This window comes from Pseudonaja textilis, chromosome 3 (assembly GCF_049901715.1).
Source record: "Pseudonaja textilis isolate UNSWEBS1 chromosome 3, rPseTex1.2, whole genome shotgun sequence".
Classification (NCBI taxonomy): Eukaryota; Metazoa; Chordata; class Lepidosauria; order Squamata; family Elapidae; genus Pseudonaja; species Pseudonaja textilis.
Genome location: NC_141992.1, coordinates 165464860 through 165578388, shown reverse-complemented (window position 1 = coordinate 165578388; position 113529 = coordinate 165464860). Strand labels below are relative to the sequence as shown.

The 113529-nt window shown below is 34.6% G+C and overlaps 5 protein-coding genes and 2 long non-coding RNA genes across 15 annotated transcripts; 4 read left to right on the top strand and 3 right to left on the bottom strand.

Moving 5' to 3' along the window:
• The first annotated feature begins 1576 nt into the window (after positions 1-1576).
• COPS5 (COP9 signalosome subunit 5) lies at positions 1577-12165 on the top strand. Its single transcript, XM_026706122.2, has 8 exons — positions 1577-1839; positions 4738-4972; positions 5756-5884; positions 6352-6417; positions 7580-7665; positions 8391-8502; positions 9940-10088; positions 11798-12165. Exons 1-8 carry the CDS (start codon positions 1688-1690, stop codon positions 11880-11882), a joined length of 1014 nt encoding a protein of 337 aa, XP_026561907.1. The 5' UTR covers positions 1577-1687; the 3' UTR covers positions 11883-12165.
• A 2512-nt stretch (positions 12166-14677) lies between these two features.
• Positions 14678-33070, top strand: PPP1R42 (protein phosphatase 1 regulatory subunit 42). Of its 5 annotated transcripts, none has more exons than XM_087931323.1 (9): positions 14678-14827; positions 16513-16671; positions 17296-17462; positions 17814-17952; positions 19557-19673; positions 23096-23213; positions 27799-27930; positions 28586-28715; positions 30045-33070. In XM_087931323.1, exons 2-9 carry the CDS (start codon positions 16543-16545, stop codon positions 30121-30123), a joined length of 1011 nt encoding a protein of 336 aa, XP_087787449.1. In that variant the 5' UTR covers positions 14678-14827; positions 16513-16542; the 3' UTR covers positions 30124-33070. The 5 variants fall into 5 exon arrangements, with proteins under 5 accessions (XP_087787449.1, XP_087787452.1, XP_087787450.1 ...); XM_087931324.1 differs by having other exon boundaries at positions 14679-15015; positions 30045-33069; XM_026706124.2 differs by lacking the exon at positions 14678-14827 and adding an exon at positions 15709-15756 and having other exon boundaries at positions 30045-33069.
• On the bottom strand, positions 17735-50085 carry LOC148126399 (uncharacterized). The gene is made up of 4 exons (XR_015743227.1): positions 49821-50085; positions 47843-47913; positions 42880-42968; positions 17735-17967 (listed from the first exon to the last, which is right to left on the bottom strand). It is a non-coding gene; the product is annotated as an uncharacterized LOC148126399 (long non-coding RNA).
• Positions 41510-48494, top strand: TCF24 (transcription factor 24). Its single transcript, XM_026706125.2, has 3 exons — positions 41510-41580; positions 44032-44408; positions 46995-48494. Exons 2-3 carry the CDS (start codon positions 44046-44048, stop codon positions 47106-47108), a joined length of 477 nt encoding a protein of 158 aa, XP_026561910.1. The 5' UTR covers positions 41510-41580; positions 44032-44045; the 3' UTR covers positions 47109-48494.
• Positions 50086-57071: 6986 nt separating the features above from the next.
• Positions 57072-59499, top strand: LOC148126398 (uncharacterized). Its single transcript, XR_015743228.1, has 2 exons — positions 57072-57196; positions 57912-59499. It is a non-coding gene; the product is annotated as an uncharacterized LOC148126398 (long non-coding RNA).
• On the bottom strand, positions 59253-71719 carry MCMDC2 (minichromosome maintenance domain containing 2). Its single transcript, XM_026706123.2, has 12 exons — positions 71629-71719; positions 71404-71534; positions 71255-71314; positions 67697-67892; positions 66364-66486; positions 66009-66116; positions 63619-63747; positions 61880-62117; positions 61417-61622; positions 60099-60265; positions 59545-59721; positions 59253-59399 (listed from the first exon to the last, which is right to left on the bottom strand). Exons 1-12 carry the CDS (start codon positions 71708-71710, stop codon positions 59253-59255), a joined length of 1764 nt encoding a protein of 587 aa, XP_026561908.1. The 5' UTR covers positions 71711-71719.
• Positions 71720-76452: 4733 nt separating this feature from the next.
• On the bottom strand, positions 76453-103459 carry SGK3 (serum/glucocorticoid regulated kinase family member 3). 5 transcript variants are annotated; one of them, XM_026706115.2, is made up of 18 exons: positions 103254-103459; positions 102412-102484; positions 93361-93556; positions 89496-89579; positions 89285-89357; positions 88232-88307; positions 86225-86312; positions 84055-84104; positions 83534-83591; positions 83147-83230; positions 82935-83066; positions 82299-82411; positions 82085-82121; positions 81901-81987; positions 81385-81480; positions 79851-80006; positions 77719-77808; positions 76453-77171 (listed from the first exon to the last, which is right to left on the bottom strand). In XM_026706115.2, exons 3-18 carry the CDS (start codon positions 93436-93438, stop codon positions 77001-77003), a joined length of 1473 nt encoding a protein of 490 aa, XP_026561900.2. In that variant the 5' UTR covers positions 93439-93556; positions 102412-102484; positions 103254-103459; the 3' UTR covers positions 76453-77000. The 5 variants fall into 5 exon arrangements, with proteins under 5 accessions (XP_026561900.2, XP_087787462.1, XP_087787465.1 ...); XM_087931336.1 differs by having other exon boundaries at positions 102412-102466; positions 103254-103439; XM_087931339.1 differs by lacking the exon at positions 103254-103459 and adding an exon at positions 102864-103158 and having other exon boundaries at positions 102412-102466.
• Positions 103460-113529: the final 10070 nt, after the last annotated feature.

The window sequence follows — 113529 nt, the reverse complement described above, 5'->3', positions numbered from 1 at the left end:
TTGTTAATGGATGGGCCATTAAGGCCTGGGCCAGAGTATTCTACATAACAAAGCCCTCTACCCATTTCACCACCTGGCTTGGGAAGATTGCATTAGCCAGCACTCAGGTGAAGCCATGTGTGTCCAGTCAAAGCCTACATAAGTTAGCTAAGACTCCCACCCCTAAGAGTCTGACAGGCAATGGGATACATTTCTTACATAGGAACCGGAAACACTAAGGTAGGGCCCAACAGAGGGTATAAAAGCCAATCTGTTTCCGGGTGCAATTCAAGGTGCTGGTTATCACCTTTAAAGCCCTTCATGACTTGGGTCCAGGTTATCTTAGGACACATCTCTTGTCAATCACATCCACCCGACCCATTAGAGCGAGGAGGCAGGGAATGTTGTGAGTCCCACATCTGAGGGAGACACACCTAGTGGGACCCAGAAGAAGGGCATTCTCTGTGGTGGCTCTGTCTCTCTGGAACATCATTCCCCCAGAGATTAGAATGCCCGCCCACTCTAGCTCTCTTCCGAAAGGCACTGAAGACCTGGTTTTGCCAGCGGGCCTGGGGAAACCAGAGGGGGATGGAGCCCATCAAGTGGCTAGGGTGACCCGCTGTTGTCAGGGAGGTGGGGTGGGAGTTGGGTTTTTTTGTTTTTGTTTTATTTTGTTTTGTTTTTGTTTTTGTTTTTCCCCCAAATTTTGTTCTATTGTACTTTACTAATTTGATTCATTTTGTTAGTTTTTATTGTTTTTATTTTTATTTTTTGTTTTAAATATGGTTTTACATTGTGTAAGCTGCCTCAAATTGCCATGGGCAAATAGGCGGCAATATAAAATAAATAGATAAATAAATAAACAAATAAATAAACAAACAAACAAACAATCAAACTAAGGGTCTCTCAGCATTTTGGCCCTTCTTTTCTTGCATCCAACATCTTGAAGCATGTGATAGTTTTTTTCACTTTGGAGATCCAAGCCATGTGGTCCTGTCCACCATTAAACCATCTTTCCAAACAGCCTCCATGTTTCCAGTGTCTTTTTCTCCACTTGGAACTGAACCCAGAACGATATTTCTTCCAATACAAGTTTACTCCATAGATGTTAACCAATGACAAATTCCTATCCAGCCATTACCATAAATTCTTCAAGTCCCAACCTATCTGGAGGGGGCACCAAATTAGAGAAGATTCTTGTCTCATTTAGATATCAATATATCTAAAATGCATAACAATTACATGTGTCTTTTCTTCACAGAGATGCAATCCTCATCCAGTTCCATATTTAAATATAATGGAGAAAGGCTGCCAGCAGCACAGAGATCTCTTAGATGTGTGTTTCTCGTACTCAGCAATTTGGACTTCAAGTGCCAATATTCGTCGGAACTGGCACGCTGGTTTGGGAAATCTGGGAATTGAAGTCCATACATATTAAAACTGTTGGATGGCTTGGGGCTCCCCCAGGAGACACACCAGACGCGCGGTTACTCCAAACAGCCCAGTTCTTGGGAGACCAATCCCATCGCTTACCATTAGGGGGCAAGCTGGAGGCTTAGCGGAGCGGGCGGAACCAATTCGCTAGGAACGACTGTTCTCCCCTCACTTCCGGTTTGCGCTGTCCGACAGCGGACCGGGAGGTTCCTCCTGCCCGAGGCGGTTCACCGGGAAGCAGAGCCTGCTTTGGCTCGGCCTGAAAGCCGGTGAAATGGCGACTGCCGGCCCTTCGGGGAGCGGGATGGCCCAGAAGACGTGGGAGCTGGCTAACAACATGCAGGAGGCACAGAGCATCGACGAGATATACAAGTATGACCGCAAGCAGCAGCAGGAGATCCTGGCGGCCAAGCCATGGACCAAGGAGTAAGTGGGTGTCTGGGCGACAGGGAAAACCGCCGCTCCCTCTGCATTCCTCGTTCTCTGTCTTGTTTCTTCAGAGAGTTCTGCCGGCTACCGAGGTCGCTGTCCGGTCCCATGGCCAGGAAAAGGGGCCCATGCAACAGCCATGGTATACTTGCCTCAGAGGTAGCAAGGGGGATCTGGAGAGGATGGGGCGGTAGAAAAACTGGTCTAAGGAGAGACTGCATTTCTCAGGGCCAGTGATGATCTAGATGATGGGGTGAAGGATTTAAGTTTAAGAACAGCGATGGAAGTTTGGATTTTGCAGATCCTGGGGAGATGGAAATAATGGGGTTTGGCACTTCACACGGATCTTAAACAAAAAGGAGAAAATAACATCATAGATGAAACCAAGGAAAGTGAAGATGGAATTAAATCAGGTGAAGAGAGGCATGCTTATTAGAGGATTGTAGTTCCCCATCAAGCAAATATTGATAACTAATGACATGTCTACTGTGTTTTAACAAAATATAGTTAACACAGGTATTTGGGTCTTTCTCTTCTTGCCTGTAATCATGATGCAAACGTGTCCTGCCAAACTCTTTCATTCTGCCGTGATTCCACAACATTGTCTTTATTTCATCTCTTGCCTCTTGCCCAGTTATAAAGTATTGTTTTCTTCCTTTAGCCAACAGCAACCTACAACAGTTTTATAGAAAATGTGATGCACTTTGCTGGTGATTCTGTCTGCACAATATCAGATGATCCACAGGGAGAGGCTCTTTCAAAGTTATTCCTCCACAGCTTACTATTTCTCAGTAGCATGCCTCTTTCTCAAATAGCCATGAATGCTGAATTAACCGAAGGGCATAGCACTAAAGCCATTTCATACATTCATATAAATGCCTCTACTAACTCAAAAATAAGGAAAATGTAGAGTACTGCAATATGACATTAGATATAAATTAATTAATTATGTTATTGTGAAACATAAAAGTTTTCACTTTGACAGTTGACAGTATCATTCATTGAACACCAATATTGGTCATGATGATTGAGTTGTTTCATAATACAGTTTTCAGAATCTAGAAAATCAGTCTATTAAGAATGCCCAAATCTTATTTTTCTCTTTTTCTCCTTCCTGAGCAGAAAGGTCTTCAGATTTCTTCTTATTTGCTTTTCTTTCACTGCTTTGAAAATTCTTTATTTCTTTGCCTAGCAAACAGATCTTTTCTTCTCCTTGCCCAGCATATAGATCCTTGCAGAGAGTCAGCAAGAACCTTCTTTTTGTCTGCCTCTTTCTTTTTCCCCGAAGCAGCTTGAGCCTTCTGGCCAATATTTTTTGCCCAAGCCTCACATTTCCACTGCCTCTGCTCAGAGTAGTACCACCCTGTCATAGAATTCAAGACTTTTAATTTAATTTGAAGGCTTCACTCATTTTTTTTTAAAAAAATAATGTTATAGGAACATTAAGAGTTTCCATAGTATATTCCACACAACCTGGCCAATGACTAACCAGACCCCACTTTCGTTGGGAGACCCATAGTGTTGTGCTCAGTGAGCTGTGAGGTTCCTGCCAGGTCACATCTTTCTTATTCTCATGCCCAGCCTGCACATTTATACAATGCTGCCAGCAAGCATGTTTAGAGATCAGAAAGCCACAACAAAAGCAAGACAGAGATGGCCAATAAGATTGCATATTTTATGCCACTATGGTTTCTGATGTCTTGAGAATAGAAACAGAACACGTTTCTTCAGTAATGCAAAAAGACCTTTATTTAAGATGTATCTACACAGAGATTTTTCCATGTATAAAATGAAAGCACAGGCTATTAAGATGCAGAACACTGTAGCATATGGCAAGTGTTGAGAAAAAGAAAGGAATTCACAGTTTTAGAGGTAATTCTATAAATTAGGTATCAGAATAGTTCTTAAATTAAGCAGTGCTTTGGGCCAAATTTCCCACATCCAGACCATATATAATATTACATAAACATTTTCCTGAATTATCAGACAATGTTATTTTATGGTTTTGCAATGTAGTTCTATTTTATTTATTTAAAATAACTTGCAGCCTGTATCGTTGTCAATATTTTTACAAAAAGATACAGATTACAAATATGTATGATAAAGGAAATTATTAAATTGAAATAGTAAAGACTTCATGGATAATAAAAAGTTATTTATTTCATGAAAAAAATGACATCAATGCTGGATCCAAACATATTCCTAGAGAGCACAGTCAATAGATAGAGAATTGTTGTAGAGAAAACCATGCTGCATGCTATACATCTGAGCAGATGGTGAGTTAAATAATCCATAGTCAATGCCTTTGTTAGAACTATATAAATATACAAAAAATAGCTTGTCTTGGGATCATCATTCAAAATATTACAAAGGGAAGTTTATGTAATGATGAAAACATGAATTTTGTGTAGTAACAATCTTACGATGGCATGAAAAAGAAAGACATATTATACTAGACGAAGTTTTATATGCCAAATTCCAGGCTGCACCAAGAGCTGTTGGAACAAATATACAGTAAATGATTCCCTGTTTTTTGGTAGATAGATTCTCATCTTAAATCTTAAGTCCTATCTTATGGTGTTTGATATTTATCATGTTTATAATTTCAGAATTGTCAGATTTTCTTTTCTGAATGTCTACCTCCAATTACACTTTTGGTAACATCTCAATTATCAAAATATTCTGGAGGTTTCAAAAACTTTAATAATGGATTTTTTATTTTTATTTTCTTATGACTAAAATAGCCTAGTGATTTTATGTCTAATAGAAACATTAGCCTAATGTTTAGACATTTAGACATTGCTTGTCAGAAAATAGCGTATGTGTATTTTTCCTATTTTCCTTTCTATAACAATTCAGTTGCATTTTTAAGATATTTGTTTTTTTTCCTTGCAGCCACCATTATTTCAAATACTGCAAGATCTCTGCTTTGGCTCTTCTGAAGATGGTCATGCATGCTAGATCGGGAGGCAACTTGGAAGTGATGGGCTTAATGCTTGGAAAAGTAGATGGTGAAACGATGATCATAATGGACAGTTTTGCTTTACCAGTGGAAGGCACTGAAACCAGAGTTAATGCTCAGGCTGCTGCATATGAATACATGGCTGCATATATTGAAAACGCAAAGCAGGTAAAACAATAACAAAAACAATAGAATATATCCTTCTATTTTAGGAATTTAACATTAACTAAAATTAACTAAAAAACTGTAGGGGCGTGCATAAGCGCACAAATGTGCCTACCGTCCCTGTCCTATTGTTTCTTTTTATTTTTCTTATATGTATCCATTTCATGTATTTATGACCATGTTTATACTTATACCTGTTATCTAATAATTGTTTGACTAAATAGATATATATATATATAAATAAATAAATAATAAAATAAAATAAAATTATCTGAATTCAGTTGTGGATCCGGAGACGCTTAGATAATGATCTTTAAATTGTTTATGCTTTGTCCTTTTGCTGTGGTCATTAAGCAAATTGCAGGTGGTCATTAAACAAATAATGCAGTAATTAAGTGAATCTTTCTTCACCTGCTGACTTTGCTTGTCAGAAACTCTCTGGAAAGGTTGCAGATGTTCATCATGTGAACCCAGGATGCTGCAACGGTTGTAAATAAATGCCGAATGCCAAGCAGCAGAATTTTGATCACTTCACCGTGAAGACACTGTGACAGTCATATGAGGATTGGTCATTAGTCATTTTTTTCAGTGTCATAACTTTGAATGGTTATTACTGAATTGTTGGGTTGAGGGCTACTTGTATATACACAATATATTATATTGTGATTCTAAATATTCTGTGTAAATAAAACGTGCAGTTTGCTAACAATCCCCCAAAATGGAGTGGTCATATTAATTAAATGTCTTTTGAACAATGTGCTTTCTTTCCCTTGTGGTTTTGGTTAGGTTGGTCGTCTAGAAAATGCAATAGGCTGGTATCACAGCCATCCTGGCTATGGTTGTTGGCTTTCAGGAATTGATGTCAGTACACAGATGCTTAATCAACAATTTCAAGAACCATTTGTAGCTGTGGTTGTGAGTATAATATTAGAATTTGTGAACTAAACACTAAAATATGTCTGAGAGCCTATTTCTATAAAACCTGTTTCTCTGTGAATAGGGTTTTGGTATTTTTTGCTACTTGCTCATCTGAATGATATTTTGAAAATTAGGTGGAGTCTTTCAAGTTAAATTAGTATAAGAACTAGAAACTTCAAACTGATTGTATGTAGTTTAGAACAGTGTTTTTAATGCTGGACAAATATGTCTATTTTTATGTAGTTTAAACCAGGTATTGGGGGGGGGTCCTATATACATACCATACATGTACTCACATGCCAGTCTAGCAGGAGAACAGCAAGTATAAACAGGTTTACCAGAGATGGGAAGTCCCTAAAATAATTCATGTGTGATTGCATAATAAAATAAATTTTACGTAAGAATAATATTTAACTGCTTTTTAGGAATGTATTGTATATGTGAACTCTGAATACATTTTACAGATTGATCCAACAAGGACAATATCTGCAGGAAAAGTAAATCTTGGAGCTTTTAGGACATATCCTAAGGTAACAACACTATAACCAAAGTTATATAACATAAAATGGGAATTAACTAAATAAATGAAGTTTTGTTTGGATGTAGTTCATAATAAAACATTGTGGTTATTTATATTATCAGGCTTCCAAAAATATAGCATTATATTGTAGAAGTGGATAATTACATAGAATACTGTATTTTTATTACATAGAATATTTTCAAGGGACGCAGTGGCTCAGTGGCTAGGGCACTGAGCTTGTCGATCAGAAAGGTCAGCAGTTCGGCAATTAAAATCCCTAGCGCCATGTAACAGAGTGAGCTCTCATTACTTCAAAAGCATGTAAAAATGCAAGTAGAAAAATAGGAACCACTTGATAGGAAGGTAACAACGTTCCGTGCACTTTTGGCATTTAGTAATGCCAGCCACATGACCATGGAGACATCTCCCAACAGCACTGGCTCTTTGGCTTTGTAACGGAGATGAGCACCGCCCCTTAGAGCCAGAAACGACTAGCACGTATGTGCGAGGGGAACCTTTACCTTTACCTTAGAATATTTTCAGAAGATAATCTGTTTGAGATCCCAATACATGTCAGTGGTATGTGAATAGTGAGACAGTCATAGCTGAAAGTGTCCATTTTTTGTTGTTGACTTTTTCTGTTGAGGTTATCTTAGTCTAATTTAGGAAATTCATCTCTGTATCAAAAGTATTTTAAAATTTACACAAAGAAAACAAACATGTTTTCCTTAGAGAAAACATAGATTGAACAAGCTGATAGAAAATTTACCTTATGCATTTAGGATTTCCTCTGTTAAAAGTATCTCTTTAGCCTTTTTAGAGGCATATGGTTTCTGTACTTGAGGGAGAGCACTTTGTCAATGAATTACTAACAGCTAATGCAGAAGTCACAAACTATTATGGAAGCACTTCTTTGCTGAGGACAGTTGCAAGAACTGGGGATTATAGCAAAACTTTCGTACAAAAGGTAGAGTGTCCCTTACATTTTGTCAGAAAAAGTAGAGTGAAAATTTCTATGCCTGCATCAGGATGTTTTAATTATATCATTCAGGTTCAGGTTGCTTCCTGAAAATTTATAAACCTCCAGATGAAATAGAACAAAAAATAATACGTTTAATTGATAGGAAGTTGCTATATTTCCATTCCTTGTACTAGTATGTTTTATCTTTCAGGGCTATAAACCTCCTGATGAGGGCCCTTCAGAATATCAGACTATCCCACTTAATAAAATAGAAGATTTTGGAGTGCACTGCAAACAGTAAGATATTATCTTTTAATATAGCAGCTTTGGAATGTTTTCCAGTTTGGAAAGAAAAGTACAGCTACTTGAAATTATCCAAATCATACCAATACATTGTGTTGTAGGTGTGTGCATTGCTTTGTCTTTACTTTGGAATAAAAAGAGAGATATGGATTTCAATGAAGCTCTTTTGTATAGGCAAATCTGATTTGCTGAGGTATAGTAGAACATTTGACCCAAACGGAACAGTTTTAATGAAAAATTCAATGTCTTCCTCAATATGATTTTGTCACGATTCCTATGTGTCAAGCAAACTAACTTGTCCCCATCCCACCCTCGCCATTTTTCTGTAAATATAATTGAGTAACTGTGTTTGGGTGATTTTGAATATAAGCCCAGTGAACAGAACTTTGTGCAACCTGAAGTGAAAATTACAAAACATAGGAGAAAAAGTTCTGTTTCATTCTTTACTATTTGATGGTAAAAAATTTCTTGGTATTCCCAAGATACAGTATTCCAGACCCTGAAATAATTTTTCTCTACTTTCTTTCCTCAGTTTTACCTAACTTTCTAGAATCTCATAAAAATTTACTAATAACATCTTTTCTTGATTGTATTAATATATAGTACTCAATATTTGTGTATATAAAAGCATTTTAAAATATATTAAATTACTATCCATTCATGAGCTTACTTTGAAAAATGTTCTGCATGTCTATATAAACATTTTTTTAATGAAACAGGTATTATGCCTTAGAAGTATCCTATTTCAAATCCTCCTTGGATCGCAAGCTGCTTGAGCTTTTGTGGAATAAATATTGGGTGAACACTCTTAGTTCATCTAGTTTGCTTACTGTAAGTATTGTGGAACCACCTAAAAATACAAAAGCAGATTACTAACAAACTTAACACATAAGTCTTTGAAAGACTCATTTGTGCCTGTAAGGAGAAAGATAAAAGGTGAAGAAGAGGGATTTCATAAAATGGATTACAAAATATACTAAGGTTTGGGGTGCTGCAGGACACAAGTCATATATTCTTCAATATAACACTAAGAATGACCAATTATAGAGACAGCGCTGGAGACCACTTTTGTATTGGATAGATTCCTTCCTTTCTAACATGCTATATTGGTTGACTCAGCCTTCCATCCTTCTGAGGTGGATAAAATGAGGATCCAAATTGTTGGGGGTAATATGCTGACTTGTAAACCGCTTAGAGAGCACTACAAAGTGGTATATAAGTCTTAAGTGCTATTGCTATATCCTTTTTTTATTATTAAGATTAAAAGTCCTGTTTCGTCCATCGATGATAGATACCATCTGCCTGCAAAGAGATTTCCATCCATTCATTTTTCAGTAACTCTGCAGCTCAACAAAAAATAGTGTGGATAGGAGACCCATTAGGGCATATTTCGTGGGAACGCAAAAGTTGTGAGAGAAATAAAGTCAGATCATATGTTCAAATAAAATAGGTGTTTAAGTAGAAATATTAGGGAATTTGTGAGTTGAAGTCCACACATCTTAAAATTGCCAAACATTAACACTGTTCTGAAGCAAAGTGAAGCTATAGACAAAAACACTGCCTTGAAGCAAAGGAAGGCTGTGATTTAACCCTGCTGTGTGATAGAAAATAACAAACATTATCTTTTCAGCCAGTAATTAAATCACTTATTCCATAGCCATCAGTGAAATCAAATCATATGCTTAATTTGTTCAACATCATCTTAATTTCTTAATTGTGCGTGCACAGACACACACACACAAATAGCATGCATTTTGCAGTTACCATTAACTAGAGATATGTAACAGTTTGGATCCATAGCAGAAAAGGTGCTCAGGTGGGATACAGATATGCTTGCTTCACCTGTCAACACTATGCTTCTTTAAAGAGGTGCCCTGAATTGCAATGGGTACACCATGTCTCCTCCAAAGTATATTTCTGCTTTGTATCTAAACAGCTGTGCTAAACTATGTAAATTCTGTGTTTAAAATTGACTACTTGCTCAGCCTAGAAGTACTTAATCTATTTTGGTAGACCTTGAAAAAATTATTTGAGGGTGTAGTATTTGGATGGGTAACAATCAGACTAAACAGGGCTGTAGACTAGATGGTGAAATTAAAAAAATACACTGAAAGAAAGCAGTGTCAAACCCCTATTTGTTGCCAGGGGGGGAAAAAACCCTCTATATGGATGTATTGTAGATTTTAAACTTCATTAGCTTCTTTGGTATGTTGTATAAAATAGCAGCATTCTGGAAATGTGTTCATAATAAATCTTTTTCAAACGCAGAATGCTGATTATACAACGGGACAAGTATTTGACCTGTCAGAAAAATTAGAGCAGTCAGAAGCTCAACTGGGACGAGGAAGCTTCATGCTGGGTTTAGAATCCCATGACAGAAAATCGGAGGACAAACTAGCCAAAGCAACAAGAGACAGGTAAGGTCATCTTCATTTGAGGTTTTGGATTAAGAATAAAATACTTATTGTTAATTGTATGAAGATTTCATACTCTTAATATTTAAAATACATTGATTCTTTTTCTTTAGCAGCATTTAGAGCTCATAGATTTGACTATTTCAATTTTTTTTCATATCAGCATGGGTTATGCTAAATATATTTATTTTTATGAACCAAATGTATAAGCTGCCCACTGTATAAGTGACACTGAACAGCATCAAATATATATGAAGAAAAATGATAAAATAAGTTGTATGTATGTATGTAAGTATGCTTGTATATTGGGGAAATTAAGCCATGTTTCCATTTGGCAATAGTCTGTTTAATGAACTTTTGAGTGGATAACTGATTGTTAATCCAAAAGGGGAACTAACTTGCATCAAGGCAGCCCGTGTTTGTGTTCCATCCAATCACATGGTTTTAAGAGAACTGCTGCTAGACCATGGACAGTACTAAGCTAGATAAAGATTTTCACTCCTTATACTAGCCACCTGTAGGTTTACATTATCCATTTAAAAAACCATGGATGACTAATATATAGAATGAAATTCTAGCTCTATTTAGCTTAACATTATTCATGATCTAGCAGCAGCTTTCTACAATTAAAATCTGGTTTTCTTAGTCTTGACAGGAAAAGCAAGTAATTGAACCTGAAGTTTTTTAAATGCAGCACATGTTTTTACTATCTGAATTATAGCCTTACAGATCTTCTCTGGAATATAGAATGTGTAGAGAGTATAATGAGAAGAAAATATTTGACATTTTAAGTAGTTTTTCATTAAACCATAATGTGACTTGCTGGGCTTTAATTTGGCATTAGGGTTAGGGTTAGTGCCAGTGTAACTTGTAAACCATAATTTGTGATATATAGCTACAGTGTCTTAGCACAATGTACCTAGGCAATGTACAGTGTTTTGCAAATAATAGGAATGTGCCCCGTTATTAGTCATTCAAAATGACCAACAAAGCAACTTCAAGGAAAATAGAGGAATGACTGCAGAATATGATTACATTGATTACATGTACTCAAAAGTTTAATTACAGAAGTTTGTTGAGACAATACTGTGTTAATGAATCTACATTTAGTACTATATTATCATTGTAAAGATAGTAAGGAGTCCCTGCAGATTTTATTCTGCTAGTCATTGCCAACTGTAGTGGACAGTGCTCATATCCATTTCAAGGCCATTGAGCCAGTGCTGTTCAAAGTCATTTCCATAATCATGTGGCCAGTATGATGTTGCAGAGAACTGTTACATTTCCACCAAAATGGTACCTATTTATCTACTCGCATTTGCATGCTTCCAAACTGCTAGGTTGGCAGGACCTGGGGTGAGGACAAGAGCACACCCCGTCATGTGGCACTCAGGCCTCAAACCTGGGCTGCAGGCTTTCTAGCCAACAAGCCCAGCATCTTAACCACTGAGCCACCTCACTGCCCAATAGCATAGTACATAGAATGTTTTCTATATTGTAATTCAGGTCCATAATCTGTAGTCATTTGGATACTTACAAAGAACATTGAGTTCATCTTTTAATTCCTTTTATAAAATGCTGTATTTGCCTTTTCATAACTGATAACATTTATGCAATTATGGACACTGCTACTAGGACATTTGACTAACTTGCAATATAATCATAGAAAGTTGCATTCAGCCATTTAATTTATGTTTTTATTTTTCTTTCAGCTGCAAAACCACAATAGAAGCAATACATGGACTGATGTCTCAAGTTATTAAGGACAAGCTTTTTAATCAAATTAACATTGCCTGAAGAATTTCATCAACTGATACTTATATCCAGGATAGAGAAGACATGCCAATTTGGACTAATTTCAGAAGTGGAACTTGAGCCAAAATGGATATTTTCAATTGATTTGTAGTACTTTAAATCATTATTTCTGGCTTCTTTGCCTAGTTTTAAGAACAAATTCAAAGTTTATTGTAGCTCTATTCTTAACCCTAACATTTTGTTGATTGCTTCAAAATAAATAAATAGGTTGTAGAAGTTTAGAATTTATATGTGTCAGTCTGCAATAAAGATCTCTTAAAATGGCCAACTGTTCATTTTCTTTTCACTTTAATGTTATCAGTTATTTTCATTCTTTGTGGTAAATTTTGTGCTGAGCCAAAATCATTTTTTTCTAAACTCTGCCTACCCATCTGCACAATCGACCCTGCAGTGGAAATGCTTCTCTTTCAATTAATCCATGGCTTGGTTCACAATTCTTTCTTAAAGTCAGATCTTTCTAATTTATATGGTGACAGTACATACTTGATTGTGGCTAATCTTGGAAATTGAATGGCTGGTCCTGGTTAGCATTTGGAAAAGAGAAAAAAGTGCCTTGTTTTATTAAATTACTAATCAGTATTACTTGAAAGTGTAATATTAAGTACAGTTTGATTGGAGTATTACGTAAAAACTACAGTTTTATGGTACATTTTTCTAGACTGAAGTAATTCCTCTAAAATATATTGGATCCAACGGAACCTGCCTGTTGTACTCAAGAATCCAAGATGACCTATCAGTTCTACCCAGGTCTATAGAATATGAATCTATTAACATAAAATATGAATATGAATCTTTAATATAGAATATGAATCAATATGAATCGCTGTATTACTATTTCAAAATGTTTTATGTTCCTACTTAGCCCCACCCCATTAATTTTGTTCACAAACAGTACCATTGCACTATAACCAACTTTTAAATAATCCAAAAGTAAAGAATGACAAAAGATAAACACTATGTTTTAGGTTTATACAATAATTTTAAACACAGTGAAGACTGTGGATTAAAACTAAAAACCCATTCTCGTTTGAAATGTATCAACATATACTATGGTAGCAAAAATGTATATATGATATAAATGTGGGCAAATGCACACCTTAGGAGAAATTTGCACAAAAGATCTTTACAAAAAAATTTAAATACATTCTCCCAAACTTAAGTTATGAAAAAAATACCAATACAGTAGTTCCTTAAATATAATATATTATGTATTATCAAGAGAGACAAAGTTATATTGTATACTGAGGTATATTTCTTAGGATATGTATCGTGTATGGAAGGGAAACACAAGAAGAATACTATTATGTTCATCTGCTGACAGATTTCTATAGGCATCTAATTGGTCACCATGGGATTAGATCTTGGACTATGTATACATCTGATTTAGCAGGATATTCCTTGTTGTCTTAGCAGACAGCAAATCAGTTTTTACATAAGCAAGAGTCATGCAGTTGAGAAAGGGCCCTGATCCCTGATTATTCAACCTTTATTACATTGAGGGGCAAAGTATTAAGGATTGCAGGTTGTTTGGATTTTTTGAATATAAGTGAACTTGGTCTTATTCAGGATCATGCTTTATTATTATCTTCATTGATGAGGAGAGTTCTGCCTACAATTTAAGGGAACAATGAAACAATGCTTCATGTGATTATTAATGGAGTAAGTTCAAGGAACATGAGTGATGCCGGTGTGATTATGCATGACTATAAATTTAACTTACATGGTATTTACCTCCAATGATTCCAAGCAGTTTGCATTAAACATAGAATAAAATATAAAAAACCAATAACTATAGCAACTAAGCAACCTGATATGTAATTGTTTGGGCAGCAAAATGTAAATCGACTAAATAAACAAAATCTACAGGTGCACCAGAGTAAAATCTTTTTCTAGGAAAAGCGATTAGCAAAAAGGAAGACTGGGCCCTCATTCCCATGAGCATCCCTGATCTTCCACCCATAATCCCGCATGCTCCTGAAGATAACCTGTTTTATACTGTACTACAGTATCCCATTTCCCTATTCTGGAACAAACCCCATCTCTGTGCTTCCATCCATCTACAAGAACAACACACATTTTACCCAGAAGATACAGATACCTTGTGACTAGTGTAAACGAAGAACTTGGAAAGAATTCCATTCTCTGCCTACTTTAAGAATATGCTTTTGCTCTTAGAAACAAGTATTGTGCTTTGAATTAAAAGAGCCATTTTTCCCCCTGATTCACTAAGAGATCCTCAAACACTTGACTCCAAAGGGCTACTTCAAGCCCAACTGAAGTGAAAAACACATGTAGTCTAATTTTGTGTATAACAGATATTTGGCTCATTATTTAACCCCATCAAGTTTAGCCCCTAAAAGTGAAGCTCTTTGTAAGGAATAAAATTTGACGTGTGTGTGTACAGAAAATCAGTCTTCTATTTATGTCTGAATAACAATTATTACAGTATTTAATATCATATATCATATCCGCTATCATATATTATAAAATGTTAATGCCAGCCGTCATATCTATTACTTGTAGTTCTTTTTCTATTATTATTTTTGAAGAGAGTTCAGGACGTTAGCAAAAAAAAAAAACAGGGATTCGCAAAAAAAAAAAAAAAAAAAGCTCAATTTCCTTGGTGGACTTAAATCATCTCGCTGCGAATTCGGGGCTTTCATCCGAACGGAACAAACCGCCCCCGCTACTGAAGAGACAAGAGGAGACCATTCCAAGGCCTAATTCCACCGCGCACGTCGCCTTTGTCATAAGGGTGCTCCACTGGTCCCGCCCCTCACAGAAGTTTTTTGATGGCTACTTCAGGCTTTCTATCTCTATAGCAACCCGTTTGTCGGCTTCTGTTTTCCTTTGCTTCTCTGTCTTTCCGAGCCGAGGATCCGCCTATTTTCCCCTCTTGAGCTGAGGAGCGAGGGGGGCGCGCTTATGTAGGTGGTTGGCTCAGACGCGATAGAGGGCTCGCCTGTGTGGTAAAGCAGGCCGCGTTGGGATGCAGTGCAGGTTGTTAGGAACAAACGGTGCTGTTGCCGCCTCCACCCTGGCCTGCTCTGAAGCAATAGCCACCTGAGGGCCCGGGTTGGGGGATGAGGGGAAGACAGGCCGCCTTGCGAGCCTTGTAAGCTCTTTTTCGTTCTCTTCCGAAAGGTGAAGGTGAGGGGAGGCGGGTGTTTGTACAGTACGATCCTGCTGAAACGGTTTGCTGTGTGCTGTTTTTTTCTAAGCATTTCTCCCAGTCATAGCTCACATCTGAAGCGATGTTCTGGAGAAAAAGCTGGGGAGAAGAGCTGCGGAGGGATGCCCTCTCTTAGCGTTTGTTTTTGTTCTAAAACGGTCCCTCCATTCACTCTGTGCCTACAGGTTGCTTTCATGCTCTCAGATTTGTCCGACATATGACAGTAAAAACAAAATCCTGTGCTCACACTGATAATCACTGATAATTTGCCATTGCATCAACCTTAACTAGAAGGAGTTTTCTAAAGAGTAAATATTGGTCAGGCTGCTTTGTCAGTGAGGAAATACAGGTTTTGGCATCATCTATTAGCATCTGATATTGCTGAGAGCAGTGCTATTATTCATTTAATGCAACCTTGAAAGAACATTAAAAGCCACACAATTCCCTGTCTTATTTTGGAACTTTTTGTGCTTAGTTTTTCCTTAAAGCAAAGAAGCTCTCCCCCTCAAATATAATCAGAACAGTTCTCCATCCCAGTATCTTCTGTGCCATTAACCTTTTATTTTCTTTGCACTGTTTCAAGCACTGGAATATATACAGAAATATTAATTTCTGCTTTTTTCTGTTCACACCAAGGCTTCCCTGCATTTATAATGGGGTAGTGGGATAACAGATCTGAAACGAGTAAGCAATTTTATTAATTGCTTTAGAATGCCTAGTAGAATTTCAAAAAACTGTCCTAGTAAGGAACAAAAAAGTGTTCTTGGAATAATGGAAAAATGGCTCATCAAGCAATGGGGAGTGAAAGATTGAAATGGTTCCATTCTCCCCCCCACCAATAATACCCCTTCATCATCATTTAATAAACTACAAATTACTCATAAAAGTAGTTTAGCAAAAAATATTAAGCCTTTTGTGGTTCAACATATATGTATTCCCCTAATGTTTTTTAGACTGGGAAAAATTAGTATGGTGAGAATTGTGTATCAGGAAATTCTTCACTTTATAGTTCAATCTTGTGTATGTCTCTGCAGAAATAAACTTAATTGAATTTATTTAAACTTACTTAGGCAAATATGTACGTTATTAAACCTAAAGAAGGAAAATCAAAATACTTGTAGAATTGAAATTTATTTTTCTGTACTTCAATGTATAGTCTTCTAATAAAAATGTGACTTTGCACTATTGTACGGTAACTACAATAGCAATAGCACTTAGATTTATATGTCACTTCACAGGGTTTTATAGCCCTTTCTAAGTGGTTTACAGTCAGTATATTTCCCCCCAATAATCTGGGTCCTCATATAATCATATATAATATGATTATCTGTCCAAGTAAGATTAGGGACAACAAATGAATCCTAAGAAGTACAGGTTGGAAATAAAATTTGAGTAATTAGATATACAAAAAATAATACAACTGTTCATTTCTATTTTAAGGTAATGGAAAACTGACTTTATCACAAAGTTATGGTGCGATTAACATTGGAGCTTATTGCTAGAAGCCTTAATCAAAAGAATCGCAGAGATGAATCTTTGGCTCAGCATCTGAGGAAACTAACACATCTGAAATTATCTAATAAAAATATAGATACCATTGTAAGAAACATTTCATTATGTAAAATGTACCTTTTATTTTATTTTTAAGATTTAGGCAGTATTAAATGATATTTTATATTTTGTTTTAATATAAGTTTTTAGTTGGAAATAAATTTCTGATTCTATTTCATGCTCTTGCCTTAATTAGTTTAAATAATATATATTTGATTTGTCTTTTAGTGATAGGTTGTTATTTAATTATTTGCAAGAAAATAGTTTTGGACAGACATATGGTTTTATATAAAGTAATTTTCAGTGTTGTTAAGTTAAATGTTCTCCAGAAATGGGATATTGTACAAATACAAAATAATTAATTTCAGCATGAGTAAGTGTTTGGCACATTGAGTAAGATTTTTTAAATAAACCAGCACACTGTGCTGAGAATAATTTATTGTTTACAAAAGTGATGTACAACTCAGCTATTCAAGGATCATATAATTAATGCATCATTAGATTATGTGGAATCTTTATCATGCATCCCAGGCTTATTTAACCATATTCATGTACTTATGACTATACTTAAAATTGCAGGTTTAACATAATTTTAGGGCTTTTGAAATCTTGCTGAAGCTGTTCCTCATCAGTAAATTTTACCAAGTAATATATGTCAATTTTTTCTTGTAGGATGATCTTTCTTTGTGTAAAAATCTTAATGTCCTATATTTATATGATAATAATATTAGACAGATACATAACTTGGATTTTGCGACAAACCTAAGACATCTGTACCTGCAGAACAACTGCATTATACGAATTGAAAATCTAGAATCATTGATAAGACTTGAAAAATTGTAAGTGAAAAATTATGTTTCTGTTTTTATTGATTAGTGTGTAATCTAAATTTTAAACTAATAAAATTGAATGAATATATATTTTATATGATGTTACATTGCACAATCTTCATAAAACTTTGCATTCAAGAATCAAAGCTTGATAAACTTGAACATATAAGATATAATTACATTTTTTCCCGTAGAAATTAATTAATTTTTATTTGAGTATTGGTGCAATATGTTATGCTTTATTGATTTTACTTCTGAAATAGTGAAATTATTCAGTAAAGTAATTGATGTTTTATTTTCCACAAAATATGCATTTTAAAAGAAATTGTTAAATGAAAGACTATTTTGTTCTATTTCCAGATATTTGGGTGGCAACTGTATCACTGTAGTGGAAGGCTTGGAGACTTTAGAGGAACTGAGAGAATTGCATGTTGAAAGCCAGCAGCTTCCCTTAGGAGAAAAGCTCTTGTTTGACCCAAGAAGTCTTCATTCATTATCCGTAAGAACACCGTACCTGAAATTTATTTGATGACAGACATTAATTGTTAAAAACTGCTGAAGGCTTCTATTGTATACTTATCCTGATACTACATAAATCAGGTTAATGTATCATTTATTTTATTTAAAATATTTTAAAGCATATTAATAATAGTAAATTTTAGGGTTATTTTTCTTTTTTTTTAAGTTAAGTTTTTTATTTATATATACTGGTAAGTATTTTTAATACAGTGTAATGTCCAGGCATTTCATTTTACAAAAGGAAAAAGAAAAATATATACTGATAATGCACATAGTAATTATAACCATATTTATAATTATATTCACTTATTTTTCTTTAAGCAATCTGGTAAAACATATACTATATTTATTCCTCAGTTTTAATAATAAAGCTTTATTATGCTTTCTGTATTCAGAAGAAATTATGAAAATAACAATGCAGGATATTGTAACATTTTTAGCATTCTGTCTCGCAACTTTATGAACATCATACTACTAGCATATGTAGTTAAAATAATTTTCTACAAAACCTATCTTAAATAATTTTAACTTGCCCTTTATTTATTTTCTCCCATCAATATTCATTTATTTGTTTTTGTTGCTTTTATTTTCAGTACTTTACTTGCCTATGACAAATATGATTTAACACAATCAACCTGACAGTTACAATACTTTATAAGTATTGTAAACTGTGAGAATGTTTTAATGGTTTCATTTAATTACTACTATTGTGCTTATAAACAATTAACTAGTATAGACATATATGGATAATAAAGCTTGGAGAATTTATGTGCACACTATAAAAAAAATACTGCTTTAGATTCAACAAACTTTTTGACACACATGCTAAAGTTTCTCTGCAATATCTAAGGATATCTAATATCTTCTCTAATACCATAGCATACAGTTCACCCTACGTTTTTTTAAAAATCAGTTTGTTTTGTAAACTTTACCTTTCTTAAGGAAACAAAATTTCAAAATAACTATAGGTGTATAATTTAGATGCAATTGTTCTTCGAGTCTTAATTAAAAGAATATGTCAACTCTTATACAATATAATTACTCTTCTTTTAAGATTTATCTGCAGAACTGTCAGTATTTATTGGAAAAAAGACATATTGCCATCTCTTTTCAAACATATTGATAATTGAAAGTTATAATATTTTTATTTGAACAATTCTATTTTATTTTGTATTACTGGTATTTTTTCTGAGGTTTAAATAATGGAGTCAAAGCATTTAGAGTATATCATATTATTTTACCTAACTTCCATTCTAAAAATAGAAAAATAGCACCTTCTTCTCCTTATCATGCCCTTCAAAATAGGTTACATAAAACAGTTGGAAGAAGATTGTGTATTGAATTGTACATATTTTAATAGACCTTTCAATACTTCTTTACTCAATTTTAACAAATTATTAACTATGAGTTCCAAGATTGTTTTGAACCAAAATTATAGGTATTTTTGTTGTACTGTTTAAGATTTTGTACATTTAAGAAAAAAATTACATTTTAATCAGTTTTCTCTCAAGTTAACTGCATATAATTGCTGCACTTGAATATTGTTTTATATTTGGGATAAATATGTGTTTTGGTTCATTACAGAAATCTTTATCAGTTTTGAATATCAGCAATAATAATATTGATGAATTAAGTGACTTATCTATTCTGGAAAATATTTCCCATCTTATAGCTGTTGACAACCAACTTCATCACATAAAGGTAATAAAAGCAATGCAAAATGATAAATTGCGTGAATGGAAGTAAGTATTATTTCAATAATTTGCCAATTGTTAAAATTCTTATCCATTGCCTTTTGGATCATGGTGTCCTTTTATTGTGCAAATTTTTATTTATAAATTTATGAGCAGACAGTTTTATGAAAGATGAAGCTAACAAGGTTGTTGATTATAAATCCAACATTTTAATACATTTGGATTATAGAGATTTCTAACAAAGAAAATTGGAAAAAACCCTTCACACATAGAAAATAGAACATTGTAAATATAAGAAGACTGTAAATATTGTAATAATCTATTTCATATATTATTTCATGGACTAAAATATACCTATATAATTAAATTAATTTAAACCCCCCTTTTCAATAGATTAGAGGCATTTCATTGAAATGAATAGATACTAATTTTAACTTCATACATAAAATTAAGCGTTTAAACTTATAACCTAAACAGGATTTAAAAAGTTATAAAACTTCAAACAAATTGGACTAAAGCTTAGTGCTAAAATTGACTTGGAAAAGAATGTATATTTTTGTCTTTCAATTTTTTTAAATTTCTAGTTTGTTTTGGAGGTGTTCTAAAAATAAACCTTCTTGCTAATTCTGTAAATTTTGAAAATTACATCTAAATACATTTGTTATTATTCAAAATGTTAGCTACATTCCAAACTAAATTGGGTAAACATTTCGTTTTTTCTTAATGTGCCTATGCATAACAATATTCTTTCCTTATACAATTATTTCTGGGTTCTGATCTGAACACTGATGACTCATGCACTTAGCTACTTATTATCCCAATTTTCAGAATTTAAATTTGTTGCTAAAATCTCAATAGCAAAGTCTATAACTACTGTTAAGTCAAACAGTACAATTTGTAGGGTGCATGGTGATATTTAAAGAATTGAATTTTTAAAGAAGTGGCATTTTGCAATACTTGGAGAAGGTTCCATTTCTTTATTTTGTGTTTTCTCTTAATTCTATTCACTATGATGTAAAGTATAGGACTTCTTATTACGTTGTGATACCAGAGGACAGGATGAAAGCAATGACATGTCCTAGGTATTAGGAAGTTGTCTACACCTCATAAATCCAGATTATTTTATAATACATTTCGCAATACAAGTCCTATTTATTTCAGAAGTCTTTGGTATTTTGAAGATTTGGCTGTAAATATTTAATGTATTCAACCTTTGCCATTATTGATTATGACACTAGATATCAAAAAGATGGATTCCTTCACTTCACAATTCAGTCAGGTACAAGAAAAAATATATAGATTTTTTTTGAAAGAGATAATGACAGACAGTCAGAATGATGACAAATTGCTATCTGCAGATGTAGTTAGGCTATTTGAGCTAGACACAGCCAATAAAAATTTGAGTGCATTGGTCAAATGTAGGTTTTTAAATGACTATCACTAATTGGGAAGAAGGCTATAGTTTCTGCTATGTATGACATCTGAAGCTTTTACACGCACCCACTCCCATCATGAGCCTAGAATACAATTTGCTTTTTAGTATTTTGTAGCAGACCTCTAAGTGATAACATGACATGATCATTTATCAAATAGAGACTGCTCAAAAAACTATCTATTCCCTTTAGTACAGTTTATTGAAAGGATGTAAAGTGAAAGCAGTTTATTAGAGACAGGTAGTGAACAAGTAGGGAATATCCAAAAGTAATCATATTTCAGCATAGAATAAGGAAAAAAGGGTATAGACCACATATATATCATTTTTTTAAAAAAAATATTGACAAAAAGTAGCTATTTCATGCACCCATGAATTTACCAGGAATCAAACTCAAAGGAAACTTTATTCTTTTGGAAAAAAATTAATTCTATGAAAAGAAAATAGGTTACAGAATGTCTTCTATAGCAAACTTGGCAAGTAACACTAAAATACTTTTGAATTTTCATTTTTGGCTTATTCAAATTGTAAATTAATGAATATCAAGTTTTATTCTTTTAAACATTCTGCTTTATTTATAAAACTTCCTTGAACTTTATAAGTTCATAACAAGGTGAACTTAGGAAAAGATACAATATAGAAATTATTTCAGAATAAATATGTATGGTACATTCATATGAGTATTCCAGCATTTCAGATACTAATTAATTTACTATCTACGTGCAACTAGATTGGAGATAATGTACAAACCAGTGTTGCATAATTCCTTTTAATGATGCATTTAAATTAAAATTGTATTACTCAGTCTTTGTCACAGAAGGAAAAGAGAATTATTCAATTTTCCTTCATTGTCTTTGCCAAATACTTGATAACCTTCTATATCAAATATCTGGACAGATAGAGCATAGTATGTGGCTAAAGTGTTAGAAAGATCCAGGTCAAGTACACCCCAAATATAAAAAACCATTGCCCAAATTATTTTCAGAATGTTGTTTGGAGTAGGAATTGAAGAAGGGAGTATTATGTCTGATTGCCTGTGCTCTTAGAGGACAGATGGAATATCAAATGGAGGGAAGGAGGGAGATAGATGGATAAGATGGAGGGAGATATATATCTTTAAAACTAGTAAATGTAATTATATACAGAGGTTTAGCTGTTGAGTGCCAGTGGCATGGAATTAAAATAAAGCAACTGGAATACTAAAGGGAGAAACAGGGTTTAAGAGAATAATCTTCTACCTTTCTGTTCCATCAGTTTCTTTCAAATGATACAAAAAGTATCCCACATGTTTTTTCTTAAATTTGTTCAGTTTAATTTAATAATAATTTGTATTTACAGCCAAAAGCTTTGAATAATTGTCCTATATTAAATGCTATTAACTTCCAATATTTACAAACATTTTCTCAAAACTTAGAAGGCCAGAGAACAGTACAGTTAATGTTTGTGGTTTTTCTGGTTTACATTTATATTTAAACTTTCATGAGATAATGAAAACCCAAAATACACTACAGTTACGAATAAAGAAGTAAAATAGCTATCAAAATATAATTTATGAATATTGCAGATAAAGTGTATTTTATTTTGTAAATACATGTAAAGTATTTTAAGAGCCTCAGTGGCGCAGTGGTTGGAGTGCAGTACTGCAGGCTACTTCTGCTGACAGCCTGTTGCCTGCAATTTGTCAGTTGAAATCCCACCAGGTTCAAGGTTAACTCAGCCTTCCATCCTTCTGAGGTGGGTAAAATGAGGATCCAAATTGTTGGGGGCAATATGCTGACTCTGTAAACTGTTTCTAGAGGGCTATAAAGCACTATAAAGTGGTATATAAGTCTCTTAAGTGCTATTGCTATTTTTTAACTACATGGATATTTGATTGTGTTATTAAATGTAATAACATCAATTGAAATAAATGGGACATGTTACAACTAGTCAAAGATTTATGCATTTAGTTGTAATATTTGGATTAGATAAGTGATATTTTTCTTTGTTACTTCCAGGACTTGGAATTTGTTCTGAGTATATGGACTAAGTTGTACAAAATGGAGTTGAATGGGAATCCTGTTTGTCATAAACCAAAATACCGAGACAAAATAATACTGCAGTCAAAATCTCTTGGTAAAATATCTAAATTTCAGAGGTGGTTGTTCTTTCATTTCAGATGTATTGATTTATTAAGTCATTGATGTATACTATGACCCAGGAATCAAGGTTATTACTGGTATTAAATTCCACTGTAATCCTGTGAATCTGCCGCCCAATACTTTCTCCAGTTAAGCCATCTACCCCACTTGCACTCATCTCTGTTTCCCATCAATTCTGAGGCCATCCAAATTACAAAAACAGAAAATATTTATCTTATTTCATGCTTATTAGCTGGTGCACAAATTATAATCTGTCCAATTATCAGACATGTTTTTAAACTTATCTGAAAGTTGTATATTATTGAACATCCTGCACTTTGATAAAATTAAAGTATTTCAAAATGAGTGGAGTCAATCCATTTGAACTTTCATAGAATGAAGCACCTCTTCATAGACGGGATCAGGATCAAAACAGAGCCAGTTTTGAAATGTCCTTCCAAAATCAGATTTAGAGCTCTTTAACAAGAAGAATTAATCAAGCTTGTCTCTCCAGTTCTCCTTCCTCATAAAGTTCTATTGTGTGCAACCAGAATTAAAATAATTATAACAGAGGGCAATAATAAAATATGTTACTGCAGGGTACCCAATATAGTTATCACAGGCATCAATAGCATCTTTTTTGGTATTGTGCTGTCCAGCCAGTTATAGTTAATAGGGAATTGGGATAGTTAGTTAGGAATTGGGAGCTGTCCCCTTAAGGGAATGCATCATGGTAAATGTAGTTAAGGTATCCTGGGAAATGTAGTCCATGTCATGTGGCCACATCTGTAATCCTGATTGGTCACTGAATTGACCCTTGGTGGGTTGTGGGAGGTTCCTTCACTCTTGCCTGAATCCAGCATCATGTTGGTGTCTCACCTCCTTGCTCCTTTGATATGGAATGAGAGATTACCATCCTTTTACACCAGAAAGTCAGCTATGCAAAGAGTTCGACATTGAGATGAATCTCAATGTAACCATGAGTTATATTGAGGATGCCTAATGAACCAATAAAAAGATTTTCTATGGATGCTTTGTGGAGTTAACTGTCTGCTTTATAATCAGCTAGTGGTTGTAAGGTGCAGAACAGTAAAAGAATGAGTACTCAACTTTTGTGCCCAAAATCTTCCACTGAATATGAGACAAAATTCCCTCAGAAGACTGTTCTAGGTCTTGGACAAGTTAATAGAAAAAATATTTATTGAGGCCTTCACAAATTATCTGTGAGAACCAGCATGTTCTGATCATTAAAATTGGACAGGCATCATTGAGACAGTGTTTGAGATATTCCATCAGATATAGGATCTAATAAAATTCCTAGTAATAGTTCCTTATTAGATTCCTAATAAAAACAAAACCAATTAAATGTAATGCCCCCTGGTAGTTAAGGTAACTGCAAAACCACACAGGATATTTAGGGTGGGTCAAAATTTTCAACTTTCAATTTCCAAACATTAGGGTGCTCAGAAGTTGTGACTTAGTTTGGAGATTGTAAAGATATTTTGGTTACTCTAATATGATTTTAGATATGCTTGGTAAATAACTACATAAATCTCATAACTTTTAAACATTTTGCTAGTTTCATTATGCATTGTTTAAAAATAGAGAAAGGGGTAGGTGTAAATAATATTGAAATGACTTCTAAGCCTAATACAGTGCAGTCATCTAAAATATAATGATCCATTCATAATAGAGGGTTTGAATCTCCGAGAATAAGATCTAGCTTTGTACATCTGATGTCTCTGTATCTGGTCAAGTGTGTCTTGTGGTGGTCAGCCTAAGAAGCTTGCTAGATGACTTTACTTCCTCTCAACTCAATCTGTATAAGGTGGTTAGCATAAGTAGCATAAGTAGGAGGGATGCTATGCTACATATCTGCTGCTTGAGCTCCCGAACAAAGGCAAGATATAAATCAAACAATGCTATCCCTCAGCACTGAACGTTGCTAATATAATTGCTCCATCAGCTTTTACTTTCATGTATTTGTTTGTACAATTTTTATAATTAAAGCTGTTTTTTCAGATTATAAATATGAGTAGAATTAGTATCTTTTATAATGCGTCAGAAGATGAACTAGCAAAAACGTTGAATTTTAGGAAAATGAATTGTTTCAGAATAATTTCCTATGAATTGGGGAGGACTACATCATTACAATACTAAGAACAGAAATTATGAATATAAAAAAATTAGCATAAGGTACCAATAGAGGAAAACTTCTGTGCTGCAAAGAATTGTTGCCTTTGAAGATAAGCTTTTCTTGGGAAGATTGCTAAATTTGCAACCCTTTTTTCCCTATCTCTTTTGCATCCAATTTCATTCCTCTTCTTTTTGTTTTCCCTCTTTCTCTTTATCATCATTTTGGTTTTTTTTTTCTTTATTGTGTTTTTGCTACACATACATCAAGAATGTGTCTGTATTGTATAATTTTATAAAATAAGTGTCTTGTTTTAAAGGCAAATAATTACAGATAGTCCTCAACTTATGACCAGCCATTTAACAACTGTTTACAGTCATGACTGCCTCAGAATGGGTGCTTTAGAACGCACAAGGTATTTCCTGCCCTTTGTAAAACACTTGCTCCAGTCACATGACCACATTTGGGGCATTTGGCAATCTGTTCACATTTACATGTGGTTTCCAAGTGCCCTGAGATCTTGTGATTGTCATTAGTAATTTTTCTTCCCATCTTTTCCTCAGAAAGTCAATGGAGAAGCTGGCAGAGAAGATTGCAAGCAGAGGGGAAGTTGGATTTGAGGTCTGTTCCCTCAGCGCACTAAGGCTTTCTCCTCCTTAGTTTGCAGGGAGAGGAAATCCACCTGTGCACTGGTGAAATGGACCTCAGATCTGGTGAAACATGAGCAACTGCCATTGTTGTAAGCCTTTCAGAACTTTGGCATTCATTAGCATTTTAGTGAATGCCATTCCCTCCCCTCCCCCACCCAGTGGAGACAATACTAGTGAACTCTAACATTCTGAGCCTTCTAGAAGTCTCTCAGTATGCTGGAAGAACAGACCTCAAATCTGATGAAAATGCTAGCAAACACCATCATTCCCATTATCATTCTATTTGGTGGCATGCTGCTCCAACATACCCAGAAGGCCAAGGTCCTCTCCACAGCACTCCATTTAACAACCCACATAGCCACTTAACAATTACAGTCACCTCTCATCTTGACTATTGCCATGCGCTTTACATGGGGCTGCCCTTGAAAAGCATCCGGAAGCTCTAATTTGTTCAAAATGCCACGGCCTACAAGGAGTGCAGATATGTCACTTCTGGGTAGCTGCACTGGTTGCTGATTTTCTTCCGGATGCAATTCAAGGGGCTGGTTGTCACTTTTAAAGCCCTTGGGTTGGGACCAAGTTATCTGAAGGACCATCTCTTCCCAGTTACATCTATCACTAGAGCAGGAAGGCAGGGAATGTTACGGGTCCCATCTCCTAAAGAGGTACCAAGAAGAAGAACCTCCAACCCTTGTTTTGGAACCTCATTCTCACAGAGATTAGACTACTCCCCCACTTTGACACTCTTTTTTTCAGGGCCCCGAACAACTAGTTCTGCCAATGAGCCTGGGGAATCCAGAGTGATGGAGCCCATCAAGTGGTTCATTTGATCTTGTTATCCCCAGGGTGGGGGAGGTTATTGCTTCATTCTTTTTATATTGAGTTTGTATTGTTTGTAAGTCGCCCAGAATCAGCTGAGGAGTGGACAGCCATATAAATCTAATGAATAAAGAGAGAGAGAGAGAAAGCACCAGGGCTGTGACCATTGAGTAAATCGGTCACATGGCATCTTGTTTAATAACTGCTTTATTCAACAATTGAGATGTTGGGCCCTCTAGTCATAAATGGAGGATTACCTGGATTAACTCAATAAATAATTTTGTCATGGCTTTTCCCTTGGAGTATGGTTTCTGGCAAACCCATAACATACATACATACATGCATACATACATACATGCATACATACATACATAGAGTCAGAACGAGACGTTACCTATGTGTATGCAAGCATATTGCTTACATTTATGGTGTGTATGTTTTGGAGAAAATCTTCAGAACTTAAGTTGGAGTTGATAACTCTAGGTTGACAATTGCTAACTACCAAGATTTCTGTCTGCATTTAATTATTTTTAATATCTTTCTTTGTGGGGAAGTATCTTAAATTTAGAGTCATCTTTCTTTCCATTACTGCTATATTATTGAACAATTGGGTGATATAACTAACATTACATAAAGGGTATAGACCACATATATATCATTGACCCTGAACAGTAATTATAGATATCAGTCCAAGTGAGCAGCAAAGGGATAGTTTTGTTTCATTGTCTTTTTGTTACTGTAGTACGGTAACTGTTTTACAGTTTTAAGGTCTATCCTTTTCACTGTTGTGCTATTCATAAGCTGTCTAGCTCATGCCTACTAGTACAATAAAATTAAAGCCCAATGGTCAACAATTTGGTGGTTTTTCAAATATAATAGCATTGATGATAGAAAATGACCAGTATCTTTGACAACAAAAATGCCTTCCTAAAAATATAAAGCTGTCTGTTGATTTACATACTGCAACATTTCCTCAGAATTGCTGGATGGAAAAGAAATAAAAGAAATGGAAAGACAGTTCCTGACAAATTGGAAAGCCTCCAGAGATGCCAGGAAGAAAAACAAAGTAGAAAGCTTCATTAATGAGCATGCATCATATTCACATTTTGGTAAAATAAACTATATCTTTTTAATTAATTACAGCATCAACATTAAGAGAAGAACAAACTCCGATAAATTTGTCATAGTAAGACAATTATGTTTTGAACATTTTCAGAATGTTTTAATGTAGAATAAAAATGTTATTTCCCAATACTATAATAATAGTATAAAAATGAATGAGTAGCAAAGAGGCTTCATTAAAATGTTTTGAAATACAGTATTATAAAAGTGTATGGAGTATGGTTACATGCTTTTAAATAATTTCATTGGTGGTGAATCATACATTCAGTTATTGCATCAACACTTTTTAATGGTTTTTTCCTGATTTATAAAAACCCATCTCAGTTTTGACAATTTAATTGATAAAATCAGTAACAAAGACCGTCTTTTTTCCAATAATTTTTCTGTTTCTTCCATTTTTATTGATTATTCTGCTGTGCTGGAGTAATATTCTCAGGGACCTTGTGACATAAAATATGCAGATCAGTAGCTTTTGTAATAGAAAATTTATAAGCTGTATTTTTACATACTGTACCAGTTATAAATGTATGAAGTTAGCTGTTGCAATTTACTAAGATTTGAATGTGCCCCTCTGCTAATTATTTTGCATAATACTTGACTAAAATTGACTAGCACACAATTTTGTATCTTTACATCTTCTAGATGATACTGATGCAGAACATACACATTTTCCTATTTACCACTTCCCAGTCTCCAGAGAGATACACAGAACTCCTTATAATAAAGAATCTCAGCCATTTTATGAAGAAAACAGAAATAGTGAAAAAATCAGGTATGATTTCTGTAAAATACCACTGGAATCCAACCTCAAGTCCATGTCATTGTGTTAAATTACGAATGTAGTGAAGTTAGACACATATTTGAAATTGAAAATTGTTGTATTTAAAACAAAACACAAAAAATGTTTTAAAAACACATTAAAAATAATGCACACTTCATATATGTGTATATGTTAATGTACTTGTGTGGGAATTCACAAACATTGCTTTGCAAAGTATCAACGTATGGAAGCAGAAGCTCTGGACAGCTCACTCAGCTACTTTGAAAACTGCCTCTGTTTATCCACCTGAATGTAGGTGTACACGTAGGGAGCATTTCTGTTGGAATCACTTATGCAGCGATGGGCAATCCTACTGAATCAGTTACTAACCTTTCAAAGAATGCATCTGCCTTAATGTTTTGCTCACAGTTTTGCAAAATGGTTCTTGTGTGTGTCTGTGTGTAAAAAATACTGTAGAACAACTTTAGAAATAAGAATCACTCTTTAAGAGTATCAAAAAAGAAGGTCTGTATACTACTGCAATGTAGAGGAAGGGATATATTTCACTTTCCTGTATATTACACTGGTGTTCAAAACCTTTTTTCATTTATGTTGCAGGTTACAACCATTTGTTCAGCATCCATTTAAAATTACTAAACAATTCGTACATAAATGAGTCCTTGTAGTTCCAGTTGTCATAGTATTGCTGTAGTCATGTGTTTGTGATTCGGGCCTCAGCTCATGATTATGACATTACTGTGAGCTATGATCATGCAATTTCTAATAATCTCAGCTGGTTTCCCATAAATCAATCGGACACCAGCAAAAAGTTGAAAGTCGTAGTAATGTGACTTCACTTAAAGATTTATGCAATCGTTGTTTAATGACAGCAACAAGGAATGCCAGAATTGTTGGCATTGAACCATGGAATCATGTGACATTGCCCTCAATTGCCACCATAAACTGAGGATTACACTATAATATGTTTTTGAAACTTTATTTAAGGAATAAGTAGATGAAATTTATTTCTGTAATTTTTTAAAATTGGGAAATCAGTTCTGACATTTAGATCCAAAGTATGCAAAAGAGAATATTTACTTGGCTCTTCCTCAGAGAAAGAACGCTTTTAAATCTTTGAAGGTCTGGAGGATAAACTTATGAAAATGATAGGATGATAACCTTAATTTTTTACCCACAAGTTTATATGCCTGTTGATTATTTTCCAATGTATGTAGAAATTAATAGAAACATTTTGATATGTTAGTGGAGATCTATGAAAGTTATTATTGTAACTAAATATTTTATTCTTAAAGTACTCTTTTATAACATTTTGCCACACAGCCATTCAGCCTTGAAAGCTTCTCAAAATGAACAGAAAGACCTATTTGAACCTCATCTCCTTAGACAAATGCCTCTCTAAGCAGCTACTAGAAAGATGTTCTTCTATATTATCATCAGAACAAAAGATATGCTTCAGAGCCAAACATGAAGAAAAAAATGGTTTTTTACTACAAACAAAGTAATATTTCACAGACTAAAATATTTTGTATTAAAGATCCAATGTAATTTTAAGTTAAAAAAGGGCTAAAATAAGTTGACCTTATGCAAGTATGTTTTGATATTAAAAGTAGTAGCTATCTTAATTAAACCAATTAAACCTGATTAAACTATCATTTTATCTAAGGTATTGATGGACAATCATGACCTTTCAGAGCAAAAACTATGTTCATGAAATTTTAAGTACATTTACTAGGGCCCAGCAGATTAATAAGAGCTTATAGCCAGTGATTTGATATGGTACTACTGCACTGGAAATGGAAAATTCTATGAAATTTACGGTAGGACATACAGTATAATCTGTTCTCTGGATTGATCGAACAAAATACAACATACAATAGTCATATTGGAAAATATATTACCTTTTCATCTATTCTTAGAAAGCAAGGGTAGAAATAAATCATTTTCATTCAAAGTTTGACTTTTCCAGTCGTAATTCACAAGTAGAATTTAGCTAATGCATACAAACAGACCTAATCTATACAAATAGTCCTCTCTTTGCCTTTGCCTCACTTTGATATCTGCCTTCAAAAATGGACGAAATGTAGCCAGTTTTTTTATGGTTTAATTGCTTTACTATAGCTAGATTAACTATCTCCCTGCTGGCATTAGCAACTGCTGTCTTAAAATCAAGGGTGCCTTTTATAATATGCCAAAATTTAATTGCTATTAATTTCTAGAAAGGCTTAATCAATTTTCCAATTCAAATGTAGCTGGCCATCTCCCAGTTAGAAAACCTGTATCTTCTTTTGTGTATCTTTAGATCTTAATCTGAATATCTGAGCAAGATAGAGACATCTCATGTATTGCCCATCTTACATAGTAATCTGGATGCCAATTCCTCTTCGAATCACCTTAGAATCTGTCTCTCTTCAGCATTCCAATTTCTAGTTTTGCATACTACCCATCTTTTTTTTGTTCTTGGTCAGTTTCCCTCCCCACCACTGCTATGTTTTCTGTGTGAAAACTTTTTATCTGATTCTTTTCCAGATTCCAGCTACTATCTAGTACAGTTTATATGTCATGTAATATAATGCCATTCTTTCACATAGTACCCTGGTCTGTGTGCACAGCCATAAAAGATACATGCAACTATGAGTTGGTTTCAATTTTTAACTATCAGTAAACAAGTTTTCAAGACTTTGGGATTTAAAATGTTTCCCATTCATGATCTAAAGAAGTAGAACCTTCATTCTGCATAATGAACTCATTTTTGAAGTACCATATTTGTGTAGCCAAAATTATAACATGTAGACAAGAATATGGTTTTCGGATATATAACTATGTAACCCTAAGATTTACAGAAATACATGTAATAGTTCATTAGTGAGAACAACTAAACAATGAGAATTGAATAGAATTCTGATTAACACTTAGTTAATGAGGATCAGAAAAAAAATGGAAAACTATTTGGAAACTTGGTTTGTTATGCTGGTTAGTTTATTGCTAAGCTGAAAAAAATCTGTTACAGGTTATTTTGCTATTGATTTATTTTGCATATTAGTCCATCAAATGTTGGAATTAGATCATTAATTAATAATAATGCTAGTATTACAGCAATTTGAAAGACTTGTTCTGTTTCCAGTTACCTCAAGAATAAAACCTAAGTTACCCTATGTTTGTTGAATCTGTTGTTATCAGCTCTAAACCTATACTTGATTTTATCAGTGTCTTTATATAGTATATAAGTATGAACTTCATTTTATTACTTTAATTAATACAAATGAATTAATACGAGAAGTTCTTGTATTGTAAAATATCTGGTCTTAAAACTTAAATCCAAACTAGATTAGTCTTACTTTCCTCTAGACTGCAATTATGGGAAAAAAACGTTCCCTACTTGTTTTTTCATTGAATGAGAAAAAATAGGTTCTGTATTTTAATGTGAAATTTCCTGGTCTCCATAACTTTATTTCAATAAAATGCAAACAAAAGAAGAGGCAAGTTATCCAATTGAGTCAATTTGGTGTAATAGTTAAGGCTAGAAGCCAGGAGTCTATGAGTTACTTACTTTACTCATGAAGCCATGTAGGTGACTCAGGCCAGTCTATCCCTCTCAGCCCAGGAAGGAAGGCAATGGCATACCGTTTATGAAATCTTGCCAAGAAAACTGCAGGGGCTAGTCTAGTCAGTCATTAGGAATCAACACTGACTCAGAGACAATACACAAACAAGTTATTTAACATGACTCACAGTTTAAATTATCCTGAATTCATATTGATTTGTATCACAGTCTTTGGTGTGCTTTGGAAACATAATTCAATTTTTTAAAGAGACATAATACCAAATAAATATGTTTAGAAGGATATACTAGTTGGCTTAAATTCTTATAGTTCACCTCAGATTATAAGTCTCAACACTATTCTTTTTGAAGGAAATAAATTTCCAGGACTTAAAATTTTATTGTTTGCTATTGAAACCAGCATGTACTGTAGGAGGAATTAACATAAGAACAGTGTTTTTAGGATCATAATATTTTCACAGTATTATGCACGTTGCAGTATGCCTTTTTTCTTCAGAAACTTAGAAATTATACTGAAAGTTTAAACTTTCCGTTTTCTTGGCTAGCATAAAGGGTAGCTAATAATTCAGCCCTTATTTGTCTTGCTAGGACAAAGATTTGATTTATTGTATCTATGTTATCTCACAATCAAAATTCCCAGTGTTTGGTTGGCATAACTCTATACCCTCCCTATTTATTTTGAATGTCTCTTCTCATTAATGCCTTTGATCTGTAATTCCCAGCCAACCAAATGTAATTTTTCTTACTGTCAGATATTCTCATAAATATATTTGGTTGTGGAACATTTACGTGTGTGTGTGTGTGTGTGTGTTTTAATGACAGAATCCTAAATCTGTTTTCTATGAATCCTGTAAAATTTGCACAGTATTCACTATTCATTCAGATATGAATATGGAATCACTAAAACTGGCTGGCATGTGATTAAATTTACTAACATTCAGTATCAAAGAGATTATATTACTACATTAAACTATAGCTAACTCACTACTGGCTATTTTGATATAATTTTTATTTAATTATGGATAAAGAAGTGAAAATTTGCAAGAACCAGAAAAAAACTACGCCTTTCCAGTTTGACAAAAGGAAAGTCAATATTAGCAAATTCTGAAAATCATAATAGAGAAAAACATTATTGTTTAATCTCAAGTCTAACCTTTAAATTACTTTCTTCCAGCAAAAGTTTACTACATTCTAACCTAAACAATTTTCCTAGAGATTAATTTTAATATTGGTATCTACAGAATACTGCATAAGCATTGCTTCCATTGTGCAAATGCCTTCCAGACTTCTACTAGGAAGATGATTAATTCACCGTCCTTACAACTATTTCCTAGTGGAAAGTGAAATAAAGTGCCTGTTAATGGCTTATTGAGAGCATCCATTATTGAGAGAGTCAATTCACATCTTGTTTTGCATGATTGGGAAGCCTGGCTTATTGCCAGTTTTTAAATTTATAGCAAGTGTGTCAGAACACCGCATGCATCTAAGGTGGGATATTAGCTTGAAATATGGCTTTAAAATAGTACGAGCACATGTGAGGTAAAAATAGAGTATGATTCTGCTTGAGGAACTGGCCAAAATGGGCCAAAACTGACACTCAAAACTAGCTATTTGAGTTCAAAGAAACAGCATATGTGATGATGTACATCTTGTTTGTCAGCAACTCCTTAAAGAAGCTGTATGTGCAGAATACCATAACTCAGCAGTGTAGTTCAGTTGTCTAGCATTTAACAGGGAATAGCTTTCTCAACAGAACACTCAAATAGTTTAATCTAGAAAATGAAACTTTTTTTGTAATATATTATTACAAACAGAAATTGACCCATATAAGAGTGACCATTAGTTATCTGCTATGGAAATAAATCATGACCTTTATGTAACTTTGTGTTCAGAGTTTAAACACTGTTTTTTTTTCTGAAGTGATTTATTTTCATCTCAAAAACCTGGAATTTTAACAAGGGTATATATAGAATTTCTATATCCACTGTATATTGTATGCCCATGAAGTCGTAGAAGTTTAGCATTATTCACTTATTTTAGGCATGCGTGCAGTTATGCTATTAAGTATATTAGGAAGTCAATGAGATGTAAAAATACTTAACTGGTTGAGTTGTGTCAATGTGTCAATGAAACAATACTTGCTTAGTTATTTTAAAAACTTGCTCTGACATTCCAATAAATATTTAGATAACATATTTCAGTTTAATAATTTCAAAATTAGATTAATTTCTGTTCTTATTAGTTTTGCTTATCACTGATTTACATGCAAACAATTATACTTCATGAAACTGGGACTTTGCTGATCCCATTTCAGTGGCTTTTCTTTCAAATGAGTAGGCAACTAGACAATAAATGCAAACTTTTTATATACTTTTGCATAATTCAGCAAAACACAAAGGTTAAATACACAGATGATCTCTAGAAGGTACAAATAAAAATATAGTTATTTCATCTGAATATAATACTTCTATTTTGATACCGTTGTCAATATAAAAAGAAGCACTTTAGAAAATAGGAACTAAATGAAAGGAAATTCAACATCCACTTGCAAGAATGAAGTGAATTAACTAAATTTCAATTATTTGCTGTGAATATCAGATTTGTATTCTATGATACACACATAAATATTATATGTTGTTTATATGGCCAGCAATAAAAAGTGGATGTTGAATGACAACATCCCAAAATGGTTCCTATGACCATGGTGAAAATATATTGCATTCATTCATTTATATGCTAAATAACATGAATTGCTTATTTTTTAAATTTACAAAATTGGAGGTGCATTTTTCTCTACTGTTTTGGCTTTAACCTTGTTAAACTGTTATTTATGTTTATAAACATAATTAAAAATGTAAAAATGTGACTGTCTAGGAGGGACCATTTAGTTCAGTTGTGGGATTCAATTTTTTTTACTACCGGTTCTGATGGCATGGCTTGGTGGGCATGGCAGGGGAAGGATACTGTAAAATCTCCAGTCAGAGGTGGTATTTGCCGGTTCTCTGACCTACTCAAAATTTCCGCTACCGCTTCTCCAGAACTGGTCAGAACCTGCTGAATACCACCTCTGATTTAGATGACCTGGGCTGTTCTTGAAAAACTATGGAGTTTTTCCTGGCTTGTGCTTGGATATGTTTCTCTGGAAACGGCTCTAGTGCTTGAAAAGGTGGAAGGAAAGAGAAGAGGGTGACTAACAGCAAGATGGATGGACTCCGCTACAGTGGCAATGAGTATATCATCTGAAGATCGGAAAGACTAAATTAAGAATGGACTGTCAAACAAATTATCTATGTAGTCAGTAGGAATCCGAAACAATTTGATAACACATAATCAGACTTGGACAAAAAGCACCATGAATTCCAAATGTTGAGGCTTAATTGAGAATCTTAAAGAAAATCTTCAGAGAAAGCAAGATTTAAATCACATTGTATCTTCTATATAGAAAATTACATGAAGGAATCTTTAAAGGTACTGGGAATCAAGCTATATTTAGGAATATTTTTCTTCACCACCTATGCACAGATATAATTTTAATATGTGTAAAAATGACGTGAACTTTTAGATTTTCTGTTGTTTTTGTATTTGGTAAAGAAACAAATGATTTGGCATGCTTCTGTAAAACAGCAAAAACCTTGAGGGCTTTGTGTTGAACTCACTACAATCTTGCCTTGTGAAGCTCAATTAAAACATCAGCTCTACTTCTGATTTCAGCATAAATTTACTCATTTTCAGAATAAGGCAGAAGGCTATTTCAGAAATGCATTTAGTTCCACAGTATAATTTTAAAAAATCCATTTCATGCATCATTCAAAGGGCCACATATATAGTGGTCAAAATACAAGATACCACTTGTATGTAATTCCCCAGTTGCTTGCCATAAATATTCAAAAGCCTTACAATTGTTTTCTTTTTTTTTTATTAAAGTTTTATTTGGGTTTTCACACACAGAAAGCATAATACAAGTAAAATCTTTTTTTAAAAAATAGCATGGTCTCGGGTTACACTTCTTTATACAGACACAAACTCAATTTCATGCTCATTTTTGTGTTCTATTCCATATCTTATTACTATTTTGCATTTACTATATAGTTTTTCCCCCTCTTTTAATTTTCTCAATTTTATTTTGATTATCGCATCTCAGTTCAAATCATTATATTTATACTTTTGTCTGTCCTGTTTAAATTTCATATTATCTTTTCTCATTAAACAAATTTTCTCTGTAGTTACTAATTGGAGTATGACACCTTTATATCTTTTAATTTTATCCGTTCAACTCTTATTTAAACTTCAATATATACCTTAAGGTTGTAACATTCAATATAATACATAATACATAACTTCCAATCGAATTCTGCTTGGTACATTTTTATAATACATATATTCTTTAAAAAAGGATTATAGATATATGTAATTAAAACCCTCATTCCATTCCAATTCAGTTCTATCATTAATACTCATTAAAGTCTTAACATCTTGAACATTTCTTTTCAGTTAAATATCATACTTCCTTGAAGACACGGATAATCTCCATAATTAACTTTTCCCTTATTTCTCTTCACGTTTTATAAATCATTAAGCATTCATTTTATTACGTTTATTTATTGACAAACATTCCACTAAATTACAATAACTATTTTATCAAACATTTTAACCATACATTGTTTCATATTTTCTGAAATTATTTCTATTTCTAATATAACAATACTATCTTATGTACCTTTGCAGAATCCCTTTTTCAATTAGGTTTTCACCCATTATCTCTAAATAGGCCCTGTTTCTCTATATCTTGTTTCTGTCCATTATAACTTCTTTTCCTTTCTTTCTTCCCTCTCTTCTTCTCCCTCCTCTTTTTACCCCCTTGTCTCTCTGCTTCTAATTCTCTCTTCTGCATTTCCCTCTTCTGTTGCTTTCTGGTTTTATACTTATTTTTCAATCTATTCTTTTTGGGGGTTATTTTTCCCAGTCTTAAACTTTCCATTCTCTTTCCTCCCTTTCCTTTTTTTCCCCCCACCTAAGATTACTTGTTCATTAAAGATGGCTTCTTCTTTGTCCCAATCTTCTTGTTCTGCAGGCATTTCTTGTTGTTTCTCATAGTTCCAAATCTCCATTTCTAAGAACTGAAATACGAAGCCAAAAGAACCTCTCCCTTCTTGTGCATCTTCTTTGTACTTTTTAAGTTCCACTTTCAGTTCTTCTAAGAGTGGAGCCACTTTAGACACTTTTAAACAACCACCCGCTTGATTTTAGTCATTCAAATGCAGTAGCCAAGAATCCAGAAATCACCAAGTAATCCAAATACCCCCGAGCTGTTTCTTCTTATTTCTTTTTTCACTTTCTCTTCCTGGGGTTTTACTATTTTGTTGTGATTTTTCAATTAAGATGTATCGTTTAGAAGTCTTGCTGAGATTTTACTGTAAGCTCTTTTTAATTCCAGGCAGTCTCCTCCCTTCCAGATCCTGCCCTTTTATTCTTTTTCTCTCCTTTCCTGTTTTCAAAAGCTTTTAAATATCCAGAAATCTTTATTATCCCTTTGACTTTTTATTTTCAGCATTAAATGCCTATTAATGTCAACGTGGATTTTTTTTTTCCCAATTTCTTGCTTAAGTCTCTTAGCTGTCAGTATAGGAAAAGGAGGGGGGAAAAAAACCAAATCCTTTCCCTTTTCTCTCTCCTTCGCTGTTTAAAAATCTTCTTTGGGAACAGTGTTTTATAGTTTAAATTCCAGGGTTCCTTATTTGTTGCTTTTGCTGTTTGACCCAGTCAACCAAAACTTTCTCTTCTTATCTTCCTCCTACACATTCTTTTTCAGTCGAGTTCTTCTTTGTGGTGGCCATTTCTGACCACCGCTACAACTGCCTTTGGGAAAGGGAGTAATGGCCAGCTGAGGAGGTGAGATCTCCCCTGCAGGCAGTCTCCCCCTTCTTTACCACCTCTACCGGGTGGCTTAGCACCAAAACCAGCTGGCTCGGGGCGCTCTAGCGGCGAGCATGGATCAAAACTGCGCAGTCGCGGTTTCGGTCTGTCGCCGAAGACGTTCAAACCAGAAGTCCCGACTTACAATTGTTTTCATACCACCACTGTAGCATCCCCATGTTTACGTGATCAAAATTCAGATGCTTGGCAACTGACTCACATTTTTGACAGTTGCAGTGTCCTGGGGTCATATGATCACCTTTGAGATGATGGTAAGCAAAATCAAAGTGGAATCCAGTTTCATTTAACAACCATATTACTAACGTAACAACTGCAATGATTCACTTAACAACTGTGGCAAGAAAAATCATAAAATGGGACAAAATTCACTTAACTGTCTTATTTAGCAACAGAAATTTTGGGCTCAATTGTAATAAATTGAGGACTACCTGTATAGTATTTTCCTTTTCTAAAGATTACAGGGTATTTTTCACATCCAAGTTCATGGACCTCTGAAATGTATCCATGAACTCCAAAAGGTCTGTGAGCCCCAGGTTAAGAACACCTGCTCTATAATGTTTTCCATTACCTCCATTTTCTCTAGGATTTAAAAGGATAATCTAACTCATAGATTTGGTTACCGTTTGGAATACCAGTTGGTCTAGTGCTTAAGGACCAGGCCAGAAAGCAGGAGACAGTGAGTTCAAGTCCTGCCTTAGCCAAGAAAGCCAACAGTATGGCTTTGAGCCAATTACTCTTGTCAGTTCAACCTACCTCACAGGGTTGTTGTTGTTGTGGGGAAAATAGGAAGAAGATGTTTTGGAGATGTTTGCCCCCTTGTTTTATTTGTAAAAATAATAAAGGTAGGATAGAAATAAATAATAAAAACCATACAAATTAATTTATTAATTCAACTTATAACTTGAGGTATAATGCTACATGTGTACCTTATCATTTTTTTAAAGAAACCTTATTTTTTGAATGAAATAGACACCTGTATACCAAGTCTATGAAGTTGTATTACACTATGCAACTGGTGGCCCATGGGCCGGATGTGTCATGTGCAGGCCACACCCACCCCAGCTACGCAAAGGGAAAAAACATGATACCCGTGCACTACAATATGGAATTTCAATATAAGTTTTATCCAGAGAAGAAAAAATATTGTATGCAAAGTATTGGTAGCATTAAGTATTATCTTGACAATAATCAACATGATTTGCCATTGGCATTTTTTTAGTTTTCATTTTATGTCAGGGATTTCCTGAAGATTTCTATTCCAATAAGGTGCTTTTCCAAGATTACCATATTTGCTAATGCTGCTACCTGTTGTGCCGAAGAAGCTAGTCGTCTTTTTCCAGTCCTTATTGTAACACTAAAGTTGGTTAGCAGGCTACTTTAAGTGTTAGATACAGATTTTATAGACTCATAATTATATACCTTGCTCCCTCCCCAATTGTGTTGACATCCCTTCTTCTATTATAATGCAAAGTGTTGGTTCCTGCCAGAGAGGCTCCAATGCAAAGTTCATAGAAGAGACTTTTATCAGTCATTCAGTGTTACATCAAATCTAGAGTCTTCCTCTCAGATACTTCATGATGTGCTTTCTATCTATTGTGTGATATACTGGGGCTTTGTATGGGATTGGGGGGGAGCTACTCATTTAGCTGTCTGTTGATTGTGAAATGGCACTCCTTCATGCACCATTGAATCTTGGCAATGAGCCTGAAAATGTATGTTGCTGCTGCTGTCAAGTCCTGCCTGAGGAGACCCATTACAATTGTTTTCACTGTACCAAGGGCTTTCTGAAGACAGAAGTGAAGTGGAACAACATATGCTAAATTTTCAAAACTTTTGGGGAAGCTAATTTCATCCAATGCTTGATAAATCTAAATCCTTTCTGCTGCCACTACCTTATTCTACAATGAGATCTGCTTTGCTTTGTCTTCCATGTGTTTAAAGGTGCTATTAGATTGCAGCAATAATCACTACTACATCACCCAACCAGGCAACCTAGCAGGAGCACAGATTGTGTAGTTTTGTTTCAACTCATAACTGCAGTTACAATTAGAAACAAATTCTGCTCAATAAATGTAGTTAATGGTTGGATAAATGGGAGTGTTAATCCATGGATTATAGCAAAATCAATATGCTCTCCACCTTAAACAAGATAGTGTGAAAAATATCTAAGTTTGATTACTGAAAATCCAATGAATTACAATTGTACAATGTTATCAAGCCTCTGGTAAATGCATTTTTGTGTCTTCAAAGGCAAGTAGCTATTTGGGCATTCTAATCAAATTATTTTCTGCACATATATTCATTTTTGGAGGGAGAGAGAAGCAAAATCTCCATCCTTCCTATTGATATTCAGAGGAAATGAAAAAGATTAGGCAGCTAACTTTTCATAAATGTGTTATGCCATTCATAAAGAGGTGCATTTAATTTAGCTTTTCCTGAGCTGCTATCCTGTATTGGCTGTGAGCATTCATAATCTTCAAACAGAATAGATGCTGATCAGATTGTGAGATTTGAAGTCCAACATATATTTTAGATGGACAGCTGTCTTGATTTACAAAGCAGAGATCTCTGGCTTCAATATGACAGGATCTATGATGACTTTGAAGTCTCATTGCATTTGTGGGAAGGTGCACAGCCTTCCCAATGGCACACTTTATTTCAGTATCTATACATTTAATTTAAAAATAGTGACTAATATTTAAACAATCCAGTGTTTCTCAATACAGAGAAGGAGGTTATGTGAAGTGACTTATGTGCCTGCTTATTCTACTGGCCACCTTATAACAGGTTGTGAATTATGTTGGCTGAAAGGTTAGGGTGACCTTGTCCCATTCTAATCCGTGTTGCACAGGAAAGAGTTCTTAATATTTCACACTTTTTGTAAAATGCTGCGAGGTTCTTCTTTTTGCCCACCTGGGCAGTGGGCGATCTGTGAAGGCCAGACTAATAAACCTATCTGAGAAGCCGAGACACTCAGATGGAAAAGCAATGGGAAAACAGCGGAGTTTCACGACGCCAGGAAAATTGCGTGGCATCTGCAACCTAGTAAAGTCGTCGTTCCGACTCGCCTGTCGCGAAGTGGATCTCGGAGCGCGAACGAAGATGGGGACGCAGCCGTTGCGGTTTTGGCAGTCCCGGCTCCCGCGCGCAGCAACCTCGATTCCCCGCAGGCCAGAGAGCCGGCCAGGAAGGGCAGAGAGCGACGCGAAGGTGGGAGGGAGGCGTCAGCAAAAGCCGAGCGCTGATGGGCGCGCTCCCCAACGCTTATAAAAGCCCGGGGCTTCCCCGCACGCGTCCTGGACTAGATTTGCAAGGGGAGAGAAGCGGCGTCCTGTCTCCCTGATCGGGGCCCCAGGAGATCAAGTAAGTTCTTTCTGAGGCAACTTTTTAATCCTCTCTTAGTGCTCCCTCGCACTCTTTGGGTAGATGCACGAATTTGGCCGCCCCCTAAATTCTATACAACACCTCCTTACGCCGCAGTTGTGCGATCTTGCCAATAGGCTTACGATAGGATAGGTCATGTCTTTGAAGAATTAAAGATCCTCAAAGCAGTCCGAACTCCAAGTCTTGTGTGGATCCCTCATTTTCCTGAACTTTCTTTCCGAATAATCACCACTTATTCGCTCGTATCCTGCTGTTCCTCTTTGAATTGTTTCTAATTCAATATCTTTATAAGAGAATATTATGCAAACAAGGCAATCTCGGAGAACAGGCTACGTAAGCGTTGCAAAACTCCCCGGTGCAAAAGACAATCCAAATCATTTTAAAGGATTTATTTAGCCTCCGGAATCTGTAACGAGGAGCGCTAATATGAGTTTTGGTTTGCTCTGTTGATTTACTTTAGAAGTACAGTTGGTTTAAGTGTGCCCAGTGACAGTTCTTATATGGTTAGTGTGCATGTAAATATAATCGTAATTTTAAAAAAAAACATCGATAAATTCTAAGTGAACTAGGACTGTGAATAAAAGTAGCGTGAACTTAAATATGTCTATCAAATCGGTGGGATTTTCCCCGCTGGTCTCACGTTTTGAATTGATATGCCAATGTTATAGGGGCTACTTAGTCTGATTGTTCATGTGTTAAACGTGTATGTGGAAATAAGCCCCAGAAATATTTAAAGCTATGTATTAATTAAAATAAATGTGTAGAATAGTGTTCTACAGCAAAATATTTGCTTCCTGGTATATGAACGAATACTAAATAAATAAAACCATATACTGTATAAATGAATCCTAAATATCCAACAAATTCATTCACCTGCACAAATGCAGCTTTAATTGAAAACCTGAGGATTGTATTTCTTCTATATAATCTTTTCTAATAAAATAGCCCATTATAAAATAATTTTAATTTATAGTTTTAATAAGCGAAATGTTAAATACTAAAACTTAAAATCGGAACTAATGGGTAGTTATGCTAATAAATATTTTAAAACAAAAAAGAATTGGATACATTTGAAAACCTATTATGCCTTTACAAAAGGCATAATTGTAGGGCAATCATGTATATTAACTCAGGAAAAAAATATTATGTTAAATATAATTTATTGTTTAATAATCCATTGTTCCATTTTAATTTAGAAACTTGAAACTGAAATTGAGGCAATAAAATTAGAGTTCTCAAAGAAAAAACTTCCTAGGCAGCAGTTATTTCCAATCCTACCTTCTTTTTACCCCTTTGTGTCTCCTCTCCTCCATTGCACGATTTCCAATTTTAGAAAAGTATCTGGTTGAATAGAAAAAAGTCTGTAACTGAGAAAAAGCTTTTTATTAAAGTTAAATAACAAAGTTGGGCAGCATATAAATTTAATGTACTTTTATTAGTTGCTTGCTAATTTTCCCAACAAAAACTATTGTTAACTATAGAGACTAGATTATAATTTATAAGACACAGTTCAGGTGAATATAATCTACAATAAATATAAGATTTACTGAATGCAAATACAAGTTAGATTCAATGTACTTTGTGGTTTGCAAGAGCACACATTTTTAAGAGAATTCAAATTATATTTCAAATTATTTAATCTTTATCTTTTAAAGCCAACATGTATCAATACCAAAGAGGAAAGCAGTTCAATAAATGAGTTTATAATTGAAGCTTATATTCTTGTATATTTATTTGTTTATTTTGGTGTGGTGGAAGCATTTAATCTTAAAGAATCATCCAATAAATGGAGGGATTTAATCTCTTTAGTATTTACTTGTAAAACCATCAGAAAATCCCAGTTTGTAGTTTGGGGACTACTGGGAAGTAAAAAATAAATGCTTAGAAATATCTAAAAATCCAGAAAGAAAATCACTTCCACATTACTGTAAAGAAATGTACTTTATATATCTATAAAGTAATTGCACAATGTGACTTCTTACATTTATTAACACTTTATTAACTGAACACTTTATTAACATTTCAACACTAATCATTTCTGCTAGATATCATGTCACATTCAATGGGATCCACTTCTTCTGAAAGAATATAAATGTTGGCACCAAATATATTTCAAGTTAAGATGCTTAAAAATATGTCCTAATATAGTGTTTAAATATGGTCATTATTTTCTGAGAATGCATTAGAATTGTTAATCAGTTGTTACAACTACATACTGATGATTTTTCAGCTGAATTCTATCTTAAAAATAAAATTGCAAGGTTAGTGGTTGCTGGCACAGGGGTACCACATTAAGATAATATATTGCAGTATACCGAAAATTGTAACAGTCAGTTCTTAAAAATCAGATAGCAATATAGTTCTAAAAAAGAAAACGTGGTTGTGACAATCCAAGGTATAAGCTAGGAATTTGCATCATGTTGGTTGCAGGTTTTGTCTTACCAATGGACTATAAAAATGTACCTGAGAACATCAAAGTCAATATTCCAAGCTCAAATGCCTCTCTGCCACCCTCCACATCTGACACTAACTCCTTAGGGCCACAGAGTGGGGCCACTTTGGGGAGACCTGCAGCAGCCAACGCGGCCCGAGAGCGTAGCCGAGTGCAGACCCTACGACATGCCTTCTTGGAGTTACAGAGAACTCTGCCCTCTGTACCACCCGACACTAAGCTCTCCAAGTTAGATGTACTGCTTCTAGCCACCACCTACATTGCCCATCTCACCCGCAGCTTGCAGGATGAAGAAGAATTACCTGGCAAGGGCTTGGGAACCTTGAGAGGGGATGGCTACCTACATCCTGTTAAGGTAAGCAGGGGCAAACCAAGTAATACTTTTTTCCCTAGAAGGTCCAATCATAGCATTTTTTGAAAACCTTTCCATTGTGCAGAAATCTTCAGGCAAAAGAGCATACCAGTACAAATATACAAGTACACTAGTCTATACAAGAAAGCTTTAGCATTACAGAATCAGCAGAATCAATTGGAATCAACTGAACCACAATTCATTGATGTGATTCCATATGACACTTCAGATAGATACATTAAACCTCTGTGTACCATTACGATTATGCCCAACACCAGGGACAAGGTTTTAAATGACTCCCATTTATTACAAAGCAATTTATGCCTTATGACAGTGGCTTGTAAACTGCTTGATTCAGATATCCCTTTTTCTTGTCTCAAATTATGTCATTATTCCCACCACAAATAGATTCTGTTGTTTTACACAAGCACTTTGACAGTGGCAATCCCAAACTGGATACTCAATTCACAAATATGTTATTACAAATTGCCCCATTTCCCCCAGGATATCCCCAAATATATCCCATTGGGAAGTAATTATCCCAATGTAAAATCCACTGCCTTATGAACCATCATATTGCAAGTTCAAACTACAAAAGGACTTTCCCTTTACTTCTAGCTCTTTAATAAATAATTTCTTTAATAAATTACACTTAGCTTAATTGAGGAAACTACTACTTAAAGACCTAGTAATCAAGAATTACTTTAAAACAAACTAAATGGAGCTTTCATTATTTCTTTCCAAGACTAACATTATCTAACAGTAATCTTGAATAAGCCTGTATGCACTTTTTAAAAATAGTTTTACTGAAATGTCAATGATAGCTTGATATATAATTAGTTACGCATTTTTCCACTAGCAAAAAAATAATTATATTTTGAATTGTTTTTAAAAAGTCATTCTGGCTATAGCATAGGAGCACAGCAAAAATGATAATGTAGAGTGGAAAGTAAAGTACATTCTTAAAATAATCGAAACAGCATTGACATCTCAGGAACATTTTCAGATAAATGTCAAGAAACCAGATGTTGACCATGACTAACAAACCTGCCATAAACACGATCCAGTTGATTCTGCATTACAATGCATTTAACTACTGAACATTTCTGAATTGTATGTTTTTAATAGGCTGTCTATTATGTCATAGGTAAACCTTTAAAAAATATTATAAATAATTTATTTTAGAGACATGTCACAGAAGTTCCTGAAAAAGAAATTTTTCACAATGTATTCTTCACAATGCCACTTTACTTGCAATATGAAGTTCTGTTTAGATATCATCTACCAGATTATTCCATTTGGCAAGGTCACAGGCAAAATAAACAAGTAAAACTACAAAACTGGATGGCATTGCAATGTTTCTCTATATCTCTTTGCCATCATTTAGTGGCTTTCTAATTTTTTGAAATTAGTTTTGTAATACCAGAGGAGCTCAGTCCCCATTTCTTCACAGATTAATGGAATTTATGATTTTACATTAGGTCTGGCTAATAGCATTGAGAAGTAAATGGCACCAACAATTATTGCTATTTTAATAAATCTCACTGTTGGAAACCTGTGCTTGTTGTATATACATGTGACATGAGTACTTTGATCCTGTGCTTGGTTATTTCAGATAAATACAACTAAATCAATGAGATTTATTTTCTGATATGTGTATATGAGAAAATAAATCCCATTTAGTTATGTTTATCTGATTTAACTAAGCATAGAATCAAAGTGTTTGTGTGTATAGGATTACATAAATCCTATTAAACTTTGCATTTTTCTAAATATACATTTATAGACGTATTTACTAATCTGATATTGGATGTAGTGTACTTTTATGAAAACATGTTTTTAAGAAAATCTGGTGTGCAAACACACATAGATGAAAACACCCATGTTATTTTCTTCTACAAGCAGAGTATATGAGCAATAATATCTAATGTAGGACAAGATTTAAACCTAATAAATATAATAAATATGCTGGCCTATTGTTATTTTTTACCTTCTTTCACCACTTTGCAAATATTTTGTAGAGATAAGCTGTCAGTAATTGTAGACATGCGGCACAATAACGTGAGAGCTCAATCTAAAGATATCTAATGAGGTATCAAGATCTACTTCCCACTTCATACCAATCTAGATAGCTCTCCGATGATGTCAGTCTTGCAAGGCAATCCAGTCAAGAAACTTACCAGATGAACTGGCTGAATTATTATTGTAGTTTCTTTAACAGATCTTGTAAATCTGAAATTATATTTTCTGCCATTGTTTTTACAGCCCCCAAAACCTAGAGAGTGTCCCTTCTGAGTTTGTCATACCCACGTTTTTGCTGCAAGCTCAGCTATCTCTTCTCCAGCTGTTTCTCTGGCTGTGGTTTTTCTCTGTCTCCAAAGGGCATTCCCACATACCATTACACATGGTTACTATTTGCATTGGTCCAATGCAAATTGCAGGTTATAAAGGATGGGAGAATTTATAGTCCCATAACTGATAAATGTATCCTTAAATGAACTGGCTTAATTCATGTAATTGCTAATAAAGCTGCTGGTTTCCTGCATTTGTGCAAGCATTATTAATCTATCTTGCATCTTTATCTTCTAGAAATGGCCAATGAGATCACGCCTATATATTGGAGCATCAGGACAATTTTTGAATTCCTCAGTGCAAGCAGAAAATGTAACTCAAGGAGAAACCTCAACAAATTCTCAAATGTAATCCTGGTTTTTTTTTTCTTAAATGCTGTTATATTTATTATTCCAGATATATTTAAATTGAGTCTTCCAGTATCTGTGATATTTCTTCCAATTGACCAGCATCCTTAAATGGTAGGCTTGAAATTCAGCCTGTTAATTCAGATTGCTTTCTTCACAGCCTAGGACAACACATCAGTTGTGCAGTGTAATTCATTTATTTCTTATGTAGCTTTCTCAAAAGGCAAAATATACTTTTCATTGTGTGAATGTTGCTACTATTGAAATCTATAAGATACCAGCTCGTGTGTCATCTTGTTTATGAGATCCTTTTCTGTGTGAAGAAATGGCTGAATATAATGTAGTGGATAATTTACAGGCATGCTGCGACCTTTGTTGATAATTTATGAAATGTGAATTGTTGTACCCCAATTCTGAAGAAATTAAATAAGATAACCAAATAGTTGATTTTTAAGCTAATGTTTAAAAGCTGAGCTGCTCAGTTACCTTGAACTTTGAAATGGGCAGAAATAAATTTGACAAATAAAAAAACAAACAATGCATCTAAGTTTGGAGACTTTTAACTGACGAGCTCTGCAGAACTATTTCAAGTATTCCAGTGATCCATGTTATATACTCAAATATATCTATTCATAATTTCCCACATGTGTCACAGAATTATGATAGATGACATAAGGCATAGGTTCTCACACAGATTGTCCTCCGCATTTGTCATGTTCAAAGATAATATTAAGGTACCTGGTGTTTTGAAGAATTAATCCAAGAAATAACATTGCAAAACTGGATGTATGAATTTTAGACATGAAATTCTGTTATAGAGTAAAACAAAAAAAATTGCTTTGAAGAATAAGTTACAGCTTTTACACTTTCTTAAAAATATATCCAAAATTCTTTTTACAGCATATTGTTATTTTTCATAAATGTTTGATCATTTTATTTATACTGTATATGTATAGTCACTTCTTAATTTACAACAATTCATACATCTAATGAAATTGATCCTGAAAAATGTATGCCCTATCTTTCTATCAGTTTGTAGGAGTGCTTGAAGATTCTTTGCTCTTGCTATTACAAATAAAGACAGCTCTCCCACTGGAAATCTTACATGCTTTTTTAGATAAAATTATTTAATTTTCTCTGCTGAAATGTTTGTATGTTAACTAGCTAAAGCAGAAACAAAAGTTATTCCAAAACACAAGTGTGGCAAAAAATAATGTACGTAGCTTTGTAGATTAAATATGGCATATATATATATATATCTTTATAAATGATGTTCACCACAGAATATGAAGCTTGCATATTTGGTTAATTTGATTTAAAAGATTTGCATGAAAGCAACAATGATTACAAGTACAGACAATTTCTCTTATTGTATGAATAAATTATTTGCAAAATTATTTCTCAAATGTTTATTGTCAGATACTTTTTAAAACTACCCTGCTTTTTTAAAAATGCAAACCTTTTGGGAAGCCAAGAAAATCAGATTAAAGGATTAAAAATTAAAAATTCCTTTTTAAGGAGTTGTACATCAATAAAATTGGGATTTTAAGTAAATTATCATTATGGATCAAACCACTTATGGCAATGTATTTTTTTATCTTTAGTATTAAAAACATACACCTCTATTGTAAAAGAAAAGCTTTATCTGAAATCCTATTATTTTGATGTAATGATGACAATTATGTGCCATCAAGTTGTCAATTTTTATTTTAGCTTATTCTAAAAAAACATTCTTAGCTCATGTATAAGTTTTGTAGGTGTTGTTTACCATAGCAAACAGTATGGCATTAGTGTTTTAAGTTTACTTAAGTACTTAGTATGAATGGAAACAATTGACAGAGGACATATGAATCCAGGAACTAATCTTATAGCGGGAACACTAACATAAAAATGAAAGGGCAGGTGTATACCAGTGTACCTTTATCAAAAGAAAAGGAATAGGAGGAACACTGTACAGTACTAAAATATGATACCCATAACATCTGTCTCCCACCTCATAGATCTCAACTTTACTATTCCTCAGCCTCTTCCTAGCTGCTGAGTTCAAATTCACAATGGAAGAAATGGAAATATTCGTATTTCCGCTTTTCAGGATAATTTTAAATAATATTCTGCTTCTGAATGTCCCTGAGATCATAATGATATCAAATAAACTTGTGAACAAATTATAGGGCTTTTCCACATTTGCTGGCACATGGCACAAACGTGTCCTGGCAGTATCTTTATTTTCTACAGGGCCTTCATTATTCCCACCCATGAGTGAAAAAGCTTAAGCCATTGTGCTTAAATATTTGTTATAGACGTATAATTACATCTTTATTATAGTCATAGACCAGTATAAGGAGGGCAAGATAGTGTTAAAATAGTATTTCTCTTCATTCACCCACCTTCTAAGTAACTTGAAGATACTTTGTCATCCATCATCCTAGTAACAAGCAACCAGTAGTAATTGGAAGTTGAGGAAGTGGCAGGTTAGAGATTGGCAAGTGGGGCAGCAAATATGCTGACTTAAAGCTATCTGTTTAGTGACCGTTCAAAGTTTACAATGGCACTGAAAAAATTCTAACAATTTTTTACACTCAAAACAATTGAATCATTCTCATGATTAACCTGATAAAATATTTGGGCACTTGACAATTGGCCTCTATTTATGAGGGCTGCAGTGTCCCGGGGTCATGTGACAAGCAAAGTTAATGGGGAAGCCAGTATCGCCTACCCCCTCGTGGAGTTCCAGCTTGGCTACCTTTACGAGCCCAAAGACGGCCAGGTATGGCCGCCTCTGGAACTACGTTTTCCACAATGCATCGCGAGCCTGTATATTTTTTAGGGCCGATCCTATACCGCGAGAGGTCGCGCCGCTTTCACGAAAGGAAACTGAGAAGCGAGAGGTCGGCTTGTTCGTTAAAAGCAGCTTAAAAGAAGTATCCGAAAGTATCCCATTTTATTTGTAGTTTGTAAACTAGTCCTGACTAGTTTTCATTAAACGTCGGTGCTGTGTAGATAACGGAAAAAAAATATTCGGCCCACGGAGGCCAACCCCCTGATCACGTGGCCCTCAAAAAAAGGAGGCCCCCCCCGTTGTGGCTCCCGCTCGTCGCGAGGGTTGGCGTGTTGTTTCTCCGCGTGGCGAAGAGCCCCGGGGCGCGTGTGTGCGCGCGCGCGCGCGATTCGTTTAGACTCGGCTGCGATTGAGCGCCTTCCAGCACGATCGGATAGGCCTCGCCTTGCCAGGTTCGTCCGCGGATTCGCTGGGCTCCTTCGTTCTTCTGACCCGAAAAGTGTGATGAAACAAAGATTAGACTCCGACGAGTGGGCACCTTCTAGCGGACGGTACCGAGGGCTGTGAGTGGTAGACGTTTGGCAGAGACATCATTGCTTCGGATTTTCCTCAAACGGTTGGTACGCCAGGAAAAGGGTCTTAGGCAAGAGATTTTTCGGAGCCTCTCGGTCTGATGTGGGTGGTCGAACGGAAAAAGAAAGACGATGGCACCCCCCTCAAGAAACCAGAGAACTCCTTGTTAAAAATAGACCGTGCTTTGCGCCATTTTGTCCATCTCGGCGGAGGGGCTAAGCTTCCCCCCTCGGTCTAGTCAGAGACCAACTCATCTCTTTAGGAGACTGGTGTGTAAGGAGGAGCCATGCCGCTTTTTATGGGTTGGCATTGGCACTGAATTAGTTTGTCGGCCAAGGTTTAGAAAATTGAGGGCTTGGTGCTCATTTTAATAATTTGCCCTTAAACTCACAAAGCTGCCCTAGGGAGACGCCTAATATGAATAGAGTTTAAGCTTTGATCGCTTTTCTACATTTACTTCTGCCATTACTGCCTGCAGAATCTCAAAACTTCTTTTATGTAGTTTACATTATAAGCTCCTTACTGGACTATTAACTAATTTTGCTGAATTGTACTTTCTGTCTAATAAAATGGCCGGGAAGATTGGATTTGCTGAGCTGAATCTACTTGGTTGTGATGCGCTACTGGTATAGAATGGAAAAATGATTGGGGATGAAGCAACTGCTCCTTAAATAAAAATTTACCCTTCGAGGTTGGTGCAGTGACTGAGATTGGGCTAGTCGGTAGCTATGAAATCTTCCACTTTAAGGGACTACAGATCAGTTTCTCATGTCAAACCGTGATAATAAATTCAAGGACAGCAAATGCAATAATTTAATTGCAGCTTAGAAGAATCTAAGAAAAATAGTTATCTAATCTTAAGTGAGCATATAAAAACACTTTAAGGTGAAATTTATTTAATCCAACAAAATTTTGGAGCACTACACAATATTTTTTTAAAACCTTATAAAACTGAACCTGAAAATTCACACTATATCAATAAAATTTTTTCTAGTTGTGCTAAGTTGTGAAACATAGTAAACATTTTCCAAATATATTTTGGTAGACAAAAGGATATTTTGAAATATATCTATACAAATAAGATAATCATACTTTTAAAAAATGTTTTAGGCATACTTCTTACACTCCTTGTAATTACTTTTAGTGCATAACTTGTTTCTCCAAACTAAAATTTATAAAAACTAGAAAAAATTACAGATTCTTCAGAATTGATTTGGAATGCACAGGAATATTTTTATAGGGCAGTTTTTGAAATTGTTAAAGCTGATACATCTTTTAGGTTTATTGTATAAGAATGCTTTTCAAGCATTCTGCATGTTGCATTTCTGTGTGTGGTGAATCAACCCATTGAAAGATTTACATAACTCTAATAGCTAAGAAGCAGAAAAGACATTTTAGTTGTTATTAAAATAGACATTCACTAGGGAACAAGACTGGTGGTAGCTTCTAAGTTGACTGATTTCAAGACAGCCTGGGGCTATTGTTTTCCATCTGCTTAGTGCAGAAAAAGACTACAGAATAGAGCTTCCCTTTTAGAAGCTTAAAATAACTGTAACACTTCTTGTTTCATTGCTATCCTCTTAAAATCATATTCAACTTATTTAGTTCTTCCTAGGAATTTATTTTGTCCATGTTTCTTGACCAAGACCTGCTATCATGCTATGAAGACGATTATGTGCCATCAAATTATTTTCAACTACTACTGATCACATAGATTTTCTCTATGACAATCTGTCTCTTAACTTGTTCTTTCAAGTCTCCTAATGGTGCATTCATTGCCATGGTAAGACTTATGCATCTTGCTGCTGCTTGTCCTCTTCTCTTCTGCTAGGTCTTCTCATAATATGTCGGCAGAAAGATACTTTGCGCTTGGTCATTTGTGCCTTGACTGAGAACTGTGGGTTGATTAGTTCAATGATATATCAGATTGTTTTCTTGGGTGTCCATAGTATTCTCAGGAGTTTTTATTTGTCTATCATGCTATATAGATAGCCCTCATTTAGGAACCATTCATAGTTCCATTGTAGCTTGTTACGATGGCACTCACATTCTCACATTTATGACTTTTGCAAAGTAGTAAGCAGAAAGAAAAATCATAAGCACAGTCACCATTTTGTTTAGTGACAGCTCTGCTTAGAGCTGTCACTTAAGTTAATCTTAATTGTGGTCAGTAAATGAGGACTACCCTTACTTGAAGTATTGTGTTTATCTTGAGCTTTCTATTTTTTTAAAAAAATTGGACAATAGTGTTTTTGCTTAAGGCAGAAAAATGACAGGAGTCTAAATGTAACAAAACTTTTCCACTATTACTTTTATTTTCCTCAGAACAAGAAATAAAGTGTTTGCTGTGCATGAGATATTGTGTGATGTATTGTAAAGTGCAGCAGAGTTTCATAAAATTCATAATATATGATAAACAATAAAATAATGCCTATAATAAGAATAAAAAGTCATTTTCAAAAAAGTGCCCATTATAATACATAGAACTGAGGGTTTTTTGGTTGGACATAAAATACATTAAAGTTTTACAACCCCTGAAACAGACAATAAATTTCATTTTTGAAGCATGTGTAGGTGTAATAGATAGTTTAATGCATTTGTCTTTTAGTTGTGTATAAAATTGCTAATTCCTTGTTCTATTTTTGTATATTTTCTAGGATTTGGTGGCTTTCAATTAAAGTTTTAAAGAAACTAGGGAAAATATACTTTGAGTATTGATTATTTTGAGTTATTTCCACCCTGCCAAGCTGTCTGAATAATGATGAATTGTGAATTGTGCAAGTAGTGATCATTACTGCAGTTGATGTCTTCATAAATCAGTCGCATCAGCTAAGATGTCCCTGTTCTAATGATTAATTGCTTCTTTGTCAGTGCAGGGATTACCTAGAGAGTCATCTTGAAGCCATGACCTCTGACCTCTTCACTCTGTAACAGTAAATTTAAGCCTAGAAATACCATTTTATTGAGACTTTGATGGTTTTAGGGGAGAAAAGTGTACTTCGCTCTCAGCCTGAAATAAGTCTGTAGGGAATATTTTACTAGTTCAGATAGCTGGAGTCCCAAAGAGTGGAAATTGTAATCTTTAACCTTTATTTCATTCTTATTAAACAAGAGTAACAATAAGAAGATTCATTCATTAGAATAGTGCATGAATAAAATAGTTTAACTCTGGATTTAATTCTTCCTTCATAGTTTCCCCATACGTTTTGGAACAGCAGCAGCCCAATCAGTCCATTGTAGAATAAAGGCCTTTGCAGAATTTTATAACTATTTCAACGTACTATGCAAGTTATTTTCAATTATTGTCTTTGCAACTGAGCTATATCATTTGCCAGCACCCTCTTTGGGCATTTTGGGTGTTTTAAAGTCTTGGGGCATTCAGGTGAGGGTTGTTGAAGTTTTAGTAAGTTCATTGTACAGTGTAGCCAGCTCATGACTATTTCAGAGACATTAGCTGCTTCATCAGATCATATATTCCTGTCCATTGGCCAAACCATTTCTTTTTTGTCATATTGATATCTTAAACATATTTTACACAGTTATCATTCTAGGTTTCTCTTTGTAACTATCCAACCTTTGTACTCTTTTTGTATTTTATTTCAGTAATAATAGTAGTTGATACCATAGGTACATATGAACTCCCTTATGAAGTGGCAACCTAGGAATAGTAAATTTAGAGAGTAATGTTATGTATTCTTTTGAGAAGAAAAGATTTAAAGTACATTCAAGGAGATGATCCAGTGTTTGAGCTGTGCTTTGTGTTTGTTTTTTTAAGGATAGTATAGATACCCTGTTTCTCTGAAAATACAACTTGCCCTGAAAGTAAGTCGTAGCTTGATTTTTTTTACATGTGTGCCCAATATAAACCCTACTTCCAAAATAAGCCTTAATTAAGATGCTGCCCACACTAGAGTGTACAGGTAAAAATTAAGCTGGGGTGGGGATGGGGGTGTGTGGAGCTTTCCTACTACTTACCTTTGGACAGTTGTAGCCAGGCCTTGCAGCCCATTTCTTCGGCAACCAGCAAGGCTGGCAAGGCTTTCCTGAAGGCCTGTGTAGCTGATAAAGCTCTGGATGATCCAGAGCTCTGTTGTCTGCTGTAAAGGCCTTCAGGAAAGCCTTGCCGGCTGCAGAAGAAGTTCCTGAAGGTCTCTGACAGCAAAAAGGAGGCCGGGGGCAACACGTGCAAGTAAGGTTAGTTAGTGGATGACTTCCCCCCAAAATAAGACCTGGTTCCTTTTTGTGGCAAAAATTATAAGACAGGGTCTTATTTTCAGGGAAACAAGGTAGAATGAGATCTCCTACATACTTGCATACCAAGCAATTAGAAGCAATAAAATACCTTTATTCATAAATGCAAAATTTAAAAAATCCTAAATGCTTCCATTGTATTAAATTAAAAATAGTATATTGTTTAATTGTTTAATTTCTTTCTTTCTTTTGGGGAGCAATCCGTATGCCTCACTGAATCCCATATTAAACGGTGAGTATTGCTCTTATTATACAGAGAGTAAGAATTGTGATATGGATTAATAAAACTGCATTTGGAAAGATGAATACTTATTTCTAGAAGATTTAAGTTACATGAATGCTTGCTTGTTTATTTTTTTACCCTTTGAGATAAATAAAAATATTTGCAAATCAGTACTAAAATGGAAAAAACTTGATACACGTTTTTATTAATTGGATATATATTTTATCACTGGCACAATGATGATTTCCTTTTGCCGTTTACCCATCTGAATGTGTGATGTGTATTTCCAATTCTGAGGTGCCAATAAAGCTTTAATTATACCATGTAAAGTATTTGCTTAGAAAATTTAAATACTATATATTAAAATGTCTTTCTGAAGTGATTTAATTAGTATATTTCCCCAAGTAGTCATGAACTGCTGTTCAGAATTTGAGAATTCTATATTTAAACACTACTTATCAGTTTGAAATGATTGCAAATTTCACAAGAATGTAAGAATTTGGGTGGGTATTTTTGTAAAAAATGCAAATCTGATTAAAAGTTAAATTGAATGAACTATTTAGATGACTAGAGTTATTGCATCTTGAATGCTAAATGATGGTCATCAAAATGATTGAAATTATGTTTTCAAAATATGTTTATTACAAAATTGAACTTAAATGTGTTTTTTAATTTTAGTTTAATGAAAACATTCATGTCATTTGAGATCTGTATTGAAAATTCTAAAGATTTGCTGATTTGAAAACAAAAATGAAACTTTGAATGAACTCCTTTTATTTAATATGTTACCTTAATATAAATGCAATTTGCTGCTGTTTAATGTGATATACTAATCTCCCTATTTCTTTGCAGGACAAGACAAATGGAAGAGCGATTGTTTACCAATATGAAATTAGCTTTAAACAAATACTTTAGTTTGATGATGTAGTTCTAAATTAAAAAATCTATATAGGACAAAACAACACTTCAGCATTTTCCTAAGGATATTTTTCATCATATTTGTTTATCAGATTTCCGGGAAAGAGTAACTTTTTTTCAGTTAGCTTGTTTTCTTGTTTCTGCATGAAGATTAGGCGAGAAAAGCAGACCTGCCATGATCGATAAACTGTTTCCCTATATCTTTGTAAAATCCAATCTCACAACCATGGTTGACTTGTGTATATGTATAATCTTTGTTTTTAATGTTATTGTACGCCTTAGTGAGCACTGGATCAAATTAAAGTCTTTACCGATGAATTGCCATTTATTTATACCATGTGGGAGATTGAATACCAGCCTGTATATTTTTGAATTCCATTAAATTTCATTTCTTGTTTTATATTATGGAACGCAATTCTGATTTTTGGGGGGTGAGAATAAAATCCAATGTGAAAAATTTGAATGCAATTTCAGTAATAACTAAAATAAATATCTATTTTCCTATGCTTGCTATAACATTCAGAATAAGAAAAATCTAATGAGATATAGGGGGAAAAACTACTACTGTACTGCAAGAATAGAATGTTAACTTAAGCTGAAATGCAAGATTTTTTTTAAAAAAAGGTTATATTTGAAACATTACAGCATTAATTGAGTCATTACAGCATTAATGTATTCTGTAACATAACTTGAAAGGCCAAAGTTAGGCTAGATGAATGAATTAATTTTCCTGAGAATTGGATTCGATATTGTGTATTGCTAAATCTCACTGCTGAGAACATGTGTCACAGGCCCATATGTAGCAACAAACTGTTTCAGTTGCTGGTGGCACTCCATCAAGTAAATATCCCTTTGATTCAGGGAGTTCTCAGAATTGAGTTCAAATGGAAAAAGTGCATTAGGAGCCACACAAAATACAGAAGCACCTGTGTAAAGAAAATGAATTAATCTTTAAATTAATTAAAATTATAAAATCACAAGCTTGTCTAGGAATTTGTTTTTGAGCATAAATTTGTAAAAGCAAATTATAAATTTGTTACTTGAAAAGTTACTAGAGTTAAATATTCTTTCATATATGAAATATAATTAAAAATTAGCCTTTTGGAAAAATGCCTTTCCATTTATATTTAAAATTACATACGTTCTCCACCCTAATATCAAACTCTATATGTAGAAGAGCAATTCAGACTGCTAATAAGGTCCCAAGAAATCTGATCTGCAACCTGTTGCTTGGAAGAGAAGATACCAGGGAGAGAACAGTGGTGACATCCCCTCTTGGTTTTGGATTATCCCCCAGGGAATGTTTTTCATCAGAAAAAAAAGTTCCAAATCATGCCTTAAAGCAGGGGTCAGGGAACTTTTTACCTCTTACCCCCAAAAAATTTATAAACGCAGAGCGTTACCCCTCCCGGCCTCTCCCCTCCCGGCCACCTCAGGCTGCTGACACATAATTTGGAGGTCGAGGCGGGAGGAGGTGCCCTCCCCGCCCGCGGCTGGGAAGAAGGCGGGATAGCTCGCTCCAGGGAATGAAATGTCACCAGGCTTCCCGAGGGCTTCTGGGAATTTTCTCGGGGCCAAGGCGGCAGTTGCAGGTGCCTCTTCGCTTCCTGTGTGCCTGGCAGTGATGAGAGGCTTCGGGAGGGGAGCCGGGCTGGCTGGCTAGTTGGCAGGCAGGCAGGGCCTGGGGGCGAGGAAGCGGGAAGGGAGGATGATATTTGGGAGCCACGGTGACACAAACTGCGCGCGAGCGTGCGGTCATGCAGCCGGAGGAAAGCGTCCCTTTTCCCAAAATGCTCTGCCCTATGCCAGAAGCTCGCCTTCCCTAAAAAGCGGGCGGCGCGGCTCTTGCAGAATCTAGCCTGGAGTCATTTCCGACCCAGGAAACAAGGGTGGGGTGGAGGATAAATTTGCCTCAAGGGTGTTTTAATAACTGCTGCTATGCCGATAGTTCCGCCATTGGCCAGCGCAACCTCCTCATTACCCCAGATTTTCACTTTTACCCCATTTGGGGTAATTTACCCCTGTTCCCTGACCACTGCCTTAAAGAAACCTTATTTAAAAAGCTGCAATATGGATTACATAGTACCTGGAAAAGAAATTTATTATAACTACTGAATAAAAGTTACCTTAATGCTTGATGATTCAAATTTTTGCATTTGCTCAATTTCCTATGTCACTAATTTTGAAAGCTATTACTTATATAACTATACTTAAGAATAATATAAACATTTATTTTCTACCTCAAGAAAATAGGGGCTCAATAGCTATTCAGATGCTGAAGTATTACAGGTTTCATAAAGTTGAACCAGAAAGATTGTTAATAGTTCAGCAGTAGCAGAACAGTCTTAAATTTTCCAAACCAACCTCCAAAAATACCCCATACGTAACAAGCTATGTTGAATCAATTCTGAAAATAGAAACTTATGCTACTAGAAGGCAAATAGTAAAATATCTCCTACTATTACTTTTCAATAACATTATTTCAGCCTATTGATAAGAGGAAAGAAAAGAAATGTCATGAGTAGTACTGCCTGCCATTTGGCATCTTTGGTCTTGTGTGTTCAACTATGTATAAGGTCTCCTGTTAAACATCTTAATGCGATCTTATTTGGACTTATGAGCAATTGCTTGGCTTTTTACCATATTTTAAAGTAAGAGATGATTCAAATAATAATACTGCAATTAAAACATCTTGTTCAAGTACTTTTGTCCTTAGACTCAGCTTGGCATGCGCTTTAGACAGCGAAATCCTACAAACAAAAATAAAACTTTTAAATCCATTGTACAACATTTCAGATGACTGATTTTATCACTGAAAATCCTGCTTTTGATTCCAACATGTACATAATATGTATAGCCACTATTTCATTCACACACACAAAACCAATTGCTGAACAAATAAACCGATAAATAAGGATTAATATGTCTGTCTAGTGGCACTTTATGGAAACCTTGATCCTGTTAGAAAATTATGGATAGGAAAAATCCAGGAGTCTACTCTGATCACTACCAGAATGTCTTGCAGTGAAAACAGCTCATTTGCTTGGACTTGAAAACTTGCTGAGCAGAATCTGAACAGCCACTAGGGATAAACAGCTAACAATGCTATCTGAGAAGACATTGAATATGTGTATCCTCAGAAGTGGACAAATCTTCCTTTGACTAGTGCATGGGACAACACAGTTGTACAAACTAGACACACCGTTGATACATGTTCTAAACAGCACTGCTTTAATGTTTGGACTAATATCTGGATAGAGAAAGCATAAACATTTCTATGCAACCTGAAGCACATTTGTGGATACATGTTTAATGAGATCAGGAGTTGCTAGTTAGTACATCTCCATTTCATCTTAGTCCAACTTAAAGCCAAAATGCCCAATATTTAATTAGCAGGTATCAACTTACAAGATTTTTAGTGAAGTTGCTGAGAGATTAGGTCCATTCATGAGCTGTGTTCTGACTCTTCGACTTGCTAGATAGTAGCCATGAATTAACCTTTCTGATTCTGGACATAATTCTACATGCAGATTCTTTGAAAAAGCAAGAAACTGAAATGACAGTATAAATTATGTTTTATGAAAAATGCTCATATTTAATGCATAATTAATAATTAAATATTAATATTTTAATAAAATGTTTTAATTAAAACGTTTCTTTTTTGTTATAATTTCTAACAGTATAATTTCTACTTACTTCCTCATAATCTTGGGTTTGGAATTGTTGAGTGATAGAATAAATCTCTTCTGAATTAATAGATTTTTTAAAAATGAAATTTGTAACAGGAAATGGAGACTGACAACATGATGCTTCATTGCAGTATATCAAAAGTCCAAATGCATCTACAAGAGTAGCTGAAATCAAGCTTAAGTCCTAATTTGAAAAAAGTAATTTAGAATAAAACTTTAACATTTTAAAAATATTTAAAAATAAAGATTCTAAAAATGCAAGATTTAATGTTTTTCGGAAAGGAACTTTCAGAATATTACTTGATGCACTTATATTTGTTATGGCAATAATTTCTTGAATATTATTTATGCTGTTATAACATGGTTTTTTATTTAATTTGTTTATAGTATTTGGGTGATACCAGGTGTTATAGAATGATGAAAATGTTTCTTGACTGGGAAAAAATTAACACATTTTAGAAAATGCATTGCTAAATTGGCATTTTATCCATAGTGCTTTTCTAAAAGGTATTACTGTTCTTAATCAATATTGTAAAATTACTGTTTTAAGTATAGACTCACCAACTGCCCAATTACAGTATTATCCAGTTGTATATGCTTTTTTGAAGATGAATCCACATCAATAAATGACCAGAAACTTGTTTGAACTGGAAAAATAACTTTCTGATCAATAATTTCTCCATATTTCTTTCCTGGAATGAATTTAGTAATTGTTCTGCTCTCTAGTACTAATCAAAACAGCAAGAAGAAAAATGCTGCTTAAAATATGGTGGTTTATATAACTTACTTCACCCTATGTGTTAAATCATTGCTTTCAAAGGTACTTGGATATGAATTTCATATTTCCCAATTTTAGAAATGTTCTTTCTATATTGCTCCTCTCTCAAAAGACTCACCCAAAAGGGTTACATGGGTTGGATCCAGACTTGAATAGAAAAATTCATTCTATTTACTAAACGAACCAGCTTTGAATGGAGGGCTTCTGTTAAAGAAATTAGGTATTTCCCATTCTGTTTCTGATAATTCAACAGATATTTATGGAATTATTTTGGTAGCAAAAATAGCAATCTCTACAAATGAAAATCATCATAGCCCAGGTCTGCTGGAACTGCCAGAATCTAGAGAAAACAAGTTTAGTTTAGGCTCCATTTTGAACTATTATATGCGTAGTTTTATATGTATATTTATGTACCAGGCAATGGAGTATGACATTTTTCTCTTACACCAATGTATTTCATTTTGCAATAATCTCAAATTAGGATATAGCACAATACAAAAATCACAATATGCCTGTACCCTTCATACAAGAAATTTTAAAATAAAAACAAATAATGTGAAAGAACTATGCCTCATAACCTGGTGATTTTGTCAACCAGACATGTAGTAGCAGTTTTAAGTGCTATCATAATCCAACATGAAAACCCAGACACGTTCTCAAGTCTGAAATCTCACAAAAATTAGATTGTGAGATTTCGGTGACGAGTTTTGAGATGTTTTGCATGTTTTATATAGGGCATTGCCAATATTGCTTCCAGGATACACAGGCAACCTAGTATCTGAAGATGTCAGGTACCAGATTGCCATATTTTTAAGAGTGCTGCAAGGAGGCATTCTTAGCTCTGTGAAGACTTACGTGTATGTCCATTCTTGCACCTCAACCAGTATATAGTGGAATGAACATACAGCATTATATTCCTAAGGAAATTTTACATACAGCTTTGTAATAGAAAAATATTGATTGCACAGTACCAAAATTGACTGGTATAGAAATATCTGTAGTGATTAAAATAATTTCTCTGGGATTTCAAAGCTGTAAGGCAATCTAGCAAAAATATTTAAAGTTACCCTTGGTCTTACAAATAGTTGCTAATTGCCATACCTGCTTGTAGTTGTTCAAGTTTCTCTTTCTTATATGAAGTTAGCTCTCCAATGAAGCATATTCCATTTTTAGCCATTAAAGCACTACCAGCCTGAATAATAGCACTTCCAGTCCCATGTTTATCTTTTGATACAATTGGAAAAATTTCACCAGATGGAAAGTGCCGAACGCCTCGAGGCACAAGACATATACTGTAATTCATAATTCTAGATGATTAGGGAAAATAGATAATTCACTAATGAATTTGTAGTATTTCTGATAAATAAATGGAAATATAAAGATATTTGGCAATGAATTTCAGTTGAATAAATATATAGAAAAGGGGGTTATATGCATAATTCAGATTATAGCAACATCAGTTATTGATGATACAATAAAACAGCACAGGTGTGTGTGTGAGAGGGAGAGAGGGAGCACTACTAGGGAAAGCTAATAACCTCTCCATAAGAAAAAAAATAATTACCTCTCCAGTGTAAGAGAATCATTTGTTATTACCAGAAGATCTAAGTAGTCTGTTGTTTTGTCATCTCCATCAATAGTCTGTACTAAGCTCAACATTATGGACAATTTCAAAATATTATAAATGCCAGATGGAAGAACTTTTGAAGCAAAGCTATCAGCCAGAAGTGCTGTAAATTTCCAACATGAATTTGAAGTCAAAGACAGCAGGTACTGAAATTTTTCACTGATACAAGAAGGCCCTGAAAAAAAAACAAAATAGAAACCTTAACATCTATAAGGATGAAATTCAGATGTTGGTAAAGGTAAGATATAAGTGAAACTGCTGCTACCAGCAGAACACAACTCTGAATTCAATTCATTATGAGTACATCAGGAAACAATATGAACAAATAACGCTAAAGGAATATTAGGTTCCAAAATTCTAGTTCACAAAAGGGAGATGAATTCTAGTAAGAAAATAGGAGTGGACCTGAGAGATTTCAATTTCAGGGAATACAAGATGAATATTAATTAGCTGACAACCAAATTAGAGCAGAAAAAGATTTCAGTATAATTGTCTATTTGTTTTTGAAGATAGGAATAGGAATACTTGGTTCTGAAATTAAAATTCATGTTAACAATATTTCTTCCAGTACAAAACAAGAAGAGATCAATATTAATGTTGTTTAGTTATTTTATTCTTTCCAATCCAATGAAAATTAATTTTGCAACAAGTAAACTGAACAGAATGGGATCAAATTTTATGTAGGCAAAAAGTTGACAAAAGAAAAAGCCAAGTTTAAAAATAGATCAGACCGTGGGGGACTGGGGTCTGACAATTTGCTGTGACCAACTTGCCAAAGAACAAGAATTACACTAAGATCGAAGAAATGGTGCAATAGAATCATTAAAGGATGCAAAAGGTGGAGAAAATGAAATGTGAATAACAAAAATTAAAATATTTATTTTAAATAATTAAATTGAATTGTTAAATTGTTCCAAGGTGAGTTGTCCCGCGTCAAGTTGGCTATGGTGAGTTGGCTGCAGCAAGTTGACTGTGACAAGTTGTCCCATTCTGCTCTGGGTGTGCAGAGTAAAAAATCCCAATGCATCACTACTGGAAAGGCAACAGTTGAGCAATGTCTCAGAATGTTGCCAACTGTTCCCATTGCATAGCCCTTCTCTCCTGCTGCCTACATGATCCAGGATGGATGGGTGATGTGCCATGAAATCAATGTCACTTAGCTGACCCAGAGGAGAGTTATTACTAAAGAGATTAAAAGAATTCTAGAAGTCATGCTTGGCCTTCTTTCTCTACATTGTTATTCTTTCTCAGGAACTTTTGGCTCCTGAGCTCACCAGGAATTACTCTCCCTATCTCTCTTATATAGAGATTGAATGTGCTGAAAATTAATACTTTTTTTTCCACAGGAAATATATTAAACAGTGATTCCCATTTTCTTTTCAGTACCTGCCTTAAAAATGTTTATAAACCCCAAATAGGTGGGTTATATCTGTCAGTATTTACTATATTAATTAAAATAGACATTTTAATATTATACATATATGTGGGTGTGGGTGTGGGTGTTTTACGTTCCCCCTGAAACGGAACCAGGGACCTTCAGAAATCCCTAGATCACATTTGAAAACTGCTTAAGTAGAAGAAGATTGGGATGAAAAGAAAGAGACAGTTGCATTTCAGTCTCCTATTATCGGAACTAGTATATTTTGTTGTCTATTTTCACTGGCCTCTTGTCCTACCTGGAGAATTAGAAGGATATACGCTGTTAGCTTCAAGACAAATTGTGGCTTGTAAGTAGCTTTGCATACAGATTGGAATTCCTATAATTTTATATTGATTTCCCATTTTCATTTCATTGGATAATTCATCTGGGAAAAATACAAATAGGCAGGTGAGGATTTTCTATTGGGTTGAATACTGATAGATATATTTCAAGTCTTGATGAGGGTGGCAATAATGAGTTCAGGACAAGACTCTAGTGAGTCTTTTTGACCATTTTTTTGAACACTCATCCCTCCATCTAGTAATTAGGTACTGACTTATATAGCATTTTGGCTTGAGTAATGAGACAGTAGACATGTGACTTCAATTTGTTTTCAATTTTTATTTGTTTTGAATAGGAATATTGATATCTTGGAATGCTAACAATTATTGTAATACGGTAACATCTAATTTTTTAAAAATAGGACTGTCAGTCTCCTGGCCTCTCACCAAGCATAGACTTCTACATTCAGTTTGGCTTGTGCTGCAGAGTTCCTATATCTTGCATATAATAGTCCTATCAACTGGATTTTAGGACAACTCATCTCCCATAACTGATTTCTTCCATTCTTCTATAATCCCAACCCTCATACCTTTCCAACTGACAGGTTCAGTTTGTGTGTGTACAGTTTGTGTACAACACTTGGTCTGCCAGCAGATGGTACCATTCCCCCACCCTCCAGAAATATCTGGCTTACAGATGTATTCTGCAGAAGCTAATTATCCATTTTTCTTGCAGCCCAAGAAAATGCCTATATGTTTGTTGTTAGTCTCCCATCCCTACTCTGTTATATGTTACAAAAAGTAATTGGTAACTGGGATGGGAAAGAAAGCACAAGAATACATCCGTTGCTGTGCTGAGATTTTTCTGCAGGAACTCTCCAAGCACACCACCATATTTTGGTATCATTGCTAAAGCACAGTTAAAATTCAGTTGGGGCAGTATAATTTATGTTACCTTTTCTGCCAATTCAACAGCAGAAACAATACACAATAACAGCCAAGAAAAAGTACTCTGTCAAGGTAATTGAGAGTCATAGCTCAATATTTACCGCTCTAAACTTGGTGGCTTATACAAGCTAGGGTAGAGAGGAGAAGAAGATTTTTGCTAAAGCTTTTGGCCTTAAAATTAATAGAAGACATTATTAAAATAGGTCAAAACAGATGTGATTTAATCACAAATTCTGCCAAGAATATTAAATTGCTTTTTTTCCAGCTTTGTGCAATATAGACTTTTACTATGCTAAGTAATGTGACAGTTTAGTAGTGTGCTTACAAATAATCCTTTTCACTTTTTTTTTAAAGTTTGTGAACAACCTGCTTCTTAGATAAATAACACAACCACTGATCAGGAATTAAATGTTTTGTTTGTATTATTTAGCTAAGGGGAGATTGTATAATTAGAGAAATATATAGTTAAATCGGGGATTAAATTTTGTTAGGAAAAATATATGCAACTGGATCATGAAAACAAAAAATAGCAAGGAGAAATAGCTAAATTAAGAAAGAATATTAAAATATATTAATTACCATAGAACAATTTTGTCATAAGAAATGGAAAAGAGAAGTCAAATTTCAGCAAGACAAGATACTGCTGCAATAGTTAAAGTAGCTGTCTTTATTTAATTGAAGTCTTGGATTTTATTTTTATTACTTCCTCTTCATTAATGTCTGATACAAAAATTAAATCTAAAATAATCACATCATAACATTTATATTTTATTTCCAAGACAAATACACTAAGAAAGTAGAATGTCTTTCCCCATTCTAATCAAATCCTTGTTGAATATTTTCAAAAGTAAAACATATAATTATGCCTCACTTCTCATTCATACAATAATTTTAAAGTATATAATTATAATTGATGCAGGAAGTATCTTTCCCAAGAATTTAACAAATAACCTTGTTGAAAATGTTGAAACCAATTGTTGAAAAGAAATTCCTGGATTTAAATTCAGATTTCTGACCTATGAATTGTACCCTATCATGCAAATGTGAAGAATTCTGGAAAAGAATAAGGATAGTCTAAAAAAATTTTCTGAAAGGGAATGATGCCAAGAGGCTATAGTCTTTCCATCATAACAGCAGAATTTCAAATCAGTTCATCCAAAGAAAGAGTTGACTGGGTGGGAAGTATAGGAGTTGGGACATACTTAGGAGCATAAGTATAGCACAGATGGATAGAAAAAAAGAGGATAATCTTTGGGTGTTTGGACTGGATGCATTATAAATTGATATACTTGTAAAATATTTGGAAATATAATATTCCTGTTATGTATGTATGTATTTTCTACTGGATATTTTGAGAAGGCTTTGCCCTGAAAAACAATGCAAATGCTTAAAGCCAACAAATAACCATGTGCCTTACCTCTTAGAAACACTGTAAATGATTGAAATCTTAAATGTGTTTTACTTCCAGAAAATCCCTGAAACACACTAACTGCTTTAGAGTCAATCATTTCAACCACTTGTTTATCTTAAAAATAAATAAATATATATATATTAAAAAAAACATAAAAATACACAATTTTTGTTTCAGATAAATATTTGCTGAATTGGTCCTAAAAAAGTTTAATCAATGATTTATTTTGCCATTCATGTACTTTTCTAAACCTAGTTCACATCTGTGTGCCCTCCTTTTTCTCTATGTTGTCTATCCCCCTTATATACCGGTAATATGGAGCCCTTTAATGTATCAGGTAACAAAGCTATTTAGTTTTTACCACCAAGTACTCGATATTTCTTGTCTTCTTTCAGTGGTGACATACATAAGCTGCATACAAAATCATTTCTTAGCGTTGCAGATTCTGTAGCTCCAGCAGTATGTACTCTTATATACTGAAACCCTAGAATCATATAAAAGATTGAATTCAGTTTTCTAAAAATTCAGAAGCAGGTAATATTTTTCATATTTTTTATCAGAAAACTGCTCAGAATCTATGCACTTTAACAAAATATTTCCATACCATGCTGAAAATATCCCTTTTATATACTTTATAACCCTAGCCAGATAGTTCCCTATTATAGTATCTTTATACGGTTGCCTCATTTGGCTACAATATGTGTTTTATGCTCCATCAAAATTAGATTAGTAGAAACAGGAAGCACTTTATAATTTTTGAACTTTATATGTGGAATTCACTAGAATATACCTAACCCAGTATAATGAATTATGTAAGTCATATACAAAATGATATGCTCAATACAATTGACAGAGGAATCAATCTGTGACATTCTAGACATTACTGAATTATAATTACCAGCATCCCTAATAAGCATGGCCAAAAATGAAGTATCCTGGGAAGTGTAGTTCAACAACACCTGACTGCTATTAGGGTGCCTACTTTGCCCAAAGTTTTACTGAGACATATGGATAAATGCATATACAAGAATTGCAAATCGAGATACCCAATTACTTTCATTGCCAGCACTATATTGGAATTAGTATCCCATTCCTTGTGACTCCCCAGTAATTCAGAAATTATTTATAAAGGTGTATATACCTTTTTTATATAAGCATAAAGGTGATTGACACCCTCCATGAAAAATTAGGACCGCAGAAATTGGACAACAAGCACTGCTCCAATTTTTTAATCCAATCAAAATTAGAAAGTACTTTTTCAACTTTCAAAAATAAGTTTATTTCAGGGGACAGTTGTAACTACACAATTAATTGAATTTTACATTGTGGGTCAATGCAGTAGAAATACAGACATGTTTTGATGTCATAGTTAAACATTTTTCCCAAAATGCATGCAGCTTTTTAAAACATCTTGGTTCTGATTGTTTGATATAAGAAATAATTCTGAACTTGTTAAAATTTGTAACAGTTTAAATTATTTGGAATCTATTTTAAATAAGGGGAATTGTGTTAGGATGAATATTGAAGAAAATAATTTTTTCTGCTTCCTCCTGTTGTCTATTATATGCTGTAGGAAAATAACCTTGATTAACATATGAATCATGGGCAATGAAATATAGTATCCAAAACAAAGTTATAGGCTTTATAGTTGGGCTTAAAAATGAAAGAATTTGAGTTCAAGCTTGCTAACATACCTTCAGAAAACTGACATGTCTCTTCAGAACAAACAAATTTTGCTCCCTGTGTATACTTCGTTATGATACTCATTGCAATCACTATTCCCTCTGCCACATAAAACCTCTGAGTAGTATAATCAAATGGAAATTTGCAAAGACTGAGAATGTAACAGGGCAAGGAAGGTAAATGTGTTAGTTTCAGGACTATGTTCATCTAAAAGAGAGAATTAAAAATGATTGAGTTGATTACAAATAGCACAGTTAAAGAAGAAACACATTTAGGTTGTGTGGATTGCCAAGGCTAATTAATTAAAGCATGGATGTGGCCAAATTCACATAAAAATGGAGGAAAATAATAAAATAACTGCACTACTCCCAGCCATGGCCAATTAGACATGCCCAAGAAGTCTAGCACAGTGGCATAAATTCTGAGCAGATGAGACTATACAATATAAAGTCTGTTTTCCCAAAAATTAATCAGAAACACAGACACAGAAAGATTATATCTACATAACACAAGAGACATTTAACAAGACATTTGCAAAAAGGATAATGTTTTAAAATATTAACTGATCAAACCATTCTATTTCCAAATTTTAACTGAATATAAAATTCACCCACAAGCGGAGCTTCCGGTTAGGCTCTCTCAGTGACAGACTGAAATCTGTGATTGTCCACAGTTTCAGTCTGCTTGCCACTGGAGGGCCCCAATCTACCTGATTTGGGGCTGAAGCCACCCTGTAGAGGTGGCGGAGAAAGGGTGGAATGCCAGCTGAATTGAGGGGAGCTGCATTCACCCTCCTCGGCGAGGCATAAAACTCCTCTCCGAAGGCGGATGCAGTGGTGGCCAAAATGGCCATCACAAAGAGGAAGATCTGACCGGACAAGAATTATGCAGGAGTGGAGGAGGACAGCTTGGGTGACTGGGCTAAGCAGGATTAACATCTGAATACAAGGTACCCTGGAGCTAAAATACTTAATTATTTGGAAAAGATTTTTAAAGCTGTGGCAAAGAAGAGGGGAGGGGGGAAGATCTGACAACTGGAAGTGGCTTTGAATTTTGAGAGAAAAGTTAGAAGAAGAAAATAGTGAAAATGATCCTGACACTAAATAGGCAAACTTAAAACTGATATAGATAGTGTCAAGAGGCAAACAAGGAGCTTTTTAAACTTAAAAGCCAGACAAAAAGAAAAAGTGGAGGAAGGGAAAAAGGAGGTGGAACTTGGACTAAAGAGTGCCACCTGATGCTGAAAGAAATTAATGTGAACTTTTAAAAGACTTAAAGAGTAACGAAGTAAATGAAATTTTGCTACAATCAAAAAGAGCCCCTGGAAAGTGAAAGTGGAGCTTGGAACTTTGTAACAAAGAAAAAAGCAAGAAAAAACTGTTCTGAAATTGATTGATGATTTTGGAAACTTTGAACATTGGATTATTACTGGATACAATTGAAATTTATTCTGGGAAGCAATCTTATAGAATTTGATTGTCTAACAGTACTGGGAAGTGTTAAAAGATGGCAGAACTTTACTTGGACCTGAAAATGGAATTTAAAAATATGAAGGAACAACTGCAACTACAAGGAAAATTGTTTGGCTTTGCTCTGCAGTTTCTGGAAATGGCAGCTTTGGACTATGAGGATCAGTGAAAAACTTCAGAGGAAGAAGAAGACTTGAATAAAGGAGAGGCCATCTTTAATAAAAAAATATTGAGACGAGGTTTGAAACTCAAAAAGGGGAAAAAGGGACTTAAAAATTGGAGATTAGAAGAGGTAATCAGAAAAAAACAGTGTGAGAAATAAACAAAATATAAGGAAAGAGCAGAAGGGAGGATTACAAAAGGAAGCATTAAAGAGGGAGGGGGACAAAAACTGAAGTAGAAGAGGGAGACAATAAAGGTAAAGAAGTTATAAAAAACAATCAAGAAATAAACAAATATGGGAAATGAACAAGAATTAAAGGGAATAATTTGATTGATAGACACAGAGATAATGGTTGAAAATACAACTCAAATAGAGGATTCTGCATGGTGATAAGGGATTGTATAAATATGTTAGAAATAAGAAATTATGTAGAAAACAGGAAAATATATGTAATTAAAATGGAAGATGAAATGGGGATTGTTACTTAATGGAATGCTTGATAACAGATCAAATAAAAAAGAAAAATATGTAAAATACAATTGAATTATATCAATGTATATTAAGGATTTATAAAATATGATTGAAATGAACTATGAGATCGGTTGTAAGGGAAATACCAGTTTTTCCTTCTTTTAAGGATGAATTTGAACTGATTAATTATCTTCTTTTTTATTCTTTTTTTTTTTAATTTAAACTTAAAATTGTTTAGAGGTAATTTAAAGGGCAAGTACCATGCAGAATCTGATGAAAAAGGGATTTATGTTATAATATAGCTATTAGGGGATGGGAATTACAATTGTTTAATGGGATAATTTAGAAGTAGAATTTTTAATGGGATGTAAAAGGGAATTAAGTACATGAAGGTGACATACTTTAATTGGAAACCATAGGGGAAACCTTGTTTTGTAATATTTGAAATGTGGATATGGATTGAAATTGTACACAAGACAGATAAAAGTATAAGTATAATTATTTTGAAAATATGAAAACCTTGAAAAGGATATGTAATAGATTTAGATATGAATGAGAGAGTTATAAAATAAGCCTGTGGGAAGTATTTGAGGGGAAAAATAATAAAGAATATTTAAAGTAGTGATAAGACATGAAATTGAATGTGAAAGATAAAAGATGAATATGTAATTGAGATTATACCCATATGGAGATTTGAAAACCTGCAACCAAGCTGTTCACTAAAAAAAGATATATTTTTTTTTTGCTTTCTTGAAAACCGAAATAAAATTTCTTTAAAAAAAATTCACCCACAAGCATAAAAGTCAAATTATCCTGTATATTTTTATATGCCAACTTTTTTTTAATGCAAGCACATTTTTTTCAGCAAAACAAGATGAATCCCATGTCATCTACCACAGTGCCCCATCTAGTTAAGTATTTTAGTTGACTTACATTAAATAAAATGTAGGTTAATTTGTACAAACTTTAAAATCTTCTACAGATCAGTTTAGTTCCACATCTTTTTTTAGTAATTTTATTTCTGAGATATAAACAAATATACTTGTAGGCAAAATATCCATTACATCCTGTATTTCAGTATTGATCATAGACTGGGAACAAGACTGATGATGATACATAGAAAGCTACTTTTGCCATTAATGTTAAAAGTTACTACATAGCAAGACTGTGTGAATGAAAGTTTGTAGGCATGTGGATGAATTCTCTTTTTTTTCTGTATCTAATATTACCATAAATAAATTAAATAAATAAATAAATAAATTAATTAATAAATGCATTTTGCCTTAAGAATTATATTTCAGCAAAAGAAATAAGAATAAGAAAAAATAAATAGGAGGGTAGAAAGCTAGGTAATTAAAACAAAAACAAATATTTATTTTTGTCATATACTAGCATAATGTAATTAAAATACAAACTATCGCCACTATTTTAGAAAAAATAGGACTGAAATAATGGTGAAAACTCACCTGAGCTTCAGTCTCTATTTGTTGAATTAATGACAATGTTTTAACTGCAGTAAAACATACCTGTAATTCAAAACTCAGTTCAATTTATAAGAAAATTATTGTTCAAAATACTCATAGAATATTTGATCAAAATGTAAAAGATTCCTTACTGACTGAAAAATCTGAGTACCCTTCACAGGTTGATGCAAAATATAATTTCCAAGGGTAGCATCCAACTCAGTAATATCAGATGGGTTTACCAATATAAGAAACCGGAAAACAGCACAAGCTTGACTAGATTCTGTAAGGCCAGATATGAATAAATGTTAAAATTTCCTATTTACTGTTTTTAGCTAAATAATTCTCAATACTTAATAATAATTTTAGGTAAATACCATTACAATATGATTTGCAGTCATTAACAAATTTCTGAAGACCACCACTCTTGTCAAGATAAATTAAAGCAGCTTCTTTCATTTTCAGAAGATCCAACTTCATTTACTTCAATCTTGTTTCTCTATCCAATCCTTAGATTACAAATGAATGTTGCTGTGAAGAATAAAAATATATAATTGTGGGATGGTTAAATGGGCAATAAAAAGGAAATTAGCAAACTATTAGAATAATGAAACACGACATCTTGCTACACTAAAGAAAATTGAAATACTGGAAAGCTAAATATTGTATATAATATTTCCAATACAGTTATATAATAATGGTGATGAAACCAACAAATGAGAACCCAAATAGATGCTGGATATGAAAAAATATTAATGTAGTTGTACGCTTTTAAGTAAAACAGTATTTCTAGAAAAGATTTGCAATCTTTAAAACAGATTTAAGACATTAAAGCTTAAGACATCTAAGTCAAATAATACATTATTGAATGTAAATCCTATATTTTTAACAGAGACAAGATGAAACATGTTGGCTGGAAAGAAAAGACTACATCATATAAAATATTTTTATATAAATTGCATTGTATTGTAAGCTAAAATATAATTTGTATAAATTGTATTGTAAGCAAATGCAGAAGGTAGAAAAAGCTAATGAATTTGATTAGAATGCTAATGAAATTGATTAAAATATTCCTTATGAAGTTTCTAATGTCAAATGGAGTATGTTTGGAATTCAATTTTCTCATCAAAACTGATTATAAAGCACTTTCCCCCATTCAAATATAAAGCATTGCATTATACTAATATAAATCTAATGATCAGTCTTAAAAATGTCCTTTAGCTTAGGTGATGGTTTTGAGTTGAGCTACTTGGTTGACTTTTTCTTAAATAATAAAACCAATAATGGATCCAAATCACTCGGTTAACTCTTCCCCTATTCCCCAGAAATATAATTTACAGATGCTTTAACAAACATATTATTTCTACATTAAGCATCTAAATAGGACAATAACTTCACCAACTACAGGTTGTCACCCTTCGTACATCACTTTTCTATCCCAAATGCCAATTTCAATTAGGTTGATTTAGATGTTAGAATTAATAAGGTCTCAGCAGGAAACTTTAGTTACTAACAATCATAAGGTAGATGCTTTCCCATCCCTGTATTCTTTCTTCAGCCTTAATTTGTTTTCTTTTTTCAATCCACAACATGACCATTCATATAGCAACTGTTTAAAAGTTGTGAGTGCTGAAAAAAGTCCAGTCCTTGTACTTATAACTGGTCCCCATATTTACGACTGTCACAGTATTTTCATGATCACATTATCAACATTTTGCTTCCAACAGAGAAAGCCAAATAGGCCTAACAGAATTTGGGCTGGCAGGGTTCAGAAAAGAGCCTTTCTCCTAGCTCCTGGCCTTTGGAACGTCATATATCCTGATGTGAAATCTGCACCCTCCCTCCTGACTTTCCATAAGGGCCTGAAGACCTGACTCTGACAGCTGGCCTGGGGCCCCAATGTGGATGTATCATTCTGGAGGTAGTTATTGGATTAATACCCCACCTCTCCCAGCTTGTATTTGGAAACAGCTTGTATTTTGAAAACTAAATTGATCTCAAAAGTGGTAAGTTTAAAATGAAGTAAATTGAAAATTAAGCTCAACTCATTCTCTTAATTAAAAAAAAATTAAACACCTCCAAACTCTTGGGTAGGGTAAGGGAAGCAATACTCTTACTGCTTCCTGTGATCTGTTTAATTTCACCCTTTTAAAAATATCCTGTAACATGTGACAGAAAAAGCTGAATGGATTTTGAAAATGGACCCAGAAGCCCCCTTTAGATGATCATTCCAATGAATGATATTGACATGTCGTCTCCCCCCATTCCTCCCATCTCTCTTGGGCCATGGATTATGGGACATTGTTGTTCAAACTGTTAACTCTTTAATTAATAAACATTCTGTATCTTCTCTTAAAGGTTTATGCCTGTTTCTCCTCCTTGAGCCTTCTTTCCGCTTCCCTCCTCTCTTTCATGTATTTTTGCCACTGGCAATGCTGCTTCATTCGTCTTTCATTCGGCAGCAGCAAATCTTCCTCTCCTTCCTCTCTTCCTCAAAAGGACCAAAGCCCAACATTAGATTTCTAACTTGCTGTGCTTGGTAATCCCACTGCCAGTCTCAGTGCTGTACAGCAATCTTGTTCTTGACAAAATTTTCAGCTTTGACAAATTCAAGCATAAGATTTACCTCAGATCAGTTAATACAGGGTTTCTCAACCTTAGATGGACTTCAGCATACTGGCTGGGGAATTCTGGGAGTTGAAGTCCACACAGCTTAAAGTTGCTCAGGCTGAGAAACAGAGCTTATCACTGACATTGATTAGCTATTGTTGCAGTAATGCCACATTATAAGCAAACCTAGAGAAAAAAGCAAATATTCCTTATGTATATAGTCAGCTCATAGTAAAATGTTCAACACTTATCGGTTTGTTAGTTTAACTGGCCTTTTACCTATTCACAACTATTGTTTTTGAAGCATTACCGTGTGTTCAATATACTCCCCCTCCTTTTAATATAGGATTTTAGAAAAAATAGTCAATTACAAACCAAGTAGGAATTGTCGGGAGTGACTGCAAAAAAAGGCAAATGCAGTTTTAGGCTGTATCAATTCAAACAGTTTCTAAACCAATGATGATCTGTTTTGGTTAGACTCCATCATAAGCATTAGGCCTAGTTTAGAATACCATATTTGAGAGACACTGGAACAAATTCAGAAAATGACATAAAACCGATGTCCCCAACCACCGCAGTCTGGTACCAGGTCATGCAAGCGCTGGGTGAGCAAACAATGCCAAGGGGGAAAAAGGGCTAGGTATCATTAGCATATAGGCAGTCTCTAATCCCAAAGTCCCTTTATTAATTCACTCAGTGGATTAATATAGAAATTAAACAAGATTGGCAAAATTGATACGTTTGAGATATTGTAGCTTAGTAGAAGTTTGCTGAAGTCATATTCTCATGCCAACTCTGGAGTATGGAATAGGATCACTGAAGAATAATGCATCATACTCCAACTCTAGTATAGATGTCATTCCAGCAGAATACTATTTTTGATGGTGTGAGCATACTGATGGCACCCAACTCACAACTTTACTTCATATAATTGGTGAGTGATCCAGGAAGATCAAAATTATACTCACACAGTACAGGTAATCTGTTGGATGATCAAGGAAATTCTGCTACCCAAACCAGGCCAGTAACACATTTGGAATTAATCCACATAATCTATATTCTCCAAGATTTTATGAACCGGACTAGCTACTTCATTAGATATGTGGTTTGTGTGAGAAAACTGGATCTTGTATGAGGAACATAATCGATTAAAATGAGCTTACTGGACTCTTTAAGAGTTAGGACTCCAATGAAAAATACTATGGTAAAGATAAAAGTGGACTTTGGATTGTATATTTTGATTTTGTTTGTATATACCATACATCACAGATAGTCTTCAACTCACAACAGTTCGTTTAGTGACTGTTCAAAGTTACAACAGCACTGAAAAAAGTGACTTATGACCATTTTTCACACTTACATCTAGCCCCATGGTCACATGATTAAAATTCAGACACTAGACAAATTGACTTATATTTATGACGGCCACAGCGTCCCAGAGTCATGTGAGTTTTTGTGACCTGACAAACAAAGTCAATGGGAAAGTCATATTCATTTAACAATTGTGGCAAGGTCATAAAATGGGGCAAAACTCACTTAATGCATTTCTTACTTAACAGAAATTTTGGGCTCAATTGTGGTTGCAACTTGAGGATTACCTGCATTTTGTTTGCTACAGTCAGACTGTTAATCAGTGTAATAATAGTATATGTATATGTGTGTATGTGTGTATGTATATATATATATATATATATATATATATATGTATATGTATATATACACACACACACACACACACAGAGAGAGAGAGAGAGAGAGAGAGAGAGAGAGAGAGAGAGAGAGAGAGAGAGAAAAGAATAATATCTTCTTGTTAAACTACGTCACAGGTTACCATTTTTTTTAACATTATTCAAATCAGATTTCCTGAAATAACACATCCTTCTTTTTATTATCTTAAATATATATTTAATTTGTATTTTAAGATATGATTACTTGCATTTTCTTAATCAATATTAATTCCATTTATTAGTGGGAAAAATAAACACTAACAATATTACAATTTATGTTGATTGTCTCAAATACCTTCATCCATTTACTTTGAATGGGACAACTAAACAAAAAAAACTTCTTTATATTTTAAAGTGAAAATAATTTATAAAGCAAAGATTTGATTTATATTCAACCAGAGGCTGTTAAAGCCAAGAAAAAAGTACTTTCTATTCAAATTTCACAAATGAACTGTTTTGAAGCTCATTCTCACCCTCAAATCACTGATTATACTGGGATAAATGGGCATGGATGTCCAAAAATAAACAAGTTATACATTAGTACATTATTTGGGAGCAAATAAAAAGAAATTGAAATTAGAATACAGATAACAAGGAAATAATATTTTAATATAATCTAATTGTAATATATTAGCTTTCAACATAGAAGGTAGGAGTTTCACTTCTATAAATGGCTGTACAGTGATACTTAAATCTTTATTTCTTGGGGAGAAAGACACTTAGCTTCTTCTACAAGAAGAGGAGAAATGGTCATTGTGAGATGTGTTGTCAACAAATATTAAATGATAATTTGCTCCACCATTATTTAACTTAGAAAATACATTCCTGTGTTTGGTAACTAGAATGAATCAAATACTTAAGTGATTGGATAAATGACTTCATTTATATGCCCATCATGATTTACAGTGGCACAGGTTTGCATTAAACCAAGTGATATTGTATATATTATATCTTCTAGTTAGTAAACTAGTATGATTATTGCCAGTTAAGTAAACAAATGGTAGTTAAGTTTATTTTTTAAACAGAAGTTTACCAAAATAATTGCATAGCTGTATTTGAATCATAGAAATTCAATATATTACAAAGCCCATTAAATGGGTGTTCTGATCATAAAGATAGCTGATATAGATAGGTTAATATAAACTGAACGAAAAACAGCTATTTATCTTTGTTTTAAAAGTTTCAAGATTAGGAACTTTTATTTAAATGCATTTTTAAAAATATTTTTGTGCAGCATGTTTAACAGTCTAAAAATGGAATACAAAATGCCCATTATCCTCATAATACAGCAGAAAAAGTTTGTTCTTCAGCAGATCAAATGAGGCACTTGTAGCATATATTTCAGAAACTGTTTATAATCATCTAATTTCATCACTCCACTAGGGATAGTTTTCAATGTTCCAATCTTCAGCTCAATGAAATAAGTCTTCAGAAGGTCGTGCATAGGAAAATCCAATGAATGCATCATCTGCTTCCAGTACACTAGCATTTACAATATTGTAATCAGAAGAAATGCAAATGGAGCAGGGTACCATCTCTTCTGTAAATGTTGCATCAAAATTCCTGATGTCATCTGGACCAAACTAGAAAATAAAGCATATGTAAAATATTGCAAGGAAGAGACTTATATTTCCATATATTATCAATTTAAAATGATTTTAAAGATTTTTTCAACAAAATAGTTTAGCATGTACAGATACTAGCGTATCTTGTTAAGCAGTAAATCCACCTGTACAATTTGATTTCCAGTTATTCTCTCTGTTCTGAAGGCAGTGGAGAAAGGAAACAGGAATTTATTCATTCTGATTCTATCAATAAAGGGTAATAGTTTGTTGTTGTTAGTTGCGAAGTCATGTCCAACCCACTGCGATCCTATGGACAACGTTCCTCCAGGCCTTCCTGTCCTCTAGCATCTTCTGGAGTTGTTAATTGTTGGATACAGTCTAATATGCACAATATATTACACAGACACTTGTTTGTTTCTAGAAATTATGCAACAATCAAGGAATAATAATTCCTTGAGATAATGCAATACTATGTTCAGTTTCTATTCATCCCTTCCTTTCATGATTTTTTTCATTCGTCTTAGCTATGATGATTTAATGAATAAGGAGTGGGAATTGGACCTACCACATTAGGATTAAATGGTGGTGGAATCTTTTTTTGTAAGAGATCATTCCAACTGACAGTTTCAAAGAAGGGATGCCTTTGAATTTCAAGCTGAAATACAAAATGAAGGTTAATATAAGCTATATAATAATTTGTCTTAAATGTGTCAGAAAACTTGGTGTCATTCACAAAAAGTTAACAAATATTCCTGTTCTGATTAAAACCAGGTTCCAAAAGATTATGGATCTTGTGCTGAATTTCCTATGTATGATATTATTATTTTGGTGACTGTGTATTAACACATATCAGTTTTAATTTTTGAAGTTATAGGGGCAGAATCGTGTATCCTTAATAATAGACTGTGCTTCTAATACTGTAAATGTAAATTGTCCCAAGGTGCTATTCATTACTAACAAAGCCAGAGTACAAAAGGGAAGGATAGGATGGACATAACTGCCTTACAATAACTTGCTTTAATACTTTCTCATAATGCTTTCTGTTCACTGTATAATTTCAATTTTAGAAACTGCTTAATTTATTCTTAAAACAGATAAATTTTAAAAAAGAGAGAAAAAAAGCAATCTGCAACCAGAAGGAAAATCAAATGACCCAGATATTTTTAGAGTTGCTGACTATTTAAACAAATATATACTTAAGTATTTTAAAAAATGAAACATAAAACTAAATGAAAGGTTTCTGATATCCGAACTCCAAGGGAAGAAAGTGTTGTGATGAGTTAGCATGAGACCCTTAGAGGAATATCAGAGATATTCCTCCATCGGTGAATACTTATATGTGCATGAATATCAGGGCAGCAGAATAAAGCTAGAGCTGTTACTAACCCCACAGCTGCCCAGCAGAGAATGCACAAAGCTCTTGGATCTCATGTCTGATGGTCTGGTGGGGAGGTTGCCTAGGCTTTTACTGCCAGGTAACTTCAGTTTGCATGTTTATACGTTATGTTTGTATGGATATCAGAAGTTCATGGCCTCTATGGCACTATGAGTATAGGAAGGTGATAATTACTTCTTGAGAAAGGTGAAGATACAGCTTGCCTTGAAGGACGTAGGAGTCCTAGTTGGTGAATTTTAAGTGGGCAGTATTCTGGAGAATGTCAGTGCTTCCACCAGTTCCATGTCCTTCCTGGTTGGCCATGGTTCCCAGGAGATTAAACAATTGTTAATTTATCTTTAAGTAAGAGGAGCATATTGTGTGCATAAAGGAAGTAGTGATGTACTACCCCTCCTCAAGATGCTATTGTTGCTTCCAACTTTCCCCTTTTGGATTCTGAATAAGGCAGCAGTTCAAAAACTGCAGTGTTATTATTGTATATTTTACAAGTTGTCCTCAGTTTACGACTGTTAATTCAGCAATGGTTCAAAATTATGACAGTGTTGAATGAAGTGACATGTATCTTCCTTCCGAAATGCCAACCACTGCAGCAACCATATAGTCATGTGACCAAAATTGAGTCACTTGGCAGCACACCTGCCCTTACAATTGCAGGAGTGCTGCAAGTTGGCTAGGCCCACTGGGACGTAGAAACCTGCCACAAGCTGGGAGGCCTTGGCTGGCAAGGCCCACTAGCTCGCAGACCTTCCCCCTCCCCCACCACTTCCAGAAGGCTTGAGTTTTCTCCCTGCCCCGGGCTTGGGCTAACTCCCTAAAATGGGAAATGTCAATCAATCCTATGGAGTTTATAAAAACTCTGAGTATATATACATATATGAAATTCAGTACCATAAAAGCTCTGCATCTATATCAAACACAATTATAATGAAGATGGGCAACATTCTATAAATTGTTTAATTATTAAAAACCCACATAAACTTTTTTATTTGGCAACACCTCATGTTGTTTAACTCTTGATTCAAATAAAATTAATTATGCTTACATCCCATCCAAACCAATGAAGATTGGGCTAATCTTCAGAGTCACTTTGCAGTGAGATGGATGGCAAATAAATGTAATAAATAAATATATTCTGTATGCTGGAATGAAATGCAGTACCCAAATTTGATTATTTAAATATTTCAGACCACCTATAATATTTTTAAGGAGGAACAAATATTTGCATTTCATGTAGTAACAAAATTAATTTTTTGAAATGTTTTTTATTTACTACTTGATTTAAAATCAGGTATTTTACATACAAAGTCTTCTTTAGATCCAAGTCTGTTCTGTCTCTCCTTCTCCAAGAGTTCTTCCAGAATAGACCAAGCTGTAAGACTGACGCCTGGCCTTAAATGGAGAGGTTTATGAAGAATGTTTTCATACATCTCAGCAACATCACGGCAGTAAAAGGGCGGCTGGAGAGATTGTAGGGAAAGATAACAGAACAAAACTAATAGTGTACTTGTTCAAGAAATGTAAGGAGAGCAAGCTATTGCAATGATCACCCATGCTACAGAATATTCACCCTCAAAGAGAAAAGCAGCACACTGCTTAACAAGTGCATGTCATAAAGATATGAAAGATGATTTGTTTTAGGATTTGAACCATCATTTTAAAATGTGCTTGGTACTCATGGAACAGAACAATTTCTAAACTGCCTCAAGAGCTTCTTAGTACCAAGGATTAAATAAACAGGGGATCATTTAAATTAAATACTTTCTCTATCTGATCTAGAATATATTATAGTTTCAAATTTGACACCAGATCCTGAAGATAGCCTATTCAAAAAAAAATTAGGAAAATAAAAATTGTTGATGGATATTATGTTATAAAAATAGGTCCATTGTATTAAATTTACCACAAAGAAGCATATTCTCAGGTAACTGTGTTTTTAAGAAAGCAACCTCACTCAGAGTGATCTGAAATAGAACTGGTAAGAAACAATTCTCTGGATCATAGGAGAAAAATAACTTGGTTCTAATTGGCAATATCTGCTATTGACGTATGATGCTTTTAAGGATCTCAGATCAAAATCCTATTGCATTGGATGTTATATTCCTTTTTTAATCCAATATATTTAAACACAAATTGCTTGTGACATGATGGATAATATTCTCATTTAAAATTAGTATATATGCTTTATTGATGTAAGCAAAATATTTTTATAATTGAGATAGGAAGCAAGTCTGAGGTATGAAGAAACAGGCATTTTTCTAAAGACCTAAAAATGTACATTTTAATATAGTTACTACAAAAACCAAACAGGATCTCTGCTATCCTATTATCAATGAGGAATGAAAGAATAAGTGAAAAGATGTTAGAAATGTCCTAGATACTGTCAGCTTTTTCTAAATGATCCCATTCACTTTAGGAGCCAAATGCTATCATTGCTATTTCATTTGTTTATTCTTTTATACTTGGTGACATAATCTGTTCCACAACAGCCAGGAAATTGAGAGAACATCAGAAGCAAATGACTAAACCACAAGACTTGGCTGGGAATAAAGTAGCCTATTCACATATATGCATTGCAGATGCTACTATGTTTTTAATATTTCTATGTCAAAAATTAAAAGTTAATTTAAGCTTAATTAAAGTTAAGTTCATTTTGAACTTAATTCTACTAGATCAGAATAAGGATCATTTTAGTTAGTATTCTGTTTCCGACAGCAGGAGCTAAAACATACACTAAGAAATTATTTCCTTCTAGTATTTAGTATATATATTTTAGGCATTGATTCTAGTATATATTTTTAGGCATTGATATGCAGTTTGAAAAATGAGATTACCTACCAGACCATACAGCATTTCATACAAAACAGCTCCAAGACACCACCAGTCTACAGTGTTATCATAAGGTTGCTTTCGGATTACCTCTGGAGCCAGGTACTGTAAGGAAAGAATAGCTCCAACCAATCACTAAGAGGCACAAATGCTTTTGGGCTTTTATGTAGTTTTATTTTAAATTTGTTAAGTTAAGTTTAAAACAATTCTTTTTAAATAATAATAAACAAACAAACAAACAATAAATAAATAAATAAATATAAACCCAAAACTTCTAAACCTTGCAATGAGCCTGCTAGCTACTCTAGCCCAAAGCTTGGAGGAAAAGATCCTCATTTGAATCGGGGCATGATGGAGTGCCATAAAAATCTAGGGGGCAATTATGTTGTGAACTTTCTTATCATATTGATAATTAGATAACACCACTACAATACATTTTGTGCAACTATTGGCTTAGTTTGGTTACTATCTTCCACAACTTTCTTAGAAAGAGAGGAGAAAGAGTATGCAAGTAAATTAACTTACCTCTGGAGTTCCACAAAATGTTGCAGTAGTATCTGATGTAGCAATTCCTTCTTTACAGAGTCCAAAATCTGTTAAGACAACATGCCCCTGCATTGAAAATTGAAAATCTACAGTCAATCAAGAACTTTAGTGATTGTATTATTTAAAATTTCTTGGATAACAGAAATAAATATTTACGGCCTACCAATGAATCCAGAAGAATATTTTCTGGCTTCAAATCCCTGGGCATAAATGAGAAAGAAAGAAATTCACTGTAAGTAAAATCTCCAGCAAGAATCATGCTCCTGTATAACTATTAATAAGAAATAAACCAACAAATTATAAAATGAAAAAGTAAATATATATTAATAGAAAATGATTGTATTTGTTTCATTTTCCCTTTTAGTCTAAGTCATTACCTGTATACAATTTTTATGGAGTGCAAGTAGCCCAGTGCACTGGCTATTTCAGCAGCATAAAACTTGGCTCTGTGTTCAGGAAAGGTACGTTCTTTTTGTAAGTGAAAGAAGAGCTGTAAACATGCATGGAGCAGGTTAAAAGAAACTGTTATTCTTAATAATAAGGTTAACATATTCTGCAGTTGTCTATCAACAGCTATCAAAACAGTGAAAAAAACATTATGTATTCACATCCATCCTTTAATCAATTTCTTGTTTTTTCACATCTGTAGCCTTGGCAAGCTACAGCTGCAATTTCTAAATAAACTACTACAACAGTCTAGTTTACACATAACCACAATCAGCAATCATGATTTCGAAGCTTTTGGCTTCACATTATTTGTGAATGCTACCCATGTTTCACTAACTTTTGGTTAATATAAATCATGAATATAATATTTTTGCACTAAATATTCCATGTACACATAAATAATGCAATAAAGCAATAAAGCAGCCTAGCAGCAAATTAATCTGTATTTGCAATGTGGGAATCGATTTATGTTGAACCACTACAATTAGTTACTGCAATTTCTCTTAAACTGCAGGCCAAAATTGATGACATATGACTACTATATAAAGACTGAAAAGTATACCTACCTCTCCTCCATTAACAAAATCCAGAACAAAGTACAGCTTCTCTGTGGTTTGGAATGAATAATGCAGTCCAACTAAGAATGGATGTTTCACATTTTTCAAGAGCACATTGCGTTCAGCCATGATATGTTTTTGCTATGAGGAAATGAAGGGTCAATAAGTAAGTAGGAATAATTTTGTAATTGGAAGGAAAAATAAAATCTCTTCCCTTTTACCTCTTTCCTGTTTAGGACAATTTTCTTCTGCAGCACTTTAACAGCATAGAACTTTCCATCCCGTTTTCGTTTTGCAAGAAGAACCTAAAGAAGAATTTTCATAGAAAGTCTGTTCCTCCCTGTTGAAGAATTCAAGTAAATTTTTCCCAGTTCTTAGAAGTAACAGCTATATAGAGATAATGTAGTGATGTTAGATTACTTCTAATTTTTAAAAATCACTCTTGAGATTCCAGGGATTGAAACTGGAATCTTTGATAACTGAGGCATGCAGTTATAAGTTTTCTTTTCATATCATCAACAAAAAGAGATATCCCACCCATAAAACAAAAAAAATGTTCAAATGGAGTGGTATGAGCAAAGAGTATATAATAATAAAAGGAAACCTACCTTACCAAAGCTGCCCTTCCCAATAACTTTCAGGAAGTCAAAGTCTGTTGGTTTAGCACTGGAGTGGTTTCAAGGATAAAGAAAAACAGGTAATCAAAATGATAAAAGGTAGCTATTTAATACTGTAGTTCATCCTATCTTCCCAGATTCCCCCACCCCAATAACTATTCCTTCAGTGTTCACTGTGTTCTCCATCACAGTTCAAATGTAACAATCACATATTTGCTGTATTTCAGTCTTCTAGAGCACCAATCATTTTACATGGTTTTTCTTATTTTATGCTTGTACATTCTCATTATCCTCCACATAACTGTTTCTTTTACTGACTTTCCACAAATTCATCCTTTTCCCTTTTTATTTGTACTCAATAACTTGCAAGCAATATTCTCTTATTTCCAAATTACAACAATTTCTTCCTAAACTTGCCCCTAATTGATATTACATGCAGGGTGCTCTTTACTCCCAGCCCCCACTTTAACAAAGTAATTGCAAAAGCTAATTTATATTTAACTAAAACCTACTGAGGATTTCCAGATGGCCCCAAGTTGATATTCTGTGAGGTAGAATTTAGCTGTTTAAAAATAAAAATATAAATTAAACTCAAATCAAGTTTATAGATAATTCATTAGTTAGAAAAAAGTCTAATCATAACATTTTAGATTGCACTGTAGCATACTCGAATTAAGTATTTTGGGGGAAAGAAGTCTTTCTTGTAACTTTGTGTTTAAAAGGACAAAGGTTAATTACTGTAATCCCTAACACTACAGAGACATTCCTGACACCAGTGAGTATAAATTGCTTTTTAAAAAATGTTTCTCAGGCAGTTTTCTATGTTTAGGAGTAAAGTCTACATTCCTGACATATTTCTGTGTGCTGTCCAAAAGAAAATCCACCTTATTTTCATAAACAGCTTTGAGATTGAAAAGGTGATTAAAAACCAAACTCTGAAAAGGTATTTGGAAGGGATTGCATTGAACTCTAGTTCTTTTACACATGTTCTTACTACAGCTTTTGTTGGGATCAAACTTTCCAGACCCTTTAAAAGATTTTAAAAGTACAACTGATAGGATTAATCTTTCTAGACATTTAAGATTAATCTTTCTAGACATTTATTTTACAGATTATTTTTGCCATTTTACTATCAAATTTTATCAGTAGAATTATCCAGGACTCTGAGGTGTAAAAAAACAAAAACAAAAAAAGAAGAACAGCAAGGATGAATGTGACCCATAGACTGTCAATCTCACCATAGAAAGATAGAACAAATGCCTGGTTCAGAGACTGACTGATTATGTCTATACACTTTTCACCTACTCGAGTCCCGGAACACCATAAATCCTGCTCAACTAAAATGCAACTGGAAAGAGTTCTATATGGACAGAAGATGGGCATTGTGGCAGAGACCAGGTGACATATAAGAGCTATGGGTAAACTTGTTACCAATGAAAAATATAGCTGGTACCCAACATGCCTATGTTACTAGGAACAACTTGAATTTGTAAAATGACAATTGCATTTGGTAGATATGAAGGTTATTTTTCTATATTTTGTACAATTATCACATTCAACTGTTGGAATAAATGAATTCATTTGATTAATGGATTAATATGTTATCAATTATTATTATGAAGACAATAATGGTTGTGTTATATTTTTTATTAAATAAACTACTGTTCATCTCAAATGAATAACAAACAAATGTTAATAACAAACTGCTTATGCAAGTGTACATACTAGTGTAAAACTAAAGCAACTACCGGTAATTTACAGAGCACATATTATAACTTGGCCTTGTTTAAATTGTCCTGGCAAGTAGAATCAGTATTGTCTATAAGTAAAAACTCCATTTATGACATGACAAAATCACATTACTGAAGAAAATTATTCCTCTACCAACTCATTCCTCTACCAACTCATCAGATTACAGTTACCTGATTGTTGGCAGGGTAACAACAGAACGTGTCTGACTTATTAAATCTTTTAATAGGACAACAGTATCAAATCTGTGAATGATATAAGCATGAAAAAGATAAAATGTGGCAAGACACCCTTAATTATGTTCAAAATCAGATGTGGGTTAAAGCTGAGGTGGATTTGGGCCTATTTTCTAGAGACATGCTATATCTTACAGGTTGAATGCAAAGCTTTATTGATAATTAGACTACAGAAGTCTCTGACCATGGCTGAGTCAGCATTCAATGGAGCTTGCTTGAGCATTGCAGCAGGAAGAAGGCGGTAGTGTTGACATGAACTTTATGTCAACTACTTGATGGTAGTGATTAATATTAGTTACTGCTGCTTTAATTGAAAGAAATACTATAGGAATAGTGGCTGTTCTTATATATTTTCTTTTATTACAAAGTATTGTAGATGTTCTTGTAAGCTCACTAATGAAAATGCAAAGATTCCAAAATGTACAGTATGCTTACTGACATAAAGATTGGCATCTTCACCAGAATATTGGAAGAGTGATTAGATATATATTAAAAATAGTTTAGGAATACAAGGACTCCAAATCTCCAAATAACGTGAAATAACAACATTGTGAGGCTACTATATTTGAAAAGAGCAGTAGGCAATGCTTTATATTTCACTGAAGTATAAATCCAGAGAGACATTGTAAAAGGCCAATAGGTTGATGAAATAAGATAACTTCTATATTTTAAACGCAGGATGCAAAAAAATAGTTACCTTTTGACTGTTTCTTTCATCCTCATCTTCAGATGGATCATATTGGTGCTTTGGATTGTCCATCTGAAGAAATGATCTTACATCTGGACTAGGAAAGATAATTTAACTGATTACATAATGTTTTATTATATATTTTCAATGTGAATAACATATACAACATATACAACAAAACAAAAAATAAATTATGATCATGACTTAGCTGAAAAGTGAAATCACATAGGAAATTAGATAGATTACAACAGAACTAATTAAGTCGAAGCTTCCATTTCCATTGATATAATATATATTAATTAGATCACTTGCGAACACCACCAGGAAAAAGCAATTTCCATTATAACACTTTTGATATTGTTGCCATTTTTAACTTTTAATTTGTTAAATTTTGTATTATAATAACATTAGAAATCACTACCATAATTATATATCACTGAATGAAAGCAGCAGAAATTTGATCAGTTAAAAATAGTTTCAAAGGAATTAACAATCCAAACATTTTCAAAAACATTTTAATAAGCCATAGCAAACTAACAGTGAAGCCACCAGCCCCTTTACCACTGGTTATGTATTCCAGAGAAGCCACAACCATGGGGCAAGTAGAATCTGAATCTGAACTTCTCTTATTTACCTTGTGGACAGGTCATCACCTATTGCAGGGGTCCCCAACCTCCAAGGCCATGGCGCACAGCTCAACTTTCTATCTAATTGTAACTGCCAAACTTATTAGGCTTCACTGAGCCACCAGTTCAGCAAGTCCTCAACTTATGACCACAACTGAGTCCACAACTTAGCGTGTTGTTGTGAAAGTTGTAAAGCAGGCCATTCAATGACCAGACCCAATTTTATGACTTTTGTTGATATTTTTTGTGGCAATCATTAAGTGAATGTGGTATTGTAAAGTGAATGCTATAGTTGTTAAATGAAATCCTCAGTCATTAAATGAACCCATTGTTTACAATGAGGCGATTTTTGAAAACAGAAGTAAACTCAATTTCCAGCAAAAACATTGCAAATTGCGGACATGTGATCATGGGATGCTGCAAATGGCTGTAAATGTGGGCCATCTGCCAAACACCCAAAATGCAGCAATGCAACCATGAGAGCTCCTGGACATCGCAACTTTGAATCTGGGTCAGAAATAGCTTTTGAGGTAGGGGGACTGTTTTAATTTTGAATGGTTGCTAATCAACTGTTCATAGCAAATGATTGCTAAGTGACTGGTCATAAGTTATGGAAGAATTATTCAGGAGAATTATTTTAATCAGTCATAAATTCCTTCAATCAGAAAAATTCAAACTTTACCTCTGTGTGAATCAAAGCATAGGATCAGGCTACCAATTATTAAAGGCTTAAGTAATGATTTTAGCAACAATTCTGCAGTGTTTTAAAAAAATATTGAACACCACATCTGAGAACTCTAACCTTGACCTGCCAAAAGCATGCCTTGGTGATCACTTTCCATGTCATTTTGTGCAGCATCTGGTAATCAAAAGTTATAGACATTCTCTTACAATACAGGTAGTCCTTGACTTATGATCACAATTGGGACCAGAATTTTCATTGTTAAGCAAAGCAGTTGTTAAGTGAGTCGGGCTCAAGTTTACAATCTTTTGGGTCGTTTGTTAAGTGAATCATTACAGTTAAGTGAATCAGCATGGTTATTAAGCAAATCCAACTTCCTCCAATGATTTCACTTGTTGGGAGCTGGCTGGGAAAGTCGTGAGTGGCAATCACATGATGCCGGGATGCTGCAACCATTATAAATACATGCCAATTGCCAAGCTCCTGAACTTTGATCATGTGACCATGAAGATGGTTTTAAGTGTGAGTACTGGTTGTAAGTCATTTTTTTTCACTACTGTTGTAACTTTGAATGGTTGCTAAATGAATGGTTGTAAGTTGAGAACTACCTGCATATCATTTAGAAGGAACTTGTGGATTGTCATTTCCACTATATAGTTTACCACATAATTTTATTCTTTTGAGAGCTTAAAAAAAAGTTTCACTTACTGATTGCAAAGGTCAGGCTGTCGCACTAAATTCTGAATGAATTCGTTCAATCCTGCTCTTCTTTGTTTAATGAAATCTGAAAAACAAATGAGAAAAGATCAGATATTAGAATGCCTGCTTCAAAATGTATATATATACATTTCTTAGATTACCTCATTAAAAAGTAAAAAAAATTGCTCTTGTATTTGTAATTAGGGCTGCTTTCCAGCATCCCATAAATACCAGTGGACAGATGAAACAGATTAGATTAGATAATCAGTAGATCCTTTATTTTAAAAATGTCTTATTTTATACCAGAATAAAGGATAACAGAATAACAAGCAGGAAACCTATCCCATTTCAAACAAATGGTTGTCCAATCTCTTCTTTAAAATCTCCAGTGTTGGTGAACTCATAACTTCTGGAGGCAAATCAGATTAATTCCACTGATTAACTGTTCTGTCAGGAGGTTTCTCTTTAGTTCTAGGTTCCAAATCCTTTAAACTATAGATATAATGGTGCACTCACTTAAAGGAGGAGGATATGGCGAAATGGATACTACTGAATACTTATTTTTTTTTAAAAAAACCTATCATTCCTATACAGCTCTTGTTATCTGAGAATATGATAAATACACACACATTTTGATTAATATTAACACGTAATACATTGTCCTGTGTAGGAAATCAGATATGGAAAACCAACTGAAATAAGTGTGGCTAGTAGGAAAACTTAAGATGGCAGGGCATCTCAAATTAGAAACTAATTATTCTGTTACGTTCAGTCCTGTTACACTTGGAGAAACTGACAATAAGGGAAACAATAATTTATAAAAGCTGCTTTGAAACTCAGATGTTTTACCTAGGCTACATAGAATGCAATGAAAGAAGTTCTATGTAATCAGAGATAAACTGGAATTCTTTTCTATGAATAAATATACAAATACTTTAAACTTCCTTGTGTAATATTTTATAGCTTTAGCTAAAATTTTGTTCTAGCGGAGATAATTCAAGTTGAAACCACTGATGCAGAAACAGTTTAAAGACAGAATGAAAACTAAATGAGATTGCTTACCAGGATCAAAATTATCTCCAAATATTCTCTTAGCAGGAATTCTCAAATTCATTGTAGGAAACTGTTTCCTTAGCTGAAACACATAAGTCATATGATATATTTAACATCAGAAATCAGTTCAACTCTCAATCATGATGTACCAACAATTTAGCAGAAGAAATTGATTCAGAGAAATTTCCCCAACTAATGTGGGCACAACATCCCTACTTACTGTATTATACAGCTTGTCAAATTCAGCATATCGCCTGAAGACAAACCATTCATTAGTGCCAACTGAGACCAAGACTTTGTAGACCTGTTGATATAAACAATTTTAATGAAAAGTTTTATAAAAATGTATGGGATTATTGTATACACATCCCATTTGCTTAATTACTATTTAATATTTAATCAGAAAACTTAATACTATAATAGATGACCCAAAGTCACCAAGTTAGCTTTTATACCTAAGGGAGGACTAAAAGTCACAGTCTCAGCCATCAACAGGCATATAGAGGTAAAACAACACTCACACATCATTCAAAAGAAACAAAAATATTAAAAAGGAAAAAGATCAGCAATCAATTCCCAGATAAACTGGGACTAACACCAGAATTAACACTAGACAAACAAATAGTAAACAGAGAAAACTATACCTCCACCAACCCTAGCAGGGCAAGCTAATATATATAAACAGGGAGCAAACTCCATACTCACTAGCATTGATGTCACCTAGTAGGGTAATAAAACAATTGCAAGCCAATAAGCAGGCTCAGAGAGCACCAAGAACCCCACAGATCAACCCTGAATGAAACTGGATTCATTTAACAAACACATTTCACTTAACAACTGCAGTGATTGACTTAACAACTGCAGCAAAAAAGATTGTAAAATTGGGCAAAACTCCTTTAACATCCTTTCTTAGCAATAGAAACTTGGGTTCCAATTGTGGCCATAAGTCAAAGACTACCCATATCCACATGATTCTCTTGGTTTATCATTTGTATTTCTACTTTGATATTCAAAAATTTAGCCATTTTTTATTTTATATATCCTGTTGAAAGTCTTTATCCAGGTTGATTCTTGGCTTGTCATTTGTTTTTTCACTTTAGCTTCCTTCTCTGTATTAAAAACCACACATTTTTATTATCCAATATTTCTGGTTCTAATATTTCTGCATCAGGTCAAATTTGTTTTCACATCTCTTATTTATATCTTTTGGACATAGTCTATCTATAGAAATAGATGTTTATCCTATACTTTCCCATTCATTTCTCTTCCCTTACTTTCCCATTATTTTCATTTTTTCTGTGTATTTTGATAAACTAATAAAAATTTGAAATGTTGACACTTCCGGTTTGTCGGCTTCGGTGACAGCAGGGATTCGCTTTTCTCCGCGATCCCTGCTGTGCTAGCCGCCTTGGTGCCTCCGATCCTGACGGATTTGGAGGCTAAGGCTGCCCTGTTGGGGCAGCTGAAGAAAGGGGGGATCCAGACAGGGGTTGAGAGGTATCGCAAACCCCCTCCCCAGCCGGCAATAACCCCCTTCTCTCAAGACGGTGGAGCGGCGGTCTTTATGGCCGCCATAAAGAAGCCGGCAACTGGATAAAGAATGTGCAGGAGGAAGAAGAAGGAGTTTTAAAACGAAAGTTTTTTCTTGGTCGAACTGGGACCTTAAGGACATATTTAACACCTGGGAAAATATTGGCTTTTTTTCTGGATGCTACAATGTTCCCGACTGATGTTTTCAGCGGCGAAGAAAAGTGATGAAAAGGGGAAGTTACTCTCCCTCCCTTATGGAATTAACAAATGGACAAGGGAAACCAGCCTTTTAATAGAAGGTAAAACCTAAACTCCTTTGTTATAAGTGGGAAGGGAGAGGCTTGGAAAAAAAATATTTTACTCTAAGACTTTGCTGGAGGAGATGCCTTGAAGATAAAGAGAATAGAAATTAATTCTAAAAAAGATTTAAAGCACAGACTGGACGTTTTTCTTTCCCTAATTTGACTTCACCCCTAGAAGAGAAATTGTAAAAAGAAGAAGTTTGTACTCTGCCTGGACTGTTTGATGATTGTGGGATTTTGGGACTTTTGGGAACTGTTTTAAGTTTGGAAATAACTGATTGGCTTAATAATAAGAAGAGGATACAGAAAAAGAAGAAGAAACAGTTCAAAATGGCTCTATCTCTTGATGAACTAAAAAAACAATATTTAAAAATAAGGAAAGAAGGCAAAGATGTTATGGGAGAAGCCCTTTGTTTCCTAGATATGGCGCTTGTCATGTGTCAGCAAATTAAACAACAGCTGGAAGAAGCCGAGGAAGAAGCCATTTTTAATGAACTAAATGGTGTGATTAAGAAAGAAAGGAGAAAGAGAGGAGCGAAAAGGAAGGACTTAAGAAATAAAAAAATATTTATGAAAGAGAAAAAGAAGATGCAAAAACAACAGAATGCTAGAAAGCAAAAGGAAAGAGGAATGCAACAGAAAGGGAAACCAAGAAGGCAGAGGTTTGGAGAGGAGGGGTAAAAAGTTTAGGCGGGCTAAGAAGGAAAGGAAAAGGGGAAAAATGTTACAAAGGTATAAAACAAGATGGAGAAAAGAAATTTTTTTAGGGATAATGGGTAATGTATGGGTTTTTTTTTTTAAAAAGGATTCTGCAAAGTACACATGAGTATTGTAATAGTGGTATTTGTATTATAAGTAGATAATCAGAACTTTTAAGATCTAATAAAAGACTAAAATATTAAGGTATAACTTTAAAATGTTTAATAATGAATGATATTAAGTTTTAATAAAATACTAAAGGAAATGTTTAAAATATTAGTTTAAATATAGAGTTTAATGGATTAATGTGTTGACTGTTATTGATTTATTATTGTAATATTGGTTTCTGAAATAGTAGAATGTACTAAGCAGAATCTGATTGGGATTTAGGTGTTATTTTAAATTTTAATTTAGGGGAATGATAGAAAGGCATCATACTCTGATTAGTGATTCCAGGGGAAACTATTCTTTTTTATATTGGAAATGAGACAGATGTAAATGGAGAAATGGACAAAAGATATAAAAATATTTTTCTTTAAAGCAAGATTAAATATATAAAACAGAATTAAGATGAGGCAAAAGTGGAGAGGAGTTATATAATAGATATAGAATGGTAAACAAGATAGGTAATGGTATATAAGAAGAGCATGAATTCAATTGAAGTACATACAAAAAGAGGTAATCTGGGGCCAAGTTACTTTCTAAAAGAAAGTTTTATGTTTTTATGTTTATGTCTTATGTGTGTGTGTTCAATTAAGAATTAAATAATAAAATCTCGGAGGAAGACTAGATGAGAATAATTATAAACAAGCCAGAGGAAAATATAAATGTGATGATTGAATAGCAGATAAATTAGAAAGGAAATATGATTGAATAATGATTAAAGAGAAACAATGTGGAATTTGGTAAAGGGAATTTACGTGTTTATATGGAAATGGGATAAACTATAAGTATGTGATATAAAGCAATGTGTTACCTGCCTTGTAAAGATTTACAATGAAAAGAGGTTTTATGTTTTTAATGTTTAATGATGTTTTGTTTTGTTTTGTTTGTAAAATCAATAAAACTTGTTTAAAAAAAAATTGAAATGTCATACTGTAATTATTTCTAAAAGATCACCACTATCATTATGGGAGGGAGCTGACATAATTCATAGTAGCCCCTCCCTGTTCTGTAAAGTTGTGGTGCTGACAAGATAACCATAAATGTTGGACAGCGCCTTGGAGCCAGGAGGTGGGTTTCCTTTTAGTGAGAATGCAGCTGGATCCCCAAGCAATATGGAGCTCTAGCATTGCAGGCTAAAATCAAACCCTGCAATATATGCTGCACTTCTGACTCAGAAGTGAATGGTCTCAGTTGCCTAATGGCGAATAGTGTAGGGTTATAGGAATATATAGCTGATTTGGAATTGAAGCCTCTGTGGAGTACCCTGAGAGAGATGGTTAAATTAGGCCTGTCTGCTGATTTGTGTAGCATTGAAGTCTCCTCAAACTGAGCATATAAGAGAATATGAAATTTACCATACAATGAAGCACTTTCCGTTTCTATACTTACAGTAAATCTTTTTTTCTTCACTCTGTGCTCATCAGAGCTGGGGATGCTAACACTTGGACAGCTTTCCTTCAGATCCATTTTACGTTGCTTCCGAGCAAAAACTCAAGACCACCACACCAGGATGTAGACAGTATCTTCAGCATTGACTTAAAACACATAGTCGTTTTTGTGTAAACTTAAATTCCATCATGAAAACCTTAAATAAAATGATATGTTAGGAAGGAGCAACAAGAACTGATGTCGTTCCTAAAGGCACATAAAATTTTACCCTCTCTTTTAAAAATTCACTCCTAGCCGACATTTCGATCAAGTGAATATGGAACAAGAGTATTCATTAATTTAAAAGGCTTGGAGATTATGCATGCAGACACAAGAAAAAAATTTTAATATCTGAAAATACATTCTACAGAAACATTTAAAACTCTGAAACATTTCTGTCACTACATGTATGTGAACTGTAATACAAAATAATTATGTATTTTATTTGTCTCTACTCTACTGACAAATCTCACAAACCCTATTGAAAGAATAACATATAGTCACATACTGTCATACCATTGCAAGTAAAGAACAGAATAATGAAGGTGGACTTTTATGGTTGACGTTTTATGGTCAAGCAATAAATATAATCTCACTAACATAATTCCAAAATGATCAATGTAGAATTATATTTATGTTATTTCTTCTCTTATCCATTCTTTTCCACATAGCCCAGTATCATTAATTTGGAGAAGGGTTACTAAGACTATTTGCATATTTTCCAATGCCTGCTACTGTCTGCCTACACATTTTTTTTGCTGTATTGTTAAGATAATAATTCAAAATAATGGTTGAATTTGAATATAACACTATACCACGAACATAGTTTATGAACCAACATAACGGGGCTTGGCCAACACAACAGCCCCAAACAAACCACACTATGGTTTACTATAACACCTGAACCCAAACATTATTTCAGAGTAGTTAATTTCTGCCAGTATAAAATATGATACGTTGCAGCCTGGGATTTTCCTTTGAAAAGCTAGATACTAATTATTTCTCTTCTTATCAATAATCCCCAATGGATAGGATCCTAATGTATGCACAGATCAAAAGTAAATGTAAAATGACAAGGCAAATGTAAAAAGACTGCTACGGTTTTAAGCTGCTAAATTTAAAATATGTAGGTTGCTGATGGTATGCTAATGAACATAAAACGTAAAACTTGGCTTCTGAATTACAATATTTATGCAACCTGGCTTGTGACTGTCTGTGACTCAGAGTTAGATCTGCTCAGAGGCTTTCAGATGCACCTAGAAGCTTAGATTTTGGAGAGCGTTCAAACATGTTTGAATAAATAAATAAATAATCTCATTTATAAAAAGATTTATAGTTTTATCTCAAGAGTAGGCTTACTTTTGACACAGGCTGTTGCTCTAAATACAAGAAAAAAGTCTCCTGAATTTAAAATTTAAGCATCAAATGATGAAATGTAAATATCAAATAATGGGCAAAGAAATAAATTTGATGATTCTGGTAGATTAAAAAGAAACTAAAATAAATAGTTCAGGGAAAGAAAATCCTATTGAGAAATTTATTTCTTTATGCAGTCAAACTTCCAACTTGAGAAGATCAAAACTAACCAATTTCAAAAATAAATTACTTCTAATCTATAAAGGACAGGCATACAGTCTGTTATGTAATTATAATATTCTCATACAAAAATACACTGACAGCTAGAACAGAAAAGAAGTTTCAATTTGCTCAGCCTTGAATGTGAAAAAATGGAACTTAGTGCAACCAACACAGAACAATTCAATTCTAGGATTACAGAGTTTGAAATTACATACAATTATATGTACGTACGTACGTACGTACGTACGTACGTATGTATGTATGTTATTTATTTGTGCATATGCTATTAATATACAAAGCAAAAGAGAGGGAAAGTCTTTAAACTGATGTGCTATTTTCTTCCCATGTTACAGAACAGAGGTGATTTAAACAGGTGCTCCACATCACTTAATCCCAATATTTAAATAGATGCCAAGACTATTTTCTCTTGTAAATATTTCAAATCTAAGCTATCAAGTTAAATCATGAATCTCTCCTGCAAATAATAATATGCCTTGCCTATGCATCCGGGTTGGACAGAACTAAACAAATGTAAATAAACATACAAGATCCAAATAAAACATTCCATGCTTTAGGAACGATCCACAAAAAACTTTCTCATGTACCTAATAAAGATCTCCTTGAAAGTAGGTGCAGCTTTAGCAAATTTATTCTGCACATGAAAACAATTAAATACTTAAGAGAGGGTTCAGTTCTTGCCATTTAGATCAATAGATTAAGCCAGGCAGAATAATGTAGACTGCCAAAATTGTGTGTAATAATTGCTTTCCCATCTTCATGTTAATATAATGGAAATGTTAAGGATAAGGCAAAATTTTACTTGTGCTTCCCACGTCATTGAACTCTATAGATTTACACCATTCTTTCCAAACAAACTCTGTCAAGATTTCAGAGCCAGTTGGGGAACAGCCTAAATACAAATGAAACATGAAATATAAATAAATAAACTTAATGGTCTCACTGACCAGTTTACAACACTCCAACAATTATTTTTCAAATAGATTTTAGTAGTGTTATACCAACACCAACACCTGATATTTGATTTCCAAGGATAATATATTTGAAAACAAGATTAAAAAGAGTTGTTCAGGAGAGGTAGCTTTTGCAATGAGCAGCTTTCTTCCACTCTTATGAATACAAGCACAGTACTGTTATCACCCACATGTAAAATAATTCTGGGATTCATAGTCATGCTAGTCTAAACCTTGGACTGAAGACAGGCTTTGTTTTCAAATACAGTGGTATTTGGCAATAAATGAAGGCATGGGCATGAAATATCCTAGTCATCTAACGTTACAACATTCCCCCAAATGATTGAAAATAAAGACATTTCTTTCTCAACACAAGCTCACCTATAATTGAAATGCAATATGGTTCAAGTTTTTTTCTTTGCTGTTTCTGGAAGTGTTATGTATACACATGTGCCTTCAACATACATACAGTATATGTCTGTAGTTTAAGTGTATGGGAAAGAGAATAGCTGAAATTTGCAGATAAGAATTCAGTTTATAAGTGTGATATGTTGTTTATAGGCAACTAGCTTGAATTAATCACTCTCCCTTTCTCCTGACTTTCCTAATGGCAGGTGAACTTTCTGCAAAAGTTACCATCTTAATTTGGCAAGGTGGAGAAAAATGGCTTTGGACCAGATTTTTGTCTGTCCATACATACTTTTCCTTGTGAATACTTATTAAATTTAAGGTTATCTTCCTTTTGGGGAAGGAAACTACCATAACCACCACATGGAGTTTTAAACTAAGTCAGTTGTATTAAATATTTCAGTTTGATGCGTCTCAGAATAGCACTATCAGTCTAATTATTGATGCTCAGTTTCTTTGTCACTCATTCTTATGGAGTGCTTTGAGATCTGTTCAGCACTGGAGATACAAGCAACCACATCTGTGTAAAACCACCTTCAGGCACCAAGCATTACGAATTAGTATCTCTGTGGGGATTTGTTTTACCTTGACTTCCTGCTATGCGTCAGCAGTCTAACCCATTCAGTGAATTCTAATAATTTGAATCAAACTCCTGCTTTATAAATTTGGATTTCAAAACCAGCAGCACCAGGTGCACACATTAAGGTGACTGTAAATTAACCTACTGAATGTTATTACATGTTTTCAACTGTATGAAGAATTCTGAGAACAAGACAAAAGCTTTCCTCCAGAGTTGTTCTCACAGTTTCTGACATGTTTGAGACAGTGCCTCCAAAACAATTATGTGAACAAAAGAAATAAAGTTACAAGAACAGAAAAAACATTACAGCAAATATGAGACAAATTCTTTTTTAGCTGTATGATACAGTCACAGAAAGATTTCTTTGGTTAGTTCTTCATGTACTAAAAATCTTTCTGTTTGCATGTAATAATACTAAGTCACCATTTCTTTTTATAATGCAAGAATGCTTAGTACTACTTTTCAAGGGTCTTTTGTTTAACTCCTCACTTCTTTGTTTTCAGTATTGTTTCACTTCCCAGAAATGTCACAACCACCCTTTAAAAAGAAGCAAAATGTTGCAATTATCTTTGGCCATATCATAAATTGAGCAAGACTGTAGAAAATCTGAACTCCTACTGTATTTATCCCACTCCTATATGTAAGCTCTCTTTTAGAGCTCAAACCTGATCATAAATAAGCTTCACCGTATTTAGTAGAACATATTTCCAAGTCAGCAGATTACTTATAATCCAACTATCTCTATACCCGTACTTTGCTACAAAATTATGTGATCGGGCTTAGTTTTGGGGAAAGAAAATAAGGGGGGTGGAATTGTGCCTCTGCCTACAGCATCCATTGGTATTCATCTGGGTAGCATCCTATCAGTGTGTGAGAGAGTTGAGGACTGTTTGGAAACTGAAACATGAAAAGTGAAACAGTATTTGCTGTGTGAGCAAGAAAGAGACAGCAAGGAGCTGGGCATGGCTCAGCTCAACTGTTCTGTACTAAAGCTGGTTGCTGCTGTGAAACTGAAACTCCTCTCCTCTGCTTGTGTTTTGCACTTGGAACAGATTTCTTTTCAGGTGGGGAGGGGGAGTAGAACTCCTTAGCATCAGAGTGTGTTAATAATAATATATGAAATACTAATGCTCTGACAATCATTTCAAAAAATCTCTTAGTGAGCACCTAGAAGCCAAAAGGAACATATGTGTCAAATTTCAAGTTTGTAGGCTTTACAGTTCTGGAGATTTTGTGATGACGCATGAGTAGTATTTCACTTATATATATATATTTATGATTAGTCCTAGCATCAAAATAACTTTACTCGTAAATATAGAAATCGTTGATAGTCTTAGGTTATTAATTACCTCAGTTTATTTTTAAGAGCGAATAAACTCACAAGCAAAAAAAATGTAAAACATTTCATACTTTAAAAATTCAGTACTCATAGCAATAATCTCCACTTTACAGTTTAATTGCAAATACCCATATCCATTCTTTTGTATCTTATTTCATTACATCTTGGAAAACTATGCAGAAAACTAAAGTGACTGTTTTATGATAAAGTTGTCAGCTTAGATTTCTTTAGGTCCTAGGAGTCATGTAATATTATATAACAGAATAGTAACTTCAATATAACAGGACAGACTAAGATTTCTCAATTTATTTCAAATTCTACTTCTATTTTATATGTGCTGAACATTTCCCACTCAAACCATGTCACTAGTTTTACTAATCTTTAAAAATTCACAGGCAGACATGCCCTTTCACATTTTATTTTTTATAACAACAAAACACATTTGTATTTCCCAGAAAATCACTAGTCAGTTAAATGCTGCCCTTTGGAAAGTAATAAGAGGTAAAGACTTTGTTTACTTCTAGGGGGATTGAAAGATTGCCTCATTCTTCAAGAACAGAGCAGAAATAATTTCACTACATAATAACCTCTTGAGGTAACTTCATTCTCCTACAGCCCACGTCTGTGCTTAGTGAGCTGCATCATAGATTACTCAGATGTAGCTACTTCTGGCTCTGTAGGTTTGAACATTAATGGAAAGTATATAGTACATATGACTAAATTGACAGAAGCCATATACATCATTTGTGTAGAACTCCAGAATCATGAATATTTAAATACTTGGGTAGTAAAGGAAAGAACATGGTAAATTTATTGGAGGACATTGTAAAATACACCTCTAGAATAATACCATATTTATACAATCACATGCCAATGGTTAACTATTTAAAAGTACATTTAAAAATTTAAATGTAAAAATTAATGAGACAAATGAAAAGTATTAGCATGTGATTGTATGAACATGCTGTTGTTCTAGAGGTGCATTTTTACGTGGTATTGTTTTAGAGATCTATTTTAAATAGTCAGTTTGGTATTGTGATTAAGGCACCATGCTAAAAACTCAGAGATTGTGAGTTCTAATCCTGCATTAGGCACAAAGTCAGCTGGGTGACTTTTGGCCAGTCATTCTTTCTTAACCCCAAGAAACAGTCAATGGCAAACCACTTCTAAAATCTTGTCAAGAAAACTGCAAGGACAAATCCAGGCAGTTACCAGGAGTCCACTATTATTTGAAGGTGCACCCACACAAAATCACCTGAAATTAATCTCCAATTTTATTACTGCATGCAATTGAAGGACATATATTTTTCCGTTTCCTTTAACTGAGAACAATACTTTATTCTAGAAGACTTTAAAACTGATAATGTTTGATTATCATATTAGCATTTTTATGTATTATTTTTAGATTTACTTGGTGGGATAATATGATCAACTAAAAATCTACCATGTTTCACTGCACTTCTGTTTTCTACCTCACAAGGTTCCCATGTTCTTTTTTAATTTTACTTTTTAGCATGTAGATCTAGGTTATTTTTGAATTGCATATTGTTCAGAAAGAGAGGGTAAAAAACCAAATGACTGTTGATTCTATCAATACTAAGTGCAACCTGAAAGCATCATAACATGCAGCAGCTTATTAAAAATCTCTATGCATTTATTTATTGTTCATAATTCCACATGGGTTTATTCAAAAGTAAAATATATAGCTTTCTGTAATGGTTAGTTCCTTCACTAAACATTTAATGAGATTTAGGACACAGGTTATTATATGTAAGCACCCAGCTGCAAGTTTTTCTGTTACCAGTGAAGGGATTTGCCTTCCTGCCACATCAAAGAAAGTCTCAATCCTAAATTGGTTCTAAATGAGAAATAATTAATTTATTTCCTGTCTTCCATTCTTTCTGCCTCTTTCTCCAGTCTACTAGACTGTTCTGGGTCCATTCTACCAAACAATGTCATTTTGTTGGACCCTGGAGCCCTGCCTTCACTGTGGCTCTGCCTACCCCTTGAAAAACCATTTCTCCAGAGATCTGATGGACCAGTGATGGTATTGTACTGGTTCAGCCCGGTTCTGCTGAGCCGATAGCACCGATGAGCAGCAGAGACTGAACCAGTTCTCTCCAATGCTCTGCTGTTGGGCCCATCCGCCTGCTCGGGTTCCCATACTAATCTTTATTCCCTGCGTTTGAAGCGCAGCTGCTTTGCGTGGCACAGTAGATTGGTGTGCAGCAGCTGCTGAAGCGACGGGGAGAGTGCAGGATTGCAGGAGGCGAGTCAGAAAGCCTCTGTGCCTGTGCAAAGTGCGCGTTTGGTGCTTACGCAAAGTGTGCGTGCACATGCAAAGCGCGCCCTCCAAGCCATACCCACTGAACAGGTGGTAAAAATGTTTGAAATGCACCATTTTGATGGACCTAACAGTTAGCCTTTTATACGGTTTTGAAGATGTGGCTTTGCCTTGAGCTATGATGTTAGGGAGACTCTGCTGGTGATGCAGCTTGCTTTGGGGACTGTTGTTTTAACTAGAACATCATGGGTTATAGTGTCGTTTTATTATTTCTGTCTCATCCAATTCTTTTCATCTCAATTCATCCTGTAAAGGATGATTTCATGGCAATGTTGCATGAAAATAATTACTTACAATCTAAGGAAGCTGCTAAAGAGCTCCATTATGGATCTTATTTCAAGGTAAGAGAAATATATTGCAAATTTCTCTTGGACAGTCTTAGAGTTACACTATACAGATAGTCCAATGTCACAACCTCTCATACAGTGACTATTTGAACTTCTAAGTCCCGAATTAAATAGTACTGGGGAAGCCAGATTCATTTAATAACCATGTTACTAACTTAACAACTGCAGTAGTACATTTAACAACTATGGAAAGAAAGATCATAAAGGAAGCAAAACTCACTTAGCAACTGTTTTGCTTATAAACAGAAACTTTGGGATCAATTGTGATCAATCAAGGCACCCATAATGTTGCATTTTATTACCATGTCATTTAGCAATGGCAATTCTAGTCACAATTGCCATGTGATCTGTAAATGCATTGTTTACTGCTACATCGACACAGCCACCTCCATTTTTTTCACTTGCCTTTTTTATTTGATGAAAAGTTGTAAAAAATGTGAAGGCTTGTTCATTACACCCTTTCCCCACAGTAGCAATTGTTTAGATATTTGAGATACAAGATACAAGGAACTAAAAATGGATCATGATAAGGCATTAATTAGATACCAGTTTTTGTAGAATTTGATTGGTCAGCTATGGATTTCTCACCATTTTAAATCTGGCAGCAATGATATTGAGTTAATTTCACTGTTTTGGGAGGACTGGAGTGTGATGAAATTAGTATTAAACTGTTCTTATATTTTAATCTATAGCTGCCACATCTTCAACATTAATTTAAAAACATTTTTGCTTCTGAATACTTTAGAACATCAATATGACATCCAGTAAGAAATAGGACATACTTTATTATGTCTCAAAAAAAACCAACCCCAAATTACTGACATCTAAATTTAAAGACCTGTATAAAACAGTAGTCCAGTAGACAGTGTCCTATGGATTCCCAATTGCAAACCTCTTTTAAAATATGTGTTAAGAAACTTATCTCTGTACCTGCTACTTTACTACCTGAATAATTATCACTGGAAATATTTCAGAAAATATATTGGTAAAAATAATAAAATGAAGCCATGAGTAGCTTCTGCACTACTGTGTGTAAAATATTACAGTGCCAGAGACTGTAAATAAGCTGTCTCAAAAGTCAAAATATCCCCATGAATAATCTTGTATTTAAAGGAAAGTTGGTTTCTTTTTGAATTCTCTTTCTTGATTCCATATATTAATTTGTTTCTGAGAACTGTCAAAAAAGAACCTGTATAAAAAGGCTAGATCTCATTCAAGCATAATTTTATCTGGCAATTAATCAAAAAATATAAATGTAGAAATAAATAATTTTCAATACATTTTTCTTTACTGCATGTGCAGAAAGTATGTACTGTATGTTTTTCTTACCTAAAATGAATTTCGCTAGTGCAATAGTGTAATATTGACATAGACAAAAATATTTCCTAAAGCTACAAATATCCCAGTTAAAGTTTGTCAGACTTGTTATGATATTTTTTTCTTACCTTGGCAACTTTTCAAAATCCATTTTATAGTATCAACTTTTTTTTAGAAATAGTCCTTTATAGAGAGCACCAGCTGAAAGAAAAGAAGGGATAAGAAAAACAGACACTCGGGAGATGTAGAGTCAAATATAAGTGGGTTTTTAGGGTCAGTAAAGAATCAAACACTTTGCATCACTAACTGTTGAGCCTTGTTTAGCGGCGAAAAAAACCACTCAGCATTTACACAAGAGTTCTTTTCAAACAACGGGATTACCTTACCGGCGTGCGAGAAATTTTGAACAATTCAAATCTTCAGCTCACAGAGAAAATTAAAATAACTCGGTCCTGAGTGACTGGGATTCTTTTTACTTGCTTCCTCAAAAGCAAACAAACTGGGAGGTGCGAGATCTGCACATAACTCAGTTGCGACCTAACTTCTTTCCTCTTTCCCAGACCAAAGCACGCTGGCTTACCACAAGAGAATTGTAGCGTTTTCAAGCTGACATCGCTCTCGCTTCCTTCTTCCGATTTTTATTTTTTTTAACTGCGCGCGACTGGCCGCTAGGGGCTCTCTACTGATGTGGTTAACCGGAGAGGGCGCGCCTCAAATACAAACCACCCCCGATGGGAGACCGGCCGCTTCTCGGCTTCCTGACCTCAGGCAGAGATATTCCTTCCCCCCCACGCGGTCGTCAGATAGCCGCCGTAACCCGGGGCGCCGTCCCTTAGTTTGTAGGAGAGACGCGCCCAATCGCTCCCTAGAGCCGTGCCTGCGCAGGGTGGAGCCTTGCTTTTTCCACCCGGGGCGGGGGGTAGGTTGATTCTTACTAGGCGCCGCTCTCCCGCCCGAAGCTTTTGCTCACCGCCGTTTCTGGTCAGCGCGGGACAAAAAAGACCAGCAAAATCCTGCCCTGCGTACGAACGTCTCTCTCCTTGCAGCGGGCCGGGAGGTGGCGGCGTCTGCGGCGGCTCCTTCTCCGGCTGCTGTGGGAACAACAGCTACAGACGCCATGAGGTTTCTTTCTCCCAGTAAAAGATCCGTGCCAGGGTCACTCGAGGACGCGTTCCTACGTTGGATTCATGTGACTTTGACACGAACTCGGCAGGACCTCTCGCCCCCTGGCGGATACCTGCCACGACTAAGGAGTTCTGATTTTTGGCGAAAGCAGAAACTGCTGCGTAGTAGTTCAGGTTCAGAGCTTGGGAAATTGGTAACAACTTCTTTTAATCTGTGTGTTTTTAGGACTGTTTGGCACCGTCAAGGACCGTCCCATAGATAAAATGCAGTTGGTCCGTCATCCATCGTAGAACAGCTTCACAATATCAGCAATGACTCAAAATCGCAAGAGCCTCAGTAGAAATTTAAAACATGACAAGAAGCTAAGAGTTTGCTGTCTCACATTTTTTATTTTCCATTATAAATACCTAATCTGTTTACATCTATTTTAAGGCACCTTGCATTAAATAGCACCAGAAAAACACTTGACAATTTAAATTACCCAGATAGACCATTTAAAAACAAAATTGCAAGCAACAAATAAAGGTGCCTATTCATTTGTTTTATTACCGTTGAATTGGGATCAACTCCTATTGGCAAATGCTCACCATTTGATCCATCGTACCTCTTCCAAGGACAACACATTAATGTCGTTGATCCATATTATCCAACTTAACCATTATCTTTGCCTTGTTCTCCTCATCCTTGCCAGCATATTTTTTTCTAGTCCATCTTCTGGCATCATGTATCCAAAATACAGTATGTAGGTTTTGCTTGCTGACCCCATTCCTGGAACATTTCATCTAGAACTTGACTAATAGTACTCTTATTAATTATCTCAGAATCCATATGGCATTCATTTGCTCTTTCTTAAGGTCTGGGACCTAGACATGGCAAGCTGCCTCTTGGGTGGAAAGTCCCATTAATATTATATTTTGACAAGTTCTTCATTCCATTTACTTTACTCAGTAGTGCTGACCAAAGAACATCTGTACTATGAGATGAACTCTCTCTCCCTAAATCAAACTGGATAATATATATAAGCCTAGTTTGGGTGCTTTGGCATCTGAAGCAGAATATTCAAAAGTTCTTCCCCATTCATTGTTCTTGCAAGATACAGTAATAATTAAGATATAATGGTTTAAAGTCATGCAAAATGAGCTGCCTAAAGCAGCTGTGTCACTGCTAAAAGATAAAGCTGGTTTCTTAGTTGTAGGGACAGACAGAGGAAAGTTTTTGAAGATGGTCTCAATTAGTAAGCTGAAAAACAGGAAAGAACTTAAAACAACACCTCTTTATTCTGTGCTAACTTTCCCCAACTTTCTTTCTGACCCTCTCAGTATGGTCTCTTTTATACAGGTAGAAAGTTTGAGGTAATATTGGATTCTTGGTGCTCTCTGATTTTTTGCCGATGTTTTGTTACCAAGCTAGATAACATCACCATGAGAGGGAGATTGAGTTTACTTGCTGCTTATATGCTGACTGAGGTATGTTAGATGGTAACAGAAAAGTATATATTTTTATATATTAGACTCATCACTAAGTCGTTTGGATCTAGAAACCTTGGGGAATGTTCTATATATGAGTTACTGGATGTTGATCCATTGTGCCATGATGATTCTTCATTTCATTAGTACTCACATGTCTTTTTTCCCCAAAGGATAATACATTTCCCTTAAGCATCTTAACTCATTTTATATAAAATCAGTAAGCTATACTTTAATAAACTTAGATTAAGCAAAAAAAAAGATTAGTGTATCTGAAACTTAATTACAGTATCTCTGAGCCATTTATTTAATTGTGAAGTGCCAATCTGGCAGTCAATATAGGGTAATAGTAAAGTATAAATATACAGTATTTTATAAATTAGAATATAGTATCCTAATCACTTTGGATCAGTTCAGATCATTTATTGTAGTCCATGACCAAAAAGCAAATTAACCTAACATTTTTATTATCCCAACTTATAAACAATATGTATCAGGTAGTTAATAAATTGAAAACAATTATACAATTTTATAATAATCAACAGCAATAGCAGAAACATTGGAAATAATAAAAAGAATTTGGTAAATTTCCAAGTTTCATCATTTATTTGCTAGTAACATAGCAGAATTTTGCAACTATAAAAATACTATCAGGATTACGTATCCGCTGTTAGATCCCATGTAGTTTGCATACCGAACAAATAGAACGACAGATGATGCTGTTAATATGGCTCTGCACTACATCCTACAACACCTTGAATCTCCAAATACCTATGCAAGGGTCCTCTTTGTAGACTTCAGTTCAGAATTCAATGCCATCATTCCAGACATTCTTCTAAACAAACTAAACTAGCTAGCAGTACCTGAACACACTTATAAGTGGATCATAAGCTTCCTAACAGACAGGAAGCAGCAAGTGAAGTTAGGCAGAATCACATCTGATACCTGTACAATTAGCACAGCCCCCCCCCCCAGGTGGTGTGCTTCCTTCACTTCTCTTCTCCCTAAATACCAATGACTGCATCTCAAACAATCCATCTGTTAAAATCTGAAGTTTGCAGATGATACAACAGTGATTGGTCTCATTCGAGAAAACGAATCTGCATATAGATGAGAGGTTGCACAACTTGCCTCGTGGTGTGATCGGAACAATCTGGAACTGAACACATTCAAAACTGTAGAAATGGTGGTAGGCTTTAGGAGAAACCCTCCATACTACCACCTCTTACAATACTAGACAACACAGTATGAACAGTAGAGACCTTCAAATTTCTAGGTTCTATTATATCACAACACCTAAAATGGACACCTAATATCAAAAAATGTCATCAAAAAAGCACAACAAACAATGTTCTTTCTGCACCAACTCAGAAAGGTCAAACTGCCCAAGGAGCTGCTGATACAGTTCTACAGAGGAATTGTTGAGTCTGTCATCTGCACCTCTATAACTGTCTGGTTTGGTTCTGCAAACCAACAAGACAGACACAGACTTCAGAGAGTAATTAGGACTGCAGAAAAAACAATTGCTACCAACCTGCCTTCAATCGAGGACCTGTATACTGCACGAGTCAAAAAGAGGGCTGTGAAAATGTTTACAGAACCCTCATATCCCAGACATAAACTGTTTCAACTCCCATCTTCAAAACGACGCTATAGAGCACTGCACACCAGAACTACTAGACACAAGGACAGTTTTTCCCTGAACGCCATCACTCTGCTAAACAAATAATTCCTTCAATGCTGTCCAACTATTTACAAAGTCTGCATTACTATTACTATTAATCTTCTCATCACTCCTTATCACCCATCCCCTCCCACTTGTGACTGTATGACTGTAACTTTGTCGCTTTACATTGTCTGTTTCCTAGTATGACTTGATTGCTTATAGTACTCTCTGACTATTATTAAGTGTTGTACTATATGATTCTTGATGAATGTATCTTTTCTTTTATGTACACTGAGAGCATTTGCACCAAGATAAATTCCTTGTGTGTCCAATCACACTTGGCCAATAAAGAATTATATTTTATCATCAATTTAATCATTAAAATTGTGAAGAAAATTTCAACTGCTTCCAAATGACAAGGGCAAAACTTGTCTGTAAAGGGAGCATTGATATGTTTCTTCTTTTAGGACTGAAAACAGAACACTAAACCCTGCTAAGATGAAAATCCTATGGTAGTTTTCAATGTGAAAAATATACAGATATTGACTTCCAGTTTGAGCCTCTTTGCGGACAGACCGAAACTGCGATCATGCGTGGTTTCGATCCGTGCTCGCCGCTGGAGTGCCCCGAGCCGGCTGGTTTCGGGGCTAAGCCGCCCCATAGAGGTGGTGAAATGGGGGGAGACTGCCAGCAGGGTTGAGGAGAGCCACACCTCTCCTCCTCAGCTGGCCATTACTCCCTTTACCAAAGGCGGTTGCAGCGGTGGTCATAAATGGCCACCTCAAAGAATAACTCAACCGGAAAAGAATGTGCAGGAGGAAGATAAGAAGATAAAATTTTGGTTGACCAGGTTAAACTGCAAAAGCAACAACTAAGGTACCCTGGAATTTAAACTAAAAAAAAAGTAACATTGTTCTCAAAGAAGATTTTGAAGCAGCGAAGGAGAGAGAAAAGGGAAAGGATTTGTTTTTTTTTTCTTCTCTCCTTTTCCCTATACTGACTGCTAAGAGATCTTAATAAGAAATTGGAAAAAAATCCACTTTGACATCAATAGGCATTTAAGCTGAAAATAAAATGTCAAAGGGATAATAAAGATTTCTGGATATTTAAAACCTTTTAAAAGCAGGAAAGGAGAGAAAAAGAATAAAAGGGCAGGATCTGGAAAAAAGGGAGGAGACTGCCTGGAATTAAAAGGAATTTACAGTAAAACCTCAACAAGACTTCTAAAAGATACATTTTAACTGAAACTTGGCAACAAAATAGTAGAACCCCAGGAAGAGAAAGTGGAAAAAAGAAGCATGAAGAAACAGCTTGGGAGTATTTGGATTATTTGGTGATCTCTGAATTTTTGGTTATTGCATTTGAATGACTAAAATCAATCGGGTGGGTTGTTCAAAAGTGTTTAAAATGGCACTGAAAATGGAACTTTAAAAGTACAAAGAAGATGCACAAGATGGGAGAGGTTCTTTTGGCTTCGTATTTCAATTCTTAGAAATGGAGATCTCGAACTATGAGAAACAACAAGAAATGCCTGCAGAACAAGAAAACTGGGACAAAGAAGAAGCCATCTTTAATGAACAAGTAATTTTATGTGGGGGGGGGGAGAAAGAAAAGGGGGGAAAGAGAATGAAAAGTTTAAGATTTGTAAAAACAACCAAGAAAAGGAATAATAACATGAAAAATAAGTATAATATTAGAAAGCAACAGAAGAGAGGAATATAGAAGAGAGAATTAGAACTAGAGAGACAAGGGGGTAAAAAGAGGAGGGAGAAGAAGAGAGGGAAGAAGGAAAGGAAAAGAAGTTATAAAGGACAGAAACAAGATATGGAGAAACGGCCTATTTAGAGATAATGGGTGAAAATTTAATTGAAAAGGGGATTCTGCAAAGGTACATAAGATAATATTGTTATATTAGAAATAGAAATAATTTTAGAAAATATGAAACAATGTATTATTAAAATGATGGATAAAATAGTTATTGTAATCTAGTGAAATGTTTGTTAATAAAAAAATGAAATAAAATGAATGAGAGAATTGAATTAGGAAAGGATGGGAACATTTTAATTATTTAATGTTTTATAAAATATAAGGGAAGAGAAATAGGGGAAAAAATATACAGATATTTAGCTGGGGCAAAAGCTTTGCTTACATTTCTCTTTTCAACACATCAATCAGTCTTACCATAATCCAAGAGCAGGGAAGCATTGGAAGCACAATCAGGGTTCCCAAAGATACTCTTTGAAAACTTGGGCTGAATATCTCCGGGAGGAAGACCTTGTAGGTGCAATTCTGTGCTATTATAGCATAGCAAGTGCTTTGTCCTGGAAGACAAGACTGTATCAAGGCTTGTAAAGCATTTCTTTGATTAGTCTGTCTTGAACTGTGCAGAAAAATGGACTTCTCCATTTTGGATAGCAGAAGTTGCTTGTAAATATTGTAAATATTATGTTAGGAAGAATACCAAAAGGAGAAATGTTGCTGAAGAGTTCTCCTTTTGGTATTCTTCCTAACTTAATATTTACATAATTCTTCATATCTCTTGTTTTTCAGATAACCTGAGATTATATAATCTTTTCCAAGATTTAAAATATTCTTGTCTCAAAAACCTCTATTAGTATATGCTTTCCTGAGATATATTTATATAGGAAAAATGATGTTCCCAATATATGGAACAGATGTGCAGTGTCATCTTTAACAAATGTTATTTTCTGTAGCTCAGCTCATCCTAACAATTAAACAAGGATTTTATGATTCTATAGATTTAATTTTACGGTCTTTCCTGACTCTGGGTTCCACTGATGCAGTGTCACCAGATACCCGGGTTAGAGTGAACATAACGGTGATTTTTCTATCCAAATTGAGTGGCAAAGGTAATACTGCAACTGTCTTAGCAAGTTACAACTTGTACAAGGATTGGTTGCTGGCTTCCTTTATAGCAGGGGTGTCAAACTGGCGGTCCGCGGGCCAGATGCATCACACACAGGCCACACACACCCCAGCTCTGCAAAGGCAAAAAACATCATGATATGTCATGGGACACAATTGAGTTTGACACCCATACTTTATAGAGTCATTTTTCTGTCTTCAAGATATTGTCTTTTCTCTTGCTGGACACTTGACACAACAGTGAGATACTACTATCTGGAGGCCTGTCTTTAACTGCACTGTTGACAATACTTCCTTTTATTTACATTCTTGGGGGTGGGAAAAGATTCAGCCACTCACTTCATAATTTCCTAATGGAATTCTTGGCTCTCTTGTGTCCTGGTAGCAGAAACTTGATTATATTGCGTAAAACAGAAAAGCATCAGAGTGGGAGTTGGGAGGACAAGGGAAAAAAAGTAATCTAGATGAAAACAAACAAGGTCATTCAGGGGTAATAGATTTCTTATTTAAGGAGCTCATGGAATATATTCACAAAAGAACCCAAAACAGAGATTTATATTATTGCTTTGAAGATTACTACTTCACACTGTTGATTAGTATATTTAATTAACTTATTTCTGTTATGTATTAGCATACTCACTTGCAATTGGTCGGTCCATGATGGCGGGAAATTTGAAGAGCTGTCACTGGCCACAGCCACGAGCAGCCCAACTATAAAAAGGGCTGTCGTGGTTTCTTCGGTGCTCAGTCCTAGAAATAAATAAAACAATTGATGATCATGCTGGTGTCCTGAGTCTCATTCCTGCGACTTAACACTGGCAAGAAGGGTGGGATTCTGAGACAAAGGAACCAGCGAGCACGTGGCAACCAATGAACACCGGCAATGCATCGAGACGAAATGGCCGGAAACAACACGCCACCCGCACCATTCGATCCAGCAACCAAAGACTGGGAATCGTACATCAACCAATTCCTCATGTTTCTCGAAGGGAGCAACTTCCATAATATATCCGAACACAGGAAGAGAGCCGCCTTCCTCACCCGTTGTGGTCCTGTGGTATTCAAGATGGCCAAAGCGTTAGCGGCACCCACCGACATGAAAACGACGGCCTGGCCAGACCTGGAAAGAATACTGAGGGCTCACTACACACCAACTGTCTCCTGCCTCATCGAAAGACATGAATTTTATCGGCATGACTAAAAAGAAGGTGAGACCATCGGCGATTTCATTGCAACGCTGAGGGACATCACCAGGGTATGTGAATGCCTTGGGGGTGTGTGACTTCTGTTTGTGTGTATCTTTCTCTCTCTCTCTCTCCTTCCATCCCTCCCTCCCCCCCTTTCTGGAGGCCGAAGAGGCCAAAAACGGGCCTGTTTTTGGCTTCCCCAGCCTCCAATACCACTCTGCATCCCAAAAATGGGTCCACTTTTGGCCTCCTGAGGCCTCTGCGCGTCCTGTTTTTGGCCTTCTCAGCCTCCAGTACCACTCTGCTGCCCAAAAATGGACCCATTTTTGGCCTCCTGAGGCCACCACATGTCCCATTTTGGCCCCAGCCTCCAGTACCACTCTGCTGCCCCAAAACGGGCCTATTTTTGGCCTCCTGAGGCCTTGTGTGTCCCAATTTTGGCCTCCATGGCCAGAGGCGGGTAGGTGGGGCAATGTGGATGGGGCAGCCTCATGGTCCTGTATCTGGCTGTATCATGAGGACCCCTAGGATAGGTCAATTGCTTCCTGTAAGTGAAGGAAACAAACCTTTTCTTCAATACACTTTGCATTCATTCGCTTATTACAAAAGGAATAAGCCAAAGGGAACCCAGGGATACCATCACAAGTAACACTCCTGTACTAATCTGAGCCTTCTCCAGTGTGATGCTTCCAAATCTGTTAAACTTCCATAATTCCCAGCCAGCTAGTGGTGGACACAGATGGGAAGGGCAGTCTTTAATAAAATTATATTAACATAATTTTATAATACAATAACACAATAAGAGGGATGAATCAATTTTTTTTGAAGAACTAACACAAAGTTTGCAAAAGTAAAAAACATATTTAAGTAAAAGAAACTAAAGAAAACAGGTTAAAAAGAATAGCATGCAAACAGTAACTCTACATTGCTGAGTGTTGCACAGGGATGGGGTGGACAAATACTGAAATTGGAAAAAGGCATAAATGGGATTTTTTAAATCTTTGAGCTATGCATCAAACTAAAAACCACAATGCTGCTGCAAAACATTTTTTTGTCAAATAGAGAAACATAATTGAAAAAGCAAATAAAAAACAATTCCATCTGATATGATTTTGAAAGCCATTTTATGACATCCCTTTTAAAATTATTTTGAAAAAATACTTTCCAATTTCTTCATAAAGCATGATATTGGCTTTTTTCATAAAAATATATCCCATCAAATTATTTCTGGTTCCACTGATGTTTGTCTTTCTAACGTAATTTATTCATCATAACAATTCCCATAACACTGACACCAATGGCAGCATTTGAAAGAAAAACTATTTTGGCTTAGTAATGTCCATATAAAAGGCAATGTGAGATCTAGAAAGTATGTTAAGAATGGCTTGCTGTTTGGAATTCAGTTCCAACAAATAACATCTAAACCTATAGTTTCAAGGCTTGCTGAGAATTTTGAACTGAACAGAGATAAATAAGTATTTGTTATCAACTCTAATATAAGATTGATTACAATCTTTTATTACATATAAAATTTATAAATAGGAATATAATAATCGACTGAATGTGTATCATCAAGCTGGTGTCCACTCTCAGCAACTTCATAGATTCCCACCCCCCCAAACCATCTATTTTCAACCTGGTCCTTCAAATTTTCCACTGTGCATCAATTGCTACTATAATCCTCAATCTTGCTTCTGGTTTTCTATCCTCCCATTTTTCCTGCCTTTATAGATTTCTCAAAGAGCTAGGTCTTTGCATAATGGTTCTAAAATATGATAATTTGCACCTGGTTATGTATGCCTTGAATGAGTACTCTAGATTGACCTGCACCATAATCTATGTTTTTTTTCTGAATAGCTGTGATTTTCTTAAGAGTTTTCTCTAACACCAAAATTCAAAAGGATCAATATTTTTTCTATTGTTTCAAAATCCAACTTTCAATTCCACAATGACACAGACAAAATCATTGCTTGCATGATTCTCTTCTTTGTAAATATAGGCACATCATGACATGTGATTAGGGAATCAGTTTGGTTTAGTGGTTAAGGCAAATAGGCTAGAGGAGGTATCCCCAACCTCTGGTCCATAGACCAGCACCAATCCGTGGCCAGAAACTGGGCCACATGAACAAGGGAAGCCCCATCCATGGGATGCAGGCAGCATGTGAAACCCTCTAGTCTGCAGAAAAATATCTCTCTTCGGAACTGGTTGTGGGCCGCTGATTTAGAAAGCGGTAAACCCTCCTGCCTTAGCTATGAAAGCCAGGTGGGTGACCTTGGGCTAGTCACTTTCTCTCAGCCCAACTCAGGGTTGTTGTGAGGCAAATAGGAGGAAAATGTATTGTAACTGTTCGCTGCTTTGAGTTATTTGTAAACATAATAAAGGTGGAATACTACAAATAAATATCTTTTCTAAGGCCTTCATTGCTACTCTACACTGCTTATCAATCTAATAAACAGCTCTGTGGCAGGATTAATATATTATTGCATATGCTTTGATTGACTACCGTCTATACTTCATCAACTGTTTCCTGAGTACCTGGTTATAGTATATATATATATATATGTATGTATGTATGTATGTATGTATGTATGATGGGAACTGCAATAAATACTGGAACTAAAACACACCAAAGGTAGTACAAAAATTATCTTTGCCTTAATAGTAACTGCTGAATCCGCTAAACAGTTGTTGAGTAATATAACAGAATCATCCTTACATTGGCAAAACAGTTAATCCGGTTTAGATACCCTTCACATCGATTTACGAAGAGAAAAATGTTTTTCGCACTAGCTAAACAACTTTTTTACATCAAGTTACGATTAACGAAAATAGTCACGAGACAACAGCAAAGCATTCTAGGAAACATTCATTTCAGTTTCCATTCTCATAGAAGCTCCAATGTTATTTTGAAAC

Coding starts and splice junctions, on each gene's coding strand:
- COPS5 (XM_026706122.2), top strand. CDS start 1,688: ATGGCGACTGCCGGCCCTTCGGGGAGCGGGATGGCCCAGAAGACGTGG. Junction 1,840..4,737: donor GCCAAGCCATGGACCAAGGA/GTAAGTGGGTGT, acceptor TTTTCCTTGCAG/CCACCATTATTTCAAATACT. Junction 8,503..9,939: donor GTTCATCTAGTTTGCTTACT/GTAAGTATTGTG, acceptor TTTCAAACGCAG/AATGCTGATTATACAACGGG.
- PPP1R42 (XM_087931323.1), top strand. CDS start 16,543: ATGGTGCGATTAACATTGGAGCTTATTGCTAGAAGCCTTAATCAAAAG. Junction 16,672..17,295: donor ATAAAAATATAGATACCATT/GTAAGAAACATT, acceptor TTTTTCTTGTAG/GATGATCTTTCTTTGTGTAA. Junction 28,716..30,044: donor AGAAATAGTGAAAAAATCAG/GTATGATTTCTG, acceptor TTTGCCACACAG/CCATTCAGCCTTGAAAGCTT.
- TCF24 (XM_026706125.2), top strand. CDS start 44,046: ATGGACTATAAAAATGTACCTGAGAACATCAAAGTCAATATTCCAAGC. Junction 44,409..46,994: donor GCTACCTACATCCTGTTAAG/GTAAGCAGGGGC, acceptor TTTATCTTCTAG/AAATGGCCAATGAGATCACG.
- MCMDC2 (XM_026706123.2), bottom strand. CDS start 71,710: ATGAAAGAAGCTGCTTTAATTTATCTTGACAAGAGTGGTGGTCTTCAG. Junction 71,535..71,628: donor CTGCAAATCATATTGTAATG/GTATTTACCTAA, acceptor CTGGCCTTACAG/AATCTAGTCAAGCTTGTGCT. Junction 66,487..67,696: donor GACATGTCAGTTTTCTGAAG/GTATGTTAGCAA, acceptor ATATGATTCTAG/GGTTTCAGTATATAAGAGTA.
- SGK3 (XM_026706115.2), bottom strand. CDS start 93,438: ATGGATCTGAAGGAAAGCTGTCCAAGTGTTAGCATCCCCAGCTCTGAT. Junction 86,313..88,231: donor CAGCCTGACCTTTGCAATCA/GTAAGTGAAACT, acceptor TATCTTTCCTAG/TCCAGATGTAAGATCATTTC. Junction 84,105..86,224: donor ATGAAAGAAACAGTCAAAAG/GTAACTATTTTT, acceptor ATTTTTAAACAG/CTAAATTCTACCTCACAGAA.